This window comes from Oculina patagonica, chromosome 1 (genome assembly GCF_052425735.1).
Source record: "Oculina patagonica isolate OP01 chromosome 1, crgOcupat, whole genome shotgun sequence".
NCBI classification, from domain to species: domain Eukaryota; kingdom Metazoa; phylum Cnidaria; class Anthozoa; order Scleractinia; family Oculinidae; genus Oculina; species Oculina patagonica.
This window is the reverse complement of record NC_135758.1, coordinates 30,514,556-30,658,734: the sequence shown is the minus strand read 5'-3', so window position 1 is coordinate 30,658,734 and position 144,179 is coordinate 30,514,556. Positions and strand designations below refer to the sequence as shown.

General features: G+C 38.5%; 9 protein-coding genes and 4 pseudogenes across 11 annotated transcripts in view; 3 read left to right on the top strand and 10 right to left on the bottom strand.

The window, feature by feature from the left end:
- Nucleotides 1-1,188, top strand: part of LOC144663618 (adenosine receptor A3-like) — a 2,489-nt gene extending 1,301 nt beyond the window's left edge. Inside the window, exon 2 of the mRNA XM_078524629.1 lies at nt 1-1,188. This exon is cut by the window's left edge and continues 37 nt beyond it. Within this exon, the coding sequence (XP_078380755.1) occupies nt 74-1,012 (939 nt within the window). The 5' untranslated portion in view covers nt 1-73 and the 3' untranslated portion in view covers nt 1,013-1,188.
- A 12,876-nt stretch (nt 1,189-14,064) lies between these two features.
- On the bottom strand, nt 14,065-15,081 carry LOC144636082 (adrenocorticotropic hormone receptor-like; annotated as a pseudogene).
- A 10,828-nt stretch (nt 15,082-25,909) lies between these two features.
- On the top strand, nt 25,910-26,966 carry LOC144635143 (alpha-1A adrenergic receptor-like; annotated as a pseudogene).
- A 2,092-nt stretch (nt 26,967-29,058) lies between these two features.
- LOC144649804 (uncharacterized) lies at nt 29,059-32,882 on the bottom strand. Its single transcript, XM_078509402.1, has 3 exons — nt 32,765-32,882; nt 31,463-31,736; nt 29,059-29,517 (listed from the first exon to the last, which is right to left on the bottom strand). Exons 2-3 carry the CDS (start codon nt 31,732-31,734, stop codon nt 29,454-29,456), a joined length of 336 nt encoding a protein of 111 aa, XP_078365528.1. The 5' UTR covers nt 31,735-31,736; nt 32,765-32,882; the 3' UTR covers nt 29,059-29,453.
- A 2,512-nt stretch (nt 32,883-35,394) lies between these two features.
- On the bottom strand, nt 35,395-39,345 carry LOC144634235 (alpha-1A adrenergic receptor-like). The gene is made up of 2 exons (XM_078493507.1): nt 39,302-39,345; nt 35,395-36,414 (listed from the first exon to the last, which is right to left on the bottom strand). Exon 2 carries the CDS (start codon nt 36,382-36,384, stop codon nt 35,395-35,397), a length of 990 nt encoding a protein of 329 aa, XP_078349633.1. The 5' UTR covers nt 36,385-36,414; nt 39,302-39,345.
- Nucleotides 39,346-45,671: 6,326 nt separating this feature from the next.
- On the bottom strand, nt 45,672-46,554 carry LOC144633299 (adenosine receptor A3-like; annotated as a pseudogene).
- Nucleotides 46,555-50,241: 3,687 nt separating this feature from the next.
- Nucleotides 50,242-51,221, bottom strand: LOC144632411 (adenosine receptor A3-like). Its single transcript, XM_078491420.1, has one exon. It carries the CDS (start codon nt 51,219-51,221, stop codon nt 50,292-50,294), a length of 930 nt encoding a protein of 309 aa, XP_078347546.1. The 3' UTR covers nt 50,242-50,291.
- Nucleotides 51,222-54,190: 2,969 nt separating this feature from the next.
- On the bottom strand, nt 54,191-55,205 carry LOC144649795 (adenosine receptor A2a-like). The gene has a single exon (XM_078509390.1). It carries the CDS (start codon nt 55,118-55,120, stop codon nt 54,191-54,193), a length of 930 nt encoding a protein of 309 aa, XP_078365516.1. The 5' UTR covers nt 55,121-55,205.
- Nucleotides 55,206-63,574: 8,369 nt separating this feature from the next.
- LOC144663505 (beta-2 adrenergic receptor-like) lies at nt 63,575-64,929 on the bottom strand (annotated as a pseudogene).
- A 3,480-nt stretch (nt 64,930-68,409) lies between these two features.
- LOC144663494 (beta-2 adrenergic receptor-like) lies at nt 68,410-69,880 on the bottom strand. The gene has a single exon (XM_078524467.1). The coding sequence runs from the start codon at nt 69,841-69,843 to the stop codon at nt 68,908-68,910; it is 936 nt and encodes a 311-aa protein (XP_078380593.1). The 5' UTR covers nt 69,844-69,880; the 3' UTR covers nt 68,410-68,907.
- Nucleotides 69,881-81,832: 11,952 nt separating this feature from the next.
- Nucleotides 81,833-83,933, bottom strand: LOC144663481 (grpE protein homolog 1, mitochondrial-like). Its single transcript, XM_078524460.1, has 2 exons — nt 83,509-83,933; nt 81,833-82,600 (listed from the first exon to the last, which is right to left on the bottom strand). The coding sequence occupies exons 1-2, from the start codon at nt 83,812-83,814 to the stop codon at nt 82,178-82,180; spliced, it is 729 nt and encodes a 242-aa protein (XP_078380586.1). The 5' UTR covers nt 83,815-83,933; the 3' UTR covers nt 81,833-82,177.
- Nucleotides 83,934-87,558: 3,625 nt separating this feature from the next.
- LOC144663477 (protein SET-like) lies at nt 87,559-97,301 on the top strand. The gene is made up of 7 exons (XM_078524454.1): nt 87,559-87,896; nt 90,035-90,157; nt 91,328-91,441; nt 92,152-92,316; nt 93,171-93,248; nt 94,576-94,794; nt 95,759-97,301. The coding sequence occupies exons 1-7, from the start codon at nt 87,645-87,647 to the stop codon at nt 95,909-95,911; spliced, it is 1,104 nt and encodes a 367-aa protein (XP_078380580.1). The 5' UTR covers nt 87,559-87,644; the 3' UTR covers nt 95,912-97,301.
- A 1,476-nt stretch (nt 97,302-98,777) lies between these two features.
- Nucleotides 98,778-142,969, bottom strand: LOC144663540 (kinesin-like protein unc-104). 3 transcript variants are annotated; one of them, XM_078524525.1, is made up of 57 exons: nt 142,565-142,969; nt 140,774-140,850; nt 140,058-140,134; nt 138,829-138,928; nt 138,408-138,473; nt 138,142-138,218; nt 137,185-137,286; nt 136,648-136,725; nt 135,773-135,806; nt 135,575-135,652; nt 131,213-131,278; nt 130,692-130,773; nt 130,496-130,574; nt 130,079-130,142; nt 127,780-127,861; nt 127,208-127,287; nt 126,994-127,073; nt 126,323-126,398; nt 125,878-125,957; nt 124,431-124,522; nt 124,095-124,178; nt 123,956-124,012; nt 123,796-123,849; nt 123,304-123,403; nt 123,081-123,153; nt 122,564-122,599; nt 121,714-121,860; nt 120,038-120,104; nt 119,556-119,641; nt 119,013-119,081; nt 118,467-118,627; nt 118,020-118,139; nt 117,383-117,501; nt 116,829-116,923; nt 116,040-116,191; nt 115,431-115,524; nt 114,685-114,803; nt 114,145-114,188; nt 113,934-113,970; nt 113,296-113,367; nt 112,825-112,891; nt 112,237-112,321; nt 111,356-111,527; nt 111,221-111,272; nt 110,635-110,717; nt 110,501-110,542; nt 110,316-110,374; nt 109,850-109,995; nt 108,763-109,005; nt 108,354-108,404; nt 103,725-103,840; nt 102,732-102,804; nt 102,602-102,649; nt 102,449-102,508; nt 101,768-101,892; nt 98,867-101,262; nt 98,778-98,810 (listed from the first exon to the last, which is right to left on the bottom strand). In XM_078524525.1, exons 1-56 carry the CDS (start codon nt 142,662-142,664, stop codon nt 101,226-101,228), a joined length of 4,815 nt encoding a protein of 1,604 aa, XP_078380651.1. In that variant the 5' UTR covers nt 142,665-142,969; the 3' UTR covers nt 98,778-98,810; nt 98,867-101,225. The 3 variants fall into 3 exon arrangements, with proteins under 3 accessions (XP_078380651.1, XP_078380660.1, XP_078380668.1); XM_078524534.1 differs by lacking the exon at nt 110,501-110,542; XM_078524542.1 differs by lacking the exon at nt 121,714-121,860.
- Nucleotides 142,970-144,179: the final 1,210 nt, after the last annotated feature.

Sequence of the window (144,179 nt, the reverse complement as noted above, 5' to 3'; positions counted from 1 at the left end):
AGTCTGAATAAGAAGGCCGTTACCCGCATTGCAAATCGCATCGGGAAATCTTTTAGCCAACGACAACCTCAAAATGGAAAATACAAGCATGGAAGCACTGCAGATATCCACATGTGCCATGACCACTGAGGTTCTGCGGGATTTCCTACCTATCTGGATTACATACGTTGTCATTTCTATCAATGTCACTTTATGTATTACCGCTGCACTGGGAAACATATTGATCTTAATTGCTCTTCAGGAAGATTGTAGCCTTCGATCACCATCGAAGCTATTGTTCCGTTCTCTGGCATCGACTGATCTCTGTGTTGGCCTTATTTCACAGCCGTGTTTTGTCACGCACCTAGTTTTAATAGCCAAAGGAAGATTGAGCGTTAATATTTGTCATATAACTGAAGGCATAGTAGGTATCTCAAGTGCGATCCTTTGTGGTATTTCTATTTTCACTGTAACCGCAATAAGCGTGGACAGACTTCTCGCCTTGCTGTTGGCGCTGAGATACAGGCAAGTTGTAACTCTCGCGCGAGTTAGAGGAGTGACAATTACCTCGTGGTTGGTGTTCCCATTACTCTCCATGCTATACTTCTGGAACGTGGATATCTTCATGGTTACCTTGTGCGTAAATGTAATGCTATGTCTTGCAGCATCGACGTTTTGCTTCATGAAAATCTATTTTACTCTGCGTTATCGACAGACTCGCGTTTCTCAACAATCTGGACCTGAACAAAATAACATCGCTACTCGGGTGCACGTGTTACGTTATAAAAAGACAGTTTCTAGTTCACTGTGGGTTTATTTTACATTGATAGCGTCTTATCTTCCTTTTGCTGTAGTGCAAGTTGCGAGAGCTGTACACGGAGAAAGCCCGTCCATTGTTCTCGCAGAAGGAAGCACGACCTCTCTGGTTTATCTGAATTCCTCGATAAACCCAATCATTTACTGTTGGAGGATCAGAGAAGTGAGACAAGCAGTAAAGGCGACGATCAGACGTTTTTCCTCGCTCTGCTTTTAAATTGATTTCAAGAAAACATGAAATAACTAGAAAAACCAAGGTCTTGCATTTAGCCATGTACTATTAATTAATTAACTATTAATTAACTATATCTATATCTCCTAGTAAAACCCAAAAGGGTTTGTTGAGAAATCCTGCTGCACAAAACATATGTAATATATCCAACACCTCTGTAAAAATAGTAGTCAGGTACCCAGGAGTCCAAAATGTGACACCCACGGGCATTTTTGTCTGATTTTTGGCAACATAGCTATTTTTACTAAATCGAGTACGCTGATTTCGAAAATCAATGTTGCCAAGCTTAATTCTTGCGTTAAGATGATGTTTTGATGCATTTAATTATGACGTCATGGTCCAAATAAGGAATTTTATTTCCTTTAGCTATTTTAAGCATAATTCATCCAGAAATTCGTTCAAAACATTATTAGTATACTGTAAAATTATTTTAAGAATTTTCTGATAGTTTTTATACCGTTTCTATGAATGTCAAGCCGTCCAGTGAGAATTGACCACGCCCTCTCATAAAAATTCACTTTATCACGGGTATAGTGTTAACATTTTGTTTAAAAATGAATGTGATTCTTGTATTAATAGAAAGTTGTAATTGAATTGCTCCACAAACATCAGCGGTGTTTGACATACACCATAACGACTGCTTTTATCCACAAAGAGAGTGGCAAGGAGAGACAGAAGCAAGATAATGAAGCTGAGAATTCTCTACATTCCACACAACAAAATCCGGGTTGTTCTTGTCACGGACAAATGAGACATTGCAAAAAATTGCCAAGAAAGATCTCGTGACTCTAGAAATAAAACAAGATCTTTCGATTGGACAGACTCAGCTTGAACGATTCGTGGAATGGAGACTACTATCTTCAGACAGAGAGGAAGAACGGGAACGGGAAGATGGGATGGAAGACAAACTTTCGTGACCCTGTTCGCAAGAATAATCCACCTCTATTTGCCAGCCTTTATGAAGTTCAAAGTGCTGCAACTAGCCGCAAAAAGAGAAAGACTTTAAATTTGCATGGAAACCAGAGTATTCTATGTTGTCTAGTGACGGTATATGAAGGCAGGCGCGAGATAAACATGCAAGCCATATTGTAGCATCTGAGGTATAATGCCGGTGCCACTCAGGGGGGGCTGGCAGCGAGGTCTGGGACGAGTTTCGATGATCGCCCCAGTTAAGAAATATGGCCGAGTGGGACTAAGTACGGTTTAATTGAAAACAAAGATGGCGGAAGTTTACGGCGGACGGTCGTTTGCGAAGGTTCATAAACGTTCGAGAACTGTTTCCACGTTCGAACATCCAGGGGTTCGTTTAAGCACTTTTTATCTAAATTTCGATTTTTAAGAAGTATCACAGGTGAAATTTACGCCGCAAACCGGCGAACGGGACCACCCCTGCGTTTTTACATCCCAGTGAAGACAACGAAATCTCACAGCAGAATATTTTTAGTAATTGTTTCATACACTGGATAAGCTGAACGATCTTTATTTCTGGACTAGACGACATGACGGTAAGGGTAGCCATTTTCGGACTGTTTTTTTTTTTTTTTGTAAGACTTAGATCAAACCGTAGTTGACGTAGTTGTTATTGAGAAAGTGCAGAAGGTTTGATTAATGACTCGTTTTGTTTTATTTCCCAATATTATTAAGCCTCAGAGCCTAGTTAGAATTTGAATATAAGAATATAATATCTAGAGTAACATGGAACTGAAATACAGTTTATCGAAATAAAATATATCAAAATTTAATTGGCCTACCAGTATTTTTTATTTTATGTTTTGCACCAGTTACAATGACATTTTTCATGTTCAATTAGTGTTGTAAGATTAGGTGGTAATGTTTGCAACAGTTTTCTTTATTTAAACTTTTGAACTGAGCATGTCTTCGTGATAATGGCGCTCACTGAGAAAGCTGGTGGGGTAACCTTGCATTTAGACTTTGCCTATCACACCTGTGGGGTGAGAATTGAAACTTGCAGGAGGCTGGTTGGTTGTAGAATGCTCCAGTCATGGTCAGTCACCTAAAACTTAGTGACCACGGTTTGCTGTATTTCCTTGAGGAAAAAAAATGAACTTGAATTCTGAGGGGGCTTAAAATGTTTTAGCAATGCATTATCTTGAAATGCTTTTACAAATAAAATAATTATACCATGGTGGAGTTTGCAAAGGATCTGCTCCTTAAATGTACATGTGTGTACCCTGGTAGAGAAATAATTGAGACACTGCATGGGATCTGACACTTTTAAAAATCCTATTGAGACTTACTTAACCTGTTGATTCTTAACTGCCCTACCTGTCCAAAGAAAAAAATCAATTTCTACTCGCATCCAGTTGAATAATCTTCCTGCTGACCAGGAAAAAGTTTCAGATGTAAATGTAAAAAAAATATGTAAAATTAAAGTTGTTTACAGTGGTCATGCCCTTAACTTCAAGGGAAACAAAAATTTTAAATGAACATAACAGTTACAAATTCCAACTAGCAGGAGGCAGACCAGTTCCCTATCTACAAAGCATGACCAAGGATTTGATCTCAGGACAACCGAGAACAAATTCAGCTTGTTGCTGGGTAGAGGATTTTGACCTGGGATCTTAGAATTACAACACCAGTACCCAAAACCACTTGGCTACACTGTCTCCTGAAAGTAGTGATAGATGATAGATGAGAATTTTTAGGGTGGGGGAAAACAGTATTGCAATAATAATATTGTAGAATTTTTTTATTACCGGCAAGGGGTGCATCCCCATGAGTAGCTGATTTGAAGATGTGAAATAAACCCTGGGAGACAAAATACCCAGTAAGTATGGTAGGTCAATGTACTTGTTTGCAACAGACATTCCATTGTTGATGGGCAAATTTATCATTTTTCCAGTGCTGAAGTGTTTCCAGTACATAAGACAAGCATTGACTTTACCACCTTTAAATGTTGTAATTAAATTGTGATCCCTCTGACCCTGTTCAACCAAAGTATTTACCCAAAACATAATTAACGGTTTCTGTATGTGTCAGCAAGGCACTTCAGATTGCACAGTTTAGGTAATTGAAGCCATACCCTCTGCAATTATTATTATTTTTTACATTTAAATTTAAGTGAAGAAATTTATTCTTTTTGGATTTCTTTGCCTTGTTGACTTCAGCTTGATCTTGTACCGGCAAAGGAAAAAAAAGGAAAATCGAAATTTTATATCTTAATCTCTTTAAGATTACGTTAGAAAACGTTTATTCTCCTGTGGGCCCATACACTCGCATGGACATGATGGAAAATGCTTTGAAATTCGATTTTCAACCGAAAGCAACTCGGCACTTTATATGCAATATTCGGTTCTAGAAGTAAATGCTACTATAAACGTTCAATCAGAAGATGAATTTCTAAAAATAACTTCTATGTTTTATACGCAAACTACATGTGTTAGCTTGTATAAAGACACAGAACTTGAGACAGGTACTGTATATAAAATGTAAACTTTAATAAAGCTTAGCAGGTCAACCCTACTTGACAGGGGCAGTCGTGAAACACTTCGACGCCAATAAAGGACACTGTTACTGAATTTTCTGTTAAAAGTAGGAGAATCGCGGTCGAAATAATTTTTTTTGTTGTGGAGGCGTGAAGATAGAACACTCGACTGGGAAAATCTCAGCCCATGCAGTATACACAGAAACTTGTCCCGAAACATGTCACTCGCTCCTTGCTCATTTAAATTTTAACTGCTCTACTAACCTAAAACAGAGCTGATCCTTCATTACATTAGTCTTGATTGTCTCAGAACTGCCACAAAAAATTATAACGGGAAGTAAACGGCAATAACCAACAGCGAATTCGTTTTCTACAGTCAACTCGACACGCGACGCCATGTTGTTTCCTTTTTTTGCCAAGGCATTGTGCGCATGCTCCGTACGGTTCTCGAATGATTGACAGATTTCTTAACTGGGGCGATCATCGAAAGCGGAAAAGCGGTAAGATCAAAGATAGCTGCCAGCCCCCCCTGGTGCCACTGTTTCTCGCAGAAATGAACAGTTCTGTAGCAGCTATCGTAAGGTCTACTGTGATTGGCCCGTGATGTGTGAAAGGTTGCGAGGGTAGCAAACCAATAATATTGCACATAGGAAGTCACGTGGTTCATCAGCGTTGCTGTAGTCATGGAGTCATTCAAATACCGCTTGTTGTTGCTTTTGGTCTCAGATTTGCGGCATTTATATTTCATAGTATCCAGGGTATCCTGAGTATCCAGGGTATCCTGGGTATCCAGGGTATCCTGAGTTTCCAGGGTATCATCCAGAGTATCCAGGGTATCCAAGGTATCCTGGGTATCCAGGGTATCCTGAGTATCCAGGGTAACCTAGGTATCCAGGGTTTCCTGAGTATCCAGGGTATTCTAAGTATCCAGGGTATCCTGGGTATCCTGAGTATCCAGGGTATCCAGAGTACCGAAGGTATCCCGAGTCACAAATGCTACTTTATCAGCTGCAACAGTTCTTTTCATATCCGTCACCAAGATAAACTTCTTCAGCACACCACAAATTCCACATATATATTTTTGTAGCATCGTCCAAGTTCCTCTCTTAAATTGCTTCGAAGCAATAAAATCCATTGTAAAGCAGATCTGTAATGCACCCAAGATTTGTTGAAAATTTGAGTACCAAAAAATAATAATATATAAAATGGAATTTCTCGTTAACTTCATCTGACTAAACTGACATCCAGTGAAAAAGTTTGAGTTAATATTATACACTTGCCATTTGCGTAAAATGTATGGTAGGGAGGTTGCCAAATAAACGTCTTGCTGAATTAGTAAAAACTAACCAAACTAATCAAATAAATCAAAGGAAACATTAAAATTATTAATAATACTGCTTCCGTAAATACTCGCGTCTGATTAGTTGACTTCAAAACGTTATTATTATCCCAAATTGTATCGCTAGCTGGACAATTAAAAAATAATTGTATTGCTCAGAATTTTGCGCCTAAAAGCGGGGCTGAACCACTAGTATCACAACTCGTTTCCATTCTGCTTCAGTCACGGCTTTTTTGCAATGATCGATCTATGCAAATGGACAAGGGGCCGGTGAATAAACAGTGCATCATTTATATAGAATCAAGTCACCTTTAAATTTATTAACAAGCCTTGGCAGCTAGATTTCTTTGACTAATAATATACATGAAAATATTTTTCGAATCTGATTGGCTTAGAGAAATGCAGTTTTGAGTAGAAATGCAAAAATGAATTAATTTAGATTTGTGCAGAAAAAAGGAAATTCAGTGCAAAAAAGAGAAACATACAGAGCATTCTGATTGGTTAATAAACAAAGGCACCCATGCACAGAGGGCCAATCAAACGCTTCCACGTGATCTGAATGGCGCAAAGTTTGGATCTGCTTTGAGTGGCGAGTGAAAAAAGGCAGGCGTTTTGAGCACAGTAGAGGACCGGAAGACAACTCTAAACACCATAGCATTGAAAAGCACGGGTTTTTGGTTCTCTTTTTGGAATAACTGGTTTCTCAAGAAGGGAATTGCCAACGAAATTAAAACTACGAGCCGACTAAGCTTCACGCTTTGCTTGAGCGAATTTATTTACGCCAAATTCAAAAGCAAGCACATTGGCCAATATGGACCAGATAGCCTCAAACAAGTAATGACTACATCGCTTAAACACCTGTTGAAAGACACTGTACTTAGTGAACAGAACCTATAGGCTTTCTGTTGTACGGGACAGAGAATTGTTTTGTCCTAGGAAGTGTTGAAGGGAAAGGGAAACAGCTTCACTCAGCTGGCCGTCGAAAGCCTTCATGCTCGACAAATATTAGAAGCAGAAGAAAGAGATAAAAGAAAGAGGTAAAACCCAGGATCTTTTATCAGACAATTCGTTGACTTTTTTACCAGATTTTTCGGCTAAGAAACTTTTAAAACATTGAGAAGCCTTATTGAGAATGAACGCATGATAATATTTGCTAAGTTTGAATAAATAGATTTGCGCATGATATTTTCTCGCAATTTTTTCATAAATATTATTAATACATAATCACACGATTTTTCTCGTGCAATTTGGGATAAATAAGCACTCGTAATTTTTTAAAAGACTACAAATTACACTCGCCCTACGGGCTCGTGCAGTTTTGTTAGCCTTTGAAAAATTGACTTGTGCTTATTTTTCCCAAATTGCACTCGAAATCATGTGATTACCTTTACAAAGTGGCCAATATAATTTCCACTGCATGCAGTTGTTGGTGGAACTCATCGCTTAAATTATTCCCTGCACTCAAGCGAAATATCAAGTGAAATTTAAACTTTGTTACTTATGTTGAACAAACCTATTGAGGAAATCAATCATTAAAAGTCAAATGAACCGAGATTTGCGCAATATGAAGGGCTCATCGCCAACCCAAGATCCGCAAGAGCTACACTGATATACCGAAGTTCCGCTTATAGACACTACGAACACTCCTTATTCTAACGTAGGTTAATTCGTAGCTAATTTACTTGCCCCTTTAACTCATAATGAATATACTGTTAAGGATTTGTTTGAGGCAGCTCAACGTTTTCATGAAATTAACACTCATTATTTTGATCAAGGTTATGTCTTTGTTTCTTTTGATGTTGAATCTTAATTTACCAATGTGCCTTTTAAGAAAACTGTTGACCTTATTTTAGACAGAATCTATAATAAGATCAGAATACTATATCCACGTCCTTTAGCAATTAGACCGCTTCCAGTTTCAACAACAAATAATATAAGCAGGTTGATGGAGTGTCTATAGGTTTTTCCCTAGGCCCTGTCTTAGCTAACATTATTATGACAGAATTGGATGACCAAATTATATCTAAATTGGTTTCAGATAATACGATTAAGCTCTGCATTAGGTATGTGGATGATTAATTCGCCGGTTCTCGTATGATGCCCCGATTATAAAGTTCCGTACAGGGGGGAACAAAGACAAGGAAGGCTCCATAACAATCTGGCTTTCTGTTCCGTACATTGGACATAAAACATCGCAACTCTTAAGATCCTTCGGAAGAAAGCTTCGCAGATGTCTTGCAAACTCGAGATAAAAATACGCCAAAAAAAAAAAAACAAGAAAAAACAAAGAAACTATCTTTCTACACAAACAACAAAGATCAAGTGCCACTTTTGAAAAAAATCACGTTATTTAAAAATTCAATTGCCTTGGTTGTCAATCAGCGTAAATCGGCTCCTGTTAGTTGTGACAAAGAATATTTCACCCAAGTAGTACTTGATAATACAACAGTGTTAGATTGTGACAATAATTGTAATCTGAACAAAGAGGCACATTGCATCAAACGCCAGCACCTTCATCTCAGCTTAATTCATTTCATAAGAATTTGAACGTCACTGTAGACGCGTTTCCTGATCCTAAGAAACATTTCCTGGACCTTCTGATTAACAATAATCTTACAGACCTTTATTACAAGGACATTCATACCAGTAGGACAATATACGCTGTTCTCTAGTTTTACCCCTTGGCGTCTTAAAACTGCATGGATTAAAGCATTATATTTCAAGAGCTAACAAAATTTGCAGCAATTCTAAACATTTTCCGAACCAAGTTAGACGCATTGATAAGTTTTTGTCATAGAACGATTTTCCTAAGAGAGTTCGTCGTTCTATTCTCAACCGTCTTGATACCCTGGATACTCTGGATACCCTGGATACTCTGGATACTTAGGATACTCTGGATACCCTGGATACCCTGGATACCCTGGATACCCTGGATACTCTGGATACCCTGGATACTCTGGATACTCTGGATACTCTGGATACTCTGGATACCCTGGATACTCTGGATACTTAGGATAACCTGGATACTTAGGATACCCTGGATACTCTGGATACTTAGGATACCCTGGATACTCTGGATACCCTGGATACCCTGGATACTCTGGATACTTAGGATAACCTGGATACTCTGGATACTCTGGATACTCTGGATACCCTGGATACTCTGGATACTCTGGATACCCTGGATACTTAGGATACCCTGGATACTCTGGATACTTAGGATACACTGGATACTCTGGATACCCTGGATACCCTGGATACTCTGGATACTTAGGATAACCTGGATACTCTGGATACTCTGGATACTCTGGATACCCTGGATACTCTGGATACTCTGGATACCCTGGATACTCTGGATACTTAGGATAACCTGGATACTTAGGATACCCTGGATACTCTGGCTACTTAGGATACCCTGGATACTCTGGATACTTAGAATACCCTGGATACCCTGGATACTCTGGATACCCTGGATACCCTGGATACCCTGGATACTCTGGATACTCTGGATACCCTGGATACTCTGGATACTCTGGATACCCTGGATACTCTGGATACTCTGGATACCCTGGATACTCTGGATACTCTGGATACCCTGGATACTCTGGATACCCGGGATACTCTGGATAGTCTGGATACTCTGGATACTCTGGATACCCTGGATACTCTGGATACCCTGGATACCCTGGATACTCTGGATACTCTGGATACCCTGGATACTCTGGATACTCTGGATACCCTGGATACTCTGGATACCCGGGATACTCTGGATAGTCTGGATACTCTGGATACTCTGGATACCCTGGATACTCTGGATACTCTGGATACCCTGGATACCCTGGATACCCTGGATACTCTGGATACTCTGGATACTCTGGATACCCTGGATACTCTGGATACTCTGGATACCCTGGATACTCTGGATACTCTGGATACCCTGGATACCCTGGTTACTCTGGGTAACCTGGATACTCCCTATAACTGACTATCTGTCTCAATAACTCTCTATTTTCTTCCATAACGCTCTCTCGATAGCTCTCTATAGCTCTCCCTCTACTGTAATAGCATGCACAACTCTTTATCTCTAACCCTCTATGACTCTCTCTTTCTACCTGTATCACTTAATAACTCCCTATCATCAATTAACTGTTATTATACTTTTCAAAATATGATAAGCAAACTTGTTATTAATAAGAAATTTAACCAGGAAAGCTCTTAGCCAATCAGAAAGAGTCTTACGATAGCTGCTACATCACTCGAAATGAACCCCACAAGTGTGAAACAAGTCAATTTTAGGAGACGTTCTCAGAAGAAAAGGTCAAGTGCCTGGAGTCAGTTTGTTCTTCGATGGCTTCGCCCTGTTGGCAGCATACTAATTATGGTGGAAGCTATTGGTAAACCAAAAAATGCAAATGCTTTCGGTGGGTTTGCGGAATGTTACGTGAGCTATGTTCACGGAAAGGTCTTGGATACCAGAGGATTGATGTGTTACTCGATGGGAGGCACTCCATAAAAGCAACGACAGGAAGTCGACGTTCCGAGAACACGGCGCGGCCTGTGAGCAGAGTCATTGAAGTACGTAAGAGAGGTTCAGTTGCGGCCGATGAAGTGGCGAGCATTTTTGGCACTAGGAGACAACAAAGCGGACTTTGCACGGATTCTCTCAGATGAACTTATCTCGCAGGCACTGACTTTCAATCGTAGTATATCTGGTGGTTTTTCATACGAAGTGGATTCTGCTCAGATCCTGGCCTAGATCCTTTTTGAGATCCAACCAAGAGTCAGTCATAGCGGGCATGTCGACAACATAATAGTTTCCACTCGAGGCACAGACTTGCTGTTACTTCTCCTGGCACATCGATCGCGCTAAGCTCTCATCAACAGTGGATATGGGCAGGAACTTCAGAGAATCCAACGTAAATAACTTTAGAGGATGTCTCAGCAAATCTTCCTAATAACCCGTCAAGTTCATTGTTACCATCTCACACCATCACCGACTGTAACAGCACCTCTTTCATCTGTAGAGAGTTTTCACATAACACTTTGTTCTTCTCTTCTCGGTCGGCGAAGATGTCCTCGAAGCTGACACCACTACCTCCGCAGAAAACGTTTGTTTGTTGAATGTATGAAATCCGATCTGACCACTGGCTATACCGTATTTTCTCGATTAAACGCCGGACCCCGATTAAACGCCGGCCTCGTTTAAACGCCGGGTCAAAATTGCTAGTTTTTAAAATAAACGCCATGGGCGTTTGTTCGAGGTCCCGGCGTATATTTGAAGTCAAGTTAACAAGTAAATATATTCAGTTTGTCACAAATCTTGATGGCAACACAAACTATTCAATCCGTAATAATGCACCTTTGGGAAATAATCATCTTTGGATACCCAGGGACAGTTTTACGGGGCAGAACGGAGAAAAAAATTGCCCTGCTTTGACAAACTGCCCCTTGGTCTCAAAGATCGGTAACAATAAATCAATCTGAAAAATTGGCAGAAAATTGCAGTCCGTTAATAAACGCCGGGCCCCGATTAAACGCCGGCTTCAAATAAACGCCGGGTTCACGAAGCCAAGTTTGTAATAAACGCCGGGGGCGTTTAATTGAGAAAATACGGTATATGTGCCTCTTCGCTATGAATTTAGAAAAACGCATGCCATGTGCACTGGGCTGTGTGGATGCACCAAGACCGACGCTAATTGCTATATCAACCTGCGCTAAAGCGCTTTAAAGAAACTTGTTTAAAAAGAAATATTAGTTCAGTGTTTATTAAAAAGTTCAGAAGATATATTAAAATATTTACCGATATTGATTAAAAATATTATAGACAGATTTAAACCTGAAAGCAAGGAGCAATGTTATGATCATTTTGAATTCGTTAATTTTACATGCGTTCAACCAAAGTCTTTATCATGAGGCTATAACAGACAAAGTGCATTGTGAAATAAGTTAGATTCAGCAATATACAAGACACTCAATAAAGTTTTATCTCTAACTATAACAACGATGATATATTACGACATTAACTATGATGTTATTTCCATTTATTTTACCACAAAACTTAAACGAAATGCTGAAACAAGGGAAACTCAATATATGAAAATTGTAATGGCGTCATTCTTGATGCTCGCTAGCTCGTAGCTTCAGCGTGGCACGACGACAATATTTTTCTTTCTTATTGCAACTATAGCGATTTGTTAATACAAAAATCGCATTTGTTCTTTGACAAAATAACAAAACTACACCCGCGATAAGGTTCCCGCGATAGGGTGAATTTTGTTTAAGAGGGCGTGGTCAATTGTCACTGAAGGGCTTGATTTTCACAGAAACAGCGTAAAAACTCTCAGAAAATTCTTTAAATCATTTTTACAGCACACTAACAATGCTTTAAATGAATTTCTGGATGTATTATGCTTAAAATAGCTAAAGGAAATAAAATTCCTTATTTGGACCATGACGTCATAATTAAATGCATCAAAACATCATCTTAACGCAAGAATTAAGCTTGGCAACATTGATTTTCGAAATCAGCGTACTCGATTTAGTAAAAATAGCTATGTTGCCAAAAATCAGACAAAAATGCCCGTGGGTGTCACATTTTGGACTCCTGGGTACCTGACTATAGACTTCTACAGGGGCAAATGAAGATTGACTTGACTTGACTTGAAAAGAAAGTCATGTTCAGCATTTATATACGCTGCTCTTAGCCAGGACTAAAATTTAGGAAATAATCAAGGCATAACTTGCTTTGAAAACAGTAACTTTGGCATCATTTGGAGATTTGTTTCTATAAGTTAAGCTTAACATTATCAAATAAATTTTATATTTAAGTTGAGAATAATGAATTTATGTACATGAAGTAGTTATATGATTATAGCAGTTATAAAGTAACTGAAGCACTAGCATATAGATACCTTACTAAACAATCCGATAAAGAAGTTCTCTGAGGTCATTTTTACAAAACATTCATATTTAAATATTCATATTAAACATTCGTTTTCACAACTCGTATATCCCATAATGTCATAATGTTTTAAAACATCTTTCTAGGTTTATAGCTTTGCTTTATGTCCATACTGCGAGTAAACCACGGTCATCATTTACCAGTAAAATTGTCCATAATGCAGTCTTTTATCCATTGCATGAATAACTGATTCAAATGCGTAACAATGCATCAACAAACCCCTTCATTTTACAGCTAATTTGTTCATTGGAAACAGTCCGGAGAAATCACGTTGCTCAGTCATCTGTTACAATGAACTATGTTTTGTAATCTTTGAATTAGTTCCTCTCAGTAAAATGTCATAAGGCAGTGTGTATTACATGCGCTAATTCTAGCAGTAATGCGCCTAGAAAAAAAGGAATGATAGCTTTGGAAATACAACATTTTTCACTTAAAAGTGGGCGCCAAAACGGTTTGAACCTTGGGGCGTACAGTCTTTTAACAAAACGACGGAGCTTCGAGGGCCCGCTGGTACCTTCCTCTCGAGTCGCTATTGCAAAACTTAAATAATCTTGTAGTAAATAATAAAGATGGTAGATTTTAAGCTCGGTGATAAATAGTGAAGAATATTATTCTACATGACACGAGCGTGGGACAAAGAGCTGATCTTGCTGATCCTAGCAGTATGCAGGACGCGTGTCACATATCAACCTAGTAAATGGCCTAGCTCACAGCGAGTCTCACGTAGCTCAGTTGGTTAGAGCGCCCAACCGGTATTCTGGGAGGCCATGGGTTCGATTCCTGTCGGGGACTCAGATTTTTTCTTTGTCCCACGCTCGTGTCATGTAGAATAATATTCTTCATTAAATAATCTTGTTTTCCAACCTTTTTCAAATTCTTTAATCCTTTGCAAACTGGGACGTACATATGCGTTTTTGAAGCAAATGCGTTTTTTGTAGCAAATGTGTCGTGTCATGATATCATAGCCGGCGAACAGGCTCCCGAGTGGGGTTTCCGCGAGCGAAGCGAGTGGGGTTACGCGAACGAAGTGAGCGGCGTACGCGAGCGGAAGAGCGGGGCCTGAGGGAAGTACGGGGGCGCTCTTCTTCCCGCGAGCGAACCCCACTCGGGAGCCTGTTCGGAGGCTATGATATCAAAATTAATTCGCTCAAGAAGCTTAAGGAAAATCGACCCAACCCAACATGGCGCATTATTCTCAACTCAGAATATATTGTCAAACAATCAAATTTGCAGTTTAGGCTTTTGCAACAGAGGTTTCCCTATAAAAAAGTCATTTTTCACATTTGTTGGAATTAGCTATCCTTGCATATATTGGGAATTACACTTGTACTAAGCTGTAGATTACCACGGTTATGCGGTAAATGAACTTGACCAACAGCCTCTTGCACATTAAAAACCCCTTGCAGTCTAAGCAGCTTCACAAAAGCAGCAAAATACCTCCGACTTCTAGCGCAATATATATAGGGATTGATGGAAGAATTGCAAACTGACAAAACATGCAATGGGAAGAAAATCTTCCAGTATCTGGCATTATCTAAATCACCTTTGGGAATAATGTGAGGAAGAATCAAGAACGGCAGCCAGCAACCAATAGCTACTCCCAGAATTATCGCGATAGTTTTTGCTGCTTTTCTTTCTCGCCTTACGTTAGGCGTTTCCTTGTCAAGTGAGCCATTTTGCAGATGAATCACCGAGTCCTCAAGTCTTTTCGCGATACGAAATATGTAAAAGTAAATTAACACTGTTCCAATGAGAATAAGAGTAAGTTTAACGCCCAGGTATTTTTTGTGAAGAATTCCTTTGGACCAAATTGCTCCACATGTAGCTGAAAAAATCCAGATGCAGACCACTGTGGCTATTGCACGTCTTCTGGTCACCAGCAAATCGTATTTCATAGGAAAGCGAATGGAAATCAGGCGTTCTACAGTAACACCAAACATGTTTGTAACGGAGGCAATCAGCGCGAAAAGTCCAAGGAAATGTAATATTTCATAATATACAGTATTTACGGAGAGTTGTTGCAAACGCGGCAGTCTGTAAGCTGCCAAAGGCTGGTAAACCGCTGTAACAATGAAGTCAGATAAAGACAGACTAAAAATAAACAGGTCTGGAATTTCCCTCAAGCTTTCGAATTTGATTATCGATAAGAGAACTAAGGAGGTTCCAAGAGTTCCCAGAACACTGGCCACGCAAAGCACAGTGCACAAAATGACAGCGTCCAAATATTCAAGAGTTTATTCTGTCGAGGCACTTGGTTCGCTTGTGGAATAACTTGGAGTCAAGTTCAGAAAAAAAGAAGAGTTTTCCATGTTAAACTTCTGTCCAAATAACAGGTCAATCCTATAAAATGGAATAAACGACACGATTAGCTCTTTATCTCGTTCTGCTGTAAAAAGGTTATTAGGTTTTGTTCCATAGTGCGATCTTTGCATTTATTAACATTAAATTCAGTCTAGCAAAGTTAAAGACTATACGAATGCAGTTGACACGTTGATAGCGATTGTCTTAATTAGGGCCCTTTAAAATAGTCTCGGGTACCCGAGATAACCCTCTCCCCGAGTTGCCCTGGCCGAGCTAAATTTTCACATATTTCGTTGAAAAATTCAACAAACCGTTTAAATGAGAATCGAGAACTCGTCTCGGGGGCGATACAACTTGGGTAGGCGAGTTGTCTCGCCTCGGCAGGTAGGGTTGCCCTGGCAAGCGGGACAACATTTTCTCATATAAACACGTTGGCTCGCCAGTCCGGGACAACTCACGGCGAGCTGAGTGTCACGTAATACCTAGATTTTATGTTTTAAAGTACCAAATCATGTTAAAACTAGTTATACGTGACTCGCAGGGCCTCGCGAAGCTTTGGGTTGGGGAGGGAGGGGGGGTGTTATAAATAAGGAGTGATAACCAGTTTTAACCGGTGATTTGTTATTGTTGCCTAGTAACGGACATGGCCGCGACACCCTCGTTCCCAGGGTCTACTCCGCTTTGAAAATGGCGGCTCTTTCTGGTTCGTAAAGAGGTATAAAGCGTTGGAAAGCGCAGGCTATTTTCAAAATCATCGACAAATTATTGGATATTCGCATTTTGGACATTTATTTCAGGGCATTAAAAAATAAAAGAACGAACGGCAGGAGGATTCGAACCCTCCGCCCGCGCTCCCCTGATGGCCATGAAAGGTTTATAGCCTGAATAGGCGTTGAGGGAGTATTATGTGGAAATCAGTGTTATTTTAATCCAAAAAGAAAAACGATAAAAATAAAAGGCTCAGGATTCGAACCCACAAAAAAAAATAATAATAAAAAAAGAAAGAAAGAAAAAAAAAACCTTAGCCGGATTCGAACCCCCGCCCTCAGTCCCGAAGATCTGATTTGAAGTTCGACGCTCACACCATTAGGCCACCAGCGCGCGGCTGTGTGACGCCATTTCCGCCAGACACCAAGCTCACAAATATATATATATATATGACCGTAAACTCCACACGAGATTTCATCCCGCCTGAGCCCTTTGAGGGACAAAATTATACACCCCGCTACGCTCGGCCTTCGGCCTCGCTTCGCGAGGAATAACATAATGTAGCTAACATTGCCCACAGTACTCGTTTGAACCGAAAAAAAAACTTAAAGAAAGGAGGAATGTGTTAGCGGTTCGACTAAAATCACCCACCGGCCAGAGTGAACTTTGACCCGTCCTACAGGAACAACTTTTTCTCATATAAACGCTCGATAAAGCTGTCTCGGAGGAAAGGTTGTTTCGGATACGCAAAACCATATCAATGGGGCCTTAGTATCTGTGGCAAATACAGACCTTGTCACGATTTTAGGGCTTGTTTATATGGAGGAGAGTTGTCACTTGTAGGAGGGTAACCCTCCCCCCAAGCTATCTTTTGTAGGGCTTTCCACAAGTTGCTCGGCAACTTTTTGGCAACTTTTCGTGTTGCGAGCAACTTTTTCCCCTTCGAGCAACTTTTTTCCTCATGAGCAACTTGTTGCATTTTGAGCAATTTCCATACCGAAGATCTCCGAAGTTTATCCGAGTGTTGTTCAAAGGCAATACGAACGTTTCCGAAGATTTACGAAGTTTGCCGAAGATTTTCGAGGAACATCTGAAGACGTTTCAACTTATGGCTCATTCCGCATTAAAACATTTCAAAACTCGTTATCAAACATGACGTCATTGATATCTTCACGATTTTTCTCAGTTAAGGAAATCCTTGTTATCTTAAAAATTTTCCCCTTAATATTTTATTTAGATACTTCTTTTGCTATAAAATTGCATAAAACTGCTTAGAAATCTTACCCTAAAAGGGAAATAAGCATATATTTAGAGAAATTCTCTTGATTAGAAGCAGCGTTTTGGAGTTTTTAGAGCAACTTTCGAGCAACTTTTATTATCAGAAGCAACTTTTTTGGATTTTTGGAGCAACTTTTGAGCAACTTTTTGAGAAATTACGGGCAACTTTTTGAGAAATCTCGAGCAACTTGTGGAAAGCCCTAATCTTTTGCCAGGCTTTTATATGAGAAAGTTGTCCCTGTTGGCCGAACCAAAACTTGGCACTCTCGGTTAAAAAGACTGGCCATAGTTGTTTTGAAACATCTATTTTGGCGACCCTTTCTAAAATCAGGTTCGCTGAAACATCGACAAAGTCCATTTTTTGAACAACTTTCCCGCCGATAATTTTGTTTTGGCCGATTGTAGAGTTTGCGCATGCTCCGTATGTTATAACTTGTCCCTGGCAGGCGAGGCAAAAATAACCAAACTGTTTAAATGAAGAAAAGGCTGGCTCGCTCCCCAGGGTCACCCTACCTTCAAAGCGAGTGGCCCTCCACCCAGGAACACTAATCCCTCGAGCCAACTTTGCAATTTCTCATACAAACGGTTCGCAGCTGTTTATAAAGAAACTTATGAAAACAATCTTTTGCCCGGGGTGGCTCGGTATGGAGGGTAACCCTCTTACCAGGGATAACTCTCCTCTATGTAAACAGGCTCTAAGACGCAACCTTGGCGGGTAGGCAATGTCGTCAGAATTTAAAGTGTTTGTACGGAAATCCGATGGCAGATAATTTGTTCAAAAATTGAATTCTGAAAAACTTATGAATCGTAAAGTTAAGATATTATGGTAAGGATTGTATTTTCTAAATTTGATGGATGTGGTTGGGCTAGAAAGCATTCAGTTCCGTTTTAAATTTTCCATTCATTCAGGTCTATTTTACATCTGCAGAATTACGTCCCGTTTCGGTGAGTTGACGCGTTTCGCGGGAAAAAAATATAGACAAATGTATGAAAAACTAAAAACGTAACTAAACGCTCTCTAGCCCAGCTACATCCTTCAAATTTGGTGAATAAAGTCTTAAGCCTAGTATCTTAACTTTACAATTTACAATAGATGCCAGAAATAAATTTTTGAGAAATTTATTTGCTATCGGATTTTCATACAAGCACAGCGTCGGTCGAAAACCGTGACAGTTGTACGCTTAACATTGAACAAGGCATTTCCTTGTAGACCGTACGAGTTAGATCCGGCATTGAAGCCAAAACAGCTCGGTAAGTGTCCCGTTGTGGATGATTCATTTTTATAAAATCGTAAGCTGCCTTTTTTACCGCTATAGAAAAATAGTTTGGTGAAATAATAAAATCTAAAAAGCCTAACAGTACCTTTTGATCGCTGTTTCTAGCGCGTTCAGTCCATAGAATATGTTCTGCAAAAATATATTAAAACATAGGAAGCAACTTTTTTGATGTCTTACCTTTACGCGAGCTCTTTTCCTGCCCGTTCAAAATGAAAACAACATGAACCTCTTTCCTCGAACAGACGATTATTGGATATTTGTAATCGATATTTACATTTTAAGTAAAATAATAGCAGGATATTTACCAAAGCGATGACAATCCTTTTTTTTAATTACACAGTTATCAATCTAGAAGGCGAAAAGTTGTGAATCGTCCTACTGTTTTTTCATTACGAGAATTCTACCTAACTCCACAACTCATCATTTTTTTCCTTTTCACATACCCGATTTGCCCTGGCTAAAAAAAGAGCACATTTTATACCGATTTTTGTTCAACACTTACTCTAAAGAGATTTGTTAACAAAAATTGACCACTATCGTCTTGCCACAAACGAAAAGTGTTTCTTTTACTTTAATAATTTTTAGATGTGGCGCATGCGCTTTTTATTCATGGTGTTTCAGTTAGATAAGAGTATTATTAATTTTCATTAGTGGCAAGAAAATTGAAGCTTATTTGAATTAAAAAAAAATCTCAAAAGCCAGTGCTAAATAATATTGGGATAAAGTGATTTCTTTCTTGACACAAGTCGTTGTCCGAGTTCAGTGGCTCATAGCCACTTTTATTATCCTTATCCAATGTTTTATTTATTAGAATTCTTGAACATAAATTACTAGTCTATCTGTATTGAACCTCTCCTAGATTGATAACTATTGATTCTAACTTGCCAATAAATAGCAAACAATGATTTTTAATATTTTAATTTTAAACTCGGTATGATTTTTTTAAATCAAATTAGACCGACAGCTCTGTGTGTGGGTTAAATGATATTTCTTGACAATAAGATTTTATCTTACACACACACACAAATGAAAAAGATATGTTTTAATTTTAATGCTTTACGGACGTGGCAAATACACTAATTGTTCATGTTATGCCAGTTAAATACGAATATTAGAAGTTTTTATTGGTGCATGGTAAAAATATTGATGCTGCTTTGGATTAAGAAATGTCTAATGAGAGATCTCATTAGAGATCTCCTTTTTATGCTTTACGGACGTAGCAAATGCTCTAATTGTTCATGTTATGCCAGTTTAATACGAATATTAGGAGTTTTTATTGGTGCATGGTAAAAATATTGATGCTGCTTTTGATTAAGAAATGCCTAATGAGAGATCTCGTTAGAGATCCCATTAGAGATCTCCTTTTTATGCTTTACGGACGTAACAAATGCTCTTATTGTTCATGTTATGTCAGTTAAATACGGATATTGGAAGTTTTTATTGGTGGTAAAAAGATTGAAGCGGCTTTTGATAAAGAAATGTCTAATAAGAGATATCTTATGAGATCTCTTTTTTTTAAAAAAATGTACTAATTGTTCGTGTTATACGCCAGTTAAATACGGATATTGGAAGTTTTTATTGGTGGTAAAAAGATTGAAGCTGCTTTTGATAAAGAAATGTCTAATGAGAGATATCTTATGAGATCTCTTTCTTTTCTTTTTTAAAAAAATGCACTAATTGTTCGTGTTATATGCCAGTTAAATACGGATATTAGAAGTTTTTATTAGTGTTAACAAGATTGAGGCTGCTTTTGATAAAGAAATGTCTAATGAGAGATATCTTATGAGATCTCTTTCTTTTCTTTTTTAAAAAAATGCACTAATTGTTCGTGTTATATGCCAGTTAAATACGGATATTAGAAGTTTTTATTAGTGTTAACAAGATTGAGGCTGCACAGAAAGAAATCTCTAATGAGGGATCTCATTAGAGATCTCTTTCTTTTTGTAAAAAAAAGCAAAGTGAATAAGTGCTTACTCCAAAAAAATAGGATGTGAAGTCAAGTATGATAATTGTAATAAAAAAAAAGAGTCACGCCTTTTGGGACCTCTACAGTGAAACGAATCTCAACTCTTGGCCTCTTATTTTCATCAAGTGAGTTAAAAATGTAAATATTATGTCTGTTTAGATGTTCGGTTAGGAAAAAGGCTGATGTTGTTTTCGGTTGGAGTGGACAGGAACAGATCTTGCGTTAAGGTAAGACAAAACTTTTTCTTAAGAGAAACACTCTTAATATAGTGATTAAAAGGTACTATATGTTAATCCTTTCAGATTTTATTGTCTGTGTAAACATATCAGGTTTTGCGCATGCGCGTGAGGACTGGACAGAATCATACACGTGTGCTTGTACTGATCTGTACTCGTTAGATACACTGTTAGATAGAATAAAAGTTAGCTTCAGCACACTTGGAATATCTTTACATGGTGTCAGAAGCGGGATTGTGAAGTAACCAAACATACCATTTAGCTCGATACACTGGAGAAGGTGGAAGAGTGAAGGATTTCCGAACGACACGCGTACGATTGATTCTGACAAGAAGACAACATGGCCGCCAGCGCCTCATTCATTGACAAGGGTCCAACCATGGACTGGAGTACGGATGAAAACCTATACTCACGCTTCAAAATGTGGAAACAACGCTGTGAACTACTCTTTACGGGGCCGATGGCCAAAATTGACGAAGAAATCCAGTGTAAGCACCTGCTTTACTGGGCCGGTGAGCACGGCTTGGAGCTGTTCAACAGCTGGGGCCTCTCGGCAGACGAACAAAAGAAACTCGAAAACTACTGGAAGAAATTCGAAAACTACGTGAAACCCCACTCAAACGAGTTGATCGCCGCTTGGGAACTTCATAATCTTCGACAAGGTACACTATCGTTGGAAGAATTTATTGCAAAGCTTAGAATCCTTGTCAAAGCAGCCAACTATCCATCGGATCATCATGATCGATTTTTGAGAGACTTCCTTGTACTCGGCATGAATTCAGACCATGTCAGAAAGGAGTGTTTCAAAGAAGGAAATGCTCTAACATTTAGCAAAGCTAGAGAAATGGCAAAAGCAGACGAATCAGCAGACAAGCAGCTTAAGCTAATGAACCCAGTGTCAGCAGTACACCCAGTTAGCTCAACGATGAGAAACCAATTCCCAAGCGACCAGCTGAATGCAGTAGCCGGCGGATCAAGGCAAAACCCAAAAGGCAACAAGTCAGGAAAAACGCAACTCTGCAGGAATTGTGGTTGGGGTCCTCACTCTCGTGAACAGTGCCCAGCAAGAAATGCAACATGTCATTACTGCCAAAAGGTGGGACACCTTGCTAAGGTATGCATTTCAAAACTTAAAAAGAAGAATGTGCATGAAATTGAAGCTACTAGTAATAACAATGCCCTAGCTGAGTCAGAGCCTACCCAATCATTAGGTGATTATGTGTTCCTGGGCCCAATTGAAGCAACACCTCTGGCCATGAATGTAAATGTTGTATCCTGTAGAGAGAAGGCTCTGCTCGAAGTCTCCTTGGCATTGAAGCCAGAAGGAAAACAAATGAATGCACTTTGCAAGATAGACTCAGGGGCTGAAACAAACATTATACCTAAGTCCCTATACCAGCAACTAAGCCCTGAGACACTAAGCTTACAACAACCTACAGTGAAGTTAACTGCTTATGGTGGAGCCGAGATCCCAAATCTTGGATCTTGCCAAATGTATGTGAAGGGTCCTAACAATCCCAACCCCAGAGTCATCCAAGCAGAAGTTGTTGACGTTGATGGTCCTGCCATAATTGGTAACATGTCTGCACAAGATCTAAACCTCCTAAAGCTCAACTGGCCAGTCACAGCCAGCACAAATGCAACTACCCAGAATGTTGTGCAAAGTGAAAAGCCAATGCCCAATGTACATACTGTTAAACTATTTGACATCAGAGGCAAGCAACACCCCTTCCCACTGACAAAAGACTATCTGTTGAAAGAATATCAGGATGTCTTTACAGGAATTGGCTGCTTCCCAGGACCCCCATACCACATCGAAACTAACCCTGACATTCCCCCAGTACAGCATGCCCCAAGGCAGGTTCCAGTACAACTAAAGCAAGCCTACATGGAAGAGCTAGACCAGTTAAAAGAATCCGGAATTCTGGTTGAGGTCCAAAATGAGTATACCCCTTGGGTTAACTCCACTGTGGTTACCATAAAACCCAACGGGTCGATCCGTCTGTGCTTGGACCCTCGGGATCTCAATAAGGCAATCAAACGCAACCCCTATTATGTGAGAACCATAGATGATGTGATACCAAAAGTCAGTGGCTCCACCCACTTCAGTATCCTTGATGCACGCAGCGGATTTTGGCAAGTTGCTCTTGATGAGGAGAGCAGTAGGCTGTGCACCTTTAACACCCCATGGGGAAAGCATAGATGGACAAGGCTTCCATTTGGCCTTACCTGCAGTGGAGATGTGTTTCAAGAAAAAATGGATATGGTCTTTGGCAGACTGGAAGGGCTCAGCGGTATCGCAGATGACACATTTGTCTATGGTACAGGCGAAGCATATCATGATCAGCACATACTAACTGTCCTTGACACAGCAAGAGAGAACAATGTGAGATTTAATCCAGACAAATTCCAGTTTAAAGTGAATGAAGCGTCCTTCTTCGGGCTCACATGGACCCCCGACGGGATCCGCCCTGGCGAAACCAAAATAAAAGCAATCCGTGACATGCCTTCCCCGAAGAACCTTACAGAGCTGCAGTGCTTTTTGGGCATGATTAACTACCTGAATAGGTTCTCACCCATTCTAGCCCAAGTGTCAGAACCTGTGCGACAGCTGATGAAAAAAGATGTACCATCCTTGTGGCAACCGGAACACCAAAGGTCATTCCAGAACCTCAAACAAGCAATCACTGAAGTACCAGTCCTAGCCTATTACGACCCCGAAAAGGAAAACCTTATCCAGTCTGATGCGAATCTTAAAGGCCTTGGATGTGTCTTGATGCAAGAAGGAAAACCAGTATGCTATGCCAGTCGATCGTTAACTGAAAATGAGTCTCGATACAGTAACATAGAGCGAGAGTTACTTGCTGCCTGTTGGTCGCTTGAAAAGCTTAACCATTACGTGTTTGGTAAGAAGGTGGTCATTGAAACCGACCACAAGCCACTCGAAAGTATCTGGAAGAAGAGCATATCAAGCGCTTCACCACGTCTTCAGAGGCTCCTACTTAAAATGTCCAAATACAACGTGGAGATCAGGTACATTCAAGGAAAAAGCAACGTGATAGCAGATGCCCTTTCCAGGATTAGCCACATGGAGCCCCCTGTAGCAGACAACGAAGTCCCCGTGGTCGAACTGGACACGATTTCTCGAACCCTGCCAGCCAGCCCTGCCAAACTAGATGAAATGCGAGAGTGCACTGATCAAGACGTTGTACTCAGTCACTTAAAAGATGTCGTGCATCATGGATGGCCAGAATATCCAAATGAATGCCCACAAGACCTGAAAGAGTTCTGGAACTTCAGAGAGGACCTGAGTGTTGAAAATGGCCTCATTCTTAAGGGACACAAACTCGTAATTCCCAGTAAGCTACGCCCACAGATGTTACAAATCATACACCAAGGACATATGGGAACGGAGAAATGTCTCCTGAGAGCAAGGGACAGCCTGTTTTGGCCAGGCATATCAAGAGACATTAAAGAGATGACAGAGAACTGTCCGACATGCGCACAATTTTCCAAACAGCAACCAAAAGAAGCATTGCATCCACACAATGTACTCAGTTATCCATGGCAAAAGCTTGGATGTGATCTGTTCGACTATCGAGGTGCCGAATACTTAATAGTCGCAGACTATTACAGCAAATACCCCATAATTAGAAAGTTGAGCTCCACGACATCTGCTGCAATAATTAACCACCTCAAATCAATCTTTGCAGAACACGGCATACCAGAAACCCTGGTATCTGAAAATGGCCCTCAATACAGCAGCAGGGAATTTGCAGCGTTCTGTGACCAATGGGGTATCAATCACATTACTAGCTCACCAGTGTATCCAAAGAGCAATGGATTTATAGAAAGGATGGTACAAACCGTAAAGAACCTTCTAAGGAAGTCCGAGGCTGCAGGGCAAGACCCATATCTTGCACTCTTATCATACCGGGCCACGCCTGTTGACAGCAACTTACCATCACCAGCCAAGTTGCTGAACAATAGAGAATATCGCACACAACTACCCAGCAGTGGACGACTCCAACGGCCACAAGCAAAAGAATGCCACCAAGATCAGCTGCAGCACCGCCAAGATGTTCAGAAACTGCAGCATGATGGCAAGTCCACACGTGAGCTACAAAAGCTAGTACCAGGCCAACCGGTATCGGTGTTTCAACCAAAAACCAAGACCTGGACTCCCGCGCAAGTGAAAGAGGAAACGAACCACCCAAGATCCTACATTGTAGAGACAAACAGTGGTTCTGAACTAAGGCGCAACAGAATACAGCTAAAACCGTCAGGCCGAGTACCAGCAAGCTTTGAAGGGCAACTGCTCTCTAACCAAGATAACCCACCACAGTCCAGTGCACCTACATCTACATCCCACCAAGTCCCGTCACCAGGATTACCACAGACACCCCAGAAACCAGCTACAGCTGCTGAGGGAAGTCCCGACCAGCATTTGACAACCAGAAGTGGTCGCGTTGTAAAGAAGCCATTACGGCTGGACCTTTAAACGTTGTTAACCAGAACAACTCAGCTTAGCCGTCTGAGAACTTTGTTGCGTTGGATTTAGTTTGAACAATCTTGTGTTGTTTAGGTTCCAATTTATAGGCCAAGTTAGTTTCTTTCACCCGGCAAAGTTTTCAGGGTGGAGATGTAAACATATCAGGTTTTGCGCATGCGCGTGAGGACTGGACAGAATCATACACGTGTGCTTGTACTGATCTGTACTCGTTAGATACACTGTTAGATAGAATAAAAGTTAGCTTCAGCACACTTGGAATATCTTTACAGTCTGCATCAAGCTAGTTTCCTAGCAGTAATAAAGGCAGCTTAGATGTTCGTTTAGGAAAAAGGCTGATGTTGTTTTCGGTTGGAGTGGACAGGAACAGATCTTGCGTTAAGGTAAGACAAAACTTTTTCTTAAGAGAAACACTCTTAATATAGTGATTAAAAGGTACTATATATTAATCCTTTCAGATTTTATTGTCTGCATCAAGCTAGTTTCCTAGAAGTAATAAAGGCAGCAACGATTTTACAAAAATTAATTATCTACATCTACATCTGACCGAGAAATTGTGGTTTCGATGCATTTTACTCGTACGGTCTACAAGGAAATACCTTGTTCAATGTTCAAAGTGAACCTCTTATATTTGCCACTGGTACTACATGGGAAAGTCGTTATCAGTGTGTCCATTTGCTAGACTGAATTTAATTTTGAGAATGTTGATTGACCTGATTGACGAGGAGTTCAGACAGTTGTGAAAAATAAAAAATCGCTTTGTAAAACAAAACGTTTAAAGCATTAGGACAGCAAAACCGTATATAATCGTATGTTTACTTCCTTCCTAGGATTGGCCTGGTATATGGACAGAAATTTAAAATGGAAAATTCTTCATTTTTCCTGAACTTGACTTCAAGTTATTCCAAGTGTGAACCAACTACCTCGACAGGAGCCAAAATTTTTGAAATGTCGGATGCTGTCATTTTAGGCACTGTACTGGGTGTTGCCAGTGTTCTAGGAACCCTTGGAAACTCCTTAGTTCTCTTGTCCATAATCAAGTTTGACAACTTGAGGGAAATTCCAGACCTGTTTATTTTTAGTCTGTCTTTCTCTGACTTCATTGTTACAGCAGTTTACCAGCCTTTGCAAGCTTTCAAGCTCGCACAATTACAATTTTGCTCCAAAAACGTTAATCTTTGGACAATAACAAGTTTCCTTGGTTATTTCTCATTGATTGCCTCAATTTCAAACATGTTTGGTGTGACGGTGGAACGCTTGATTTCCATTCGCTTTCCCCTGAAATATGATCTTGTGATGACAAAGAAGCGTGCTATAGCCACTCTGATCTGCATCTGGAGTTTCTTCTATACTCGTAATAATGTTATTTACCGAATTTTTTTCCCCGGTGTAAATTTCCATTTACCTTATTTTGGCTCTCACTGGAACAGTGTCGATGTACGTCTACATGTTTCTTATCGCAAAAAGACACGAGGACGCGGTGGTTCAAGTACGAAATGGCTCACTTGATGATGGAAGACCAAATATTAAGCGAGAAAGAAAAGCAGCAAAAACTATCGCGATCATTCTAGGAGTAGCTATTGGTTGCTGGCTGCCGTTTTTGGTTGTTCCACACGTTATTTCCGAAGAACCAGATTATAACAGATACTGGAAGATTTTCTGGTCACTTCAAGTTTTATCAGTTTGCAACTCTTCCATCAATCCTTACATATATTGCGTTAGAAGTAGGAGATATTTTGTTGCGTTTGTTAAGATACTCGGACTACAAAGGGTTTTTATGATACAAGGAACCGTTGCTCCCGCTTTGCCACTGTGCAACCCAACAGTAAATGCACGTGATGCTCCTGAAGAGAGTCAAGCCATGCAAGTACAAGCTGAAATCAGTGACGCCACTCTTCAACCAAACGTACAGAACTGAACATGGTATCGTCGTCGGTAACAAGGTTTTTAGAAAGAAACTTGTTTTGAAGACCCAGACTTATATTTTCGAACATCAACGGCTCAAAACGGGCTAGGAGCGAACTCTGCTTCATTTTTGATAAATTTTCAATTTTCAACAAAGCAACGATTCTATCACATCAGGTTTTTGAAATTTCGAATTTTCGGTGGTACGGAACCCTTAGATCTCGTTTTTTATGGTACATATGTAACAACATTAAGGTCATTGCCCCGAAATAGAATTGAACATAGATTTTCAACCAAAGTTTGCTTACTGGTTGATTACCTAAAGGGGACCTAAATTTTGAAATAAAAAAATGGGGTCACCATATTCGTTTAGGAGCAGGAAGACCTTGTATACACCACATAATTCCTTATTAATTACGAGTACTGGCAAAGTACACATTTCCAGTAATAATTAACTTTTCAAACATAGGAATTGATCTGTTTTCATTTTATAGAAAGAATAGGATCGCTACACCCAAAATATGAGAAAAAAATGATAGGTGACCATACTCGTTTACGAGAAAGCGACGATATGTTTCTCTCGCGGACTAAGCCGCGTAGAAAAAAAACGCCATTTTGTTTATGTGCGCGTGCTAAAAATTCCGCGCAGTAAGGATGCGCAATGCAATACAGGGCAATGACCTTAAGCAGCATCGTAAAGCGCGATCTGCCAGGAAAACGACAATTGCATATTTCCATCGTGTGCAATATTTTTCTTACAAATTAACGGAATCAACTTCCAAAATACGGTTATTTAAGTTTAAGAAGATAAAGATAAGAAGATAAAGAAGCTCGGCTTATGAGGTTATATTCACTCCGCGCGAAGTGATTATAGCTTTGAAGGCCTGGTTACTTAGCCATGCCACCTTTGACATCCAGGCAAGTAAACATGGCCGCTTTTGCTGAATGAAAATTTCTTTGATTTGAAAGAAACCAGTCCAAGACATGGATTTTTAAAACGTTGGGAATTTTGAAAAATGACTATAAAGGCTTTTGGACTGAAAATAGTTTTAAGAGATGGTTCTCAAGGCATTAGAAATGATCGTGAACACGACGGTTTTGGTGATCGACTGATCGTAGAGAAACTCTGTCAGATCGATTGAGCAAACATTATTCAGTTCTCTTCTCACCGGAGCTACTCATTTTTGAGAGGATTCTTGACAAAAGTCATCAACAATCATACAAAGGTACCGGACATCTCTCTTTCTCATATTGTTTGTTTTGTTCCGTTTTATTGCTTTAACTAAATAAATTCTGATTGCAATCGATGATTTAAACTGGTTTACACCTTCTGCAAGCGAGCACTTGTGTTTGCTGTTTGCTGTTTTCTTGTTTGCTGTCGTTATTTTGCAGTTCTTGATGATCACCTCTAAAAATTATACTTAAACAATTATTCACCTCAGCCTCCGTGATTATTGTTGAATAATCCCCTCGACTTCGTTTCGGGGATTATTCAATACTAAAGATTGCGTTACTTAATCACAAAGTTCTTGAGAAGGAATCTGTTTCTGTGTGGGCACGAGCTTGCTAGTTCATTTCGCTTGTTAAGACTGCATAAATTCTTCTTACAAATGATTACAAATCTTTAGTATACGCATTTTCTGTTTTTAAACCCTATAGTTTTTATATATCATAGCAACTGTTTTTATATCGCATAGCAACCTTAAGTTAGCCTTTTATTGCCAGTTTATGTATTTTAACGGTCATTCGTTGATGTTGCCTGATGAGTGTGGTCATACTTTGATCACACGAAACAGCGTTGTCGCAATAAAACGATGAATTGAAATCTTCTACTTTTGATCATTATTATCACTGCTCCTCTCAGAGTTGAGCGCTCTACAAATTTATTCTATTCAATATCAAGAAGTATTATATATTATATATTATAATTATAACTCAATGCATTTCCCATTACTCCTGCCAGTTAATGGGTGATTTTTATTGATTGTGGCAGAATATCTTGACATTGCATGAAGCCCTTATACTTAGCATGTCGCTATGCAAATATTTTCTTGTGCATAGTACACCAATGTATTACAGGGTATTATTTAATAATTCCATTTAGCGGCTCTTCATGATCAGCTCCTTCCAAAAAGGGACCCTTTTTATAAGCCCCCTCCTCTTTGTAGTGTTTAATTATTTTAATTAGCGCGTGCTGAAGTTTGGAATAATTCTCGGTATTTATTTCGGATTTAGTGAATCTGGCGATTAATAAGACGTTGACGACTGAATGAGTGCCGAATAATGACTTTATTACAGCTTATTAAAAGTTACACTTGTCTTACGCCACAAGCAAACGAATTTTAACAGCTATTACTACTTCAGTAAGGCCTTTCTATTGTATCGTGGCAAAACGATCAGTCTGTATTAACTACCCCAGTTTCCTACAGAAGCCATATTAGCGATACATAGGATATTGATGCCTTCTTTTAGCACCATGCAGTAGCCTGGTGCGCAGATATCACCAATCGCCATTAAAGAGTTTTGAAAAAACGGACTTCAGCTTGGACAGCCTGCACCAAAAACTACAAAAAGAAAAACGAAATAAATAGTTGAACGTCTGCTGACACAAAACTGAGCATCCAGCATTGACTGTGCACAAATACAGTCGAACCTCTCTGTACGGACACCTCTCTAATACGGACACCTCTCTATTACGGACAATTACCGATGTCCCGACAAAATTCTCAGATATTTTCTTTGTAAAATACCTCTATAATGCGGACCCTCTTTTATACGGACAACGGACACTAAATCGTGGCCCTAGGAAGCAAAGTCATATAACATAACCTCTTTATTACGGACACTCCGGTGATCAAGTAATGATAGTTTATAAATGTAATAAAATTTCCTGTTTTTGGTTACAAAAACAAAAACGTTTTATTTTGTTTGAAAACAGTAGCTGAGATGTGCAAAGTAGTACCCCACTGATGGACAGTGTCTCTCAATGCAGCAAATTGATCAATTAAGATGTTGCTAAACGAGGAGTGTGGGCCTCATTTTAGGCGTGGAGTCAAAAAATGACGTCATAGTGAAAACCTCTATAATACGGACACCTCTCCAATACGGACACTTTGCTCTGTCTCTTCAGTGTCCGTATTAGAGAGGTTCAACTGTAACTACAATATAAATTATGTTGAGACTTCTAACCCAACTAATGTCATAGCCATACCCACACCAGCCCGGTAGTTAGAGTTAGTCGTTTATAAGAATGGGCTCTCGTAAGCGAACAAACGCTGAAACCAATAGTAACTGGTCGCCGGTTTACCAGAGCTTTCAGCATAAAGCTGTCTATCTCAGCTATACAATCTCGGAATCAGATGCTCTTTCTCCAGCTGCATATCTCAGAGAATTCGCAGAAACCTGGCTGCCAGGTTTTCGCTTGAACTCGGGCGCAGCCCGAGTTCAAGCCTAGCCAGCAACCTTAACTTGAGGTAAACCGTGGTATGGGGACCTTGCCCAGGCCTTGGGCTTTCTGCTGGTGTCCAGCTGGGGGGTAGCCGTCAAAAGCTGGGGGGAGGGGAGGGTGTCACTTTTGACCGCTGGGCCTAGCTTGCTTCATGCCCCTTTGAGAAATTTTGTGTGAACTTGGAATGCACCTGTGTAGTCTGTGAATATTTTGAATGACACCGGTGCAGGCTTCCCTGTGTAGAAGGCACCCGGCCGGTGTTGCAGCTGCCAGCTGGGCTCCTGGGGTGACAACCTCCTAGCCTGGGGGGAGGCCTGGGGAATTTTACTAGCCCCGGGCTGTTTTGGACCTTGGGCGCCAGGTTCTTGGAAAATCGAACAGATATATATTACGGTAAATGCGATCAAGTATTGTGTACATCTATTAAAGTGCTAATATTTGAGTAACCACTTACGAGAGCTTGAAAACAAAGGAAAAACCAGTTGTTAATGTCCAAAGGTGGTCACGGTCTTAAACGGGATTTACAATGGTGGTCGTGGTAAAGGTGAGGTCTGCGTCAATATAGGCCGGGGCTTATCCCGGTTTTTATAGCATGGACCGACTAGGAGTATTTCTACTCCCCCTTGATGGGATGCTAGTCCATCGCAGGGTTGCATCCCAACATTAATTCGCCGGTACCCATTTATACACCTGGGTGGAGAGAGGCACTATGAGAGTAAAGTGCCTTGCCTAAGAACAACACAATGATACCGCTCGATCCGGAGTCCAGCGCTTTAAGCATTAGGCCACCGTGCCTCCCACAATGGCGATCGTAGCTATATGTAACTGAACGCTTTCGATAGAGAACTTCGACTGTACTTTCTTTATGAGAAACATCCCTGGTAGTTATTACATTCCCGTGTGGTAGTTCACCACTACAAATACCGAGATATAAACAGCTCTAGCCGATAAAGTATTTGAGAAGAAACGGTTTTACCCAATCAAGGTATGAAATTCGTTACAAGCTTATGGTTAGAAAGTAAGTCGTTAAATAGGACATCAACACATAAAATCAATCTTACTCCGGTGGGCAGCTTCGTGGATCAGTCTCTCTATCTATGACCAATTCACTTCTTCGACACAAATATCCGGACGGGCAAACCTCAGGACTTGGTGTTGTCTGGCACACAAACCCTCGAGGACATCCAGCAGTATCTTGCAGTTCCCTTTTTGTGCACCAGTACCCATCGGGACACAAATTGTCTTTATGTGCCTTCAAGAATCTCTTTTCAACCTCTTCAGCAACGGAGGACAAACCCAACAAAAGGATTATAATCACAACTTTATGCAACATTCCTTAAAAGAAAAACATCAAAGCGCAGTTAATGTTTGTCTGTCGGTTTGATTTTGCTTTCTTGCAATAGGTTTTTGTCACGGTTTCTGAATCCACGTTATAATTTTCATAGATTCAAGTTCGTGAAACAATTTTATTATCCATCTTCAGTCAGTAGAAAACTACAAAAATACCTGCGAAACGAGCACAACTATCGCGCGATACGGTATATTTATTGACTTAGTTATTCAGTTGCCATGAAAACATAACTTCTTTTATTGCGGTCAAAAATCAATTGGACATTAAATCTCTTACTAGACAGTTTAGAGTGTCGTATCGCTGTTTACTTTACTCATCTTTTCTGAAGTTTCGGGAACCCAAAAACGCCGAGGAAGCGACTAAAGTTTTTATATTTTATAAAGTGCCCAAACTCTGTTCTTTCGGTAGCTAAGTGAACCGTTGAAAAATTGTAGCAAAGTGAGGAAGAACGAAAACCCTACACCAGGCTCACTCAGGTAATTTTTAAAAATTAGTGTAAATTTTTGGCCGGTAAAATTTGTCGAAGTGCGTAAAAAGAATGGTGAAAGGTATTATCCGCGGTGAAAAGGTAGTTTTTTACTTGAAAATATAACTAATGTGTAATGGGTGCTCATTTGATGTGTAAGTTATTGTTTTGATTGCTGCTGACATTAGTATCCTTGATACAAAGCAAGCTAATAAAATTCAAGTAGTTTACAGTATCTTTCATTATATAACTGAGAATAAAGAAGCTTTCTGTCCTTTAAGGAGAGGTCGAAATCAGGTATATATCATAAAACTGTGTTAAAATATCTTAGCTTTCCGATTCAAAATTCATCCCAACAAAGGCAATCAGAAAATGACAAAAAAAAATTAAACCATAATTCTAGGAAAGAACTCACTACGAAATTCAGTGTAACGAACAAAAACATTAACCTGATTCAAAAGGAGGAAACGAAAAAACCTACCATAAATTGTTCCAAACTTTCAGTAAAAAATAATTGTATTTATAAAAATGTCTTAACTGACTTACCAGAGACTTGCTGCAGGACGTAGATTCGGAAAGGCAGGTTCTCTAGATCTTCTTTAACGTATACGTAATCTGCGTTCTCTTCAGAATACGCAAGAAGTAGCAGTATGATTAAAAGAATTTACACTGATATTCTTCTGTGTTCTGTTGTTATGTTAATGTAGATTGAAAATTGCTAGCGGCCTTTGTACCTTAGCACAACTGTTTTATTCCTTCTCAAGTATCTCGTGGTATAACTTTTTAGATTAAAAGCTTCTGACTTTTTTCTATCTTGATTTCTTGAGATAGGCCTAAGAGCATCGGAGGAGTTGAATTTTAGGCCGCACGTAGGCAACTTTTCAAAATTTCTACGTGAAGAGTAAGCTACTAAATCACTAAAACCTGTTAAGCAACCCAATGTGAGCCTTTTTACCTCATCTGCAAAATTATGAATCGCAATGCATGGAAATTATTTATTAGAGTTAAAAAAAAATTAGACTATTTTGGGAAGCCTCGAATGGTATAAGAACTTGGCTTAGGGATAAGCCCTTGATTGACACGAAGCCAATCCGTTACGGCCCAATCCATTAGACTAAGTGCCATAACACCCCGTTTGTTTCCTATCTAAAACGGCTTTTAGTATCCTTAACCGATAAGCAGTTAATGGACATTTTATCTTTGTCATATAATGGTGGGAACAATTTTTAAAACTCCAGACAGCCAGGAGCAAGAGGATTGAAAAAAATATACTTCTTCTATCTTACTAATATTTTTAGAAACATTGGCAAGAAAATACTGATGAGGCTTAATCTATTTGAAATCATCTTTATTACATGTTAAGCTTGTGGTCAAAATATTGCAATTCCATAACTTTCTCACACTTACATCTTACATTATCTACATCTACAATGTCCTCACTGAATGTCATATTTATTTGAACCAATCAAGCCACGAAACAAATCAGTGTAGAAATACCATCCCCAAAAGTAGCCACAACTTTAGTGGTGATTTGATATCTGATTTACCCTTAAAGTGCACCTAAACCCCGAAACAATACGTTCAAAATTGATTGTACATGAGTTAGAGAGTTGAATGGTTAAATATTTCTTAATCTCAATGTTGCGTTTTTAAGTTATGAAGGTTTATTTTTCCAATATGTTAATGAGTATGACGTCTACCCAGGCTTTTAAGCATACTTGTTTTGCTTATATCATTATTTACTCGCCATTACCAGACACCAAATTTACAATAAAAATTGTGGAAATTGCGAGTATTATGATAATGCTTTTAAATACTGCTTGTGTGAACCAGTCAAAATCTGTATATTGAATGAAGACTGGGTAGACATCATACTCATTAACATTTTGGAAAAATAAAAAAAAAACCTTGATCACTATTTTCAGAGCGTTCCTCCTTAGAAAATGTTCTACAAAAACTAAAGCATGCGAAGCAATTTTTATGTCTCACCTTAACGCGAGGTCTTTTCCTGCCCGTCCCAAATGAAAAAAAAATACGAGCCTTTTTCCTGAACGGACATTTGAACACAGTCAGATGATTATTAGCTAATTATAATCGATATTTACATTTATCTACACATTGGCAATTATTGAAGAATATTTACCAGCGCAATTGCAATCATTTTGTAATAACACAGTATTAGTCATCAATCTACAGAATCTGGGAGGCGAAATGTTGTGTTTTCTCATACCCAATGTTTCTTCATAAAATATATTTTCATAAATTCAAACTTGCAGTCGAAGCTTTGTCAATAGTGGTTTTCCTTTAAAGGCAAACGTCGTTCGTTTTCGGTTAGTGCGCTGGACAGGCCTCGAGCCAGGACCACCCCTACAACAAGCACCGGCCTGATGCCAATTCGCTCGAATACAGTAAAAAAAACCGCGAGTACGAACCTAGTTTTTTACATGTTAGTTTAAACAGGTTCTTAATAAATGGTAGTTAACAAAAATTTGGGTTATTTAGGTTCTTAACAGGTTTTTATTTTCTCAGGAAAAATTTATACTGTTACTAACAGAACTTTTAGTGATATTCGGTCCATTAATAGCCCATTTCCGAGTTCTCGCATTTTAGAGATCTGGTGCCGAAATCGACTCATGAGATCGAGGCTAAGTGCATTGCATCCCATCAAACATGGAGGCTTCGAGTGAAAAAACAACATGCAGTGAAGATTTCTCGAAAGTAAAGGTCAATAAATTGAAAAATTATTTGCGAGAGAGAGGTATACAATTAAGCGATGGTGGCAAAGGAAAACGAGAAATTTTCACTGCATGTTGTTTTTTCACTCGAAGCCTCCATGTTTGATGGGATGCAATGCACTTAGCCTCGATCTCATGAGTCGATTTCGGCACCAGATCTCTAAAATGCGAGAACTCGGAAATGGGCTATTGTACACAATTTGCATACCACACAAGTGTTTATGTAATAATGAAGCACTAAACATTTAGAGCATGACATTGTATGCATGTACAGTAAAGCCCTGTCCAAACTTATTTTCCCAAAAGTAAACATTATTAATCAATTTTAGAAAATAACAACCTGTTTTCAAATTTTAGGCTAAATAGGTTCTTAAATGTTAGGTTCTTACTCGCGGGTTTTTACTGTTCAGGTTTTATCAACCGTCTGTTTTGCCTCGTGTCTTAGCGTTCACTTGTGTTTGGAAAACGCGGTACATGAACAGGAGCAGCAGGAGCAACATTCCCATGCACCTTAAAAATACCTTGTAGTCCTAGTAGCTTAACAAAAGCAACAAAATACCTCCGACTTCTAGCACAATATATGTAAGGATTGATGGAAGAGTTACCCATTGCCAAAACATGCAGTGAAAAGAATATCTTCCAGTATCTGGCGTGATCGGGATCTTTGGAAAGAACGTGAGGAAAAATCAAAAACGGCAACCAGCAACCAACTGCTACCCCCAGAATGATGGCGATAGTTTTTGCTGCTTTTCTTTTTCGCTTAATATTAGACACGTCTTCATCAAGTGAGCCATTTTGCACTTGAATCACAGAGTCCTCAACTCGTTTCGCGATGAGAAATATGTGGAAGTAGATTGACACTGTTCCAGTAAGAAACAGAATGATGTTAATGCCCAGATATTTTTTGGGAACAATTCCTCTGGACCAAATTACTCCACATGTAGCTGAAAAAATCCAGATGCAGACCACAGTGGCTATTGCACGTCTTCTGGTCACCATAATATCGTATTTCAGGGGAAAGCGAATGGCAATCAGGCGTTCCACCGTCACACCAAACATGTTTGTAATGGAAGCAACCATTGAGAAAATTCCAAGGAAATGTAAAATTTGATAATATACCGTATTAACGGAGAGTTGTTGCAAACGTGGCAGTCTGTAAGCTTCCAAAGGCTGGTAAACCGCTGTAACAATGAAGTCAGATAAGGACAGACTAAAAATAAACAGGTCTGGAATTTCCCTCAAGCTTTCGAACTTGATTATCGATAAGAGAACCAGGGAGGTTCCAAGAGTTCCCAGAGCACTGGTCACACCCAGTACAGTGCACAAAATGAAAGCATCCGACAATTCAAGAGTTTGGCCTTCTATCGAGACAGTTGGTCCACTCGTTGAGTAACCTGGAGTCAGGTTCAGCCAAAGTGAACGATTTTCCATGTTAAATTTTTGTCCATGAAACAGGTCAATCTAAGGAGGGATAACACATATACAATAACCTCTTTGTCAGGCTCTGTGTGAAAGCTCTTAGAGTTTTAACTTGTTTTAACTTGTTTAGAGCCGTAATTATTATTATTGTTATTATTATTATTATTATTATTATTATTATTATTAGTATTATTATTATTATTATTATTATTATTATAACTACTATTATTTTTATTATTACTATAATTATTATTATCATTATTATTATTATTATTATTATTATTAATCCTAAACTGCAATAGTTTTGCTTTACTTTTTTGTGATTAGTTTAAAAAAACTCGCACACTTTTTCAAGCAATCAGAAGTGAAAACTGACGCTTATATACTGACAATTTTTTGTTTCGCTTTGCGTCGGCACATGTATTTGTTTCAAGTTTTGTTTTTAGTCAGTGGATTCTCCCCCCTGTCCTCCTTTGTGATTACTGAAAAATAATTACTTTGGTCTTGGTTTTACGATCCTCAAACGGAAAACCACTCTTGTGGAGCGATTTTTGTTTTCTTCGTAATTCTCCGATTTCCTCGTTTATGACACTTTTAAGTCATCCATCATTAATGTCGGATAAGCAAATTTGGTCGCTGTGACTTATTTATGATATAGTACACTATTTATAAACCTGCGCAACTGTGGTAAAAAGTCCACCGATTAACGATATAGAATATACCATCATGAGCAAAAACTTAAGAAGTTCCTTTTGCCTAAAAATTGAAATACAAATTTTAATTTGTTTTCATGTAAGATGCATTTTTGGAGGTTTTTGTTACTGATATACATTTAGTTTAATACGTACCACAAAGACTGAATACTTTCCGTTTACTTTCTTTAGTTCACAGTCTCGAAATTTATTAATTTCTTTGAAAGTTTTGGGTCGTCGTTGAAAGGACAGCGTAGCTGTCGGAGTGGTTAGAGCGCTGGACTTAAAATCCGGTTACACCTGGTCTCGGTGTTCCAGGATTTATCTCCTTGACAATGATTAGGCGTAAGCTAGAAAACTGGTAGACCTCTTGCCGGTTGATTCTTACTTTTATGCTTTTTTCACTGTTGGTTTGCCTGTTTACATTGGGCATTGGTCAATTAAAAAATTTATTGTTTTATTTGTGAAATATTGAAAGCTTCCTTTCTTTGACATGAAATTTCCATTATCCTATTTCTGAAACTTTCACCTCTCATCTTAAGAAATTAAAATTATTTACTGTTTTCCGGGATCTTTTCCGAGGTTAAGAATATTTAAAATTCGACGTTTCGATCAGTTTCACTGATCTTCTTCAGGCTGTTGTTAAAATGACAATATGGCGGAATGTTTTTTCTATGGCGAAACAGTCCGCCATATTGTCATTTTAACAACAGCCTGAAGAAGATCAGTGAAACTGATCGAAACGTCGAATTTTAAATATTCTTTACCTCGAAAAAGATCCCGGAAACAGTAAATAATTTTAAATTTCCATTAGTTTAATTAAATTAGTTGTGCAATATAAATGGAGAATATTTTTGATTGATCAACTCTTTACTTATGTACGGGTTGTATGTCTCTTGGTTTTCTAAAAACCATCTTTGCACTAAAAAGTCAAAGAAACATGATCAATGCGACTTGGACGTAAAATCCTTTTAAAAGCTATGAGAGCGATGAGAGCCCCCAATAATTTTACTTTTAACTTTGCAAAGACCTCAGGTCCGAACGGTTTCAGACAGTAGTAGAAACTGCAACACTAGCCAGAAAATCTAATAAAATCCGAAAAATCTTTCGATATAATTGACATTGAAATCACCATTGACCAGGTGGACAAAAAATGACCGCTTTAAAATTTACGCAGTATTTATTCATTATTCTCAATAATTTTCTCCGGAACTTAATTTCGCGGAAAAGACAGAGCCATATTCCGCAAGGTTTGGTTTTTGCGATTTCAAACAAAAATGGACTCAAACTAGCAGTAAGTTTTCCAATGAAAAGAACTCCGCATTCACACAAAATAAACGCTTTTAATCGACTGAAGCATACATAGCTCAAAAATAAGTCACAAATACCTTCATTTAATAAGTACATTAAGGTGCATTATGGGCGCGCGTTTTCGTCACCAGCGAACGGTATTTCTTGTATTAATAATATGGTGTTAAATCTCGCGCTTCTTTTCTTTTAATTTTCGGGGAACCTTTTCCCGACTGTCTACACTTTCGCATTAATTTTGTTTAGTTGGTGAGTATTGCAAATTTAAGACTCGTGAAGATAAGTAGTGACAATACGGAATGAAACAAAATATCTCTTTTAGCATCATTTGTGGCGCGCGTAGCTTACTTCCGTTTGTTTCCAAGAGATCGAGAAATGGGACGCATGCAACATAAGATCAGGATTTGAACAAGACCTTAAAAAACACAAACAAAGAATAACCATTTGAATATCAATTTACTTACTGAAAATTGGATGCGACCTAAAGACGTACCAATTTTTTTATTTTTATATCAATTCCCCAGATAGTTGTTTTGTGGTTTTAACTTTCATTCATTCAAGCAGTATTCATTCAAAAGAAGCTGCGTGTATGATATGGAATTAGCAGCATGTTACGTTATAAACAGAGCCGTAACTAGCAAGAGGCAAGACGAGGCACTTGCCTCGTCTAAATCTTTACCCAAAATTAATAACAAAATATGTTTTGTTGGGAAAATAATCCCCAGTTGAACACGATTGATTTTTTTTTTCAAGAAATTCCTCATGAAAAAAGGCTCCGAAAGCGATTAAGAGCTTCTAGATTTCAGACTTTTCTGGAGGGCATGTCCCCAGAACCCACTATTAAGATCTTGCCTCGTCTATGGCAAAGGTCTGGTTACGGCCCCGTTACAAATGAAATACCAACAGCACCTCAATCAATTAAAACTTACCCAGAACTGAACAATTTGGTTCTACCCGTTCCGATTTCAATTTCATGACCTCAGTGTCTTGGGTTAGTGGTCGTTTCTGTGTATAATCCGCCAGAAAAGATAGGGTTAAGGCTATTTGAACACCTTATCAGTTTTAACTTAAAAGGATCAATCCTAATTAGTTCAAACCTGCTTTTTGAGCTTTTTATTTGTTTTGATCTTTGATCGAGATAAACGTTTGACAGCAAATGGACAGACCTTGTCAGGAGAACTCATATAGCTTTTTTAACATCGTTGACAGAACTTTCTGGTGCTAATATCCCGACAGATGGCATGGTTTACAGCTGTTTAGTGGGTAAGTTTTTCTGTCACTCATCGACCATTGTAGCTTCGGTCCGGCGTCTCGTTTCAAATTAAAAAGTTGCTTAAGGTAAAAACCAATCTAGCAAAAGAAGGAAGAAGGAAACCACAGTTGAATCCCGATAACACGAACCCTCAAAGGAAATTGAAAAGGGGTTTAAATTATCAGGTACTTTGAGTATATTCAATGATTAAATTGGTAAGAAAAAACCCAGAAGGGAAATCAAAAAAGGTTCAAGTTATCGGGATTCAACTGCATTTTCGTTTTCGGTGAAATGCATTTTCTATTTTGACCCTCGGACTCCTTCAGGATCATAAGTTTTAATTTGCTTAAATTAATTTTCATAGTATTATTACGCACCTACGCGAAATTCAATATTCAATGAAACCCAGGCGTATGAACAACCCCGTCCTGTTTTTACGGCGATCTTATTTTTGCCCAAACATGTTTTCAATCAATTTTGCCTTGAAACGACCACCTTGTTAATACGACCAAGGACTCCCTTTTAAAGTCGCATCCGTAATTTTCTTTATGGTTATACGGCCAATCGAAATGCCTGATGAGATAAATGACAAAAAACAAATAAAGGCTTAGTAAAATTGTGTAAATGACAGAGATGATACAATGACACAATGCGTCATTTGTCTTTACTTTACACAGCATAAAAATTGGGATTTACATGAAATTAAAGTTGGTTAAATCCAACTTTACACCATCAATTTAATGTTGTAAAGGTGATTAAACTGAGCTTTACACTACAGTGTGTAAATGTGATTTAAAGTTGGTGTAAAGAAGTCTCTTTATCTGCCTTTATACTTGAGTGTAAAGCTGGGATAAAGATCAGCTTTAAAAAATGTAAAGTCAGCGAATAGCTGAATGAATTCCAAATTTACGCCAGCTTTATTTGAGCTTTACACCACGGTAAAGTAATATTTTCATGCTGTGTTAGTGCGAGCAGGTCTCAGTAGGTTAAATTAAATCATAGCGGTCATGGAAAAGTATTAGTACCATAACTTGAACCTGTCCCCTTTAAGCGGACCACATTTTGTATTGCCCAACGATGATCGTTTTCACGAGCCACACCGTCCCTCATTTATGAAAGATGCGGTTCTCGGAGTGATGATGCGATTTTTCCTGCCTTAAATAACGGGGCCCGAAGAGTTTTTTGGGCCTCGGCTTTCGCCCCTACCCGACCCTTTTTTCCTCAATAAAAATAGGTAGCAGGATCCCTGGGCCCATCTCCTACATCCAAACGATGTACCGATGAAAAAGAAACGATAAAACGATTGAGAAGTAGAGGGTTTCTACCTTCATTACAATCCGTGTCACTCAAATCGTTCCACTTTCATTTTAAGAATTGGAATAAAACTCTTTAAATTCCATGTTCCTGTTAGTTTAGCAGCGGTGGGATTAATACTGTACGAATCAAATTGTTAAACTTCTACAAGTTTGGTATATCTTCCCTTTTTTACTCGTGAATGTAATGAAACGAGTATGGTTATGGAAAGTGATATGCAAATTTTCACTCGGTCAGTCGGTCGGTCAATGGGCTGTTAATTTTAATTTATGAATAATAATTTACGCTTTAAATTATAAATTAATTTTCCGTGTTTTTTTTTTTAATTTTTGTTTCACACATATGAGGTTTGAACCGGCGACTCCTAACATCAACTATGGTTTTGAAGACCAAACGCCTAACCGCTAGACCACTTCGACTTGCGTGTCATTTAGGCTGAAAATTAGCATATAGGTTTCTTTGTGTTGGACGATTAAATGCAGAGAGCCACACAACGTTAGGAAGACTATGGCACAATTGTTGTCGGATCTCACGTAACTTGGAGATGTCTAGAACTCACTCGAGGTGTATAAAACAGTAATTTTAAATGCACGGCTAGTACGACGACATTTGTTGGAAATTATTTGGCCGATATTTCGACTAGTCAACTAGTCTTCTACAGGGCCAGAGCTGGAGTGAGATAAAATAACGGCTCTAAAATTAAATAAAAGTATATAAGTGGATAATACGTAACACGATAGCATATAAGGAAAAAGCATAAAATACAGCGTCGAGGGTGTAATATATACGTAAAAGAAAAAACGCACTAATAATATATAAAAGAGAAAAAAAAAAAAAAAAAAAAAAAAAAAAAATAATAAAAACTAAAGCTAACTTTCATATAACGATCTAAAGAAAAATATCACTTTCAGAGCGTCTATTGAGGCCATTAGGTTCAAGAGTTTTGCCTCGGTCTATGAGTATGCTTCTCTTGCTTTGCGACGAGAGTACTTTTAGTGGGTAGCAATTCAAGAGGAACTAGAGACATGTCTGATGTGCAGTGCCCTGGCTGTTGAATGAGTAGGGACTGTAGTGGCTGCTTTCTTGTGCCTTGGATTATTGCTGGCCTGCCTGTGTTCACAGTACTTACTGAACACCTCAAGTCATCCATATCATACAAAACGGTCAATCCCTTACATCTTGCTCTACGTCTACGCCGAATCTTTCCACTAAACTTTTTTGAACATCGCGTTAAAAATTCAGAATATCTAGTTAAAAGAGGCTAAAAAACGTTATTTCAGAATCGAAAGCACGTTATCACGGGCAGAGTTTGCAGAACAACTCGCAAACACGATCTGATAATTCTTAGTATCAATAATCATTGTAACTTCAAATTAAAAAATTTCTTACTCCTCTTCATTAATCCTGTATCTACCGCGCTCTCCCAACCTTCTATCTCCGAGCGAAATTAAAGGCCCTAACCAATCATCAGCCGCCACCCGCACCTTCCGCTGTAACTCAAATCATCATCCTCACTCCCCCACATCGAAGATGGCAAAAAACATATACCTTCAGCAGTACTAACAAGTCAGACAATTAAAATCACATAACGTCAACTAACTAACCTTATTATACAATGTAAAGATGTAATAAAAATATGTAGGAGAAACAAAACGAACTCTTCGGGAACGTTTCACTGAACACAGGCAGGCCAGCAATAATCCAAGGCACAAGAAAGCAGCCACTGCAGTCCCTACTCATTTCAACATGCCAGGGCACTGCACATCAACTCTCTAGTTCCTCTTATTGCTACCCACTAAAATACTTCTCGTCGCAAACAAGAGAAGCATATCTCATAACCGAGGCAAAACTCTTGAACCTAATGGCCTCAATAACGCTCTGAACAGTGATATGTTATATCTTTAGATCGTTATTGAAAGTTAGCTTTAGTTTATTATTATTTTTTATTTTTATTTTTATTTTTTATATTTTTTTCATCTTTTATATTTATTATGCGTTATTTTCTTTATACGTATATATTACACCCTCGACGCTGTATTTTATCTTTTTCCTTATATGCTATCTTCTATTATCCACTTTATTTTTATTTAATTTAGGAGCCGTAATTTATCTCACTCCACTCTCCCTGTAGAAGACTGTTGATAGTCGATGGCCATTCAAAAATTCGTCGTACTACCGTGCATTTAAAATTTCTTTGTGTTGTCCTTATCCCGCTGACCGCTACCGTAGGTACAAATTAATGGCTTGTATGTATAAAACTTTTTCGATGGCTCGATTATCTCTTAATTTCATACATAAAATTTAAAAATAAATTCAAGCTTATTTTTAATTTTTAGATTTTGCAGGCACGAACTGTGGACTGCGACTGCGTTGGGTAAAAAGGTTGATTTAGAAATTGTATGAATAAAGTCAATTTTAGCAGTCTCTGAATGTTTTATAGTTCCAAGCGTATTGTACGATAATCGATAGTCATGATACGTAAATAATTTATCGTGAAAAAGCTCGCCAAACTGACGAATTTTGTTGCCTTTTAATAATATACTGTATAGTACTTGATTTGCATCTCTAATAGATTCATAAAAAAAAGGAGAAAGAAAAAAAAGACGTCGTATAAAATTGTAAAATAGATTGTCGTAAAAAAAATAATCGTCCCAGCTGAGAATCGAACCCGGGCCGCTGGACTGTAGGGGCAACGCATTACCACTACACAACGCGTTAGCAAGCTTCACTTTATGGTAGAAATTAGTGTTATATAACGAAGGCTTTTGAATGGATTACCCGCGTCCTCTGTAAACACAAGGAACCAACGTGATCATATCTCCCTTCAAACAACTTCTATACTAACATGCCGCTCACAAAAAGACAGAATCATTTCATAGCTCTACACCAATACATTTAGTATTCTCATTCACGAGTGGGCTAACAAACCCCTTTGATTAATAGATAGTCATCGTCTGATTTATAAAATATGTCAACTTAAAATTCCAAATTCGTTTCTTACAATTAGGGCTCGTAATTGCGACTCACTTGTCGGCAATGCGACCAAAATTTCATCCTTGGCGACTAAAAATTCTGGTTCAGTCGCCAGTGTGGCGACTACATTTCTGAGGTCTCTGTCTTGAAAAGGCAACACGTTTTTGTCTTTGGGTTTGTAAGTAATGAACATACCTATTAACTGTTTTTTGTGAAAAAAATGAACATTGGCCTTTTTCTATAATTTCCAACAGTGAAAATTTTCGTCTCATAAATTTGACAAACAAGCCGGCAGAAATTGGGCGTCAACCAACTTTTATACAGTGCAGTGTTACTGAGCTGAATGTTTTTCCCCCTTTTGGGTGCGTGGCTAAAATGTATTTCACCCAGAAGTGGAAACTCTCCCAGCATTGGCCCTTATCGATTGTCCTAACATAATTTTTTGGCATTTGGAAAAACGAGCATTATTCTTGGCAGCACTTTTAATAAAAGTAGCACTTCTAGCATAATTGGCATATTTTTCTAGTTTTAAAGGAAATTACCAGATTAATGACTTGCTTACTTTCTAAAATTCATAATTTTCAAGTTCTGTATATGGTTCAGCCTATATTTTCAATCGTCTGGGGGGATCTAGGAAGGTCACCGCAATATTGCGTTGTCTGTCGCCTAGAGGACTGGGCACACCGGAAGTAAAGATTGCGTCAATACCAGTTGTCGCTTTTACAGGCAACGAATTGGCGTCAAGAAACCTTCAGATACAAAAGAAGCAGCCGCCCAATAGTCCAGCACCCCTTGAAATTGCTAGAAATCGAAGCCTGAAGCAAACAAAACGCATTTACAAGACCAGGGGCATGTATCTGACGTGAAAAAATAGCAGCATACTTTAAGAAAAGCATGCTTAAGAAAAAGTAGCATAATTTTGAAAGAAAACGGGCACTGCTACTGCCTAGTAGCATAATATGCTACTTTTACTAGCACAATTGATATGGGCCTGTCTCAGAAGCTTGATAAGGGACACTGGCCAGTCAGGCCATGCTCCACACAAAACTAAATTGTTTTGACTAAATTAGATTGTTAGATTTTTAGCATTATTTTTAGTTCTTGATTGTATTTTATATTAGAGGGCCACTGGTTTGTCAGTTTTTTACTGTTATGTGTTCACCCTCTATAAATAAAGTTGATTATTATTATTTTTATTATTATTATTATTATTATTATTTTTATTATTATTATTATTATTATTATTATTATTATTATTATTATTATTATTATTATTATTATTATTAAGAGGTTAGGAACTAAAATACTTACAACTTAATTTAGCCGACGAGGCAATACAATTCAGATTTTGGAGCATACTACAGGGTCTCGATGCTCTTACAACATATCTTATACTTAGCTTTATTCTATGAACGATACTGAGTGGCGACTGTGATCATTTGAAATTGAACACCCTATAAGTTGTGCCAAGGCACGATTTTCAACCCCCAAGAGGTATGAGCAGCATCTCCTACAACGCTACAGAGGGACTATGTCAATAAGGTCGATGTTAGATGGAAAGCTACAAGAACAGTTTAATTTTCTTTTGTGTCCTTTTTTTTCTTTTGTTGTTTTTGTTGGTTTTGCTGTGTTGTCAAAAAAGGTTGCTACCTTGATCAATATGCTCAACTAAATTTTCTGTACTTAGTTTGTTGTATTATTTGGGCCATTGAGATTGATTTGATCATGACCTTCAAAACCGATGGAAAACCACTGTAGCTTCACGATAAACCAAAACACTGCCTCATTGTCCCTTTCACTGCTCGTCTCACTTCTCTTATCTTCCAGCAATAGAGTACTGGGTTTAAGGATGAGTTGAGGAAAACCAGTATTCCAGTAAAATTCCAAGCAATAACGTTGCATGGAGTTAGTCCACGCAATGTGCTTAAAGCAGTAGCAATAGTATATGGTAGATAACACACTACGAGCGTTAAATGTATCCACAATGCGCTGGAAACCGTGTTTTTTTGTACCGCACCATGTTCAAGGATGCCCCAGAATTGACTTGGGAACCGTGAACTTGAGCTTGTTGCCGGCGAAGTGAAACGTAAATTTTCAAATAACAGCAAGACGAGATAATTAAACATAACAAAAGCCACACGCAAGATCCTATAAAGAAAGCACGCTTGTTCCATAAGTAAGTCAAGGCAAAAGCAAAGCTCATAATCCACTAAAATATAACGAACAAACGAACGCGGGTTAGAGTAACAATCTCTCTGTATCTTAACCTCAACAAAAGAGAGAGAAGTCTGTCCACACTTATTGCGGTTAACGTGCTGATAGATTCTCCACACAGTAAAGCACTTGAAATGTACGCCAAATTTTCAGTTATTCCACAAAGATTCCTGTTCTTGTTAGCAATCGTCATGAAGTAAGTCTAAATATGGGTTGTGAAAGACGTCCAACGAAGAGATCCGTACTCGACAAACAACGAAACAAAAGTTTCGACGACGAATGAAGCGATGAAACTTTCTGAAGAGCGACGAGAATTAGTATGTTTCCTAACAGTGCAGTAATGGATAAAATCACATTCACTGGAACAAAAAAATAAGGGTTAAATATGTATTTGATCCCCTTGCTTTCTTCGACACTCAACGAGCACATGGATAATTTGACGTCCTTTTTACCGAATGGTAATGAGGTATAGTGACCATTCTCGAAGTCACGTGTCACAACTGGATCACTCACTCACTCATTCCATTCTGATATTAAACCGCAATTAATGCATGCATTTAACAGTAAACGTGCTGACAAAAAGGTTCTTTAATACGCCATTCAGCACATGTCAATCTAAAACAAATTATTCTCCAACCTCGTTTCCAGGGTCTCTCTCTTTCACAAGGTTGAATTTTTACAAAACAAATTATGGTAATAAAAGAGAATAGAATTCGCTCAACGAAGCCTCAGAGCATACGATATCAATGACCCGTTGCGTAAGAAAACATTCCAAGGCAAATGAAGTGACATTATGACATTACTGATAGCAGCTATAAGGTACATGCAGTTACGCTTGCCTTCTGACGTGTTTAAGTAAACACGACATTCATGGCACGCTTTTGTTTCGCGTCACGTCATCTCGTGTCACGTCATCCGTTTTTCATCTTTCATCGAGCAGAAACGCACATCTTTCTCTCAAATTTTATTCGCTTCTCAAAATATTGCTATACGTGCTGATCGTAAAAGTAAACATATTCACAAAACAAATTTACTAAATGGTAAAAAGGATCAAATGTTGCACTAAAATATTTTGTGGTGAAAAAATAGAAATCGCGCTACGAAACCTGAGAGCACGGACCATCAATGCCGCAACTTCCATGGAAAAATTAAACATTCAAAGGCAAACAAAGTGACATGTTTGGACGCTTATTTGAAAAAAGGCAAATTAAGTGAGATTGTGGCATTATTGATGGCAGCTATAAGCTACATGGAGTTATGCTTAAATTATAAAAAAATATATTATTGCGCTTGCCGTGTGACGTGTTTTAGTTAACACGACATCCACAGCACGTTTTTGTTTCGTGTCACGTCATCTCGTGTCACGTTGGTATTGAACGCTAGTAATAAAGTAAAATTGCGTAACATTATTGGACGCTTATTTCTTTGGAAAAAAAATGCGAAGGTCGACACTTCATCGAATTACCATGAGGTTGCTCGAAGAGCCTTTGATCTCGTATATGTGACGTAAAGTTGATCATTTTTACTGTTGTGTGAAATATTGAAATTAAGCTTTCTTGCTTTGACAGGAAATTTCTTTCCGACTTTTTTTCTTCGCAAACAAGTGGATCACACCGACTTACGATCGCATGACACGGCGATACGTTTGCACAAAGTTGAAATTGTCACTTTAGCGGGGAATTGTATAATTGCCATCTCTTATTTTTTTTATAAAAAGGTTGTCTATTTACAGAGTAATTAATAATATATAATAGCGAAATATGAACCAAAAAAAATAATCGAAAATAAAAACAAACAAAAAAATATGAAAATTCGATAAAACTAAGTTAGGCGGGCGGTTGTGTTATCTATTGCAATGTCTACATTGTTAGTGCCCTGTGTTCTTCTTATGGATCTTGATCCTCTAAGGCACAGTAAGGCCGAGCGTATTAGAGCAAAGGAGACTCTTGCTCTCACCCATTGCATGGTATTCGCATAGCTTTCTCCTTTCTTAGTAGATAGCAACTCAACTAAGCGTTTGTGATAGATCTTACATTCAGTTCCCATTCCGCCTGTACTGCTGAAGATTAATGTCGCTGTATGTTTTGTTATAATTTATCTACACGAGCCTTACGCGATGAATACACCTGCAATTGCAAATGCGTTTCTTGCGATGGCTTTTAGATTTAACTAAAACGTTATGCCATGTGGAAGTTTTCTCCTTAACGATTAGAGTCAATGTGAATTAAACAAATAGCTTAAAAGCATTAAAAAATTGCTGCCCCAGTTGTAACTTGAAACAAGTTTGTGGAAGAACGGCACAGCACCCGAAACCAAACGCGAATAAAATTTCAAACGCGAAATATATTTTTTTCTTTTTTCTGCAACTTCTACATTTTATTCTCATTTGTTATACCCCCTTTTTGACTTCCGCCAAAATTTCAAGAATACGCAAACAGAGAAAAAACTTTCGGAAACCGCATAGTACCTAGAGTAAACATTGCGGTAATGCGCAGTTTTGCTGACGGAAACGTGGTATTTACTTATGCTTCCGTTGCTGCTCCACGCAGAGGAAAAAGTCCACTCTTATTATGTTTACGAAAGATTTCCGTCAAAACAAACGAATGTTTCTGTTGTTTTCGACACTCTGTTTTAACGTTTTAGAGAAACTAACATATTAAAAAAAATCTTACACATTTCCAGTCGCATTAGAAAACAGGGTTTATTATACAAATAGCAAAATAGAAAAAAGTCCAACGGAGATGAATATTATAGAATTTTTTTAGCTTGTACTTCAGTGCTTGCAGCTGCCTGCAGCAAACAGTTGTGTTATGAGCTACATCATACACTTGAATTACAGCGCAGCCCGTTTAACCGTGAGTGCTAGAGATCTTTTATGATTGTGCTTGTGCTTCCAGTTGGTAGTGAAGTAAAACCGCTGGCATTAACCGTTAGCCATTAGCCTCAAACGCGAATCTAACCACTCGTGGCTTACAGTTTCATGCCTCCTCCCCACGATTGGTAGCACTCAGCAGCACTCGTATCGGGTTTCACTTAAATCGAGATTTGCCCTCTCGAAAGGTGGCAATCTTTTCTGAAATATCACTAGGAATAGTTAACAATATGGCTGCCCCCGCTGCTAATTAGTTTTTCATTTCTGCACAGACGTTACTACAGTCAATTCTTTTGCTTGACATGTCTTAGCTATTTTATCTACTAAATAGTTTGAAAATCAATTTTCGGTTTGGGATGTTAATAAAGAAGATACTCCCTGACGGCTCATGCTTTCTAATAGTTTCTGGCCTTTTCTTCTTCAAGATGGAACGAGGACATACGATTTAAAGCCAAGTGAATTAACAAAACAAATTGAAATTTTGCATAAAAACAATCTGACAGATTCAGTTTATGGTAAACGTAAATTTAATTATAAGAACGCGACTGCAACAGCCTGACATCGGCATCTAGCGATGTTTTGCTGTAATTAGTGATCTCAGCGAGGATAAACTAAGTAACAGCAAAACGTTTTAAAACTACCATTTGTGGTGAAATTACCACTTCAAGGATGCCTCCTCGGGTCCAAGACCCTGCAGGGGCAATAAAATGAGGTTTTGGTTAATGGATTTGACTGAATTACCTGCAGGAACTATGAGACTGAATGAACGGATTATTATCAGCTGTACACACGACATAAAGTTGTAAGAGAGCTGAAAATACTGATTTATTGATGGGATAACGACATGTCGTTATGTCCTGCTGTTTATTATGAATGGTTCACCCAGTTGGCGTACCGGATTCCCTTGTTGGTGGCAGTCTAATCATTTTGCATATAAAAAGAAAATAATCAGCAGAAGTCATGAAACGATGTCTCTTCAACTACTGTACGAAGGGCTAATGGGCGTCTTTAACTTCTAATTCCCGTAATGATATATCCTAGCCCCGTGATTAACAGCCACATTGTCTAATAGCAGCTGTTTCTTTCGCTGTCATCTGTACATTTTACTTTAGATTTTTCTCTCAGCAAAGAAGGCAGGTTCAAGTCCAAACCCAACAAACGTGACTTTCCCGCGCTTGTTATAAATCAGTTCGACAATAATTTCGCTTCAAGTCATAATCCTGCAATTACTTCATCAGTTCTCGACCTTCATGACATTATAAAACGCTCTGGTGTCAGGTCTTTGCCTCCCATCTCATGATAAGCAAACACACTGTCTAATTGTCCCCTTTACTGCTTGTCTCACTTCTCTTATCTTCCAGCAATAAAGTACTGGGTTTAGAGATGAGTTGAGAAAAACCAGTATTCCTGTAATGTTCCAAGCAATAACATTGCATGGAGTTAGTCCACCCAGTGTACTGTAAACAGTTGCAATAGTATATGGTAGATAACACAACACCAAAGTTAAATGTATCCACAGTGCACTGTAAACAGTCTTTTTGTAGCGAGCCATGTTCAAGAATGCACCAGGATTGACTTGGGAACCGAGTACTTGTGCTTGTTGCCGCCGAAGTGAAACGTAAATTTTCAAATAACAGCAAGACGAGATGCTTAAACATAACAAAAGCCATATGCAAGATCCCATAAAGAAAGCACGCTTGTTCCATAAGTACGTCAAGGCAAATGCAAAGGTTATAATCCACGAAACTACCACAAACAAACCAACGCGCGTTACAGTTACAACTTGTCTGTATCTTAACCTTAACAACAGAGCGAGAAGTCTGTCCACACTTATGGCAGTCAACGTGTTGATAGATTCACCACACAGCAAAACACTAGAAATGAATGCTAAACTTTCAGTTATTCCACAAAAGTTCCAGTTCTTGTTAACAATCGCCATGAGATAGGTAATAAATATTGGCTGCGAAAAAAGTCCAACGAGAAGATCCGTGCATGATAGACAACGAAACAAAAGCTTGGATGGCGGGTGAAGCGATGTTTCTTTCTGCAGAGCGATGAGAATCAACATGTTTCCTGACAGTGAGATGGTGGACAAAATCAAATTCACAGAAATAAAATAATAAGGATCAAATTTGCATTTGATTCCTTCGCTTTTTTGCCTACTGAACGAGCACATGGATAAATTGAAAATGTCTTCGTTTCTTTCCGACGTAAAATTAATCATTTTAACTTGATCATTGATGTTTTGCTTCTAAAATAAGTCCGTTGATCGTTTACGATCTTGTGACGAAAATGACGAAATGAATTTGTCGACAAGACTTTTCTAAAGAGCTGCTATCGTTATATTGTGATAAAAAATCAGCAATTACCATGATCCTCAAAGGAATTCTTTGAGAACATTAATTTAAGTCGCTGTTTGATAAATTTGTTAGCCTGGGGGCGATGATTTCACCTGCTGTTGCAAACAAGTTTGAGGTGATAAAAACTGATGTCAAATCGTATCAAAGATTTTGCTAGCTTGTAAACGCTTCATGAGATTAGACGTAGAAGTCAAAATTGTCATGTGCCTCATCTCTCGGTTCTAACGATGTGAGTCAGTTTCAAACGGTTTTTAATTTACAAAAAAAATAACAAAACTAACTACATTCAGTGCTCGAACTTAACGGTCGTCCACTCGTCCAAAACGAGTGAAAATTGCACAAAACGAGTAGATTTTTTTGCCACTAGTCCTCTGGACGAGTAAAGTAACAGTTCTCCGATAAAGAATTGTCTTTGTATCGTACTAAAAGGACTAAAAGTGTCAAAGCAAACGAAGAATTTCCGAAAACGAATGTTTCGAAACAACGAGCAAAAAATGCTAGGCGTTCTCTTGGCAGGTAAAAGTCTGGGTTCTATTCGAAATGTTCAAAATGCATCATGGGATCATAGTTAGTAGATGGTGGCTTTTCGTGTTTGCTCGACACAGGTCTCGACTTGATATATTTTCTTCCAAACTGATACAATTTGTCGAAATGTCCAAACGAAAACCAGTTTAAAGTTCACTGAGTTCTTTCTTTGGAGGAAAGCAAGATCAAGAAATTAACGCAACACCTTCAATGCCTGCTGCAGCTCCGACCAAAAGAACACGGAAGTTTCGGGAATCGTGGGAAGAAAGGTACAAATGGCTCCACAGTCCAGTTTGATGAAAAAGAAAACAAAACGTTTTGCAAGTCTTGCAGGGAATTTCCAAATGGAACAAACACGCAATAATTTTATTCCCTGACGATCGGAACAAATAACTTTCAAACTGCTTAAAGGCACACAAGGCCAAATGATGCATGTACGTTGCAGCTCTTACGTGTAACGGAGAAGAAATTGTAGTAATACTTACTAAAAAAATGCATATTATATGGTTGTGTTTAATTATTTGATCATGGTTTGGCATGTATTTACCTGCAGGCGCAAATTACTTATTGCATTTGCCATTACACGTGGGAAAAAATGTAAAGAGTGACCAGTAGCTTTGCTCCTGGGACGAGTAAATTCTAAGCATACTCGTCCTGTGGAAGACCAGACCTAAAAGTTAATTTCGAGCACTGACATTATCAGATTAAAACTAAGATTCATTACATGTAATTATTCATTAAGGAGATAGACAGGAAATGAATATTTGAAGACTATTTAAAAACAATAGAAATTGCGAAGGAGGAGGAGGAGGAGGAGGAGGACGACGACGACGACGACGACGGCTAGGTGGAGGAAAACAATAGAATTGTGAAGGAGGAGGAGGAGGAGGAGGAGGACGACGACGACGACGACGACGACGAGGTGGAGAAAAACAATAGAATTGTGAAGGAGGAGGAGGACGACGACGAAGACGACGAGGAGGTGGAGGAAAACAATAGAATTGTGAAGGAGGAGGAGGAGGACGACGACGACGACGACGACGAGGTGGAGAAAAACAATAGAATTGTGAAGGAGGAGGAGGAGGACGACGAAGACAGACGAGGAGGTGGAGGAAAACAATAGAATTGTGAAGGAGGAGGAGGAGGACGACGACGACGACGACGACAACGACGAGGAGGTGGAGAAAAACAATAGAATTGTGAAGGAGGAGGAGGAGGACGACGAAGACGACGAGGAGGTGGAGGAAAACAATAGAATTGTGAAGTTGGAGGAGGAGGAGGACGACGACGACGAGGTGGAGGAAAACAATAGAAATGTGGAGGAGGAGGAAGAGGAAGAGGGGAGATGAGGAGCAGGAGGAGGCGAAAACAATAGAATTGTGGAAGAGGAGGAGGAGGGTCGCTGTGAGTCCGATGTTGGGCCGATGTGAGGTAGAATTGTGGAGGAGGAGGTAAACAATAAAATTGTGGTCGTGGAGGAGGAGGAGAAATAATTTTACAAACGTTTATTGCATAGGACTTAATTTTAAGCGCTTTTTATCACTGAGTTCACTCAAGCGTATCGAGTATAAAACCATTGTTCGAAAACAATGATGTCGGCCGTGGGTTATTTATGCACAAAAACCTTGCATAATTACAGACTGTATGGTTCAGTGATTTTGAATAAATGAAAAAATTAACAATAGTTTTAGATGCTACTTTGATCGAAAATTAAAATAAAGCCTGTCAAACTTGATATACCAGCAAAGGTAAAAACAGAACATGACAAACCCGTCCACCTGGTTATAAGATAATGAGATTCCACAGCATTTTATTCATGATTTTATGACGTCACCTACTTACTTTATTCCTCCCCACGCTAATGACATCCCCCGCCAAAAAAAAAGCGGATTAACCGGTCCCTACTATACCACTATCATGTAACAACTTTCTTCCATAACAGCTTCCTTAATGTGTTCAGTGTTTTTCTGGTATTTGTGCTTATTTGATTAGTATCCAGTTATTTGTCATCCATTATTAATTTTTGGGGGTTATTTGCTCTACTAGTTCTCTTGATTTGTATGGATATTTATTTACATATCAATGAAATACCAAAAACATCACTTCCTAGAATATCTACGTGCTTTTAAAGCAGTTTAAAGCGCTTTTAAAGCAGATTTTCTTGGTTCAATGAATTATCTGCAGCCATATAGGTCATAGAGTATAGTACATGAACTGCCTAAGTGTTTACTTTGGTTTTACTTTCACAAATGAGTCATTTTAAAAATAGATATCACAACGCCATAGAAAAAGGGTTCTGTCTTAAATCTTATGATAAGCAAATAAATTGCCTTATTGTTTGTTTCACTGCCTGTCTTACTTCTCTTAACTTCCAGCAATAAAGTACTGGGTTTAAAGATGAATTGACGAAAACCAGTATTCCAGTGATATTCCAAGCAATAGCACTACACGGACAAAGACTGTGCAATATACTAACAGCTGTTGCAATAGTATAGGGCAGATAACACAGTACGAGTGTTAAATTTATCCACAATGCACTGTCAACTGTTTTTTTGTACCAGGTTATATTCACTGAAGCGCCAGGATGAACTTGGGAACCGTGTACTTGTGCTTGTTGCCGGCGAAGGGAAACGTAAATTTTCAAATAACAGCAGGATGAGATGCTTAAACATAACAAAAGCCATACGCAAGATCCTATAAAGAAAGCACGCTTGTTCCATAAGTACGTCAAGGCAAATGCAAAGCTCATAAACCACGAAACTACCACGAACAAACGAACGCGGGTTAGAGTAACAATATGTCTGTATCTTAACCTTAGCAACAGGGCGAGAAGTCTGTCCACACTTATTGCGGTCAATGTGTTGATAGATTCACCACATAAAATTGCACTTGACATATGTGCTAAACTTTCAGTTATTCCACAAAGGTTCCAATTCTTGTTTGCAATCATCGTGACATAGAAAATATATAACGGCTGTGAAATAAGTCCTACACAGAGATCCGTGCATGATAGACAACGAAACAAAAGCTTCGAAGGCGGATGAAGCGACGTTTCTTTCTGAAGAGCAGTAAGAATCAGGATGTTTCCTAACAGTGAAGTGATGGATAAAATCACATTCACTGAAACCAAAAATCTAAAATTAACAACACATTTAGCTTCCTCGCTATCTGCGATAGTCACCGAGCACGCAGAAAATTGAATTGTCTCCTCGCTTCTGTGTGACGTAAAATTGATCATTTTCGTTTGTTTTTTTTCGTGTCTTTTCCCAAATAAGTTGATGGAACCTGTGTGGTAGGTTTGGCTCCGAGAGGTCCGTTTTCAACACTTAGAACAAGAATACGTAAGCGTTTCAAACATAAAAAAATCAATTTTAAGTACTTAGATGCAGGAGTGACTGACGTGAGTATAAACATCCTTGTCTTTAATTTATTTTCCTAATAATAACTAAAATTAAGTTATCAGCGACCGGAATAGCTATATCACTATCCTAACCTTTTTTATTTTAAGAATGAAACATTTTTAGCTATTTTTCTTCACATTTAATTATTTATTCCTTCTAAAAATGAAGCAAATGGTATTCTTAGCCGGTTTTTTGGCTGACGCGATTGCGAAGTGGAACTAACCTGCCCTGAATGTTGTCACCTCGCATATAGACAGGTGAAATTAAAAGTGAATTTGGAATGACATAGTGAGAAAATAATAAATAAACATATAAATTAATGTAATATAATATTGGGGGATCTTTGTTGGCAATATTTGCCTCGTTAGCATTAGCGCTCAAGTTTCTGATTGAGTTACAGAAATATCAATTCTGAATATTGAAAGAGAATGGCACGCTTAACTCTCCCTATAAATTTTAGCCCGATGTATTTATTTTTTTCTGTGAAGCGGGTTTAAAAACTCAAAATTTTACAAAGAATTATAGGCTCATTAGTGCTTTGCAACCCAGAAATTTTTCAGTTTCCAAAAGCTGATTTCTCCTTCAATATTACACGCAAAAAGCTGAAACTTTCGCTGATTGTTAAGATTCATTGACAAGCTCTTTAAAAACATCTGGAGCCATTTTGTATATATCTTGCTGACTTCTCTACGCAACGTCGTATGGTAATAAGGAAAAATGTAAACAATGACGTCAGCAAAGATCGCCCTATGTGACACCGGATAAAACAACTTCAGAAACATGATTAAGTTTATAAAGGCCAAACAGTTTTCGGGCCATTTGACAGGTTTCCATTAATAATGGTCGACATTTCTTTATTTGACATTTTCTTTTCGTGTACTGATCAGTCTTGATATATAGTTTTACCTTTTTCTGACCTTTTCCCATCAAAAAAATATATATATTATTTGGCGATTACTTCAATAGCAAGCAAAATCTAAAGAATTAGAAATAGAATAGAAATCAACTTTATAGGGAAGGACTGAAGTAAATACAAAATATTTCAGTTGACGTAAAAAGACCATAGAACAAAGAAACAGAGGTTCACTGTCATAAACAGTACTTGCCTCATAAACAACTGTCACAATGTAAGGCGAGCTGAATAGAGCTGAATATTATTAAACAGTATTTAAACGTTACGGTACCAATGATTATCTGAAAATTTACCGGTGCCTTTACAAGTTAAAGTGAAATGTGAAATATCCTAATTTCACAAACCATAGAACAATAAATTTTACTTAATAATACAATGCGTGACACCTTATTTACCTAAACCGTCACTAAGGAAATTTTAAAATAATGATTTTTTTCTAAGAAGTGTTTTTCAACAACATTTTGTTACATCAAACACCCTTTTCATTGTCGTCTCACACAATGTCATCGCAGAAAGCTACTCACTAGCTATGCATACAATTATCACAGAATTTATCCGACTAAAGCACTTAAGTGCACGAAGTTTGACAGTCTTGATAATAAAATATTTTAATGATCAGTGAGAAATGAATGACAAATTGGCAGATCAAGCTGAGCAATTTCTTTGCAGATTGCTACAATGCGACACGGTTTGTCCTGCTTACACCACGTGCCAAGTATAATCGAAAAAAAGGAATTAAAGCACTAGCAACAGAAATTAACTTTTTCATTGAGGAAATAAATACAGTCATTTCAGTTGACATAGCACGAACAAACAAAGGTTCATGTCAGCTCAACCATTTTTTGTCATAAAAATTACTTGCCTCGTAGTCAGTAACAATGCTGAAAGGCTTGCTAATTTTTACTTAACGTTTGATATAAGTATTAGAATCAGAAAGTTTGTGTGAACACGTTAATCAAAATAAAAATGAAATATCGCAATTTTAAGACACGAAACGATAATATTTTATTAACATACTAAAGAAAAACTTAATAATACAATAAGTGACACCTTTACGTAATCATTTTCTGATTTTTTTTTCAAAAACTGTTCTTTAACAACATTTTAAACACCTTTTTCCTTGTCTTTTTACACAACGTTATCCCAAAAAATTATTTATCACGCACACGCCCACGGAATTCAACTGAGAGTCGGAGTAGAATCCTGCCTACAAGCAAGACGTTTTAAGTGTTTTATCTGATTATGCACTGAGGAGCCGTCAAAAAAATTGTCGCTCGTAAGCTCTCAGTAATTACGTATATGATGCATCCTAGCCTTTGACATTACCGCAGCTAACCCCTCATGTTTAATTAAGAAAACCTTTTATCACAATAGTGCATTGTTATTATTAGCAATGAGAGATCCTCAGGAAGCCATCATCAGTTGCCATGGCAACACTTGATGTGGCACACCACGCTCTTTTTTCCTTTTAAGGTAGTTTAAAGTGACTCTGAGTTAGTTGTTGTCTTGGCTCAATTTACTAATAGTCTACACAATTTAGATGCAAGCTGTGTGAGTTTTAAGGATTTTTGTGTTCTGGTCATGTGACTTACCAAATACGGTCATGAATATCAAAAGTGAAAGCAACCTCCAAAAGAACAAACATGGCCAAAAACTAAAACCCAGGATACTAAGGTAGCCCAAGATAATACGGTGAGAAGTCATCCATAGTAACCATTATGTAGTTAAGGGTCTCCCCCATTAATATCAGGTGTTAATCAATAAGTCATTAGATTCAGTTCAAGAATCGTTTAACTAAACGAACATTAAAGACTGTCAAAACGGCTATTATGGCTCAAACGATTTCAATAGTGTTTCAATCTGTATTCGTCTCTTTTAGGGAATATTGAATAAGTGGAACGTACCAACCTTGTAGCTGTGAAAATAAAAACAGACCAGAAAAAAAGACCGGATTTGAGTTTAGTTAAAATGTCTGAAGATTTCTGCTTAAATGAAACATGTTTTAATACCTGTTTCTTTCTTTTAAATGTGCCTTTGTGTTGTTTGAATGAAACCCCAAGTGTTTGCAGTCTGTGATGTTGGCTTTGATCGAGGTATCGAAGCCGGTTTAATTTTTGTGTGCAATGTTTACTCCTGTTCAAACGAAGAAATTATTAAAAATTCTAGTTTTTACTTTCCATGTCAAGTAGTTTCACATTCCTTGAGAAAATGTTGCTCCATTCACAAAGTCACTGTAATTGAGCCGGTTTGGTCACTTTTGGTGCATTTTACGACATACGTCATGTATGTCTCCCACAAACATTCTTTATGGTCTCCATAACAGCTTCTCGTACTTTGGGAATTCGCCAGCAATAAAGCATTGGGTTAAAAAACGAGTTGCAATAAACCAACGTTATAGTCCATAGTTCGACGCGTAAAATATATAAATTGTTTGTAACGACGTTACTGACAGCCTTGTTTACTGCAAATGGGAAAAAACAAAGTATCAGTGCACAGAGAACCCAGAGGACGCTTGCTACTGTCTTTTTAAATCTGCGCATATTCAGTGGCGAGTTCATCTCTTGGTTTGTGTGCTATGAATTTCATCTTGTATTCTGCACCGTTGCTTGAGCGTAACGTAGATTTTCAGGTAACAAATTGTTGTTATTATGCCACAAAGAAATACGAAAACAAAAGTTAAGACAAAAAACAGTTTTTCTTTCCATAAAGAAGTCATCGCAACTGCAATGTCCAATACCAAAACAAATGAAATAAGCTTACGAACTCTCGTGGCAGTTACGACAGTTCTGTATCTTAGTCGTAGCAACAAAGCAAGGAGTCTGTCTATAGTTATTGCTGTCAAGATGCACAAAGACAGTCCAATCAAAACTGCACCAGCAACGTGCTCAAAAGCTTCGAGGAAGCAAGCGAGTTTCCACCGTTTCTTCAGTAGAGATAAGAGGTACACTACAAAAAATGGTTGCGAAACAAGTCCAACAAAAAGATCGGTGAACGCCAGACAGCGAAACAAGAGTCTCGATGGTGGGTGTAGCGAGCAATCCTTTCTTAGTGCGACAAGGATCAAAATGTTTCCAAGAGATGTAGCAATAGAGAGAGGAATATTTCCAGCGAAGAGTGCAACCAACGTAAAATTGAAGTTTGCATTGCTTGTCATCAACTGGTAAGCTCTTGAGCATCTGATCTTCGTATTTTCCAGTTGTGATTTTTCATACCTATCGAAATCAGTGAAGTTTTCCATCAATGAAGTGTAAGCTTATAGCTTAAAGCTGAACGTGGAAAACAAGTCTTTCGAGCCACTTGCTGTTTTACCTATGACTACGGATTTGCTACTAGTAATAACCTTTCCATGCGGCTCTGATCTTTGAAAAATAAAATAGTGGCAGCTGTATCATTTAAAATTTATGTATTGTTTCCAGTTTTTTGTTTTCGACAATGAACAATCTTTTTTCGAACAACGAATCATTTTCAACGCTTCAAGAGTCTTCGACCCCATTTTCAGTTGTTTTTGCTTTGTTAGTTTTCCATTGAAAAATTATTTTTAACGATATCTCAAAGAAAAAGATCCAAAATAATAACTTCAACGCCTTCAAATAGCCTTGCAGGTGCTTCCATGAGTTAAAAAGTCGCTTCGATAATATGAAAGAAGTCATTTATTTTAAGAGATAGTAATTAAACGACATCTTGTCGCAGGAGCAAAAGAGTTCATTGTTTTAATTTTGTATTTCGTGCTCATTTTTCAGGAGACATTAAATGTTTTGTCTCCTGCGTGTGTTTAAATCGAACTCGTTATCTCCCTGTTTGCAGTTATTGGTCGACGTGACGTCACATCCAATATTCTTCAGAATGAGAATTCTGAAACAATAGCAATTCACCTAATATCGCGTGTGTTTTAATATAACTGAAAAGACACAACACTTGTCAAATTAAAGAATGGAAAGAAAACATTATGAACCCTTAGTGCTGAAAGATAAATGACCCAGTTTTCCAAGTAAGGAGTTCAAGGGTGAAAGGACGCATTTTTTTTTGGCTTTTGACTTATGAATTTTACAGTGAATTTGAATTGAATTCGTTTAATATATGCCTTTCCTCTCTTCACTAATCTTTCTTTTCTAATTAAACAACTTAACTAGCCGTTCCAGTGTTTCCTTTTGCTTGAAGACGGAGGCAGGCGAAAAACCTTTCATATGAAAATGAGTTTGGTTGCATAGATTACATACTGGAGTTATATTGTAAATAATGGTAATACGAGCCCGGGGGGGGGGGGCACTCCCCTATATGGCCTATACGGGGACGTGCCGCTGGATAGGGTATGGTTTTTGACTCCTCCGGTCCTGAACAGGGTATATAATTTCAAGCTCCTCTGTCCTAAACAGGGCCTAAAGCTGTCCTAGACAGGGTATGGCTGCAAGACTGTCGTTCATGTATTTACATTGTTTTCGCTTTCGCTTCAATAAAAAGCATTATTTTATTCGGTGGGATAGGTGTTTTTGCATTTCAATGCTTCAAACATCGCGTATGGGACGCAATCACAATAAAGCGTAAATGATTGTTGATGTTGTCCTTTGTCCTAAATAGGGTCTTAGAATAGAGGGTGTTGTCCTACACAGGGTAGGCATTTTAAGTTTTTATTGTCCTAAACAGGGTCAGGGTTTCAAACCTCCAGCGGCACCCCTATACCTAAACTTAGGTACCCCCCCCCCCCGGGAATACGAGTGGTCAACAAAACGCTCGGACAACCACATAGCGGGAGTCCGATTTGTTCAATCACGAGTGATGATTACGGACCAGAATTAGACGACATGAAGTCCTGTTACCAATTAGTCATATAATAACTATAACAAAGTTCGAAGAAAACTTTAGACAAAGCGAAGCCTGTTAACGATGTTTCAATTTTTCCGCTTGTTTTTGTTCAGCCTAGATCATTTGGATAATAAATATCTTATTAGACATTTAAGTGTCTTGTATCGCTGTATGTTATATTTTTTGTTTGTATTTTGACTCTTCCTGTGGGTTGTGTCGAGGGACATGGTGGGGGCGGGGGGGGGGGGGAGAGAAAGTCGGCACTTTTCTTTGATAGACTAGTCGGTATTTGTGCAAAGCCATTCTCAGATAAATCAAGATGGCGCCTGTTTTGACATCATGATGTAATTGTCACGTGATGTGACGTTATCATTCCACGTGACGTATAACAAAAAATAGATTTTAAGACATACTATATATTCTCTAAGTTTCATTGTGATTGCTTTAATATTCTAAAATACTGCAATATCACAGCGACAAACCGATGAGTGGTGCCGGATCTATTGAAGACCTGGATCAGTAACTAAGTTAAAACGGAAAATATCGACGGCAAACTGATCCTGACGGCTAAAGCGGTCAAAAATAAACAAAGTGGATAAAAAGAAAAAACTAGAATATATAGAAAAATATATATTCTGCAATGACGTCATTTTAGGTGTATTTTTGTGACGTCATTTGAGACTGAAGATCGCAACAAAATATTTGGTAACAAGCATTTTCGTTTTGAACAGGTCAAATTATCTAAGAAAATTCCTGTTACCAATTTTTACTACAAAAATGCGTCATAACTTTCAAATTTTATGAAAGTCGTCTTGTCTATGAAGACATAGCAGTGCCGCGACACGGTGCAAATGGTAAATCACCTGGGAATTATTGGGATTCTTCTAATTAGTATAATATTCGGATAACCTATCTTTTGCCAGACCAGTGGCCGTTATCACTGTTTTCACTTTCCTTTGAGCATGGTTAATAGAGGAAAATGGTTATGAAGCCCGGCAAACTTCAAAGGAGTAAACAGGCTCTGCTGGCAAAGATATCCAATCTTCTCTTACCCCAAAAACGCATAAAAAGTTTTTTTAACTTCTCCTATTTATGTCAATTTGTCAATTTCGCTAAATCAGACTTGTATTCAGTGGCTTTTATGCGAGAAGTAAATATTTAGTATAGTCAAGGTTCGATTTAACGAAGACCCCTGAATAAAAAGACTGAGAAGCATTTTAAAATACATTGTCAGTCTTTAAAACCAGATTGATTGCAAGGCTGGTACAACGGCAGGAGAGCAAAATTTATTGGCCAATAATTCAACTAACAGAGCCAGTCTTCTTCGTGTGTAATGTATTTGTTTCTTCCGTAACTTTGCGCACCATTATAAGTAATAACTTTAATTCCTCCTTAACATTTCACGATAGGAATTAAGTGAGTGTGTCATGTGATGTACACGTGACACTGAATTGCTAGATCATTCCAAGTTCTAGTGCTCTTAGACTACAATTTATTTTTTCGAGTAAACAAATACAGTTTTACGCATAATATTATTTTTATTATATTATTATCTTTCATGCGACGCTTTTAATTTATATTCCATTCTTAAAGATTTTTAACTTTACTCGAAAGTTAAAACATACTATACAGTGGTTGATAAGATATTTAATGAATTGAGAGATATTTATATTAAGAGTTTTTTTTGCATTTTTAAACCGAATAATCTTTATACAGAGGTCATAACACTTTCATAGCAATATCTAGTTATTTTTAAAATCTAATTTTATTAAAGAATTATAAATAAATATATCTGGCGTGTACGTAGCCTATGCTGATTCTCTTTGGACATTTTTGGGCTCGCCGAGACATCGCGTGACGATCCTAGAGGGCGTCTACCTGATATTGCTACTTAAAATTTTAATGAAATAAACCCCCTCATTTTCAAGGCAAATGTTAATGATTTTATAAAGTCAAATACAGAGAAATGTTGGTTTATATCGTATGATATCAACAGCAATTAAATTTTTCAGTTATTGCAAACACATGCATGCTTGCGTTATTAAAGGTGGTTCAATATTTACAGTATAAAGTGCAACAATATTTACCGGTATTATGCAAATCATAGCTTCAGGGAGCATTAAGTGTTATGATTGAAAAATCAAAATGGGTAAAATTATTTGAGTGATTGCTCACGAAAGTTTAACTCCAGCCGAGAAACATCCTCTAAATTACATAGTTTTAATAATTTGCATGAAACAAGAAAAATTAACGAACAGATATTTTATATTTTAAATATCTAATATTTATATTTTAAAAACATTGACAGCGGAGCTTATTTCCTTTTATCGGTCGGTATGCCGTCATCTAAATCTTAAACCTGGGAACCATTTGCCCGCCGTTCAGCAGCCGGTTCCATATCTCATTTCAGACATATTTATTTATTTCACAAAAACGCCATCCATCCATTCCATCATATTGTTGATTACCCAGGTCGATAACGTGAAAAATAATTTTAAGTCGGGATGTTTGATGACACGCAAACATCGTTCTAAGTTATATCCCAGCCCACCGTATTTACAAAGATGACAAAACAATATTTTCTGAGATATTTCCAGGTACGCTAAACTTAATGAAGACGCTTTCCTGCACAAAGCTGTTAGTTTCTAAAGAAATTGGTGTGCCGCTTCAGCAGGCAAGTAAAACTGGAAAACATAAATAGACCGCTATAGAGAATTTTGAAAAACTGATGTTTCGAGCGTAGCCCTTCGTCAGGTCAGAACTCGACTATATACATGCATCAAGAAATCGCTTACTTATTTTTACTTACTATGACGTTTCAGTGAATAATTCCGAATCTTTCTTCCAACTTTTGTGAAGAATTCTGAGTATAACATTTTATTTTCACTATGGTTCTCAGCAAAGGTTGTCTAGTGTGTCCTTTATCCTGTATCTCACTTCCTTTATTCTCCAGCAATAAAGCAAGGGGTTCAGTGTCGAGTTAAGGTAAACCAGCGACGCCAGAAATGCTTCAACTATCAGCAGAGTCGGAGTAACCACGGCAAAAGTAGTGACAGTTTTCACTGTGGTGTACGGAAGGTAGCATGCGATCAACGTAAAGTGAATTAATAGCGCTGTAAAAACTGACTGTTTCTATTTCTTCACCGTCATTGAAATCTTTTTAAGTTGTTGACCACCATTATCATTAAATCTCTCCTGTTGTCGACGGAGAATGAGGAATATTTTCGTGTAGCAGAACGTTGATATCGCCAGACAGTTAGCTATCGCTATACAACTGATTCCGAAGAAAATGCGAATGTTCCAAAGGAAAGACACGCCGGTACAAACACTCGAAATCCAAATCATGACCACCAAAATACGAACCCGTGCCAACGTTGCAACCTGCTTGTATCTCATCCCCTTTAACAGCACGAGGAGTCTGTCCACACTTATAGCAGTGACCGTGCAAAGTGTTACTCCACCTAGCGCGACTGAGGGAATGTAGCCAAACTTTTCAGTGTATGGACAAAGATCCCAGCGCCCTCGAGATACGACCATCAAATGGAAGATAAACATTGGTTGGGAAACAAGGCCAACGCACAAATCGGTACACGCCAAATTACGAAACAGAAGTTTGGTCGGTGGCTGGATTGAAGTTGTCTTTCGGAGGGCGATTAAAATGGCAATGTTTGCCAGAAGTGCAGCGACGGCGAGGGGAATATTTATAAGCGCAATGGCTAAACTTGAACGTTGGGAAATAAATTCTGCATTTTGGATTACCTTTTGAATACGAGGGCACGAGAATTGCTGAATAAAGGCATCAGTTTCTACTGTAACGTTCATCGTTTAGTTGCCTTCGATCGAGTAACACTAAATCTCTCGTCTAATTCTATATCTGGTCCTCAAGCTCCTGATCACTGTATTCAACTATTTAAAGTAAAGAATGTATACCAATTGTGTGTATTGGTCTGGCTGCTTCATAGTCGCAGACCAATATTTCTTTGAGTGCTTTTTATGATCGTCGTAAAAATAAGTAGAGTTATTAATAAAAGCCGCTATTTACCGTAGGGTTGACGTCTAGGGTTGCCTTGTTTACCAAAGTGTGAAATTTGCATTGCTCGTCATCAACTGGTAAGCTCTTGAGCATCTGGTCTTCGTATTTTCCAGTTTTGGTTTTGCGTACCTCTCGATATCAGTGAAGTTTTCCATCAATGAGTTATTGTCAGCTTTTAGCTTAAATTGATGTATTTTAAACATCCTGTATAGGTAGCGAAAAACGAATCTTTTTCAACAGTTGTAGTCTTCAACCCCATTTTCAGCAGTTTTTGCAATGTAAGTTCTTTCTTTGAAAAAAAAAATTTTTTAGCGTTTTCACAAAGAAAAACACCCAAAATAATAACTTCCAACGCGTTCAAATAAATCTGCAGGTTTCTCCTAAGAGTGGAGACAGTGGACCGTATTTATCCGACACCTTGTCGCAGGAGCAAATTAAAAATGTTTTTCTAGAAAAAGAGTTCATTGTTTTAATTTCGTATTTCGTGCTCATTTTCAGGAGACATTAAATGTTTTGTCTCCAGCGTGTGTTTAAATTGAACTCGTTATCACTCTGTTTGCAATTATTGGTCTATGTGAAGCATATCCAATATTTTTTAAATGAAAATTTTAAAGCAATAGCAATTTTACCTAATAACCCGTCTTTTGTTATAAACTGAAGACGCGCGATTTTAACACTTGTCAAATTAGAGAATGAAAAGAAACCCTTATGAACCCTTTGTGCAGAAAGATAAATGACCCAGTTTTAATTTCTTAGTAAAGAGTTCTAGGATGAAAGGAGGCATTCTGGCTTTAAACACATGAATTTTACAGTGATTTTAAATTGACACCCAAAGCAGTTTTCCTCCGTTTAATTTATTTCTTTCCTCTGCTCATTCATATAAGTATGACTGGATAAGACGACAAGAAGTCTTTTTAGCAATTAATCATAACTATAACAGAATTCGAAGCAAAATTTAGACAAGGCAAGGTCCGTAAACGATTTATCATCTCTACGACAAAATTTGCTACGAAAAAGGCCATTTCTGTAAGGTTTTAGGAATAAAGAAAGATTGTTCAACAACAAAAATCGCACGGCACGAGAATTTTGTTATTGGACACTGTTATTGGAGACTTACATCCACGCACTACTATTGGGTGAAAAATAGGGCGTGCTAAGAACCAATCAGATTCGAGAATTTTGATAGTTATTTTGTTCAGTTAGTTGTTTAGTTACCACAAAAACATACTTAACTCCTAATTCATTGTTTTTGTGCAGCCTAAGATCAGTTGGATACTAATTCTCTTATTAGACAGTTGAGTGTCTTGTATCATTGTATATTTTACTTGGTATTGGCACTTTTCGTCGGCACTGTTCTTTGTCGGCACTTTTCTTTAAAGACATAGCAGTGCCGGGAAACGGTGCATTCCGATGTGTCAATTAAGCCGTTGCTAGAAAAGACGTCACCCAAAACTCTGTTTTCTTGGAAACCCTTTTATATTAATACATGCACGCGTGTATAATGTGAACATAGGCGTATTTCTGCGCCTCATGTTCATTTAAAAAAATTGTTTCCTCTGTTTCAGTGGCATGCCTGTAAACAAGCTATCTCGAAGTTAAGTGCATGACCACTATAAACAACATTACTTTTTACTTTTTTTACTTTTACGCCGCCGAGATATTTCTCTTCACCGAGAAATATCTCAGCAGCATGGAATATCAAGTGAAAAACCGTCAGAGTTTACATTCACCAACCCGTAAAACGATAAGTCCTCTGGGAATCATTAGGATTCGTTTAATTGGTATAATGTACAAATCCTCACTTTTGCCAAACAAGTAGCCTTTTTCACTTTTTCCCTTTCCCTTCATTCCCATGAATGGTCTTTCATTCTCTAGCATGATTATTAAAAAAAGGAAAATGGTTATGAAGCCCACCGAACTTCAAAGGAGCAAACAGGCTCTGCTGGCTAAGAGGGGTAAGTGGGTCTGGGGACGAGAATGATGGAGAAAGGTAAAGGCAGAATCATTCCCAGTCCCTCTCAAGCGTTTTTCTCGTATCCAATCTTCTCTAACCTCCCAAAACACATAAACAGCCCTTGGCTAAAGGTCTGATTTAGCAAAATTGACATAAATAGGAAAAGTTGCTTCTCTCCATCCGAAGTTAAATAATCACAAATACCAGCAGGGAAGTACGTGTTCTAAAGAGTCTATTAAGACTAAGATAACATATTGATATTTTTGAATATTTACTTCGGATCAAGACAAACACTGTAGAGATGTTCATATAGCGGTAGTTTTTAATTGAAAACTGAACTAAATAGGTGGACATCAAGAAGGACTTCTACTAATACTTAACCGAATATTTTTCGTGTGGGTAAGAGAGTCTATAATATTCGTTTCTTCCGTAACACTTTTCATAACAATATCTAGTTATTTTTAAAATTTAATTTTACTAAAAAAAAATATAAATAAATATATCTGGCGTGCAGCTAACCTATACAGATTCTCTTTGGACCCTTTTGGCGGCGCCGAGACATCGCGTGACGATCCCAGAGGGCGTGTACCTAATATTGCTACTTTAATTTTTTCTAAAATAAAACCCTCATATTCACGGCAACTGTTAACGATCTTACATAGACAAATACAGAGAAATGTTGGTTTATATCGTATGATATCGACAGCAAATTAAAATTATCAATTATTGCAAACACATGCAATATTAAAGGTGGTTCAATATTACAGTATAAGTTCAACATTATTTGCCGGTATTATGCAAATCATAGCCTCAGGGAGCGTTAAGTGTTATGATTGAAAAATTAAAATGGGCAAAATTGTTGATTGCTCACGAAAGTTTCACTCAAGCCGAGAAACATCTGATAATTACAATAATTTGCATGATACAAGAAAAGTTAACAAACAGATATTTTAAATTTCATATATTTTATATTTATATTTTCAAACATTGACAGCGAAGCTTATTTCCTTGTATGCCGTCATCTAAATCTTTAACCTGGGAACAATTCGCCCACCGTTCAGCATCTGGTCCCATATATCATTTCAGACATATTTATTTATTTCACAAAAACTAATTATCACCTAGTGCCATCATATTGTTGATTACCCAGGTCGATAACGTGAAAAATATTTTAAAGTCGGGATGTTTGATAAAAAAAAAAAAAAATTTTTTAAAAAAAAAAAAAATAAAAAAAAAAAAAAAAAAAAAAAAAAAAAAATTTTTAAAAAAAAAAAAAAAAAATTAAAAAAAAAAAAAAAAAAAAAAAAAAAAAAAAAAAAAAAAAAAAAAAAAAAAAAAAAAAAAAAAAAAAAAAAAAAACAAAAAACAAAAAAAAAAACAAAAGCCTATTTAGACACGCAAACATCGTTGTAGGATATATCCCAACCTACCCTATTTACAAAAATGACAAAACAATATTTTCTGAGATATATTCCAGATACGCTAAAACGCTTTCATGTACAAAGCTGTTAGTTTCTAGAGAAATTGTTGTGCCGCTTCAAAAACTGGAAAAGAGAAATAAACCGCCATAGCAAATTTTGAAAAGCTGACGTTTCGAGCATGTGCCCTTCGTCGGAGCAGAAAAAAACTACTCGACTATGTACATGCATCAAGAAATTGCTTACTTATTTTTATTTACTATGACGGTTTAGTTAATAATTCCGAATCTTTCTTTAAACTTTTGTGAAGGATTCTGAGCAAAACATTTTATTTCCCTTTAGTTTCCTCATAACAAAGTTTGTCTAATGTGTCCTTAATCCTGAATCTCACTTCCTTTATGGGGGTAAACCAGCGACGCCAGGAATGTTTCAACTATGAGCAGAGTGGGAGTTATCATGGCAAAAGTTGTGACAGTTTTCACTGTGGTATACTTTCACTAAGGTTATCAGCAAAGGTTGTCTAATGTGTCCTTTATCCTGTATCTTACTTCCTTTATTCTCCAGCAATAAAGCACGGGGTTCAGTGTCGAGTTGAGATAAACCAGCGACGCCAGAAATGCTTCAACTATCAGCAGATTGGGAGTAATCACGGCAAAAGTAGTGATAGTTTTAACCGTGGTGTACGGAAGGTAGCATGCGATCAACGTAAAGTGAATAAGTAGCGCTGTAAAAACTGACTGCTTGTATTTCTTCTCCGTCATGGAACTCTTTTTGGGTTGTTGGCCACCATTATCATTAACTCTCTCCTGTTGTCGACGGAGAATGAGGAATATTTTCGTGTAGCAAAACGTTGATATCGCCAAACAGTTAGTTATTCCTATACAACTCACTGCGAAGAAAATGCGAATGTTCCAAAGGAAAGACACGCCGGTACAAACACTCGAAATCCAAATCATGACCACTAAAAAACGAACCCGTGCCAACGTTGCAACCTGCTTGTAACTCATCCCCTTTAACAGAACGAGGAGTCTGTCCACACTTATAGCAGTGACTGTACAAAGTGTTACACCACCTAGGGCAACTGAGGGAATGTAACCAAACTTCTCAGTGTATGGACAAAGATCCCAGCGCCCTCGAGATACGACCATCAAATGAAAGATAAACATTGGTTGGGAAACAAGGCCAACGCACAAATCGGTACACGCCAAATTACGAAACAGAAGTTTGGTAAGTGGCTGGACTGAGGTTGTCTTTCGGAGGGCGATTAAAATGGCAATGTTTGCCAGAAGTGCAGCGACGGCGAGGGGAATATTTATAAGCGCAATGGCTAGACTTGAATGTTTGGCAACAAATCCTGTATTTTGGATGACCTGTTGAATACGAGGGCACGAGGATTGCTGAATTAAGTTAAGACCAGAATCAGTTTCCACTGTAATGTTCATCGTTTAGTTGTCTTCGAGTAACACTTAATCAATCGTCTTGTTCTTTATCAGGCCCTTCTGATCACTGTATTCAACTCGTTAAAATGGTCAACTTTAAATGTATACCAGTTGTGTGTATTGGTCTGGCTGCTTCATAGTCGCAGACCAATATTTCTTTGAGTGCTTTTTATGATCGTCATAAAAATAAGTAGGCGAAGTCATTAATAAAAGCCGCCATTTACCGTAGGTTTGCCTTGTTTACCAAAGTGTGATGTTTATTGTTTGGTCACGGACATTAACCTTTCGGAAGCAATCTCACTGTTCAATTTATTCAAAATATTTAATCTATGAAGTAAACTTCCAAAAATATATTTCAATATCGGTAAAAGCAGTCATGAAATTAACAATTTTTGTCTTTTACTTTTACCCGTGTTAATCGGCAGGTTTTTGCTACATCGACAAAGGTCATTTTAACTGAAAAGCAAAATAGAAGAATAACTACATATTTTATATACATTCACTGTGTGCGTGTCTTTCTGTACCAAGTCTTGTAGTTTCCTGTATTTACAATTTACCTAAACACAAAAACCGATGGCTAATATAACTGAGTTAATATAATTACAGGCGATGTGCGGATATAAGCTCGTGGAGATGTTACATAACACTCTATTATGTAACATATTCACGTGCTTCTATCGGCACATTGCCTGTAATTAGCCAACTTTGTTCAGTTGTATAGCTTCTAAACAGCCTCAAAACTGGTGAGTGAGGAATACTGAAATATCAGAAACATGTCCTGGAAAGTAAAAAAAAACGTCAGTGTCTTTTTTGTTTTTCATTAAATGTTTAATTTCCATTTTACTCATTAAAAGAATTTAGTTATTCATTTTTCAAGGATATCCTCAAGTGTACCAGCTGTCTTCTTCTTTCTTTCTTTTACTAAGCTAAACAATTTACTCAAACAAAATTACACATGCGCAGCACCCAGGTAAAAAGCTTTTGTCATGTTGACTACTCCGCATTTTGTTCTCTTTTATTTTTTGTTAGGTACGGTCTTAAGTTAACGTAGAAAAGCAAGGTGAAATGAAAATAAATATTGGATTGGAGATGTCCATACTGACGCACCCCCCCGGCGTCGGGGAGTTGAGGAAGGGTGCGAAGAATGGGATTAATACGAAGACCAGCGAGGGGTTACGTACCCCACACCACTCCCTTTATTTTTAGCTCGCCGTTTTCGCGCTGCTCCCTAAATACCTAACCGAACTCCTGAAACAGGCTATGACGAATATGTCTACTCACTTAGAAATCGAATAATTTTCAATGACGAGTGGATGAAACGATAAGTAAAGATGTTGCTCTTTTGTCGTGCGACTGTTCGGACGCTTCCTTTTTGTCGTTTCATTTCCTCCATACACGCCCTATCTAGCTTCCTGTTATTATTTTTTCTATTTTTTTTCTCACTTTTCTCTCTCTCTTTCCAGAAATGATCCCAGGGAAAATATTTGAAAGCGAAATTTCCAAACTGAATCAATTTTTCCTGTAACGTTCCTCGTTTGGTTGTCGCCGTGTAACTATTAATCGTCTTGTTCTTTATCTGGTCCTCCTGATCACTGTATTCCACTTTTTAAAATAGTCAACTTTAAATGTATACTAGTTATGTATTGGTCTGGCTGCTTCATGGTCGCAGACCAATATTTTTCGGAGTGGTTTTTATAGTCATCATAAAAATTAGTAGGTGGAGCTATTAATAAAAAGCCTCCATTTACCTTAGGGTTGGCTTGCTTACCAAAGTGCGATGTTTTTAGTTTGCTCACGAACATTCACTTTTCGGATGCAATCTCACTGTTCAATTTATTCAAAATATTTAATCTATGAAAAAAAAACTTCCAAAAACATATTTCAATATCGGTAAAAGGCATCATGTAGTAAACAATTCTTATCTTTTACTTTTAATAGGTGTTTTATCGACAGGTTTTTGCTACATCGTCAAAGGTCATTTTGAATGAAAACCAAAATGGAAGAATAACTACCGCTATTTTACTATTTTATATACATTTACTGTGTGCGTGTCTTTCTGTACTAAGTTTTGTAGTTTCCTGTATTTACAATTAACCTAAACACAAAACGATGGCAGGTGATCAGTGCGGATATAAGCTCGTGGAGATGTTACACAACACTTTATTATGTAACTTATTCACGTCCGCACATCGCCCGTAATTAGACAACTTTTTTTCAGTTCTTAGAACTGGTGAGGGAAACGAAATATCTGAAACATGTCTTTAAACTAAAAAAATCTTCGTTTCTCACTTTTATTTAGACCACCAGGGTGAAATAAAACTAAAAAGTGTCCAAGAGCTATTTTGTATAGCGATGGCAAGTGTTCTTTCTGCGCTTAGAATTGAGAGCATTTTTAACGACGCGAAGGAAACGGTAATAAAGGTGCGGTTTTTTGTGTGGTCTGACTGATCAGACGCCATGTTGTTATACTTCCTTCACGCCCTTGCTTCCTGTTACAATTTTCCTCACTTTTTCATTCTTCTCGGTAAGTAATCTCTTGTTCTCGGTAGTAATCCCAAAATGCACCGATGGTAGACTTGAGCCTAAGGATTGTTGCAGCTCAGTATTCGAGTTCACTGGGAATACAGTAATGCCTAACAATAATGAGAGAGATACTAAAAGTGTACTGGTTGACATTGAAGCCTTAAATTATAAAGGTAGACAGTCGTGACGTTTATCCTGTTGACAAAACATATGTGCAAAAATCAGGTTGAATTTACTTGTTAGACAACTTTTTCTGATGGAATTTGTTGAACATACAATATAATAGATCAGATTCAGTTTCGTAATATACGCCATGAACCATTTAATGCATCCGACAACCAATTCATCACGTGACACTTGAAGTGAAAACCGGCATTAATTCTTGGAAAACGGTTTCACACTGAAGAAGGGCTATGCCCGATACATTTGTGTAAACTACACAAAATGACACTATTTACAACATTTTTTTAGTTTTTTGTTTTATAGTATTAATTCTTACTCCAGATTCAGCAGCATCTTCGAAGAAGCAATGAGAGCACACTTTGAGGGAAAAAATTGCTGATTGTTGGAAACAGATAATTCAACTAAGGTCGGTTCTTTAAATGAAACCTTTCGGACCAGACGTTTCCATCAAAACTGGCTGAGAATTTAATTAATTTGGCGTATTTGTGTTTTAGGGAAAATTGGAAACGTGACATGAACTTAAATTATTCTTATTAAATTATTCGAACAATGAAAATAAATGGTATTTTTGGACAGTTTGTTACAGTGTGATTATGGCACGTTGGCCTAGCTAATGGTTTGTGTGTTGGACCTCGTATCGAGTGGTTCGGGTCGAGCTCTGGGTCATTGTTCTTGGGCAAGACACTTAACTCTTATGGCATTATCGTGTTCTCGTTCTTAACTTTTTTGGAAAACTCATTCTTTTTCGATGCTTAGTTAAACAAATTAAACCTTCTTGTCGATGCTTGCCAACAACAAATGACACGAAACCAATTTCATTCATCAAAGTAGAAAAGGCACAAATCGTGACGTCAATGAGCGATACCGTGCCACTCTCAAGAGTGTCATACGGAAAATACTCTACTCAAGTCCCGGATGTAGTGAGTAAAACACTCTCCTCCATATAATATAACAACGAATATACCGCACCGGCGAATTAAATTTTGGAGTATAAACCATAGATCACATTCACCATAAGTGACTGACGCATGCATTTCTAAAGCAATTGATCCCGTAAATAACAAGCTAAGTGTCTCTTTCTGCATTCAATAGTTTTTGTTTTCATAAATAGGGGAAAAAGATTTTAAGTATGATTTCAAATTAGGATATCAGCCAAATTGGACCGCTCTTGGGTCGTTTATTTAGTAGTGTATACTAAAAATCTTATTCCTATTTTACTTCTCCTTTACATCGCGCAAAAAATATTTTAATAACTTTTAAAAATAGCTTTATGACTAATGGAGCCTTAAAAGGTACAAATCCAATGCAGTTTAATATCGTATTGAAAGCCTAATTTTAAAAAATGACATCTTTCCTGTACAACATTACCTCGTCTATGAGGTCATTTACAAAGAATGTCACATGATATTTAGATGCGCTTTCACATGTTACCTAAATTCAGTTTCTCAGATGAAACTTTTGTTCTTTTTTAAAACAAGAAATTTTCTTCAAAATTTTTTTCACCTCCTGTCTGACTTCTTTGATTTTCCAGCAATAGAGAATGGGATTAGGTAATGAGTTAAGGTAAACCAGTGACTGCGTAAATCCCTCCGAAACAAAATAAGGTTTTACTAAGTCTGAGCGAAAATTTCTAAAACTTAAAATTATGGCTAGAGGGAGGTAACATGCAATCAACGTGAAGTGAATCCACAGTGCCGAGGAAAGTGACTTTTTGTATCGCTTAACGTTAATCGAAGCGCTGTTGGGATTCTTTACTTGGTTAAGATTACCTCGCATTTTTACTTGATGTCTACGAAGAACGCAAAAAATTCTCGTGTAACAGAACGTGGATATATCCAGACAAACAAATATTGATATAGCGCAGATCACAGAGTAAACGTGAACTTTCCATAGGAACGTAAAGCTACACCAAGTGCTCTGAACCCAGAAAACAAGCAGCAAAATACGAATCCGAGTCAGGGTTACAACTTGTCTGTATCGCATCTTCATCAAAAGAGCGAGTAGTCTGTTCACACTTATGGCAGTCACCGTCAAAAGAGATACGCCACGCAAAATAAATGTAGAAATAAAGCTCAACATCTCGGCAATCCGGCAAATCTCCCAGTGTTCGTACGCTATGGACATCAAATATATTATGCACAGAGGTTGGGCAATGAGACCAATGCAAAGATCCGTGGTCACCAGGTTAAGAAGAAGAAGCTTTGAAGGCGCATGAAGGGTGCTTTCTTTTTTGAGCGCGATTAAGATGACAGTGTTTCCCAACAAGACAACAATCGAAAGGGGAATGTTGAATGGAGAGATGGCTAACGCTACGTTAGTCTGTGTATGGCCACTCTCCGTGCGAACGCAGTTGGTTTCCTGAATTAAGTCACGGCCAGCAAGACTTTCCCCAGATAGATTCATTCTTTCGTCGAAACTTTCATAAACTTAAGAGCCGTTTCACCTTTCCTTACTAGGTGAATCAATATTTATGTTAGTTTGATGGGTTGTCCAAAAACCAATGAATAAAAAAGTTAGTTAGTACTGTTTGCGTTAGAAAGGTAACATCATGTTGTTAAATTCATTAACTATTCATGAGGGTACAAACCAATCCCAGCACAGTATTCAGATCACATGCACACAACTGTAAACCCCAATACAAATCAAACAATAGAATTAACTTTTGATACAAACTCCTACTCAGCTAATTAGTATTCATTAACTTTTGATACAGATCTCTACTGATTCGCATAACAATACTTTGCATTCAATTTATTGTTTTCATTTTGCAAGTAGAATAAAATATTCGCGTCCGATCTGTATGGCCGTTTAGGTCCGTTTACAATGGCTCGCCATTGTAAACGCCCATACAGATCTCCCGCTTATATTTTATCAACTACTTACAACTAGTTGGACTTCCAACTCGCAGAAATTCGACTGGTGACTGCGTTATGTTTCAGGAACTCAGTCAACAAGAAAACTTGTAGAAAATACCTAACTAATATCAGGGATCATACACTGATTAAACACCGAATTTTAAAATATGCCTAAAGCAATAAGTGTTAAATCAAAGAGGAAAATCCATCCATAAAGTATGGACTAAGGCAAGATCTACAAATGCCTTCTCAAGAGGACTTATTCTATAGATTCACTGGTACGACTCCGAACCTGCATAAACTGATTAAGTGAAGATTCCTTCCCACTGTTAATTTTGCAAATCCTCCTGTTTCCTTAATTCCGGGTTTTAATTAAAGAAGCTAGTTAATCAATATTTCCGGTAGCGTGGTGGGTTGTCAAAGAACCAACAAACAAGGAAGTCATTAACAGCTTACCTCCGTTACCGGTTTACGTCAAAGCTGTCAGTACTACTAACAGTAGGTCACGAAAAGCTGACTCATGTAACGATTGTTATGCTCTGTTGCATTTACTTGATGACGATAGAATTTTGAAGTACTTCACCGAGAACTTTGCCGGATAACACTTATCCAATGGATGGCTATTTATCAGGCGGATAGCGTTATCCACCCTTAGAACAACCAAAAAAATTAAAACTATCCAGCAGCAATCCTGAAAATCGCTGTCTGTCCTTCATCTTTTGGATTATAAAATTGAAGTAAGATCGGAAAAGTTTTCTCGAACTGGTTTATTCTAAAGTTTCATCACAAGTCTACAAATACTTTCACAAACTCAAGGCTCTTTCTCTGTTGCACAGTCTTGCTCTTTCCTTTTTCGCCGGTGACAAGTTAGCAACATTTTACACACGTATCAACCATGCTTACTGTTGAAAAAATTTAAAAAAAAAATCATTACTCCACTATCGTTTTTAGGAGCTTACATCACATGTTTCAGAAAAAAAACCCCTTAAAATCCTATTCCATCTCCGGAGTCATACTCTCCTACCCTCAGACGAGGATTGGACTTCGATTAATTGACCTCATTTTGGACATAGGAATCAGGTTCGCTCTTTATAAGTGACGGGGGCTTTCATGAATTCTCTTCAAAAAATTGCTCTTGATTATAGTTCCCCACATTTTTTATTATCGACCTCCACTCAGTTGAGTAATAACGTGCGATATTTGTGCAGTTTAATATATTTTGTAGAAATAATTATTTAGTAATTATTTCCATGGCAACCATAAGAGCGTTTTACACGTGCACGTTCTTCTTCCATCTTTGCTTCGAAATATCCAAAATCATTTACATCATAAATCTCTTATACTGTAGCTCATCGGAATAAAGCACAAATCGTAAAATTTACAGATACAACACGCTTAACCGTCTAAAACGTTCTATTTATTAGTTTTGTGCAAAGATTCGGTGTGGCGAATTCTCAAATTATTAATTATTAATGATTAAAGTCCGAACAGATGTAAATATAATCTTCACGAAAGGGACTTCAATGTTTTTTTTTTTTTAAATCTTCAGTGATTGCTCGACTTATCCTTCAAACTGGAAGGGCCCCAGAAAATAATTTTTTAAAATTAACAGCGCAATCACCTTGGCATAAAGATGACCTTGCAACAAATATATGACGTTCCTGGCAGTGTTATCTTGTCAATGGTAAATAAACAATCGGAAGAAATTGAGATATCGCTTGAGTCGGAGCAAAAAATTTATACCCTCTAACCAAAGTTAAGTTTGCAGTACATAGATAGATAAATGAACAAATTTATCAATTTGCTAGCATCAAGCCTATGCACTGAAAAAACTGCTTCTAATAAAAGGCATTTCTTCATCCTTGGAGTTTCGGCTTTCGTACGATCGCCCCATTGCCTATCTCCATGGTCCCGAACTTGTAAAAGACTTTTTCATCGTTGTGGAAAAAATGTTTGCCGGACGGCCAAAGTTTAGTTTGATAGATAGATTTACTAATAAATTAATTTCTTCCATCAAGCCCAAGCAGAGAATTTGTTTTATATAAAAAGTATTTCTTCATCGTTGGAGTTTCGTCTTTCGTACGATCGCCCCGATTGTCTATCCTCAAGGTCCTTGAAGCTGTAAAAGACTTCAGTTTTTCATCGTTGTGGACAGAATGTTTGCCGGACCATCTGCTTTACTTCATGTCTGATTTCTTTCATTTTCCAGCAACAGAAAAGCGGATTTAGAGACGAATTCAGGTACACCATGGACGCCGCAACGGCCTCGGGGACTAACAACCTTCTTCCAGCTATCGCAACCATACCTCTCACTACAGCGTAAGAAACATAACATGAAATAAGAATAAGGTGGAAAACCAAGGCACTGGAAACAGTGTTCTTGTATCTGGTACGGATTTGGGAACTGTTTCCGTTCGATTGTCCTCGGTCAGACTGAGAAAAATCTTGTACCTGTGTCCTCTGGCGACGAAGTGTGAAGAAAATTTTCAGGTAACAGAATGTTGATGCCACCACGTTCAGTAATATTAATGCGCAACTCAAACTTAAGTAGACAAGCCTATTTCCAAAGACTACCATGCTAACTGTAATGCTCTGTAACCAAAAGAAACAGACGGCCAGTTGAACACGCTTGAGAGTTACCACTTGCCTGTACCTCATCATCAACAGCAAGGCGAGAAGTCGGTCCACGCTTATTGCGGTCAGTGTAGCCAAGGACACTCCACAGAGAATCGTGGTTGTGATATACGAAAGAGACGCGGCGACGTGACAAATGTCCAAACGCTTGGCGACTATCGATAGCTGATAAATGACAAACGCTGGCTGTGCAATAACACCAAAGCATAGGTTTGTGGCGGCAAGACATCGAAACAAGAGTTTTGAAGGCGGATGGAAAGAAGATTCCTTGTGAAAAGCAATAAAAATAAGAATATTGCCTAGCACAGCAGTGATTGAAAAAATAATATTGAAGACGGAAAGAGAAACTCTTGCTATTAGCACGTGCGAAGTTTCGTTTGTCTCCTCTGTAGCTGGGAAACAAAAGTCTCCAGTAAAAGTTTGACTTTTTTCCTTCGTAGTAAAATTCATCGTGGCTTTTCTCAGTATCCGAAAATAAAGCACACTGACTGAGTTCTCTTCTTCTCATCTGAGACAAGTTGCTGAAAGAGCCAAAAGAAGTAAAATGACCATGTCACTTTGTAAAGTTTGCGGCCAAGGAAGTTACAAACGATGTTGACTTAACGGATGGCAGCGACTTCCCTTGACAAATAAAGATGTCTGTTATTACACAAGAAGAAAGGAAGGCCATGGTACCTTATTAAAAATATCGTCACTTGAATCAACACCTTTCATACGACAAAAAAATAAAGATACCAGCCGTCAATTTGGTTAATGCAAATGCGGTATTGTTTCAAAAATGTAAAAACCAATGGTTCTTTATTTCATGGCGTTAAGTAATCATACCAACTCCATAAACTTTATGCATTAGCAAGAATGTGTAAAACATGTTCTTTGAGGTGATGGAAGCAATTAAGTTAAAGTTGAAGTTAAAACTACACTGTTTGGCAAAAAACGTTTATATCCGATCATATGATAAAGACTTTTCGACAATCGACTAACCAGTAAAGAATGTGACCATTGCTGCACCTAATTTATTAAATCGCCAGTTTCGCGCGTTTATTGCTTAATATGAGCTTCATATCTTGGATAGCGCGCGTTTTACTTTGACAAAAAACAAACGTTGTAACTTTTTTTCTTCTTTTCCTTGCCCTGGCCTTTCGCCCTTGGGCCTCAGTCAAAAAGGGAATTTCGGCTTATGTATAAACTGACAAGTACGAGCTAAATGAGAGTTATTTATTGGACACATCAGGGGTATGTAAATAATTCTGTATAACGGGACAGATCTAGACAAAAAAGGAAAGTTCGAATGGCATGCCACCATGGCGGGAAGAGTACAGGTTAAAACCTGAGAAACGTTACTCAGTGTCACTTACTTCTGGGGGTTTTAGTTCTTGCTTATAGTATTATTTCGTTTCCATATATTTGGTAAATGATTTGACCTCGTGACGAATTTTAAATATTTAAAATATTTACAATGGACATATGCAGGGTCAAACAGGTGATACTGTCCTCTGCAATAGATGGCATTGATGACGTCACAAGGTGTTACTTTCTATTGAAATTGGGGTGTTCTTTCAAAATGGCTTAAAACAATGGTATTTATTGCATGGCGTAAATAACATACATGAACATGATTTGGGCTCCTTTTATTGAGTTGTCTATAATAATACTTCGTTACCTTCTTAATGGATTTAATGACCAAACAAGGTGTTACTAACTATTCAAAATTTCGAACTTTCCTGGTTGAAGCGCACTTATCAATAACAATAAACTGTTAAAAAAAGAAGGCTACGGACAGTTTACTGAATGTTTCAGTTATAATATTCGTTTTTAAGAGAGCATGTTCGAAAATCCAAAAAAAACCGACAGCAGCTTGAAAATTGACAAGTGCAAAATGGAGGGTCTTGGTCACCAAAACAGGCAGGTTTAGTGACTCAAAGACTTCGTGGCTCGCTCATATCCACTTATTGGTGATTCAATAGTGTATAAGGGACTGTTTATTTTTTATAGGATAAGGGGGTTCCAGGCCAAAAAAAAGGCTTCTAAGGGGGACCATGCGAAAAAATTATTTTGCTGTGTAGCGCAAAACGTCTACCAGAATGCCTAAAATAGCGTTTCCGAGGTTCTGAAAATTAAAATTGTCCCGGGGGAGCATGCCCCTGGACCCCCTACTTTGTTAAGTACCGAGAAATGAAAACGATCCCACCAACTTTTGGGTTGCAAACACAGCTGACCCACACTAACAATTGCGTCCCATCGAGCACTATTAATATAACCACTTTAAACGACAATTTCGTCAGTTTTCTAAACTTAGCTAGTTCTAATTGTCATCATTTCAGGGTTGTGGAGGGGGGGGGGGGGGGGGGCACGGTAAAAATTTCTGATGAAGCGGAGGGTCATATAATCATGTTTTACAGGCACTGTCTTTCGAATCCCACCAGCCCCTCGCACCCCATAAAAAAAGGAACGGGTTCCTATTCAAAGCTATTTGATGTATTTCCCCGACACCAACTCCAGCAGCATCTACCACAAAATCTGACGTCATGATTCCCTTTTAAAGAGACCAAACTAGTGAGGTGTGGCAACTTAATGGTAAGTATATTGCGCCTTGTTGACTATTGATGGTTTTATCCTTGTCATTATTGCAGCAATACTATTTACTCCAATAACCTGTCATTGAAACAGCACTTCTACTTTGAAATGATTGCAAAGCATGAGTTAGCAAGTGTGTGTACACTTCCCAATATAAGTAAAGTAATAAAGTATAAATAAAGTTTAAATTATTACAGGGCCGTAGGCAGGGGGGTGCATTGGGTGCATCCACACCCACCCACGGGCCACAAAGGTCCGCCTTATTGGGGAGTGAGGGTTAAAATGACTCTCAGAATGCAGGAAATGTGGACTTAAACAATTTGATTTTTCAAAATTTACCGGGGGAAAATACCCCCCGACCCCACACTCATGCCTTTCACCTACCCATGCAAGATACTGCCGCCTACAGCTCTGTATTACATTCACATGTATCTATACAATGTTAATATTTGTGAACCACAATATATTATGAAGTTATTACCAATAAAACATTTTTGTATATATTTGGCACCTCTATAAGATAACTTAGTTGATATTGTAAAAATTGTGCAATAACAGATACAGATTTGACCATAAAAAATTACTCATTCATGTTGTCTTATTATCATCACTTACAAATTTAACTAAATCTTCTTGCATTGTTTTTAGATCTAAAAACAGGGGTAATTTTAGAAAGCCTGTGAAGTACCTCTACAATAGGAAGGATAAAAGTTTGACAAGTTTAAATAAATTGAGCTAAGAGGAAGCTGTTGTGCTTAAACTGTTGCACTTTTATGCGCTAACAGGCCTCTGTGATCAGCATACTGCACTTTTATTATTTTTGTGCCTACTTTCATATAGTGTACATGTACACTTACAAACGTATAGCACATGGTTGTAAAAAGCTGTAATAGAGCCACATAGATTTTCTCTGTCATTAACACACCAAGCTCCACTTATTTATTCCTGTGTTACAGAGACAAGACAGCTCATAGCTTTTTCAACACATTTTATTTCTTTTTTTGGGGGGGGCTTGTTCAATCTGAATAAGAGGATCTGCAGGTATAATGTGCTGTCATATAGTTTTTGCTCTCTGCTCCAGCAACAAATGGTGCCTCTCACAAAATTGATTATTTTTTTATTTAAGCAATATTGCAAGCAAGCTATTAGCCAGAATGGGGTCTGCATCTGTTGATACCCATAATTCCTGAAGAAATTGTCCCTGAGATTATTAATAGTTTAACTTTATCAGGGTGGGTGGGTGGGGTGGGGTGTGGGTGGTGGGGTTAGAAGCATGTTTTTAGGATACCCACCGGCATTTTTTTTATTTCCTAGCTAATAGGATAGTTACGGTATAATTCTCCAGGCCTGGTCATCTGTCATATTTTTCCCTGACAGGAATTTACAAAAAGAAATGAGGATCACTCTTACATGTACATGTATCTGATAAAATAAGAAAACATTTTTGCAACGTAAGTATTCCTACAGGGATGCAAGCGATGTGATCTTTTATTTTCCCTGCAAGCAGTATTAAGCATGTTCAAATTCTAGAAACCTATCTGTGACCATTGAAATAACAATCTGAAGCTCTATTCTTTCACAACACCAACGAGTGCTGGTCTCAGAGTTCTTCCATTCAGTTTATATCCAACTTTTTCCACGACAGCCACAGTGCCTTTCTCTTTATCTGGAAATGGAATCTGGAACAGTGCTTCGTGACTGTAAGGATCAAATTTTTCATCCATTGGGTTGATTTTTTCCAGACCATTCTTTTTGAAGACCTTCTGTAATTGAGCTTCAGTCATTAAAAGCCCATCATACAAGTTCTTCAGTGAAATGCTCTTTTCAATCTCCTCTTTAGGAACACTTTCTGTTGCTTTTCCCAAAATGTCTGCAACTTCAAGCAGGTCTTTAGAGAAGGTCTGAATTCCAAACAACCTGGCTTCTTCAATTTGTTTCCTGCTGCGTGTCAGGATGTTCTCGTTATCAGCCAAGGAACGTTTATACTTGTCCTGAAATAAACAAACCATTGCAAAAAATGATACATGTGCATGTACTTTTGTTGCAACTGATTCTAGCACCACACTTGTTTGTGTCTGCAGTGCAAATTCGGAGGGAGGATGAGATATTTTATGAGTTGTAATACCATAAAATCCTGGTTATACCCTGGTTATAGGCCCATTCACTGATAACAAAAAATATTGCAGTAGCAAGCCTTCCCCATCAGGGCCGTACCTACAGTAGGACTTTTTGTCTGTGGGTTTTCAGAACATTGCACTTCCAGGCAATGAACAACTGTTGCAAGAAGAGTACAGATCTATCAAGGTCTATCAGCAATAACAACTTTATTCAATTGAGCAGTTTTCAATTGAGTGCCGTAAAACAAAACCAATGTAATCGGCCTCAAAGGATCAATCAAAAGCAAAATTGCAGCGAGCGGGGCGGTCGAGCGTAAGATTGGTTTTGGTTTATTCTGTGGCGGAGTGGCCATACACTGAGCGTAGATCAACCAAAGAAATAATTTACTTTCGACACTCAAGTAACACTCTAATTGAACTAAAAAATTAATAAGAGTAGTTTCCTAACATCGCTCATCAGAACTGTCAAGAAGACAGCTACCAAACTGGCATGATGTGCAAGAGACATTTTAAATTCATAAGTTCATGAACATAGTAACACATACAATTGTTGCGTGTGCAAGTTTGAAGTTTGAGGGAAATTTTACGTTCTTACATGTAAATTTGAAATAGTTTTAAATTATTAGTCATTAATAATTTCCCAGTTATCATCCCCCCGGTTGAAAATGGCATATTAACCTCTTCATACACGACCTAAGACAGCTTTATAACATGTTGCACCAATATTATTATCCATCCCGTTATATTAAGCTTAAAATACAAACTTATGAGTAATGACATACCTGAAGATCTTTTATTAAACCTTCTTTTTCTTTCATAAGACGATCGTGTTCACTTTCTTTTTCTTCCTTTGCAGAATCCACTGCTTTCGTTTCAGATTCGGAAGTTTTCTGATCTTTCTTGGCTTCATCTTTAGCTGAACTTGTGTCGTCTTTAGATGAAGTCGAATTTGTGTCAGGATTTGATTGAGCCGAGTAGTTCCTCAACTGAGTCCCAAATAAACGGGAAACCTGGACGTAACTCAGTTGTCTGGAATACTCTGGCTGTAAAACAGCATTTCTAACGGCTCCTAGGGCAGATCTTAGCATCACTCTGTTTGAATATAACCTATAAAGAGAAAAAAACTTAGCTAAACCGGCTTGATAAAGTCAAAATTGCATCACTTCACGTGCGTTTTTTCACTCCAGATCAAGCCGAGTAACCGCTCCATTGGAACTGAGACCGCTATTTACACTGGGTAAATTTTCCCTCGTCACCAGTCTTTTTCCAACATATCGACCCCCTCCTGTCCCCACCCGGGAGGCGACAGGACTTGCATTCTATTTCCAGAAGCATATGGTATTTTCAATTCTAGCTGTATTTCATTGGAAGGCGGTGTCAGGTCAAAGGACATTTATAGAATACTAGTTTTCAGTATTCTAGGTTTATCCTGACTCGTTACAGTAAAAGAAGAAGAACGCGGAGAAGATGATACATGCATGTACATCTTGCGCCTTACACAGAGTTACACAAGTTACAATTTTGTAATGAGATCAAGACGACTGAGATATTTATACCCCTTTTTTATTGTGTAGGCTGCATCTCTTATATTTAACTCCACAAAGTGCATACAGTCGCGTTTTCACTTCTCGATTAAAAAAGATACCCGGCAAAAGAGTTTATGGATAAAATCTGAGAGATGTAGTACTAGGAAGCGTGCGGTCCAGGTGCGGTCGTCACTTCAGTTTTCCAACTATATAATAGTATGTCCAGAAAACGTCTCATGGTACACTTTGAATTCATGTTTCGCAACACATCTATCGACTTAGCCTGTTCCAGGCTCTCGGTAGTTGAAGGGGAAAGCGAAAAACGCGGGCAAGCTCTCCCATAACTACCGAGAGCCTGGAACAGGCTACTATCGACTATGCATCTTGTCAAAATGGCAATACTTCTCTCACTGAACAAGTGATCGGTGAAATCTTTGTAAGGACTCTGAAATACCACCACTTACTTGTAAAATGCACGCCAAAGTTTTCGGTTAAATTATCCCTCCTTTTTAATTATCAGAATTCTAGCATAATTTTGGAAATGATTATGATGACGACGACGTTGAACGGAAGGGTGGTGAGTAGAAGATGGTGGCGTTGGTAAAATTTTATGGCGTGCTTCTTTCAATAAAATGTTGGGCTAAGTATTTCATTTTGCCTTCCCGTCATTTTTTCTCTCTCATCCCACATCTTGAATGACCTGGAAAAGATTTAGTAGCGTAGCAGCTCTCGTAAGCTTGTAGTTCTACTGGTCCTCTAGTGTAGCAGTTGCTATTGTTTTGGAAGGCTGGGTGCATTGTTCCTGTTGTTTGTTTTATTGTTCACTCGATAGGGACCCGGGGGGGTACTCCCATAAATTTCGGATAGGGGTGTGCCGCCAAGGTTCTTAAACCCTGACCCTATTGAAGGATAAAGAGCGAATTACCCTTTTAAGGCCCAAAACCGAAAAATGACACCCTATTCAAGTAGCCTGCGTTGCAGACGAACAAAACCCCGGTATAGTGCGTCTGCGAATTACTCACAAAAGCTGTTCCGGCCCCCCGCGTGTTACCAGGGATTTCTATAATAACCTCTGATTGGCTTTTGAATAGAGCCGTTCTTTCGGGCGTCGTAATTGGTCGAGTGCATCATGAGAAACCATAGTTACGCGTTCGATGATACAGATACCAGATACAGTAAAACGTTCTTGTCATTAATTTGTAAATTTGCCTTCTGTATCGATTGGAATCGGTCATCCAATCTATTTCGCTTTTCACTTTTTGGGGCCGTGCTTCAGTTTTTGGGGCGTATTGTGGAACTGCTCCTTTAGCCGGAACATCTTTTTATTTTCTTTTTGCGGTTAGTCTTGGAACATTCATATTTCAAGATATTTTTGCTTGTTCTTCTAAATGTTGTTTTTTTTCCGGGTCCGGCTGTATTTTGCGGGTGTTGCTTCTCATCAGATGACGGATGTCGTGTGACATTCTTTCACCACAAGACAAATGTAGATTATTCAACATTTATACCATGACCTTTTTGCTTGTCAGTTGTGTTTGCTTCTTGTCGTTATCGTTGTTTTCTTTTTTTTTTATCAGATAGTTCGAACCGGCTGCTTTTTTACCGCTTCAAACGCTAATTCTCACCGATCTGGTCCGATCTGCCGTCAGTCGCCGCCAAGTTTGTTTTGTATCTGGTCTTCGTCGAAAGCGTAACTATGGTTTCTCATGATGACTCGACCAATTACGACGACAAAAACGGCCCTATTCAAAAGCCAATCAGAGGTTATTATAGAAATCCCTGGTAACACGCGGGGGGCCGGAACAAGCTTTTGTGCTCTAATTCGCGACGCACTATACCGGGGTTTTGTTCGTCTGCAACGCAGGCTATATTCAAGGAGAGGAGAAGCGTTCCGTGACGACCAAAATTAACGGCTAACCGCGCACGGCAAGACACAAATCTTTATAAAATCGCTTTACTAAACCTGAAGAGAAAATTCTTTTTAGATACCTTTTTTTTCGTTATAAAGCTGGGCGTTTATCTTAGCTAATAATTTAGGTACCCTATCTAAGGATCACACCGAACAATCAAAAGGAGAAAAATAACCCTATTTAAGACCGAGAACCTCAAAAACCATACCCTATCGGCGGCACTACCTATATAGGCCATTGGGAGTACCCCCCCCCCCCCCCCTAGGCCTATCCCGATTGTGCTCGGCAACTTTTGAGCAACTTTTGGCGTTTGGAGCAACTTTTTGCGGTTTTAGCAACCTCGAGCAAGTTTGCTTTAGAGAATTTTTGAGCAAAATATTGGTTTAGGCATATAAGCACGAAAAAGTCAACGATTTCTGGAAAACCTCAATTTGCGAATTTCTTGAAGGCTATCATGTTATCAACCTTTTGAACACATAACCTGTCACTTCTCACTTGACATTTCGCAGGCCTAACTGGCCTATTGTTTCTTTACTTTTCATGAACGGAAATGGATGGCGAGAGCCGCCTTTATTGTTTACTTTCTCATGACATTGACACCTGGTTTGTGTTGTCCAGGTATAGTGTGTTACAACTAGAATCCGAATAATATGTTAATCAACTGGGTTTTATCTACCAATCTATCACTTAAGGTTTAATTGGACGACAAAAAACTCCTCACTTAAGATAATATCCTTAAGAGTATCCTTAAATTTCCCCATATTTGCGAGCAACTGTTAAAAGCTAAATTTCAACTATTTTCTTACCGTGTTAGCAATTATTTGAAAAACGAAAAAGAAAGCTTTCAGTTAACGTTTATATAAAAATTGAAGAATTTAGGCAGCAACTTTTGAATTTTGGTAGCAACTTTTTGGATTTTTGGCAATTTTTTAGCAACTTTTTGGCATTCCAGTGAGCAACTTTCCAGCATTTTACGAGCACAATCGGGACAGGCCTACCCCCCCCCCCCCCCCCCCTCCGCCATTCATGTGAGACCTTGCGAGAGCTGCTACTCGACAAAAGATTGATATCACAAAATTAATTTATAGGCCCTTCTTTAGCCTGCGTTGTATGTCTTTCAAAATCTCGGGAAAATTTGCTGATGAAATGATTGCATGAAAAGTGGCTAAAGTTACAGGATTTTTCGGCACGCAACACGAGGTCGGCAAATTTGAGCAGAAAAATCTTCCTTCACATTGGTTTGATTTTTTAAACTTTAAACCATATTTCCGAAAACAACCGTAGCGATATACAATGACATGACAACAGCCTTTGTTTACAATTTGACATGGAAGAGAGAACAAAGGAAAAGGGCGCCAAAACAGTTTTTACAGTTCTATGTGTCAGCGGACACCCCCAGTCGAAAAAGAAGAACGCGGGCATCTCCGAACTCAAGAAAGTTCGAAAACTTGGAGAAGGCTTGGAGAAATAGTCGTGTATTCTATCATGTCTAATCCAAGTGTAACTCCGAATAAGATCAGAAAGGTCGACGCTGTTGACGGAGCACAAAATTCGCACTCCGATCAGCAGGAAATTATCGAGGAAATCAATGCTGTGCAGAATCAGATAGACGCGCTAAATGAGCAAGCGTCCGAGGAGATTTTAAAGGTTGAACAGAAGTACAACCGACTTCGAAAACCACACTTTGAGCAGAGAACAGACCTCACGAGGAGGATACCAAACTTCTGGATGACAGTCGTATCCTTTTGTTATTTACACATGCAAGCAAAATTACTAACAAGGGTTATTATCCGCAGCTGAAGACGTGTGACCTGTTGCCTGGAACTTTTTAGCATTCTAATAGCGGTGAGTGGGGATCTTTATTTATTATTGAATTGAATTGTCTCGTAATCTCCTTTCACTTAGCAGAATTTAGCCTCATAATTTTATTTTTCTTATGTTATAGATGTTTTTCACCGGAAGATCGTTTGTAAAATTAGTCTACTAAGTGAACAATATTATTAATGCGCGGGGTAGTTTATATTTGTACTTCTCGAGTAACGCAATGAGATCATGTGCCGTAAGATTATCCAGATTTCGATCACTCACTTAAACTTTATTTACGACATCTGATAAAGTTTATTTCTTCTTTAAGGAATTGATAATGCGATCCTGCCAAGCTTCTAAGCAATTATTTTTACTCAAAATGTTAAATTTTGGCTTTTTCCTCGGAGGCGAATCTAACTTTACCCCATTAGCGAACTAATTAAATTTTAGGAGAAACACTCATGTAGACTTTTCGTTTATAAAATTGGTTTTGAACTTTCTTAGACAGGCTAACCTTGCCAAATTTTAAACCTTTGACATGTCAGTAGCGATAAAACTTGAAATTTTTGGTGATCTTTGCCATAGTCGAGATCGACCAACAAAACAAAATGGAGGCGAAACAGAACAATGATTTCTAGTTCCCAGTCCCCATTAACACATCCTCGTTCAGTGGGTCAAATGCAGCTTTTGCAAGGTTGAAAACTGTGAAATTTCAATTGCATTTTCAAGGAAATCAAATCATCTTTAATTTCTAATATACTTGCAAATCTAAAATTTAGTAATGTAAAAATCAAATATGAACTTTATATATTTACACCAAAAACATTTTGCTCCAAAATGTATTTAATACTTTGTTTCCCATCAGTATCTTATTTCCTCTGATGAGTTAATTAGATTAAATCAAACATGAAGGTCACATAAATTGAGAAGATAGGGAAAGTAGGGAAATGATCGCCAACTAGAAAACGGTTGTCTTAATATGTTGATAAATTTTACCTTTACTATTAATTTTTACAGAAAAATCCATTACCAGAAAAAATGATATCTTAAATTCCACTTCATGAAAAATTGCTGTTGAATTGCAAAGCAATTGATAAGGTACTTGAACCGGGTCACTAGGAAGAAAAATTCATTTGATATGTTTATGTTAATGATGACTTTTCATATACAGACCAATGACTTAAAATAAAAACTGTATAAAATCTTTGTACAAGAATAAAAATCGGCGACACTTTCCTCTGTGAGACTACTCAGGGCCGTCCTGACATAAACGCGCAAATATTTTGTGAGTACGGTCGCCAACAATTTCTAAAACGTATATTTCCTATTTATTTTCTACTTATATTACCGTTTGTTATTAACAAACAAGTCGAATTTCTGATATTATTTTTGTTCCACTTTATAGGTTTTGCTAACGTTAGCGACTCAAAACAGACGTGTATTCGTTGTGCATAGCGGTTTAGCTTTATCGTCTCAAATTTTCTGGTGTCACGTTACCTCGACTCTCTATAAGGCGGACACCTCTCTAAGACGGACAGTTGGGGCCGGTCCTGACGGTGTCCGTCTTAGAGAGAGTTGACTGTACCATGCTTAAAACCTCCCTCAAATGATTCCAATGTGTAGACTCAGAAATTAATCTTTACCCATCCCATGGAAGGTCAATGGAAATTTCAAGGGGAAAGGGGAACCTTTAGAGCAAATTATTATTATTTTTTTTTAAAATGTATAAAGCTAAAATAAAATTTATGATGGGGTAGGAGGCTCAAACCAAAAACATTCCATGGCGGGGCTATGGCTATTTTCTAGAACAGCATGTGCAAATTGAAAATCCTGTGTTTTTATTCAACATCAAACTCCCTATTTTTTTTATAGATTTTTGTACAATCTTGCTTGGTAAAATTACTTTTAGTCAAGACCCTTTTCCCCAGTTGATTACACTGTAGATCCTTTATTCTGGCTTGCCACTCAAATGTTTCATGAAAAGGCAAAGAGGATTGCTGCCCCTTGATACCGTATGAAGTTCACAAAAAAAAACTTGAAGAATAATTTCCTTGACTTGTGGTGCACAGTTTATAAATCACCCTCAGCTGCAGATGCTGATCGATGAAGAAGATGAGGAGGCTCTTCAGTACATGACATTTCTTGAAGTTGAAGAGTTTGAAGATATCAAGTCTGGATACAGAATAAAATTTGTAAGTGTTCTACAGAACTCTTAATCATAACTGAATACAAAAAAACAAGTTGTTTTTTTGGAGAAAAGGGGAAATTTTAACCAAAAAAAAAAAAAAAAAAAAAAAAAACCAACAAGTGAAAACCCTCTAACTAGTAGACTTTGTGTGGCTAAAATGTAATTCAGGCAAGGTTAAAGGCGAGGGGGAGAATGTCCGGCCCTTTGCCCACTTAGGGCTTATGGCCATAAGTCAAAGTCAAACTGGAAACAATGCTGGCCAGGGGTCTCTGTCGCAAATTTGTGGCAGTCTTAGGGCTTTTATTGGTTGGGGTCAAGGCATTTTGCTTGGGTTACCCCAACATTAAATTTGCAGGTACTTACCAGTATTTATCACCTAGCCTGAGAGAGGCACTGTGAGTGTAAAGTGTCTTGCCCATGAACACAACACAATGACCACTCATTCCCCCAATTTTAAAAAAATTCACCCCACAAAAAAAAAAAAAAAAAAAAACAAAATAAAAAAAAATTTTATTTTGAACCCTGCTCATTCTGGAGTCCAGCACACTGACCAATAGGGACGTAGCTAAGAGGAGGCTGCTGGCTAATTTTACTGGCTGAGAGACAGCTTATGACCAGCTGAAATTTCACTAGAAAACAAAAGACTAAGGATAGTTTTGAGGATATAAAGACCAGAGAAGCCAACTGGGCTTTTTAACTAGCCAGCTCAGTTTTTTCTTAGCTACATCTCTGAAACATTAATTGTGCCTTCCTTAGTAAGAAAAGGGCCTTGAGCTTATTTGCTGTGTGCTTTATTTTATAAATTTGGGTTACCCCTTTTTTTTAGTGGTCAGTGAGTCTGGGTAGCCACTCCCCCCTATTGTTTTGGCATTATTTAGTGTAGTAATTGTAATCTTTATTCTCTCTGAACTAGCCCATGTGGTGCTAGGTAGATTTTTTAAGTTAGACTCTTTTTAGTACTCTAACTTAACATCAGTCAACAATGTCCAGATGTTTTTAAGGAGGCAAGTTGGGTTGTGTCCTCTTTATAACACCATCTTTTCATTGTTTATTTTTATAATTATTAATAAATTACCTAGCATCGCATTGCACTGCATACATGTATGTATGGTCATAAAATGTAAAATTCTCAGTGACATAAAGTGTAACTAATATTCTTTAATCTCCTCTAAAGGGTTTTACAGAAAATCCATATTTTACAAATGAAGTGCTATATAAAGAGTTCATTCTCAATGAGCATGGTGACCAGTCCTCCAGAGCTACTCCTATCAAGTGGAAAGCAGGCATGGTAAGATGTCTTTGTGATTGTGTTTGTTTGACTGCAAGAACCTTATTAACAACATTCTACGTGTAGAAGCTAATCTGAGCTCTGAATTTTCTAAAGTAATGAAACCCTGAAGTCTGGTTGGTGGGATAGGTATATTTTCTGGGAAATGTTGTAGATCTGTACATATCAATAACATTCTAATCATTGTTAGTAGAAACTCAGCTGTGTTCTATTGGAAATCCGCTAATCTGATTGGTTCTCCCACTGTTTTCTATTCGCCGATAGAAAACAGTCGTGCACGCGTAGCTCTTTAAGCGGTAAATTTTCTTGATTTTTGTCTTCAAAGTGCACAATATTGTATGTTTTGGACTGCAATCCTTTAGAGTTTCTACTAAAACAATTAGACTACTTCGCCTTTACGTTTTCTATGAGGTCGATAGTCAACTCGGCTGCGCCCTCGTTGACTATTTGCTCATAGAAAACTCGGGCTCGTAGGATAGGTATATTTTCTGGGAAATGTTGTAGATCTGTACATATCAATAACATTCTAATTGTTAAATAGTCAGAAATGGCACAAGTAAGTATACCAGCTCATCGTTATCAGCATACAACATGTACTTCTTCTCATTTATCAACATCCAAAAGATAAAAGGGGAAGAAAGTGCCTTAGAGGGTGTTCAATAAGGCCACTTACATTGTAATTAAGGCCTTTTATCACTTTTTTCATTCAGGACCTGACACAGCGTCGCAAACCACGGACCAAACAAAATGTAATGAAAAGAGAGCGCGAGGAGCCAGAAAGCTTCTTCAGCTGGTTCACAGCACAGGAGTCTGGAGATGATTTAGGAGAAATAATTAAAGATGACATATGGCCAAATCCTCTGCAGTATTTCTTGGTATGTTGTGTTGTGTGGTCAAGTTACATGTGTGAAATACACCACTTTTTCAAGTGATACCAGTGCTTGAAATTAATTTTTTGGTCTGGTCTTCCACAGGACCAGTAGGCTTAGAATTTACTGGTCCCCGAGGAGCAAAGCTACTGGTCATTCTTAAAGTGTATATGACACGAAATCTTTTATTGGCTTTTTTCTTTCGTTGTGGCTTTAGGCCGCGCGCGCGACGGTGTCACGTCACCTTTGTGCGTCTACTGTTTGTGAATTTTCAGTGGCTGGGTGCGTCGGGGCAAAAGGACGGAAAAGTTGTTTTTGGACAAATTTTAACTATGAATCCTTTATCTAAGCATATCAACGAAAGAAAAAGCCAATAAAAATTTCACGTCATATACACTTTAACATTTTCGGAAAATCTTCGTTTGTTTTGATTTTTTAGCCCTTTTTAGTAGATACAAAAGCAATAACTTATCGGAGAACTGTAACTTTACTTGTCCAAAGCACTAGTGGCTAAAACAAATGCTTGTTTTTGACAAGTGGACGACCGTTAAGTTTAAGCACTGGATACCAGTGCATCAGACACTGAATTCAGGAAACTTTGTTGTACATAAACATGACTATGATAAATCTTAAATGATACAGTGGAACCCCGATATAACGATATGCCAAGGGGGCAGTAAAATTAACGTTGTGGGATCGTTAACTGGGTTCCGTCCCATACATTTTACTTTGCCGGGACATAATATATTCATCGTTATATCGGGAGTATCGTTATATCAAAGATCGTTATATCGGGGTTCCACTGTATGTAACTTTGATGTTTTTAGTGTTATGATGTAGAATTGTTGACAATATTCTAGGGAACTTCAAACAGTGGACTTCTTGAAGAGAATGAGGAAGATGAAGAAGATATTGACGAGGATGAGTCAGATGATCAGGTAATGTGCACTCTATATGCTGTTGAGAATACAATGTACCTAGAATGCATTTAGGGTTTTTGAAAAAAAAAAAAAAAATAATTATAAAAAAAAAAAAAAAAAAAAAAAAAAAAAAAAAAAGGCAGGGGGAAAAAAGGGGGGGGGTTTTTTTTTTTTTTTTTATTGGTGAAAAAAAAGCGGGTTTAAAAAAAAAAAAAAAAAAAAAAAAAAAAACAATTTACTTTCGACACTCAAGTGAAAACCGCTCTAACACTTAAACACAATTCAGCGTCCATATTCTTTTATCCACTTCAGCTTATTCTAGCACATTCTGAGGGCAAGCTGTCATTAACTAACACCTGTGTCCTGCTGGGCAATGCCAGATGCTGGCAACATGCAAATTCTTCTTGCTTGTGTCTCCATTTTTTTATAGCCCTACGTCAACTCTCGTTATAGTGGACACGCTCGGGGCGTTGTTTAGTGTCCGTTTGCGGGTCCGTAATGCGGGGTCAGGTCAAATCTCTTTCGCCGGGGTCTGGATTTTGTCCGTATGCGAGTGTCCGTAATGCGGGGTGTCCGCGGCGGGTGACTGTAGTTGGGAAAATTTAAATATTATTTTTGTCATCATCATTATCATTATTTAAACAAATTTTCTGCTGTGTAGTAATCAGTTGGTTCATTCTCACCACCTGCAGCTACATGTACAATGTGGTTGCCTTGCTATTGTCTCAAAACATTGGTCACCATCAATAGTCTTTTCAATGAATCCGTAACTTGAGATTCCCACAAGTGTTCTGTGCACTTTTTTTAAGTGTTATACATCTCGTTTAAGGTTTCCTTTGCACATTCCTCCCAAAACAAGCACAAGGACTCTGGCTGTAATGCAGGTTATTGAACGTTTTTAAACTTTATTTGGATTCTGCCCAACTGAGTTGTTTGACATGGATGTATATGCAGTTACATGTTTTTACTTGTTCTCACTTTGAAACTAAAATTGATTGATTTGATTGGCTGATTGTTTATTTGATTGATTGATTGATTAGTTGATTGATTGATTGATTGATTGATTGATTGATTGATTGATTGATTGATTGAATAATAAATTATAAACTGACTGACTGACTAATTAAATGATTGATTGATTGGCTGACTGACTGACTAATTGATTGATTGACTGACTGACTAATTGATTGATTGATTAATTGATTGATGGGTGCCTAAAGTTTTTTTGCAATTTTCCAATAGCATGTATATTTTGACATGGTCCGCCTTGTCCTTAGTAAAGAGGTAAACAAATTGGACTCTGCAAGGCTTCTGTTAAAAAAATTTAGTCCTCCTCTGTCAACAGGATGACGTAGTTGTAGTGGATGAAGACGATGAAGGAGACGAGGAGGAAGGAGACGATGATGAGGATGAGGACGATGATGAAGAAGAAGAGGAAGAAGAGGAGGTGGTTGTTGAGGAGGGAGAAGAAGAAGATCTGGCTGAAGGAGAGGAAGGTGAAACACCAGTAGTGTACGAGCTTGAAGACGAGGAAGATGATGTTGATGACGACGCCGAGCAAGGGGTAAGGGAAAGAACTACATGTTCTAAACAATTTAGGGGTAAGCTCTAGGAGAAAGGAAGGAAATGTAGGTGATGGAAGGTTGTGGGGGACGGACTATGGATGCGTTCAAATTAAGGTTGCAAATTATCCAAGAATTCACTGTGAGCAAGTTTCAACGAAATCGTCTTGCGCGGGCATCTACCCATCCGACTCTCTGCTGGCGATTTCAAAAGCTGGGTAGAAATTGCTGCACAAAAAATTATAATAAAAAAAAGAAAAAGAATCGTGACGCTGGTTTGGATGCGTCGTCTTAGTAAGCATAGATATTTACGATTTTATTTCTTGTTGACTCCTTAGTTTATTCTGGCTTAAAAGATATTCAAGCACGAGAGAGAGGTGTTTCATCACATTTCCAAACTGAACACCTCAAAAGTTCGTCAAAAAATACTCTGCTGCGCGTTGTATATTCACTTCTCTTCTCCATTTTTGTGATGAAATGAATGAATGAATGATAATGGTTCTTGTATAGCGCATTTACAAAGTTCGATGCCCTTTACAATTAGAGTTAAGCTGAACGAACTTAGACATCAGCATATCAGGCGCCTTTGGCAGCCGGTATCCGTCCATGTATGTGATCTCGTATCACCCACCCCCCCCCCCCCCTCCCACAACCCATGGACACACATGTGAATAGGCCAGACCACAACACCGGTAACTCTGTGGCCTACTCTTTGCGATAAGTGTGTGGGTTCTTGAACGTCCCCTGCTGACCATATAACACTGAACTACAGGAGACGGGACCTACGGTTTATCGTCGTTATTCGAGAAGACTAGAACATCTACCTATGAAACACTCTTTCTCGTGTTTAATATATGACATAAAACACTTCCATTCCGAAATCCCCATTATCAAACCGTCGCGGATTCTGTATAATGCATTATCAAAGAAAAGATTTGATTGTTTTTAATTTTTCTGCTTTGTAAGGACGATCAGGTTCTTCTCGAGGGCGAGGAAGATGACGATGAAGAGGACGAAGGAGTTGATGATGATGATGACGAGGACGGAGATGATGGCGAAGATGATGACGGTGAGGAAGAAGAAGACGATGAAGCAGAAGAAAAGACAACAACGGAATAACGAACTACTATTTTTACACTAGTGTATTTAATATATCATGAACTGAGATGAACGCAGCGGATGCTTAAGCTTGACGCTCTTACCAACATCTTTCTTTATTTGCTTACTATGGTACTTACGTTCGAAGTTCGTTTTCAAGGTAACAAACCACATCTCACTGTTTTATACAATTCCTATTTTTATATGTACTTTATAACCTTTGTTGTCACCAGCGCTGAAGTTTGCGTGACTACTTTTGCGTGATGCACATGAAGTGTCAAGTCCATTGTCACAAGTTACGCAGCCTTCTGCCTGGTCGCGGAGGTTCGCTCCTCTTTCATTGCACAAATTGGTTGATTACTGGACGAGAACTGAAGTGTAAATTCTGTTCATCGCTTATTTCTGTTTGGCGAACATTTTAACGTTCATCTCAGAGTAAATAGCCCATGTAGATAAGAGGTGATTATCCCAAAGATTTACATGAAATCCTTGGGATGAATATTATCCCGGGGATGTGTATTTTATCCCAGGATTATGCAATGTAACCCCATACATCTGTATGTTATCCCAGGGATATGCATGTTATACCATTTAGCCCTGAGCTTTTGAGAATCTGCGTTGACAAAACCTGACAAATTCAGGAATTTCCTTCGGGTAAAGGCGTTTTTAAACACTTAAATTCGTGTTATCGTGTCAATATTTACACAGGCAGCAATAGCCACTAGATAGAATGGCGTTCTTATGACCCTTGTAAAATTATTCACTTATCAGTCAGAAACTACGCCAGCAAATAAAGCAGTAAACCAATTACAACTTGTGGGAGCAAATGTTACCTGGAAAACCGTGAGTCATGATAATTAACGGCAGAAAGCGCGGGAAGTCGTGTTACCGGCGTCAAGCGTGGGGAAATGTGTAAAAGGCGGAAAGCGCGGGAAACGTCGTTCAAGTTGATTCGCGGTTGATTTTACTTCTGCACCTGATTGGCCAGAAAATCATCTTCGCTGTGATTGGTTAGAGTAGTTTGCGCAAGTTTCTTCAGCCAATTAAAGAGCTCAGCAAGTGGCAAACCAAGCAAACACATTTTTAATCTTTTCCAAAACCACTCTGACTAGGCTTTCTATTATAGACGTTCCTGGCAGAGTTTTCCTTCCCCTCAGATAAGAACAAATTTTAGCTCTTCGAGAGCTGAATTCTCTTGGGATTTTTAATCGAAAATTTCTTGCTGTTTGGAGGTCTCGGTTCTCGTTCTTGCCGAGTCTCCCTCTAGTATGTTACAAAGCATGGCTTTTTCATAACGCAAATGTGAATACCTTCCTATCAGACTTGTGCACTGGCATCACGTGATTGCCATAACTTATTGTATACTTATCTACTATTTGATTTGAAATAAAAAGCTTTTAATACAACTGTATTGGAAGTGTTGTTGCTCAGTCAATTTGACAAAACCTGTCCGGTTGGTATAACTTGGTTGTTACAGTGGAAACCTCCTAAAACCAAGTGTCAAGGCTGGAAAATGTATACTCTATAAAGAGGACTCGATATACCGGGATTCTCTTCCATACACTTTTTCCACAACTACCTTTCACCGACTGAAAAACAACGTTCAATATAAAGGGTTTCATTGTATCGGGGTTAGAAGCAATGTGCGGAAAATGTAATCATAGCAATCAAGTACAAGTTGTTTACGAATTGCGCAATCAAATGAGAGATTTAACTTTATTATGTGAACTTTTCCCCAAAAATTTAAGTGGAAACCTTGTGTTCGGAGCCTCTATCTTTTCTACTCCTCCACCGTTTCATTTGGCTTATTTCCCTCTCCCCTCATGGCCGGGTTAATGGATTCGCCCGCCTATTTTTTGTTTTTTTAAAACCCTTTTTTTTTTTATTTTTTTTCAACCCTTTTCATTCCAAAAAAAACCCGAAAATAAGTAACAATAAGTATACAGCAAACGGAACCAATACTTCTCCATAGGGACCTCGGTCTAGTTCAATAACATTTTAATGATCTTTTAACCATTGCAAACTTCGTGAATTCAGTGGATTTAATTTTTTTTTTACTTTGCAAAATCCCCTTATTATCACACAGGTAGTCTTTTTATTAAATAATTACCCCATTTTATAGCTAGCTATCTTACCAAAGTCATCAATCCATCTGCCTCGTCACCAAGTGCCAATTCGGTTCCACCAAGTCAGTCACTGGACGCCCGTGGTAGGGGTGGGGCAATTTTCATTTAAGGTGGCTGGTAACGGTTTCCAGCAAATTCCAGCTCTTATACTTTGACGGGTCAGTACTACAGATCTTTATCAGTTGATGCTACAATAATAGTATGAAACTAATGCCCAATGATTGGTGAATATGTTGTGATTATTTTCATGACGTCACTGGTTACTATAGCAACAGTATAACTTGTTAAAAACACCCTTTATTTTGTCTTTAAGTGCTTATAACTCAAAAACGAGCTCGGTGACCCCCATTTTTTATTATTGAACATTGATCAGCATGTTAAGTTGCAACTTTTTACAAAGTTAAAAAAAAATTCTACGAAGCGGTTTCAGAGCCACCTTAAAAATATGAAAATTTAAGGTGGCTCTGAAACCGCTTCGTAGAATTTTTTTAAACTTTGTAAAAAGTTGCAACTTAACATGCTGATCAATGTTCAATAATAAAAAATGGGGGTCACCGAGCTCGTTTTTGAGTTATAAGCACTTAAAGACAAATTAAAGGGTGTTTTTAACAGGTTATACTGTTGCTATAGTAACCAGTGACGTCATCAAAATAATCACAACATATTCACCAATCATTGGACATTAATTTCATACCATTATTGTGGCATCAACGGATAAAGATTTATAGTACTGACCCATCAAAGTATAAGAGCTGGAAAGTCGAAAATGAAATTGTCCGAAAGGCGCAAAGCACCTAGCCTGCGCCGCAGACGTAACTTAACTTCGTCGGCGGCGCAGGCTACAAAGCACCGTGTTTGTCACGAAAAGGTCGTTGCGCAAATTCTCCCGCAACCAACCAGATTCGTATTTCCGATGGCTCTCGGGTAGAAGGCAGTTTTGTGAGGCAAATAAATGAGTTACAAGAGTAACTAAATGAGTTATCTACCGATAGATAAAATTTTAATAGCAAGCGCAAACAAAAAGTTAACAGAAAAAGGGTGAAAAGCACAAAAAGACAATTATTTTTTTACACTTACATATGAAAAAAAAAGCACTTTAAAATGAATAACGAAAGTAAATAAGATATTTTTACATGTTAAAAAAACACTCGAAGCATTTAAATACGATTGAGCCACTGGAGCCGGCTTCGGGCCGTCACGCAACGCTTCTGTCCACAAGCAGTGGGAGAAGCGTTGCGTGACGAGACCCAAATAACGACGGCGAAGTCGACTACCTTTACAATTACAAAACTTAAAAATATTACAAAACTCTGACATTTTGACGATTTCAAAGAAATCCTTGTGAACTTTTCAGTTTTAAGATACAAGTGAAACCTCGATACTTGGACGAGTTATGAGCGACTGTGACTCATCTCACCCTTTCCTGATATGGCAAAACAATTTTGCAAACGACTTTCAGAAAGTTTACGCAAGTTAATTTGCGCCCTACTATTTACAATAATTATTTTGACAATTAATTTAATAACTATTTACACTATTACTCTTTAATTAATTTTACTAATTCCCATAACCTAGAATCTCATAAAATTTCCAAGGTCAACACCCTTTTCGTTGAGAGAATTTACGTTTTACAGCAGCTTGCCTTTTTAAATTTGTTACAAAAGAGTAAAAACAAATTAACTTTTGATGGTGACACACCACACGAACGGATGATAATAAAACTAATGGCTTCCGAAAAACCCAACTTTATAAATATTGCACCTCTGGCTCCTGGGTACCTAAAATATTATATTATATTTTTGTATTTCTATCGATTCTATGTGACCCTTTGCCAATTGGTACGTTCACACCGCGCTTTATGGACAGACACTTGCATAACACTGACAACACAATATTGGAAACAATGTTGTTGGTCTCTACATACTAAAGCGTTTTCTGAAACCCATCGATCAACCCGCCCATACGGACACCGTTCTGTCACCAGAACTAACGCTTCTGTGGCCCTACAACGTGAAAGATACGCTTCAGACTGCAGCTCGAATTTGCATCAGCCGAGCCGCATTACATGCGCTCAAATACAAGAAGCATATGGCCTGGCAAAACCAGGAAACATGTTTTCATAATTGTCTCCTCGTCTTGTCATGGTTCAATGCCGCGTGGAAACACGGAATGTTTCTGCCGTGTCCCAGAAGCAAATTTCGCTTCTTAGAGACAAAAACTGACGCCGGAAACAATTCTTTCCGTGTGGCAAACATTGGGGAAACATGTTTCCTCGTTTTGCCAGGCCTTTAGAGCCCAAAAGGTAAAGCAGGTGATGTTTTGACAGTCAGCCCTTTGTCAGTGCCTGTGTTGGTTTGTTTCATTCCCTTTTCTAGCCTCTATTACAAACTTTTTCCAACTCAACCGTCAAAATACAAATAAACGACCTCACTACGAACACTAAATTAATTCACCCAAAACATATCTATATGAGAAAATTATCTATTGCAATTTAATAAATAGCCCTTTACTTGAACTAAATCCCACCCAACCCATTCTTGAAAAAATAGTAAATGGCTATTTGTCTCTGACCAATTCTCATTTTAAAATATAAAATATTTGTAAGGGAAAGAGTACATTAAAGATTGTTGTTGTTAAATATAAATACTAATTAGACAAGAAGGTTTATTCCATTCACGGAATATTTTACGGTACATTTAGTGGAACATAAATGAACTGACCACTGTGACATAAAATGCTGTTAAATATAAATCTGAAAACGCACCGGCTCTTTTTAATCAGGGGATTTCACTGCAGTTGTTAGGTTCTTCAATGACAACCAACAACTGCAAATCAGTGTTCTGCTATCGTCACAACAAAGAAAATAACCTGAAATACATTTTGTACGAAAATGTCAAATCATGTCAAATCAGCGGGAAGAGAATTGTCTCCTTACTTGCGGAGCAAACCCTGCAAACCCTAATATCGCATCATCACCATGAAACGTTTGGAATCAATATATTACTAATTCAGTATTATCTGTACCGTCTATTTATTATTACAAATAAATTAAAGGACTACCATTCTCCAGAATATTGTACTTACTATACTATGTTAAATTAACTATACTATATTATGTCATTCTTGTGGTGCAGAGAAGGATCTTTATCAGATTTTCAAACCGCAAACATTTCCAATGGGCTCTAACGCTGTTACCACCTCTACACCCTTCATTTGTGTCCCTGTTTTAAGCTCCCTCTTCTTGACCTGAGGAGAGAACCGAGTAACACTGAACTGTCAACACAATACCACTCTGGAGAGACAGGTAAATCTACCACAAGTTTGATAGAGCAGTTTTCAACTAAGTGTCATAAAAACGAAACCAAAGGACACAATCAATCCGATAAACCAATTCAAACTTGAAACAAATACATGTAGCCGGCACGAAGCACGGTAAACCGTGCCCGAGCGATCACGATTGGATTTGGTGTTACTTCTGATTGGCTAAGAAAGTGGGGCGGGTTATTTAAACCAATCACAAAGCGTAGTAATGCGATACCAAAGCAAATACGATTTTCGACACTCAAGTTAAAATCGCTCTATTAATGTTGATTGGACTATTCAAGGTTTGCAATATGCACAAAACTACTAGTGAGAATGTTGCAAAACTTTTTAGCTGTTAAACCATTCTTACGTCACTTAACAATCAAATTTCAGAAATATCTCACTCCGTATTTCACTGAGTGAAATGAAGGGTAAAAACACATCATACCTTATGCTGCCTACTAACAGAGGGTCGAGCGCATACAGCCAATCATATGTATCCTCCTCTTTCTCTGTTGGTGTTCGTACGAGGAATCTACAGTGTCTTGTGCGGATTGAGAAAACACTAAACGTCTGCAAAAAAAAATTCAAGGACAATCGTTTATTTTTAGCACAATAAAAAAAACTATAAAACCTATGTTGCCACAAAAGGCAACGGAAATTGTTTAATCGTTTTGCAATAGTACTTCTTGGAAACGGACTGGGACACACTTAAGGAAGTGGCAATGGTTAACTGATGGGAGGCGCGGTGGCCTAATGGTTAGCGCGCCGGACTCCGGAGCGAGCGTTCCGGGTTCGAGCCCTGGCCGGGGTCACTGTGTTGTGTTCTTGGGCAAGACACTTTACTCTCATAGTGCCTCTCTCCACCCAGGTGTATAAATGGGTACCGGCGAAATAATGCTGGGGGGTTCCCTGCGATGGACTAGCATCCCATCCAGGGGGGAGTAGAAATACTCCTAGCTGCTTAATGCAAAGGAAACCGGGATAAGCTCCGGCAGTATGCGCCACTTTGGCTCGAAGCTGACCTTTTAATGGTTAACTGACGTAACACTTAGAATTGTAATATATTACAAAATGGAAAAACTTAGAAAGGGTTCGGCCACTATATCGAACTATACTTATTCCTTACCACAAAATACTCTGGACACTCCACTTTGGAATACTTCAGATTGATTAAATATTGTTCAACCTAAAACCAAAAAGAACAAAAGTTTAACAATTCAAGGAATAGTCACTTAACCGACTTTTCAGAAACCTGACGTTTTGTGAAGTGTAAACTCACCGGGTCACCTTCTTGGCGATAAAGAAGGACGTAAGGCTTTCTAACAATCTAAAAGAAAATGAAATTGAGGATTTAAGTTAAACAAACAGAAACGTCTGGTAAGAAAGTGGAGGAAGGGTTTTAAACTCACCACAAAACATCTGCTCCACTTGCAGCTGCAGTCATCCATGATATGAAGGTAGCCTCGTTTGCTTATAACTGGGCTGTCAAACGTGAACAATTATTACGTTAATATCATGTAAAGGTATATTTTAAGTATAGTTCATAGAAATGAATGGTTTGGAAGCTTGACAAAGTTCTTTGTTCTATGTTTTTTGTTTGCTTTTTGGCCTTGACAATGCACAAACCACAACAGCTGTTTACTTCCGTATTTATTAGCAACCAGCCAATAGAGCAGTTTTCAATTGAGTGTCGTAAAACCAAAACCAATGTAATTACTTCGGCCAATCACAAAAGACACGGACAATCCAGTGAACCAATCAAAACTCGAAGCAAATACTTGTAACCGGCACGAAGCGCGGGAAAACGTGCGCGAGCGAGTCACGGTTGGTTTTGGTTTTAGTTCTGATTGCCTGAGAAAGTGGCGCGAGATTTTAAAGCCAATCACTGAGCGTAGTAATTCAAAACCAAAGCAAACGCAGTTTACTGTCGACACTTAAGTGAAAACCGCTCTAGACCGTTTCGGTTATGTAATTCGTACATAGTGTATGAGCGCAAAAAAAGACAGTGCACGTTCGTGGAACTTCCAACACAAATCCTTGCATCTGTTTTCTCCTTTGAAGTTTGAGGGCTTCATAACAATTAACCTCTATTGAAGATTTGAAGTAGTCTACTTAGCGGTGTTTGTTTTAAGTGTTTCTTCCATTCTACTTCTGGATGGCTTATTCTCATTGGTTATTACGCCGTCGACAGCGTAGACATCTTGGTAAGGGCGAACCACCATCTTGATTATCATGGCGAACGAAGTGTTCACCCCTCTGAATGGCTACTTCCTTAAACTGCAGATTATTCAAAACGGCGGCACAAAACGAAAAGTGGTGTGGTCAGTAAATACATTCTCTCAACTATTACTATAAGAAATGTATAGGGAACTGTAAGGAGACTATAATCTCACGAATCTTACTTCTTTCTGACGAGCACCACTTCTGGTACGTAATACTCCACTTTAGATTCTTCTTCTTGTTCGTTCTGCTCGGCTCCCAATGCACTTGCACCTCCCTCTGATGATGAAGCTCGACTCTTAAACGATAACAAAACAATCTTATTACAAACTCAGAGACTCAAAGGACAGTGCAGAATGCGATGGAGTCGACAATTGAAAGTATGATGTTTTATGTTCGTGTTTATTTGCTTTAGTTTACTCTCATATAGCCTCAGAAAAGCCTGTTCGCAGACTACTTGTATTCCTTCCCGGGTATTCCTTACGCTAATCTTTGCAACCGTAACACGACACTTCGTTTGTAACAAGATACTTTTTTTTTCCTTGAAAATGCCGTAACATGATACTTTTGTTTTTGTTTTGTTTTTTGTTTTTTTGTTTTACGGCGGCATCGATGGCATTTGTTTAATTTAATTAAGTTAAGGTTTAAACTGCACGAAAGACGATTCTCAAAAAGTAAAGAACAAAACTAATAGTCAGGTGCCCAGGAGTCCAAAATGTGACACCCACGGGCATTTTTGTCTGATTTTTGGCAACATAGCTATTTTTACTAAATCGAGTACGCTGATTTCGAAAATCAATGTTGCCAAGCTTAATTCTTGCGTTAAGATGATGTTTTGATACATTTAATTATGACGTCATGGTCCAAATAAGGAATTTTCTTTCCTTTAGCTATTTTAAGCATAATACATCCAGAAATTCATTTAAAGCATTGTAAGTGTGCTGTAAAAATGATTTAAAGAATTTTCTGAGAGTTTTTACGCTGTTTCTGTGAAAATCAAGCCCTTCAGTGACAATTGACCACGCCCTCTTAAACAAAATTCACCCTATCGCGGGAACCTTATCACGGGTGTAGTTTTGTTATTTTGTCAAAGAACAAATGCGATTTTCGTATTAACAAATCGCTATAGTTGCAATAAGAAAGAAAAATATTGTCGTCGTGCCACGCTGAAGCTACGAGCTAGCGAGCATCAAGAATGACGCCATTACAATTTTCATGTATCGAGTTTCCCTTGTTTCAGCATTTCGTTATAAGTTTTGTGGTAAAATAAATGGAAATAACATCATAGTTAATGTCGTAATATATCATCGTTGTTATAGTTAGAGATAAAACTTTATTGTTTGTCTTGTATATTGCTGAATCTAACTTATTTCACAATGCACTTTGTCTGTTATAGGCTCATGATAAAGACTTTGGTTGAACGCATGTAAAATTAACGAATTCAAAATGATCATAACATTGCTCCTTGCTTTCAGTTTTAAATATGTCTATAATATTTTTAATCAATATCGGTAAATATTTTTAATATATCTTCTGAACTTTTTTAAAAACACTGAACTAATATTGCTTTTTAAACAAGTTTCTTTAAAGCGCTTTAGCGCAGTTTGATATAGAAATTAGCGTCGGTCTTGGTGCTTCTACACAGCCCAGTGCACATGGCATGCGTTTTTCTAAATTCATAGCGAAGAGGCACATATATAGCCAGTGGTCAGATCGAATTTCTTACATTCAACAAACGTTTTCTGCGGAGGTAGTGGTGTCAGCTTCGAGGGAATCTTCGCCGACCGAGAAGAGAAGAACAAAGTGTTCTGTGAAAACTCTCACAGATGAAAGAGGTGCTGTTACAGCCGGTGATGGTGTGAGATGGTAACAATGAACTTGACGAGTTGTTAGGAAGATTTGCTGAGACATCCTCTAAAATTATTTACGTTGGATTCTCTTAAGTTCCTGCCCATATCCACACTGTTGATGAGAGCTTAGCGCGATCGATGTGCAAGGAGAAGTAACAGCAAGTCTGTGCCTCGAGTGGAAACTATTATGTTGTCGACATGCCCGCTATGACTGACTGCATAACGAACAAACTTCGTATCGGCTTCCTCTTGGTTGGATCTCAAAAAGGCTACATCTAGGCCAGGATCTGAGCAGAATCCACTTCGTATGAAAAACCACCAGATATACTACGATTGCAGAGTCAGTGCCTGCGAGATAAGTTCATGTGAGAAAATCCGTGCAAAGTCCGCTTTGTTGTCTCCTAGTGCCAAAAATGCTCGCCACTTCATCGGCCGGAACTGAACCTCTCTTATGTACTTCAATGACTCTGCTCACAGGCCGCGCCGTGTTCTCGGAGCGTCGACTTCTTGTCGTTGCTTTTATGGAGTGCCTCCCATCGAGTAACACATCAATCCTCTGGTATCCAGGACCTTTCCGTAAAACAGTGTTCACGTAACATTCCGCAAACCCACCGAAAGCATTTGCATTTTTTGGTTAGCCAATAGCTGCCACCATAATTAGCATGCTACCACCAGGGCGAAGCCATCGAAGAACAAACTGACTCTAGGCACTTGACCTTTTCTTCTGAGAAGGTCTTCTAAAATTGACTTGTTTCACACTTGTGGGGCTCATTTCTGCGAGAAACAGTGGCACCGGCATTATACCTCAGATGCTACAATATGGCTTGCATGTTTATCTCGCGCCTGCCTTCATACACCGTCACTAGACAACATAGAATACTCTGGTTTCCATGCAAATTTAAAGTCTTTCTCTTTTTGCGGCTAGTTGCAGCACTTTTAACTTCATAAAGGCTGGCAAATAGAGGTGGGGTATTCTTGCGAACAGGGTCACGAAAGTTTGTCTTCCATCCCTTCTTCCCGTTCGCGTTCTTTCTCTCTGTCTGAAGATAGTAGCCTCCATTCCACGACTCGTTCAAGCTGAGTCTGTCCAATCGAAAGATCTTGTTTTATTTCTACAGTCACGAGATCTTTCTTGGCAATTTTTTGTCTCATTTGTCCGTGACAAGAACAACCCGGATTTTGTTGTGTGGAATGTAGAGAATTCTCAGCTTCATTATCTTGCTTCTGTCTCTCTTTGCCACTCTCTTTGTGGATAAAAGCAGTCGTTATGGTGTATGTCAAACATCGCTGATGTTTGTGGAGCAATTTAATTACAATTTTCTATTAATACAAGAATCACATTCATTTTTAAACGAAATGATAACACTATACCCGTGATAAAGTGAATTTTTATGAGAGGGCGTGGTCAATTCTCACTGGACGGCTTGATATTCATAGAAACGGTATAAAAACTATCAGAAAATTCTTAAAATCATTTTACAGTATACTTATTATGATTTGCACGAATTTCTGGATGAATTTTGCTTAAAATAGCTAAAGGAAAGAAAATTCCTTATTTGGACCATGACGTCATTATTAAATGCATCAAAACATCATCTTAACGCAAGAATTAAGCTTGGCAACATTGATTTTCGAAATCAGCGTACTCGATTTAGTAAAAATAGCTATTCGCTTTTTTCACGATCCCATAATACATCTTGTTTTATTTAAATAACCCCCCAAAATTTTTGCATAAGCATTGTTTTCAATTTCTCTGGGGACGATTGCACGTCACTGTAAATCCCAAGAGAAATTGAAAACAATGCTTATGCAAAAATTTTGGGGGGTAAACAAGATGTATTATGGGAACGGTGAAAACAGCGAATGTTGCCAAAAATCAGACAAAAATGCCCGTGGGTGTCACATTTTGGACTCCTGGGCACCTGACTATAATCACAAAATATCTTTTTCGAAAGGTTTTTTAAAACGCAATACAGCTTGGATATTTGTTTCCTGGTTATCAGGAGTTCACGCCGAAAATCCCGGTGCAAGTTTTTGCATACCTAATTACGAAAGCGCTGTGAAAGTCTCAAAATCTAATTTAATTAATTTGTGGTTTTCACTTGGTGCCACGGAGTCTGCAGGAATCCTATCGCAAAGACGCAATACAAGCGATGTTCATGAGAGTTCCAGAAAATAACGTAGACTAATCTGCGCATGCGTCTGGTGCAAATTACGTTGCCCAAGAAAGAGTAGTACCACAAGGAGAGCAAAGGGTTTACTGAAACAAATATATACCTTTGAGATCTTCATATAAAAGTAACGAAGATATGCTCCACGTTTTACCTGAGGGGTATGGTCAGGTGCTCCCCACCCCCTTACCCCCTTCATAGGAATAATTAATTAATATCACAATAATTAATTAATATCATGGTGATTAAAAGTTTACACCGGCTAAAAGCACGTTAGCGGTTTAGTGGATTAGGGGTTTAGCAGACGACAACCCATTCTGCACTAAAAATGTCAGTAAGCAGCCGGTACTGCCTGTTGTTGTTGCAATTATTTGCGACCATCACAGTGATCGGGCAGAAAATGGAACTTTTAAATAGTGGGGTTTTTTTCTATCAAGTGTGACAGCACGTAAGTGGCACACTCTGCTGCTGTCAAGACAACAAGGGTTGAGAAAGATTCAGTCAGCAACACAAGCTACTCGGAAAAAAGTTCCGATGTTCGTAAAATACACCATCATTTATTTCCATACAAGGGTTGCTAAGATAAAAAACGAAATGGTACAAAACTGGGCTGGAATAGAGACACATCAAAGTGTTGGTTTAACCAACATTCAAGTTTTGGATCTAGGCGCAGTTTAAACATAGAACTATTCATTACAAGACCAAAGAATGTCAGAGTATTGAAGCGAACAATTTCAGTTCCAATTCATTGTTACAAAAGCTCGACTTGTTTTGACTGTAATTCACTCACCAAAGCTTTCACCTCGCTGAAGTCTTTTTTCCACGTTAAGAGACGAAGACACTAAAAGGTAACAGAATAAACAGTCAAAGAATGCAAATTTGCTTGAAAACCATAAAAAGCACAATGAAATCCTTGGCAGACTGAAATTGGCCTGGCCATGATAAGTTTTGGTAAATCCTTACGAAAGTACACGATTACAATTGGCCGAAGCCTGAAAGATATGACGTAAGCTTGTCGCCATAAGGAAGGCGTCATTTATTTTAAAACCAAGAAAATCGCGGGCTCGGTCAGTTCTCCAAAAGTGAGTATCTGGCCATAAAAAGAAGCCAGGAAAGTTAAATTCCTTCAGAAACAAGTATTAACATAAACACCCGCGCCGGCATCTGTTTGTATGGATATTTTCTTTTGTTTTTATTACCTTCTTCAGCAAAGTTTCTTTAACTTTCTGTGGGTCAACATCTCTTGTAAAACGCAGCGGTTTCCCAGCTGGAAGTGAAGCAACTGACAGAAAGGAAGATGACAACGAAATAGAGCCCAGGCTACTTCGGCTGGAATACGCGCTGCCCGCAGAGAAAATTCCCGGATCTACCAGCACGGTGTCAGGGCGGTCCGAGGACATGAGCTTGTCTCCAAGGCACAGGATATGACGAGCTTTACCAACCTGTAAACAGTAAAGAATTCAGATCAACTACCGCATGACATACTAGCAGTATTTACGAATGACTACGCCATAGGAAGGTGAGGTAACGTTAAGTCTGCGTTTGAGCCTAGTGGCCCATCAGGCCGGAGCTTATCTCGGTTTCAGAAGCATGAAGCGACTAGGAGTATTGCTACTCCCCCCTGGATGGGATGCTAGTCCATCGCAGGGTTACCCCACAGCACTAAATTCGCTGGTACCCATTTATACACCTGGGTGGAGAGAGGCACTATGAGTGTAAAGTGTCTTTACCAGAACACAACACAGTGCCCCGGCCGGGGCTCGAACATGGACCCCTTGATCCGAAGTTCAGCGCGCTAACCATTAGGCCACTGCACCTTAGAATTAGCATGAAGAAAAATGTTTGGAAGTCAGTACAGTAAAACAATTGGCAAGGAACAAGACGAATCGAGTCTGAATCTCTGGATCCGCTGCAAGGTCTTAGATTATTATCCATGTGGACTTGTATGTCGACTTTTGCTAGTTTCTGCGTTCCTTCATTTTCGGATTGGCTATAAACCTTTAACACTCTCAATTCCCTCTCTGTAGGCGGAGTTACCACCATATAGTAGGGACGCCACCAGTAGTGTAGCATCTCTCGTAAGCTTTTAATTCTACAGATCCTCTGGTGTAGCAGTTGCTATTGGTTTGGGGCTAGAAGCATTGTTCCTGTTGTTTGTTCTATTGTTCTCTCGAAGGGTAGCAAGCCATTCAAGTGAGACCTTGTGAGAGCTGCTACGCGATGCGATGCGACAGACATCTTACTTGCACAGCTCTATGCACGCTTTGCGGGCCTATTATCTCTTACCTCCTGAACTCTTTCTAGTTTGTCTAAATACGCCTGGTGTTCATCAATGAGAGATATCCCTCTAGGTTTCCACTCTCCAAGGTTTTCTTCTCCTCTCACGTAAATACTCGAGGTGTCCATAACCACTCTCTTCTTTGTTTTCATCACTAAACAAAACACGGTATCACGAATTAAATCCAACATTAACCGTAAAATTGAAGAGATACTAGTGAATGCCCATAAGCAGTTTGTAATTAGAAAACAAGCCCTCAGAATTACGGAAAACATTTTTTTCTGTGAATTGAGCCTCCTAAACTTTATTACAAAAAGCACTAAGACAAGGAAAATTCTTATCGTATCGTTAAAGTTTTAATGGAAAGCCAATAGACATTCGAAGCTTCAGGAAAACAAGTCTTAAACGTTCATTTAATCGTAAACATGTTTTTTTAATCGTGATTATACTGTTAACAAACGAGTTTTAACTTACACTGGCCATGCTCATCAGCAGGATGATAAACAAGTTCAAATATATCACTAAGCTTGTCACTGAAAAAAAAAAACGGAAAACAACACTGAATATAAACAATCGAAAGCTTCCAACATAGATCCAAAAGTGTACCTAGCACATGCTGTGACGCTGTATTCCTAAACCTTAAAAGTATGAAAACTTACTTTTCAGGATGCTTTGAAGAGCCAAAGAGACTAAAAACAGACCTGCAGAAGAAGGCAATGGATGTTATCAGAACAAAATGCTCTGTGCCAAAGAAATTCAGGCAAACCACATTCAAATGATCCTGTTGAATCACCTGGAGGAAGTTTTTGCATCCCTTCCGAACACGCACAGTGAAATATCCTTTGTGAGACACGAAGTTTGGCAACAGTTTTCCAGCTGACAAAAAAAAAAAAAGAAATATATCGGGTAACAGGTTATCCTGGTAAACTTTCAAGGAGACTTTTACCGTTTGGGTTGCTAATAATTTCGAATTTGGAATATTTAGACAGGATAATCCATCAGTGCTAAAGTCAATGTTATTTAAATTGACAAATGTTGTTTTTTTTTTTGCAGAGAGGAAAACCAGAGAACCCGGAGAAAAATCCTCGGAGTAAGGACGAAAACCAACAACAAACTCAACCCACATTTGACGCTGGGTCCGGGATTCGAACTCGGGCTACACTGGTGGGAGGCGAGCGATCTCACCACCACACGCAATCCCAGCTCCCCCTCTCCCTCCCTGCTAATCCCTCGTTACTTTATGAATACCAAAGTAAGCGAGGAGTGGTCGGTGGTAGCGTCACAAAATATTAGCTAAGACACTTAAACACACAATGAGAACGGTGCTTCAAGTAAGCATCACATCAAAATGAACTTTGATAAAGACACCACAAACCAACCTCAAGATACGCTGATATGGTAACAAACACGAGCTCTCCTGGCGGTGTCACTCTGCAAAGTGTCAAACATGAAGTAGGTTAGGTCATGCCCTATCTCAATCATAAGGAGAAATATGCATTTATCAACAAATCTACCTGTTCAGCAAGATGGAATTATGAAGCGACGAGTCCCAGGCCGCCTCGAACCTGAACACGGATTTGTTCTCATCCGGGTGGGACTGGACCTGAGGTGACAGTACGTTTAAAGAGATGGTGTGTGGTGAACTTTCCCCTGCAGGGGGAGGGACGAGAGTTGTGCGGACACGACCTTCAAGGAAACAAATAAGTACTCGAATTAACTTCGACAATAGCGAAGCGCGCGAGGTCTAAAAATAGAATGCAAATGAGTATAACCGCCACGAGGCTCAAAAACATCAGCGTGTTCTGAGAGAAATAGAAGGAATCTAGGCGAAGTTTTCGTTTTATGTAAGAGTTTAAGGAATGTCGGCTGCTTTAGAAAGTGTTTTAGGTAAATCGTCCGCCATTTCAGTTTGTTTGTCTGAGTCTTGTCTGAGTCGTGACGTCACTCGCGCGCTTTGAAGAAATCCTAGTTTGAGTCAACCGTAAAACTATCAGTGACTACACGGCCATTCTTCACTCTTACATTTTTCGATCATGCCACTGAAAGAGAAACTTTGGGACACGAAGAAACTAACCCTAGATCTCCCTTCGTCATTCCCTCCAACATTTATTCTTTCATATCAAAGAACGTCCATATCAACGTAGCTTACTACAGTTTTGAGGTGGTAAATGAGCCCAACTTTTAACTCTTTTGTAAATGTTCAGAAATGTTTTATCTTTCTCTTATTACTGTTCGTTGCAGCTTCCCACCATCACATGACATTTGGACAATAAAAATGCTAATAACTTGAGTGGGCGAAATTGACAGACATCTAGTTGTTAATTGGCTACAGGCAATTGTAAACCTTTCTGTTTGCGCACGCGTAGGACTGGTTATGGCATATCATGCCACTTACCAACAACAAGGTCCATAACTCGTCTTATTCTGATATCCATGGAGTTCTCGTGTATTATAGTGACAACCAGGCGCCTTTGGATTCCCTGACAAGAACAAGAATATAAAACAAGAGTCAATGCACAACTTCTCAGTGACGCTGCCCTGTTAAGGGATAAGAAGTGCGGCAGTGTCTAAAAGTAATTTACTAACAACTGTAATCGTCTTGAAATCCTTATTTCCAACCATATTCTGCAAACGAATTCCGAGTCAATATGTTAAATACCAGGAAACGTGTTTTTAGTCATAGGTATCGTTAGTTTACAAACGTCGGTTTGTCTCAAAGTAGCTTTAATTCCCTTCTATTTTTCGCCTTAACGATTTGAAGGGTGGGGGAGGGGAAGGGGGGAGGGGTGTTATTGTGGTATATATTATGTGGTTTATAATAGTCATTAGGGTTTCTATAAAAACAATTAGACTACGCGCCCTCGTTTTCTATGAGCGCCGATAGTCAACTTGGCTGCGCCTCGTTGACTATTCGCTCAAAGAAAACTCGGGTTCGTAGTCTAGAAAAACCGCTTTATATTTGGACAATGTGGAAATTGTGTACCTGATGGAGAAGGAAAACTCCACCACAAGGAGTATCCTGTTTACGTCTCACAACGCACGGAAAGTAGCTGAAAGGGAGCAAATTATTGAAATGTCAATAAACTTGTCACACAATATCAATAAATCATTCATAGAACAAACAAAAAGAAGAAACACGTAGATGGATGTCAGCAGTTAGTAAAAGCTGCTCTCAATAAAGCCTGACGTTCGAACAGTAGTAATAGTAAGAAGTAAGAGATAGTAAATGGGGAAAACCTTAAGCTTACACTAAAGAAAGTAACTAAATATAATTGTACGAGAGATCGATTACGATTAGCAGGAAAATTTGAGAGGAGGGCTGGATGAGGCTGAAAATAGAGAAAAGCAACTGAACATCATTCTAATAAAGGAATAATTTTTCCATTTAGGTCTTTATCAAGCCTTAAAAAAACAGCACTCGCTAGCAGACGACTGTTAAGGTTGGGTAACTTACTCTCCAGTCGGTGACATTTCAAAGACCTCAACCCACACCAGCAAATCAAATTTCAGAGTTCCTTCATCATCACTGTAAAACAACAGAATTTGTGTTACTTCGTACCCCATATGAAAACAAAGATAGCTCGAGATAACACACAGTTTAACATTATTATATATAAAAAAAATGTTGCGTTCAAGTAGACAATTTTTAAGATCAAATAATGCAATTTCTGTTAAGTAGGTAGAGTCTGCGTCGAGTCAAGTGGCCCATCGGGCCTGAGCTTATCCCGGTTTCAGTAGCATGTAGCGACTAGGAGTATTTCTACTCCCCCGTGGATGGAATGCTAGTCCGTTTCAGGGTTACTCCCAGCAGTAACCTCGCCAGTACCCATTTATACACCTGGGTGGAGAGAGGCACTGTGAGAGTAAAGTGTCTTGCCCAAGAACACAACACAATGACCCCGGCCAGGCCTCGAACCAGCGCCGCTCGAGCCCGAGTGCAGCACACTAACCAGAATGCCACCGTGCCTCCCATGTGTCTTTAAAATCGGTTAGTTTCTGCTTTGTCGCCGCAATATCTATGCGTCATCTTCAACAAAAGAAAACAACATCTGAAAAATAGATTTTAGGTGACAGCTATTTACATTTTCTTACCTGAGTTGATAAGGCACAGGGACGGCAGGCGGAGAGTCTAAAAACAAAACAAGAAAACGGCAAAAGTAAGTAACAACAAAGAAGAACGCCATGGAATGTACACATCATTCGATTTGCACCACTTTATTTCCTCAAAAACACTGACACGAATCTCGTCTGCCAACAAACATAGTTTACAATTATTCAAAATGAGCTCAATGTCATTTGGTACCTTTCAATGATTTAGAATCCGTTTTGCCTTCCTTAACAATGGCCCTAAAAGACATGACAACGAAATTACATAAGGTTGAACGGACTCGTGTGAAAAAGCGAGGTTACAATAGGCTTCTTTCGATATATTTAAGTTCAGCTTCATCTCAGCCTAGAGGATACAAACAAAAGAAATGAAAAAACATGCTTGTAAAATTTCTTCAGTTTGTGTCCTCCAGTCTAGGCCTCGCTACCAAGCTGAATTTTAATATATCGAAATAAGCTTATTGTTATATGAAAGTAAAGAATGCTGCTAAGTATACTGGCTCACACAGCCAACACTCCCCTGGGCCTCACCCCACACCCAGTGTAATTTTTCGGGTTGTGCTAACAATATGGCAACAGCCATTTATACCCCTGGGTGAGCTGTGGGAATAAAGTATCTCTCCCAAGAACACAACACCAAAACAATGAACAAGCTTGATGCAAGATGATATTTTCCCAACTTGTGCTATAGAAGATGTATGGAGACTAGTAAGGAGATTCTGTATATTGACCATACCTCGGAAGCTGTACACCGGACTGATGCTGTGGACAATGCTGATAGTGGCCAAACACTTCCACCTGAAGAGGCCTGGTACTGATGTAATCTATGAACTCTCTTGTTACCACGACACCAACCTTGGAAACGGAATTATTAAAAAAACGGGGTAAGAAAGACTTTTAAAAGCAGTTATGGACAACATGTTCAAACCAGTCAAAGTGGAGATGTTCATTGTAAATCCAAACCAACCGTGACTTGGCTTTACATTGACTACATGCCTTTACATCAAGTTCAGTGCAAGAACTTTTGTTTTAGTGGTCCTTATGACAATCTTCGCAAAAACTACCCTTCAACGCCAGAGTTTCTCCACGTTGTTAAGACAATGACTCATATTAAGAAAACAAATTACTAGCAGAAAGTCTAAAAACGGTATGTCACACTGTCAATGCTGCTGTGTTTGTTTGGTAACACAACAGTCAAGGCTGATAAGCAGACAGTTGTACATAACGTCTGGCCAACTATATACGATAAAACAAGAAAGAAAAGTTTAAAAAACTGCTTTACTTTAATATGTTACCAACAACACGAACAAAAGAACAACGTGACCTTGTTAAGCAATCGAGAGAAGAACAGAGCAGTGTGGAAGGCTTATATTGCACAACTTTCACGTTTGTTTTACGAATCACGAAACAAGCCGTAGAAGTGAATATCAGCGAGAATACTACGATATAAAACTGCTTCAGTTCAACAGGTGATGCTAGTACCTTTTGATTAAAGTAAAATCCCAATGGGCCGCCATTTTGTTTATTTGCAACGGGCTCAGTTGAAAATCCTTCATCTTCCCCACTACACAGAAATCTGAAAAATAAAGAAAGGCTTGAAAAAGGAATTCCCAGACAATAATTATCTTTCTACCAATTATTATCTTTTAAAAATTTCACGTAATAATAAAGCGGTTTTTCAACTGAGTGTTGTAAAACCAAAATAAAAGTAAAACCAAAGAAATCAATCTGGCCAATCACAAAGGACCCAGGCCAGTCAGTGAACCAATCAAAACTTGTGGTAAATACGTGTAGCCGGCGCAAAGCGCGGGCAAACGTGCGCTAGCGAGTCACGATTGTTTTTTTTTTTTTTCTGATTGAATGAGAAAGTGGCGCGACATTTTTTTAACCAGTCATTCAACGTGGAAATGCAAAACCAGAGCAAATGCGAATTATTTTCGACACGCAAGTGAAATCCGCTCTAATGTCTAATAGTTAGTTTGCTCACGTATAGCCCTGTTATCTGTGTAAACGTTTAGAGTCGGGGAGACAATGTTGTTAGGTCAGGGGGTGGGGTAGGAGATACTAAATTGTTAAAAGACTCGCGTTCACCTTATCTGGCAAAAGATGTCTGTGTACTGAGCTGGAATCGCTTGAGCCTGCAGTACAGTGATGCTGATCACATAAGGTTTGCCAACATGAAGCGTCCCCTTTGAGAATGGAGGCTCGGTTACCTCGTCTGCTTCAGCCGCTTCTTCTGCCTCCTATTGAAATAAATGAGGAAAACAATTAAAACACGTCAGAATTACAGTTCGTTGATCACCTGAGCCTCCGAATTTTCACAAAGTTGTTGCTCAGCGACATTTAACTCGACACGAAGAGATGAGCTTGGGAACTGATGCCTTAAAAGCTAAGAGGGGTACCAAAAGCAATATGCAGCAGAAGGTATCTATCTACCGTGTACTCGGGAATGCTCGATAGTGCTCGTGTTTTCTATTGGCTGGAAAAAAGATGACTCAGGAAGTCTTCAAGTGCTCCTATTATAATTTGCCACACTGGGCAACTTGTTTCGTAGACTGAATGCAATTTCACTCTATAGGACGGACAACTGATGTTGGTCCCGTCCCAGCCGTTTTTCAGTCATTTTACTGTAATTAAACTCCCTATAAGACGGACACCTCTCTAAGACGAACAGTTAGAGCAGGTCCCGACGGTGTCCGTTTTAGAGAGAGTTGACCGTACATGTAGTCGTAGTACAAGCTTCAGTTCAAAGAATTCAAGTCAAAATAACGCGAACCTGTGACGAAAAGTCACACGAATTTTGTTTGAGGCTGTGGGCTGCTGAAGGGACCACCTAAAGGTTATTTTTTTATTAGTATTATTACTCTAGCCCAAGTTTACCTCCACTTCACTTTTTCGCTCCTGATCATCACCTCGAAAATCCAACCACAACACACAGGATCGTCCCATCTCATCCACATCCCATGTCTGAACGTCTGCAAAGTAAGTCCGGCAAATAGTCAGTACCGACAGCAACTTGCGGCTTAAGGGGGCAGTGTCACCAAGATTTAGTGCTTCTTGAAAATCTAATGAAAGTGTTTATTGGAAATCCACTAATAGTGGCCTGGTTTTGCAGTACTAGTCTGTCATGAAAATTGTTAAAACGTTGTGTGGCTACGGACGGAAAGGAAAGAAGTGGCCTAAAACTTGAAAAGGTCAGGCCGACGTTCTCTAGTTTGACAGTGTTGGAAGAAATCACTTAAAAACCATTGATTACGGTTTATTTACATCTTGGAGAATGAATTTATTCCTTTCTTTTGTTGTTCCATGGTTATTTTGTTGGTCAGCGAGTGCACCCTCATAATTCTAGAATAATTTACACAAAAAATGAGAAGACTTCTCCTGACACTTTGTCTTTAACTAGTATGATATGGTAAGTTTAACTAAATCAATACCAGTGCATTGTTGGATATTAATGGACAGATTTCCTTGTATGTCTCCTGATTCACTGACAATCGGCACAGCTTGCTCCAAGGGAACACCATACACCAAGTTACTCAGGTAAACAAAAGACCTGGAGCCAAAAAAATGATGATAAAAGTTTGAAATATTGCTACCCGATAGTACTTGAGGCCCAAAAAATTATAGAATGATGTTATCTATCGTCGCTTAGTAGAAACCCAGCCGTGTTCCATTGGAAATTCACGAATCTGATTGGTACAGGTTCTCCTACTGACAAAAGACGATCGCGCGCGAGTTGCTCTAAAAAGAGACACTGTTCTTGATTTTTGGCTTAAAAATATTTTAAAATTATAGGTTTTGGTCTGTAATCCTTTAGAGTTTCTTCTAAAACAATTTGACAACACACCCTTATTTTCTATGAGCGATAGTCAACTTAACGACTATTCGCTCTCTCATAGAAAAACTCGGGCTTATAATGTACAATGTAGTCTAATTGTTAATTTTAACGTGCAATACCCACAAAACCTTAGCCTCAGCTGGTATGTGACCAAATTACAGCTTTTATACTTTACTGAGTGAGTTTGTCTTGTGTTGTCCAGATCTGTAGCTAGTGCAAAGAAACTGGCATACCTTCCAATAAGCCTGAACCAAGGCAGGGCGTCATAGAAAGGGTCAACAGAGTCAAAGGAGATTTTGTTGTTGGACTCCGCGGCGGTGTCATACATGAAGCGCATATCTTCCAGTCGATCCCTGAAATTGAAACAGCAGTCACTCTGCTTTAAGGTCCTTTGCATGAAGTGTTAATAAAAATCTTAATTTTATCAAACCAATATTTATTAGCACAGTCATACCATCAAAATAAATTGTCACGTTAGTATAACAAAAGCCACCAAAGGCGGAATTTGCTCGTCTCTGATGGATGGCAAAGGTGATTTTTACTACCAAGTAGTTCGTGGTGATCCAAGTGGAAAAATCTCGGTAAAACAGCAAACTTTACCAAGAAAAGTTATGCAATATAACTGAAAGCAGTGAGAAGATATTATGATATTACGACTGTTCTTTTGACTGGATTCTTACCGTAGTTTGCCAAGAGACCAGTAATGTGAGGCGCCATGTTTCATGTCTTTTACCTCAACAGCGAGTACAGTGGGATTGTCTTTGTATCTGACGTCACTCAGAAGAAACGATGGGAGGGGAGTGTAGAGTGTGTCTGTTAACAGTGTGAACTGAAACTCTACCTGCAAGCGAGAAGAGCACTCTGTTAACCTCTTTCACAATCGTTATTTGAGTTGCGTCAACGCAAACACTATTGTAAGCATTGGGCGAGTGTAGCTTGAAAATTAAAATCTGGCAAGTTTTTTCCCCCAGTTTCATGTTCATCATCTGCTATAAGCAAGAGCTTACTTAACCGTTTATTGTCGAAATATCTCAAAAGGCAGTAGTATTAAAACTTATTACGAACGTAAGGCCTTCATTGGACTGTCACACTCGTGAACAGAACACAACAGAACAGACACCTTTATTTAATCCTAAGGATCAGGGTAGTCCAGCGAAACATTAAAAGTGAAAGAGCCGTACACTTCTATGAACGTTTAACAATAACATCAAGGCTCACTACTCCACCTTTTTCCTTAGTTCCACACTGATGGCATTAGCTTCTTTTAACAGCACTGCATGGCTCAATAAGTCATCCTAACAATGTGAACAATAGATATATAAAGTGTAAATGAACGTATTTATGCATTAAGGTATTGAGACGCTGATGACACAAGTTGTCTGCAAGAAGTTAAACTCGACATCCTGCAGTGTTAGACGCTCTAGCCACTGATCTATAGGAAACACTTGTGGCTTTATTAACTATTGGCTTTTGTGACACAGCTATGGTGTTTATATCCTGAAAATTACTCAAATCCGTATTGTTGTAATAAAACGCCAATGTGCCTGTGTACGTGAAAGAAGAAGCCAAGTTCTACTGGCGGATGGTTGACTGAGTTTTTGCCGTTCACTGATCTATAGGAGACTCTAGTGACTTTGGTAACTGTTGCCTTCTGTGACAAAGCTATGGTGTGCATATCCTGAAAATTACTTTAAAGTTGCTGTTCTCACTTAAACAACATTCTAAGTATCAATAATAGAAATAAACAGCAGCAACAGATTTATACAAACCCTGAATGACGTGCACAGGTAACATTTCCACTTGTCCACCACCACTTCTGCCAAGTTGAGCTCACGCTCAGTCAGCGGGCTCTCACCTCAAGAAATTGGAAAACATGTTATTTAGCACTTCACAGAATTGATCTAAACTTCAGTTATAATAAGAAAGTCATTATTTATACTGAGCTAAAACACTTAGACGTGTTACACAGAAATTAACACAGGACTCGTTATAGGGAAAAATATGACAAGTTTCTTGTGAGACTTTCTGGGGTTGTATTCCTTCTAACAGATCCTACCTTGTGCCAAATTGTATTATTCTGGGGATGAAACTGATAAGATTACATGTAGGTTTAACCTGGCTTTCTTTTCATTTTTTTCTTAGTAATTCACATGAACGTTATACTAACAATTTAACAATTTGGAATATAAACATGCACCTGATTAAAGATTAAAGCCAAGGTTAAAAAGAAATGAAAAGGAATTCTGCTTACTGTCAAAGCTTTCCACATCAATGTCACTGTCCACTGACTCACTGGACGGAACTGACGCAAGCTCCATCTAAATAACAAAACATGACACACGACTAACGCTTGATGTGACTCAAAAATGAAAATTAAACAGTAGATTCAGTCAGTTAATTACTAAGAGCAAGGCAAGAAGTGATGTCACTTAAAATTTCTTCAACATTCCTTCTCAATTACCAAGTAGAAACCTGCCGCTTTTTGTTAACATGCAAACGAAAGAGTGTACAATAACTCCACATCTTATGTGAACCTGTGCTGCAGAGGATTTTCAAAAGTACTTTGAATTAACCTAAATTCCCTTTCTGCACGCATCAGGCTAAGTAAGCATAAAGCAGCAGTTCTGTATTCCGTTTATAAGGTTAAAGTGAGAAATGAAATATCATAGCAGTGTTAACAAGCTCGTGCAAAACATCTAGCCATCTAACCAGACTGCATGTTTCATACACCCTACCCACCCCAGACAGACCAGTTTACTATTGCGTTTACAATCAAAGTTTACAATCACGTTTATCGTCAACTAATGTTTCAATTATTTTATTTGTTTAATTTACCTTGAAAAGTAAATGATACTTCTGTTACATACGGCTTACTTGGTTTTTAACAAATTAGAACTTTATTTACCACCAGGTCATGACAAAGAAAAATTAAATTCATCTGGATCGTTACTGTCACTTGTAAGTAGTTAAACAAGGTGTTTAGTAAACAAAAAATGTTGTGAGGCTTAAAAGATGCAGCTTCGTGTACTTTGACTGAACGGTCTAGTACTTTAAGTCCCAAGATGTGAGTAATATCTCATTGCTACTTACAAAATCAACACGTCAACAGATAGCAAGAAAAAAATCGTCATAAGAGGATTGTGAGCCAAGTACAACTGTTATTAACGCAATGAACCAATGGCGGAGAACTCGAAACAAAAACGGGTAACCGGCGCCAAGCGCGGGAAAATGCACGTGATCAGGTCGTGATTTGTATCTGATGGGTTAAGTAGGTGACGCAGAGTTTTGTAACCAACATAATCACAGAACTTAGTAAGGCAAAACCCAAGTCATTTTTTAACACTTTCGACTCTTAATTGAAAGCCGCTTTATCTTCCTGTTATCTAAAGATTCATTCTCGCCCCGTAGCCGCTTGTCCCTTTTAGTAGTCGGAGCCCTGTGCACGAAAAACAAGTGGCTCTGGTGACACGTGATTTGATTGTTTCTAGGTTTTAATAAAGGGAGTTTGAAATCTAGCCAATCAAATCAACCGTTTTAAACTCTCGTATAACAAAGGGGTTCTAAAACGGTTCACTTGAATGGCTGCTCCATTTGTTAAAATCCAGGCAATCAAACCAAATGCTATAGTCTTCAGTTCTGTATTCAGCATTTTCAGAGCTAACAGTAAAACAATTTTATAGCAGAGATCAAGAGGAATTTAATGTTTTCGGCTTGGGACTTAAAGCTTATGTCTGTCTGGAAAAAAATAAACGTAAAATGCGAAAAAAGAAATGTGTAGCAGATTTATCTGTAAACTGTTTTGCATGAAGGGTGTTCGCAATTTAATCGTTTGTCGCGTTAGTCAAGTCAGAAAATTCAAAAAGTCATCACTCTCAATTGGTTTATCACTCAACAGCAGAGCTCTTAAATCGAAATGTTTACAAGTACCTTAGAATTGCCAACAGTTGTCGATGCCCGCCTGTGATGTACACGGCGGGAATCCTTGGAAGGAAAGTGAATTTGTGCTGTTTTCGATTGTGGAAAGATCAACATGAGTTTTTTCTTTTTACGCGAAGAATCGTGCAGAGAATCATTCTAAAAGATGAAAAGAGAACAAGAGTGCAGAGTGATCGGTCTCCTTAAGGTTTTCTTTTTCCACATTATTGACCAGAAAGTGAAGTACTAACTGGTTATTTTTATAACTCCAGAGACGCCGTTAGTCATTTACATTTTAAGCTTAAGAAGGTTGCAGCATCAACCGAAACGTTTTCCTTTGTTCTACTATTTTAACCTCTCACCCATGCCTGGCTACATCCAAAAACATTCTTTAACCATGGGCTATTTTATTATAATTTTATGACAAATTAAAGGTGTTTTGATGAGTGACGTTAGAAATTGGGAAGACGTTACAGTCAAAGTTATTAAGTTGAGAAGTCGCTCTATTTTTAGGTCAAAACTTTTAATTTTTTTAAAAAAATTAGAATCGGAATTCGTTAAAAAATTGCAAAATTCTACTTTAAAGTATTTGATTTAAATTTGTTCAAAAGTTTTTTCCTCCTGTATGAGGATGTCTTCCAGCATTTTTTTTATAAATAGAAGTTTATAACATTTATAAAATTTTTAAAAAATTTATAACAGCTAAGGATTACGTTAATTTAACAGAAAAGACGCAAGCTCAGTTTTGATTTTTTTAGTAAAATTTAAGTAAGCTATAGTTGCAGAACAGTACCAACGACTACAAACCTCCATTTTAATGGTTTGCCAAATTGCACATTAAAGGGCAAGCTAATTTAATTACCTTCCGTTGAAGTTCCTGGAGGCGTGTTTCATAGCTCTGAATAAAGAAACGAGTACAAAGATAAGCTGAAGATTTCAATGGGTATTTGTAGCATTAAAATCAAGAATTTCGACAAGCGTTTTCGCGACTGAAATTTTCGTGAAATACTCATTCTTTGTCTGGTTGTCAAACCTGAAACCCAACAAACACTGACAAGGGCCCTCAAATTTCCTCGCAAGGCTTCTTTTAGTGAAGCGAGTTAGTATTCGTGAAAACTAGACGCGTGTAAATGACCCTCGGAAAAAAGTTATATCTTATCCGTTTTGCCCGACACTTGCCGGTATGTAGGGTTATTTTCTCACGTTAAAAAAATTTCTCTTGAAATGTTTTATATACTAAACCGGGCTGTTTTAAATGTTTTTCCAAAAAAGTAAATCGCCCTCATTCCAGTTGTCAGAAGTACACTAAAACACCCAATGAAGTCAGTAAGTCTGTAAGCCAATCGAAGCGCTGAAAAAACACAGAAGAGTAACATTACCACTCTTTGTTGTTCTAGTAGCAAATCCGCTTGATCTTTTTCTTTCTTGATTTGCTCCTCTAGCTCAAGAACTCTATAAAAAACACACATGTACCAGTCAAGACACTCAGAAATCAATTACATAAACACGCAAAACAGAACAAAAGACAACATTGAATAAGAATCACGGAAGTTCAGTGAAGTCGAGGACATTCTTTTTACTTTATGATTAAAAACCCCTCACCTTTCGTTCATTTCTTTTACATCCCAGCCCTGCTCTCTCAACAGTTCCAACACAGCAAATGACCAGTCTACAGGCTCTTCACCTTTCACCTCGTTTTTACCTGCGGAAGCAAAATAGCAATAACTCAGTTATTTCACGGCCACTCAATAGGAATCTATTGCTTCTAAACTTAATAAGTTATTGGCTGTTTGTAATATTTTCTTCTGGTATTTTTTCTTTGGGTATGTAAGCATATTTTTGCATCACTAATTTGAGTTACCGCAAAACCATTTGAAACCACCAGGAGGTTTTTAGTCCTTTTGAGTTAGAGTCTAATATTATTAGGGAGAGAGGGGTCTTGTTAGAAGTGGGTGGGGCTTTCGTTTATTCAAAAACATGTGAAATAATATATGTTTGGTTGCTGTTATAATATCACTAAAATCTTTTTTATCTGTAATTTACAATAGCAAATATGGGCCCAGCAGCAACTGACATTAGGAAAGGAAAACATACCGTTTATGTCTTCCAAGAGATTTCCTCGGGACTGACGAATCCGCTCCTCGCGAGCTATTAATGAGGTAAATAAAATATCAAACTTCCATAATAATTTCCTACCAATACAGTGACAATAAAACAAAAATCACATGCACGAGAAAACAGTGAAATGCCATACCTTGTTCAGGATTATTAAATCTGAATACGTGATTGTTTCCAAGAATAATACGAGCCCCTGAAAAATCAAGCATCAAACATAATTAACTTGTAACAATCAGGCAAGTTTTTCTACACAAAACCTTTATTTCAACACTCACCTGATCTCAACACTGTGGATTCTGTGACCAGCTTTCCGTTGACAAATGTACGGCTGTTCTCACAAGGAATTATTTTTACCACACCTTCAGAGACAACACAATATTAATATTGATATCATCATTATTAACAACAACAGCAACAACAACAGCCGATTTAAATTTCATACTCAAGAAATTGTTTGTATCTCTGACGTAGAAAGGAATGGCGTTCCACAGCTTTTGGAACATGAACTTACATTGCAATTGTTTTGAAGAATGAAGTAAGGTACAGAGATTGTAGTGACCCTGACGTCTGTGATACAGATATAAGCTGTACAACAAAAAGAGTACACTTGCCTTGAATATGTTCCAAGAGACAATGCTCATCAAGAATATTCTCGCCACTAAGCTGAATATCTTGATGACTTTTTGCTCTGGCTTGGCCAACCCTAGAAAATAAAAGTCAAGAAAACAAATAGAATTCAACAAAAATAAAAGTCTGAAGAAACAGACAAACTCTGACGAAGGCAACAGAGAGTTGTCGAAAACCTAGTTTTTATAAGTTTTTATAACATCATTTTAACTTTTTTAGATTTTTTAGATCAGTTTCAAAATCGTTTTAGAGTAACAAAAAAAATGAACACAGAGCACCTAGTTCTGGCCGGTCGTTGCAAACCAAGCCTCAAGAAAAAAAAACTATTAAAATAAGTGACTAGGAGATTTAGAAAGAAGTTCACTTGCATATAAACACTGGAAAGTTTATGCTTGTGTTACTAAAATATCTCTTCTTCCAGCAGTAGATAAAACATAACTGAGTGACTGACCCTTCTTCATACAATGCTTAATCTCAAAGTTTCGTATGTGTGGCTTTTTCAAATGGCAAAAAAAAATTGATTGATTTCTAAAGCACTTCTAGTGCATTTTATAACAAATACCAGCTAAGTTGTTAGTTTAGCGTTCATGGGTTCTAACTTCTTTAACCCTTAACATGCTGAAAGTTCTCCAAAACACAGGGTTTTTTCAACCGTTAATCGATTTTCTTGGCTCTACGGTCCTAAATTTCTCTAAACTTTTCTAGAAATGCACTTTCTGACACTGCTATAGGTTTTTGATGCAATTTCCACGTAAAAATGTACAACATTTTACTTGGCGCATGCGCATAAGCCAAAATTTGGATTTGTTTCCGATTTTTTTTCCTTGCTCCTTTCCTTTTCGTTTTTCTCTGCTTTCTTATTCTCTCTATCTTTTACTCTGTGCACCCCTTCTACTGGCCTGAAAAGTTTTGATCTTATGGAAAACCCTGGAAAGGAGACCATGATCAAGTACGGGTATATTGGCCTGTTTTAGCACCAATTTTACACCAAAAACTGATCAAGTTTTTTTTCAATTAGCTCTATCAGAATACAGTCAATAGTCAAGACGGACAGTCCTGTGGAAAAATCTATTCAAACTCTATAAGTTGCACGTCACAAAAATCTGCTAACGTGTAAATTGGTGACGTCATAAGTGGTTGAATGGCCTTTCCTCCAAAACCCAGAATAATCCGGACTTAGGGACGGACCATTATTTTCTTGGAGGGGGGGGATGAAAAATTTTCCTCTGCAAACTTTTTTTTTTAGTTTATGCACCTCTGCAAACATTTTTTTTAGAAATTCTTACTATTTTTTGTTATACATATCGTTTTTGCAAACAATTTATTTTGTCTTTCCAGGCCCTGCAAACAATTTTTTTCAATATTTTTCACCCCCCCCCCCTCCAAAAAAATAATGGTCCGTCCCTTAGCATATTAAGGGTTAATATCTACCTTGTCACCCCATCCTTTACATAGTAAAGAAGACATTCAGACATCAAAGGATCTTCATTTAAATTCACCAAATGAGGTCTCTGAAAATATAAAGCAATTTGAACAATTTTTGCTTAATTTTGATGTTGTCTGTTAAGTGACAATGATATGCAAGGTCATAGTATATCGCTACATATATTTAAGGCCTCTTAGAGTATTTTGACGAGCCAAGTGAATAAATCAATATAAAATGTACAGTAACACTACAAAGAAATGTACAGTAACACTACAAAGAAATGTACAGCTACACTACACACTATAACTGAAATGTCCAGTAAAAGATTTATAAGCAGTGCTCTTCTCTCCCAAATGTATGCTATAAATGCATGGTATTCAGAATACACCCACACTCCCGGATAAATAAGTGAATCAAAGAAAAATTGTTGGCACTATGGTCATCATTTACCCTTCTTGGTTGAAATAGTCCAACTGTATGGCCATCCACACCAATAGCTACACCCATTTCAGCCAGCATCGCCTCTCTGCAAGATTTTAATCACAATGTTATTTAAGAGGGCATTGAATGCAATGTTTTTCATATGCTTTAGGACTACACTGTATTTTGTTGTTAACTCTTTGAGGTGCCATGCAATCTGAAAACAATGTCACATATAGGTTTGTAGTTGACTGTTTCATGAATCCGATGTTAAGAATTTTGATGACTGTTTTGCTGCTTCATCACAGCTAACTAGTATCTTCGAGTTCTCACGCCATTTGTAGCAGTTGTTTTCTGTAGTCAAACAGTTTCTGTAGCGGTTTCCGTAAAGCATTCCCCCTCCCCAACCATCCTCTATTTTTCCTTCCATTGAATCATCCAAGGGAAAGGGTGCCTGGAATTGGGGCAGTATTTTACAGCTAAGGGATGACTGGTGACAGTGGAAGCCCCTGTATTACCTAGGCACCCACCTTCCATTTAAGCGAGGTAGCCGGTTAACGATGTTTATGAGGAGCAGAAAAGGATCTGAGACTCATGGGTTCGGTAACCTACAGAAGAGTTCACTGACAGTACTGTGTTTCTGAACATTGATTTCAGCACTAAAAGAGCATTATTTTGATCCTTTATGCTCTCATACCGACCTCTCCTGCTTGATAGCTTCTGTTTTTCTTAGCTTCTCTTCCCAGGTTTCATTGAGCTCAGCTATAAGTTTCTCTGATACCTGTTATAAATCAATATCAATCAAAGTTTTCTACAGAAAAACAGCTGATAAATGCTCTTACTGCATGTCAAGAGTGGATTTGTTGTAAGAAGGTAAAGTGAAGTTAGGAACTAAGGATCAGAAGAGCATCTAACCTTAAGCCTCTCTAGGGTCCCATCCTGGAATTCTTGGCTATATCTTCTGGGCAAGTGGGTGGAACCTTGTTTTAGTACAGCTATTAAGGAGAAAGAAAACAAGTTGAAAACAAAGAGTGGAGGATGGAGGGGTTGGCTAAAAAGAAAACAAAAGAGATGTTCAATGAAGATACAAAGAAGGCAATATTGGAAGGAAAATAGAAAAAAGAAAATAATAATAAACATACAATAACTAAGGTGAAAATAACAAAAAAACTAAACAACAAGGACACTGGACACTGAAATGCAAGCCCAAGGACTCATATTTGGGAAGGCTATTTTCGCATGGATTTTTGCAACTAAGATTTGGGTACTTAACTACTATTTAGTGTTTTGGGGGGTGGGTTATTTTTTTTGGTGGGGAGGGGGGGGGGGAGGGCGATAACAGCCAAAAACAAGGACACTGAAAGATACTACAAACTAAAAAAAAAGAAAGAACCAGAAAGCAGACATATACTGAACAATGTATGAAGAAATAATGGTGAACTAAAAAGGGGAGAAAGAAGGAAGTATCTGAGTGTTTTGAAACTTACATTGCAGATCATCAGGATTGTAGCCTTCCTTGAGAAGAAGATCTTTCAGTTTTGATACTTCTTCTTTTAATTCTCGAATAATCTACATTAAGTAAAAATGTTCAAAATGTTCATATTTAAAAATTAAGAACAAAATGTACTATAATAATATAACTGATTTTACACAAAATAAACAATGGCTTCAGTAAATTGTGTTGTTTCAAAAAATATCCATACCCCTCCCAGGGAAGGGAAGGTTCTTTGATTTGAATCCCCTCTCCCCTCTTGAAATTCCAGTTAAGCCCTTTTCTTTCTTTTGAAAGTTTTGGCTATTGAGACCTCCAACCCCCACAGAATCGGTACCAATGACCTTCCATGGGGTGGGTATGCAGGGTTCTCATTAAGTGCCGGCAACCGGCTAAAAAACCGGCTACTTCGAATTTTGAGCCGCCTACTTTTTGATGATATGGTTTACTAACTAAGCATTACCGTGAAACAGAAAGCCGTGTATACGAATAAAAAAGTAACCTTGTGCGAAAAAAAGAATGAAGACAGCTTTATCGTAAATATTTTTACATATCACAATAAAATTTTGTACTTTCATAGCACTGATAATGATAACGCTCTCTTTTTCACCTGATGTTTTCCTCCGAGTCAATCCGCCGATCCGCGAGCCGCCATATTTTTCAGTTCGTGCGCCCGCGATCACAATCCACTCCCATCATGCATCTGTGTTAGGTTGAGGCTTCGGTTCGACTGTCGTGGTTCCAGTTGTGTTATATTACTTAAACGAGCGAGAAGCCATTAAAATGGACCCAAACTCAACGAAACGGCCTATGGCACAAAGAACGATGTTGGCTTTTATAAAAAAGAAGAGAACTGACGAGAAAACTTGCTTGAAATGACGGCAGCCACAAACTCAAACGTAGAATCATCGATGGTCAGTGCCGCTTCAAACGTACAGTCCCGAACAAACGTGGAATCGTTGGTTGATAGGAACGCGGATTCAAAACAAAACACACAAACAGTGACAAAATAAATGTTTATTGTTTTTGCTACTGCCAGGAATGGCATTCAAGTGGACTGAAGGACTGACAGTCTACTTTATGGTGTGCCAAAAGACATTGGCCAGTTTGGGGTGTTGTCTGACCTTGTTAGTTACAGAGTTACAATAAAATTATTAGAAAAAAGATTTTTAGCAAAATTCATCTGTTTAGTTTCTTGTTAAAAAATGTCTTTTTTTAATCACAAATGCCTTGCCAAAGTGTACGAAATGGCATATCTGAGCCTCTACATATTCAAAATTTCCTGGGGGGGGGGCATGCCCCCAGACCCCCCTAGGGGCTCGTGCCTTCGGCACTCGATTTGCCGGCCGTCTACTATTAGCTCTCAGCCGTCTACTTTAAAACTTAATGAGAACCCTGGGTATGGATATTTTCTGGACCCGCTTATTAACAGTTACTCAAATTCTGATCTTCAGTTTACTACACTTGCTACATGTACATGTGTTGGAAGAGGGCATTTTTTTTTTACGCCCACTTTAGACACTTAGTTTGTTTTTTTTCGAATTTTATAAAAGAGGAAAAAGGAAAATGTTCGATATAAGGTGCCCCAGGGTGGAATCGAACTCGGGTCGTCTGCCTGAAGAGTGAGTGTGATACCGCTACGCCACCGGGAGCCGGCTCCCAGATTTCATAAATTTTAACTATATATCGTGTTTCCCTTACAAATATCAATAGCTAACCGTAAACAGGCTAACCGAAGTGAATAGTAGGCTAACCAGAGTGCATAGTTGGCTAACCGGAGTGCATAGCAGGCTAACCGGTACTAGTTACCAGTCGACGACCATAAGAGGCGGCCATCTTGAAGTGGGCGTAAAAAAAATTGCTTGGATGCTGGAAGAGGTACTTGGCAGTTTTGTGCAGGTACTTACTTACATGCTAGAGCATGTAACTAAAGTATGGAGGGGGGCAGGGGGACGGGAGCCTGGGAGAAATGGGGCTGAAAGCGGGAGAAAGGGAGGGTGGGAAGCGGTATTCCCAACCCAAAGTGGCAAGAACCAGAAGGAAATGAGTAAAATTTTGCAACTTTTCGTTATATTTTGCAATAGATATGGTGCAAAGATAGGAGAACTGCTACAAAAAGGGGTGGAGGCGAGAGAAAAAATTACGGGAAACGGGTGTAAAAGGCACAAGAAGAGGGAGGTTCAGACCCCCTGTCCTCCTCCACTAAAGTTGAGAGTTTGAGTAACAATCCCATAAGTAGTATAAGCAGTTGTAGTTTGTTACCCACTGTAGTTGTAGTTAAACATTACATGTACCTTTGCATTAGGATCCTCATTGACAATAGCTTTACATAAAATCTGTTTTGCACGATCAGCATATCTGAAAGAAGAAGAATACAAAGAGAAAGAGAATTAAAGGTCTCCATCAGTAAATAACCCACAGCAATGAATTATCTTAATCCCTTGTCTTGATCATTCTATGGATTCAAGACTCTTTTCCCCTGGTAGCCCATCCAGACTCAACTCCACTGCAGGAAAAAGGGGGGGGATAAACAGAATTAAACTTAGGGTTCCCCAACAACTGATTTGGGGGGAAGGGAGGGAACAGCACTAAACAAAGCAAGAATCATGACTACTCAGCCCCACCACTGAAGGGGTTAGAGGACAAATGAAAGGAATTACAATTAGTTAAACAAGAAAGAAATAGACCATCAAAGGACAAGTTCTTGGTACCTTAATGTACTCAAAGTTTCCTCAAAATTAATGTCTGCTGGACTTATAGCTGCAATCATTGCTGTCTTTGAGTTACCACCTGTTTTGAAATGCAATGAAAAAACAATCATGCTTGTGATTAGTGATTAGTTCTTGAATTAGATTTGAGTTCAATGTGCTTGAAACAAGGGAAGTCAAAACACTTGAGGAACTGTACCTAGATTTTCCTTTAGGAGCCAGGTCAGGACAGAATCTCTGTATGGTATAAAATCTGATCTCCTTTTCTTCTTATGAGAAGACTGGAAAATTAGAAAAATAGGTCAATGCATAAATGTGAACAACGACTTGGTTGTACGAAGGCTGTGATGAGCACTTTAGCCAATAACAAATTAAAATACTCCTAGTTGCTTCATGCTACAAAAACCAGGATAAGCTCCGTCCTGTATGGGCCACTAGGCTCGACACAGACTTAACCTTTTTTTACATGAGCACTTTGTTTGAGTTCTGAAGAACAGTTAGGGAAGGTCAATACTTAGGAATCCAAAAACATGCTCTCTAATCCTCTTAAAAAAAACAGATGGTATATGCACTCTTTTTACGGGGGGGGGGGGGGGGGGGGGGGGTGAACCATAAGATGTTTCTTATTTGAGATGGATTGCCAAGGTATAGAGAGCCTTGCATACCTCTAAATGACCTTATGTAACACACAGCAAAAGAGACCTAATAAGTAATTTGTACCTGTTCAGCTAAAGCGGAGATCACCTTCCCCAGAGTAGTCAATGATTTGTTGATGTTTGCACCTTCCTGAAACAGACAGACCAACCTTATTAGTCTCATGTACGATCCACTGCAAAATGGGTGAGACACTGTTCTTGTCCAAAAAAGATATTTGTACTTATCTGATAGTCTGAGATGGTTACAAGAAGAGGGACAAGCGAGAAACAATATTAAGGTTTTTGTAACCAGAGTAATAACAAAAAAACTACCCTTCTCACCCATGTCCAATACACCCAAACTGGATCGATTCATCAAGAGTACTTGTCGATTCGACACGAGTCGCACGGCGTCGATCCGCATTACCGGAAGTCAAGGGGGAGCACAAAATGAAAATATGAACCTTCCTCGTTCTTAAAACGTGCCATCGAACTGGATCGATTCGTCAAGAGTACGATTCGACACGAGTCGCACGGCGTCGATCCGCATTACCGGAGGTCAAGGGGGAGCACAAAATGAAAATATGAACCTTCCTCGTTCTTAAAACGTGCCATCGAACTGGATCGATTCGTCAAGAGTACTTGTCGATTCGACACGAGTCGCACGGCGTCGATCCGCATTACCGGAAGTCAAGGGGGGAGCACAAAATGAAAATATGAACCTTCCTCGTTCTTAAACAGTGCCATCGAACTGGATCGATTCGTCAAGAGTACTTGTCGATTCGACACGAGTCGCACGGCGTCAATCCGCATTACCGGAAGTCAAGGGGGAGCACAAAATGAAAATATGAACCTTCCTCGTTCTTAAAACGTGCCATCGAACTGGATCGATTCGTCAAGAGTACTTGTCGATTCGACACGAGTCGCACGGCGTCGATCCGCATTACCAGAAGTCAAGGGGGAGCACAAAATGAAAATATGAACCTTCCTCATTCTTAAACCGTGCCATCGAACTGGATCGATTCGTCAAGAGTACTTGTCGATTCGACACGAGTCGCACGGCGTCGATCTGTCATTAAGAAAACTAACAGCATTCTGGCCAACAGGGTGGGTTGAAAATGTTGTCGATTCCACTCGATTCGATCGATTCGTGTCAATTCGACTGCCTGAATGTCGATTCGTCATACCAGTTGTTGATTTGCGCGAGACTTAGAGAACTTACAGCATCTTGGCTAACAGGGTGGGCTAAAAATGTTGACGATTCGACTCGATTCGTTCGATTCGTGTCGATTCGACTGCCTGGATGTCGATTCGTCGTACGGGATGTCGATGTGCGCAACACTTAAAAACTAACATCAACAACAGGGTGGCTTGAAAATTTCGTCGATTCGACTCGATTCGAGACGATTCGTCGGCATTGGCGTCGACCCGAAATACCGGAAGTCGATTTGCGTGACACTTAAGCCAAACATCATCTTGGCTAACAGGGTGGCTTGAAAAATTCGTCAATTCGACTCGATTCGAGACGATTCGTCGGCATTGGCGTCGATCCGAAATACCGGAAGTCAATTTGTGCGACACTTAAAAACAAACATCATCTTAGCTAACAGGGCGGGTTGAAAATGTTGATGGTTCGATCGATTCGAGACGATTCGTCGGCCATGATGTCGACCCGACATACCGGAAATATCGCGCAAATCGACATCCCGTATGACCAATTGGCATCCAGGTAGTCTAATCGACTCGAACAGATCGAATCGAGTCGAATCGTCAACATTTTCAACTCTCCCTGTTGGCCAAGATGCTGTTAGTTTTCAAAGTCCCGCGCAAATCGACAACTGGTATGACGAATCGACATCCAGGCAGCCGAATCGAGTCGAATCGTCAACCTTTCGGCCCACCCTGTTAGCCAAGATGCTGTTAGTTCTCTAAGTCTCGTGCAAATCGACAACTGGTATGACGAATCGACATTCAGGCAGTCGAATCGACACGAATCGATCGAATCGAGTCGAATCGTCAACATTTTCAACCCAGTCTGTTAGCCAAGATACTGTAAGTTCCCTAAGTCTCCCGCAAATCGACATCAGATATGACGAATCGACAGCCAGGCAGACGAATCGTCTCGAATCGATCGAATCGAGTCGAATCGTCAACATTTTCAACCCACCCTGTTAGGCAAGATACTGTAAGTTCTTTAAGTCTCGCACAAATCGACATCTGGTACGACGAATCGACATCCAGGAAGTCGAATCGACACGAATCGATCGAATCGAGTCGAATCGTCAACCTTTCAGCCCACCCTGTTAGCCAAGATACTGTAAGTTCTTTAAGTCTCGAGCAAATCGACAACTGGTATGACGAATCGACATCCAGGCAGTCGAATCGACACGAATCGATCGAATCGGGTCGAATCGTCAACATTTCAGCCCACCCTGTAAGCCAAGATGCTGTAAGTTCTCTAAGTCTCGCGCAAATCGACATCCGGTATGACGAATCGACACCCAGGCAGACGAATCGTCTCGAATCGATCGAATCGAGTCGAATTGTCAACATTTTCAACCCACCCTGTTAGCCAAGATACTGTAAGTTCTTTAAGTCTCGCGCAAATCGACAACTGGTATGACGAATCGACATTCAGGCAGTCGAATTGACACGAATCGATCGAATCGAGTCAAATCATCAACATTTTCAACCCACCCTGTTAGCCAAGATACTGTTAGTTTTCTAAGTCTCGCGCAAATCGACAACTGGTATGACGAATCGGCATCCAGACAGTCGAATCGACACGAATCGATCGAATTGGGTCGAATCGTCAACATTTTCAACCCACCCTGTTAGCCAAGATACTGTAAGATCCCTAAGTCTCGCGCAAATCGACATCAGGTATGACGAATCGACATCCAGGCAGACGAATCGTCTCGAATCGAGTCGAATCGTCAACATTTTCAACCCACCATGTTAGCCAAGATACTGTAAGTTCTCTAAGTCTCGCGCAAATCGACAACTGGTATGACGAATCGACATCCAGGCAGTCCAATCGACACGAATCGATCGAATCGAGTCGAATCGTCAACATTTTCAACCCACCCTGTTAGCCAAGATGCTGTTAGTTTTCTAAGTCTCGCGCAAATCGACAACTGGTATGACGAATCGACATCCAGGCAGTCGAATCGACACGAATCGATCGAATCGAGTCGAATCGTCAACATTTTCAACACACCCTGTTAGCCAAGATACTGTAAGTTCTTTAAGTCTCGCGCAAATCGACAACTGGTATGACGAATCGACATTCAGGCAGTCGAATTGACACGAATCGATCGAATCGAGTCGAATCGTCAACATTTTCAACCCACCCTGTTAGCCAAGATGCTGTAAGTTCTCTAAGTCTCGCGCAAATCGACATCCGGTATGACGAGTCGACATTCAGGCAGTCGAATAGACACAAATCGATCGAATCGAGTCGAATCGTCAACATTTTCAACCCACCATGTTAGCCAAGATACTGTAAGATCCCTAAGTCTCGCGCAAATCGACATCAGGTATGACGAATCGACATCCAGGCAGACGAATCGTCTCAAATCGAGTCGAATCGTCAACATTTTCAACCCACCCTGTTAGCCAAGATACTGTAAGTTCTTTACGTCTCGCGCAAATCGACAACTGGTATGACGAATCGACATTCAGGCAGTCAAATTGACACGAATCGATCGAATCGAGTCGAATCGTCAACATTTTCAACCCACCCTGTTAGCCAAGATACTGTAAGTTCTTTAAGTCTCGCGCAAATCGACAACTGGTATGACGAGTCGACATTCAGGCAGTCAAATCGACACGAATCGATCGAATCGAGTCGAATCGTCAAAATTTTCAACCCACCCTGTTAGCCAAGATGCTGTTAGTTTTCTAAGTCTCGCGCAAATCGACAACTGGTATGACGAATCGACATCCAGGCAGTCGAATCAACACGAATCGATCGAATCGAGTCGAATCGTCAACATTTTCAACCCACCATGTTAGCCAAGATACTGTAAGATCCCTAAGTCTCGCGCAAATCGACATCAGGTATGACGAATCGACATCCAGGCAGACGAATCGTCTCGAATCGAGTCGAATCGTCAACATTTTCAACCCACCCTGTTAGCCAAGATGCTGTTAGTTTTCTAAGTCTCGCGCAAATCGACAACTGGTATGACGAATCGACATCCAGGCAGTCGAATCGACACGAATCGATCGAATCGGGTCGAATCGTCAACATTTTTAACCCACCCTGTTAGCCAAGATGTTGTAACTTCTCCTAGTCTCGCGCACTGATCGACACAAGATGCTGTTATTTTCTAAGTCTCACTCAAATCGACCTCCGTTGAGTTGAATCGTAAAGTGAAATAGGCGAATCGACCCAGTTTGGGTGTATTGGACAACCCTCACCCTTCTTTCAAGCAGCACATACCTTGAGTCTCTCCCCTTTAGCACCTGTTGCATCTGCCCTCTCACTGCCGGCAAGGTCCACCAAGCTCAGCTTGCTAACCTAGATGGAGGATGCATAATAATGTTTTGAAGTACAGACTAAATACTAAATGCATGTTCTGATATGCCAGTGCAGTGCATGAATGCAAGTGCAAATTGTGACTTATTAAAGTTCACCTACCTTAGCTGATGAAAGGTCTGATAAGGTGTCATGTCTACAAATTAAAATAAAGAACCATGATATCAGACTTGGGATAATACTTTAAATAGTATATAGAAAAACTAAATTTAATCAAAATGGTACTTCTGCAAACCATTCAAAAAATGGATCTGATAACAATAAGCTAGTCTTGAAGAAACTGTTTAGTAAAACCATCTCAGTAAAAATTCCTGTAACCAAATATTGCTATCTAGACCCCTCTTTATGTAACCAAATATTGCTATCTAGACCCCTCTTTATGTAACCAAATATTGCTATCTAGACCCCTCTTTATGTAACCAAATATTGCTATCTAGACCCCTCTTTATGTAACCAAATATTGCTATCTAGACCCCTCTTTAAGTTTACGTTTCACCTAATGAGATGGGAATACATGTGAGAGGAATGGTGACTTCATGGTTAGTGTTGGACTTGTCTTCCAAAGTTTTCAAAGGTTGCAGCCCGACTGACACACTTATGTCCTGGATTGAATGCAAGTATTGTTTAATGAGTACTTCATGTTTGACTGTGTTATTTGACATTTCCATATTACTTCATATTTGACAGATTTTGGTGTGTTTTGGTGAATTTTTATAAATGAGGCACTTTGTGATGCCTGTCAGGAGGAACATGAATCTCATTAGCGTTCAATCCTGGACATATCTGTAGTAATATTCTATTTTGTCATTTGGTGCTACGAAAACCAGATACAGGTGTCAGAACTTACTGAATAGATGCTAGTCAAGAATTTTTTAGCCTCTTCTATAATGGCCTTAATAATGGAGCAAACTTTTCCTTATCTAGTTACCCATGCATTGGATTTGGTTAACACTGTCATGACTAAAAACAATTCTTACCTTCGCTGTGTAAACACAATACTAAAAATTGCATGAGATCTACTGCTGGTTTCATTCATGTTTGTGGCAGCAACTGTCCTGTGAATTACACAGACATGACAATGGATATTATGTCACAAACACTGATCTTTCATTGTAAGCATATAATTTGTTAGTAGAAAATTATCTCAATCATAAAGAATGTTGACAATTAATTTCATGGCCTATCAACTATTAACGAGTGTAGAGGGTGCAGTGAAGGCAGCATTATGTAATGCCAGCTTTCCCTTTGCATGCATTGCAGGCCTATGTAACTCCGTAGTAACCAAGAACAATAGTGCCACATTGCATGCAAAGGGTTTCAGCAGCTTAGCCCTCTATATGCTTTGCACCCTATGCACGCATTGCATGCCTATAGCTTTCCTCCATCTACCAAACAATGAATGAAAAGAAGCTTCATTCCATTTGTTGCTCACTCTAGAGTGGTGACTATCCAATTTCACCTTATAACAATACAAATATTTCAAATTTGCAGCTAAAATGGTTTTAAAACCTTACCTGGCTTTGTTGCCTTCATCAATAAGGTCGTTTATGTCAGCAAATGAAGTGACAGCTAGTTTAGTCAGATCCTCTACATATGGTCCTAACATTGGGTGTTCCCTTTGAAGAAAAGAAACAAAAAACAACATGTACAAAAAAGTGTTATTGCTGCTCTTAGGGAGGTGAGGGAATTTCTCTAAAACACAACGAAAAACTGCCTTTTCCTGACTTATGAAAAATTTTTGAAGGATCATCAATGATCAGAATCCTCAAAGGCCTTTTTGAGGGCTTTTTAGAATCCTCATTTTTATCCCCAAAGATTTTCGAGGTCCTTTAGGATCCTGTATAATGTTGAAGTTGTTGCAACAATCCTGCAAAGATTCTTGAGATACCTGCAAAGATCCTCAAGGATCCTCAAGAATCTTTCAAGGTCCTGCAAAAAATTTATCTGAAGATCATGTCAAATCCCAATCAAATTCTTGAGGATCTTGAAGGATCCTTGCAAAGATCTTTGCAGGGATCGTAAGAAAGATCTTTGTCAAGATCTTTGTAAAGATCCTTTTAAGAACTTCTTTTAAAAGTTCCTTTAAAGATCCTTTTTCAAGACCCTTGTCTTGAAGTTTGAAGATCTTAAAAGATCATAAAAGATTGCAAGATTTTTAAGCAGTAATAGAGTACCATTCATTTATGTTGCTGAAAATTTGGATGGTTGGATGTACAGTCTTTTCGACATTTTTGTTCTCTGCCACTTCAAGTGCATCTAATTAATATGTGGATGATTCTCTGATCCCTCCCCCCACCCCCAACATTTTGATGTTATGCAGTTTTATGGCAAACAGATCCCAGCTGACTATGATTTAGAAGAGAGAAGGGAAAACATTTGCACAAGATCTATGTCTGTAAAAAAAGTAACCTCAGAATTAACCCTTCTGTTGCATTACAAAAATGAAGCATATATACTCAGCTTTAGCTTACCTCACTCTCAAATTGTTTTTGGCACTTGGACTCAGTAAATCTCGCACTCTCTCACAGTAGATTTCAAGATAGCTAACCTGACATCAGACAGAAATAAACTCTTTGAGTGATTAAGACTGATGTTGGTAATTTTTTTTGTAAAATTAAAATATAACATATTCAATGCTTAGTGTTTAATAAACTATAAGTCAAGACATTTTAAATTTAGAGAAACATAATGTTTTTTTTTAAAAGTGATTTCCTTGTCAATGTAATGATTTTAATACCTCAGCAGATAATGTCATCTCCTCACTGCTCTCACTGTCAATCTTTTGAAACAGCTCTTCGCAGAGCTAAAAAAAATTGGCATAAATGATTAACTTTTATAATCAAAGACTTAACAAAGGTACATGAAAATGTATAATGTGAATATTGTGGTTTAAATTTCCTTTTATACAACACTGAAAAGGGGGAGGTGGGTGGTTCACAATCTACCCCGGGCTTGAAGTAGAATGGTAAAAAAATTCATTTTAAGCACTCATTTTAACCAACTGTCTCAACTACTTTTGTCGCCCATTGTAGGAGGGTCTGAGATGAATTTCTACAGTTTGAGTGCAAATTTATTTGAATATTTTCAAACACACACACACACCTGGACCCCCATCTGGCTAAAAGCCTGCTTAGATGTACACTGTAACAAGCCCCCACCTGTGGTATGATTCCTTTCTGGTCAACTTCTTGTTTGCCCATCATTGTATAGGACTTTCCTGACCCTGTCTGGCCATATGCAAATATACAGATGTTGTATCTGAGGGCAAAATCAAAAATTTACACTGATACAACATGACTGGAGTTTCTTATGACAATTAAATTACAGGTTAGGCAGCTATCAGGAAAGAAGGCAGATAGTACATATTTGAAGATTTTGCTAGTTGGCTAAACTTTTTCTGATTTTCTTACCGTTGCAAAAGAAATTGAGACTAGAGATAGTGTTGCAAATAAATCAAGACAGAGAGACCTGTGAACAAAATTCTGCGAGACACATTTTTTTGAAGGACCATACAGTTGTATGCCACCCAAATCAACATGGATGAAGATCAAAATACTGATATAAAACATTAATGGTTACTACAGTGGAACCCCGCTTTACGGACACCCGCTTAATACGGACACCCCGGTATTACGGACAATTTCGTTGGTCCCGACGGAAACCTCATACATTTTCTCTTAAATTAACCCGCTTAATACGGACACCCGTTAATACGGACAACGGACACTTTTCTGTGTCCCGAGTGACAAACTGTCATACTTTGTCAACCCACTTTACGGACACTGTTTATCTGTCTACTGTCAATTTTTATTGTTGCGATTATTTGCTAACTTCACCCTGGTCAAATAATGACAGAATTGGACGAGTTGAAACGATTTTATAACAAAGAAGAGCTAAACAGCTTGACTTCCAAAAGTTTTGTCGAATCTTCAGTCCGCCTGTTTGTGTGGTAAGCTTTAAGCTTGCGTGCAAAGTAAAGTTACCGACTTTTTGAAATGAGTTTGCAGAGTTTAAGAACGATTACGGTCAGATTTTCAGTTTTAAAGGAAAATTTATGGAAAATGTTCTGTTGCTGTCGAAATGCGTTTTTTTCTTGTATATAAATTGAGTTTATTAAAGTTTAGTTCGAGCGTCTGACTAGATGGTAAGTTGTTCGTAAAAAACTATTAATTTTAGTCGAAGAGTTCACAGTTTGCACTTGTTTCAGTTACAGTACAATTGAACAGCGTTTTGTTTCCGTCTTTGTGTCGTTAAAACATGTATCCGTGACCCCGCTTAATACGGACACCCCGCTAATACGGACAATTTGGCTTGTCCCTTTGGTGTCCGTATTAACGGGGTTCCACTGTACTGGTAACTAGCATACATATTAATTACATGTACATACCCTTCAAATGCATGTGCCAACATTTCTTTGCCAATATCTGCATAGACTTTCTTCTGCGATGCAAAATGGTGGTCATTCTGGAACAACATAAAAAGGTAAGATGGATTACAGTCAACTCTCTCTTAGACGAACACTAACGACACTGTCTCCAACTGTCCGTTAGAGAGGTGCCAAGGGGGGGTACTCCGAGATCCAAGTGACGGGGATGTGCGAAGGAAGTTTTTGGGGTCGAAATTTTCGATTCCGGGATTTTTTTGGGTAGGAGAATTTGGCAGGTATTTTTTTGGGTGACTTGATTTAAATAGGGGATTTTTGGGGTTATTAAAATCAAACTAAAGTGCCTTGGCGCAGCCTTGGCAATTTAGGGGTAATTAGACTAGGGATTTTTTTGGGTGGTTTTTTTTGGTCCAGGGATTTTTTTGGGTCCTGAGTTTCGCCTCCATTCGATCATCCCCGTCACTTTGATCCCAGAGTACCCCCCCTGGGGAGAGGTGTCCATCTTATATGGACAGTTAAATGACTGAAAAATGGCAGGTATGGGACCAACAGCTGGCATCCGTCTTACACTGTACACGAATAACATATAAGTCAAAGTCTAAACCAATTTGTCTCTACCATAAAATTAATCAATAGATACTTATCTTACAGCGTAAACTGCTTAAGTGCTAGATTTTAATACAATAGTCTCATTTTGTGTGTATATTATGATACCTTACCTCATTATGGGACCAATAAGAATAATCAAAAGTAAAACTCTTAGGCTTTTCACTCAGGTTTCTTGGGTTCAGGATAGCTGGAAGGAAATAAAGCCATCAATTGGTAAGTCAAAACAGGTTTTTCCAATACATGGTTATTGCCAGTATAATAATTTGTTTTGGACTGGGTAAAGTTTCAACAACCACTCTTTTGCAACTACAAAGTCATGCAATAAATCTCTTGTTACGTCCATACAGGTACTTGGAAAATATTGGCTCTCAGTCTTTTCTATATAAACCTTATTGACCCTGATACACTATAACTACTGTCAAGACCTAGCCTAGTCTGAAATGTCAGCCGTCCTCTCCTCCCAACCCCCCCCCCCCCCCAACGGAGCGGCACAGGCAAAAGCTGGACGTCTGAATGCTCCCTCACCCACACCCCTCCGTTGGGGGGGTTGGGACAAGAGAACGGCTGACATTTCAGACTAGACCTAGCCCATCGAAAAATAATCTTAGTAATAATAACAAGAACAGATTTGATTAATAATTAATAAATAGTCAAAATTATGCAGAGGGGAAGAGGGTCTGAACTTAACACTTCCCATACCTTTTACTGCCCCTTCCTTAGTGATTCATGCCTCTTTGTGTAATTTTTATTTCAAAATATTATGCTTTATTGCAAATTTTTTTTCCAATTTCTCCCAGTTACAGATGGAGCCCGGTTTAATGTAAACCCAAAGTATAGATTTCCACACATTGTTCAATGACCTAAAACGTATGTTTCTTGTTTTCTTTTCTTTTTTGCTTTTTTTCAAAAACTGTGAAAAATTATGAGATATGCTAAGAGTGTCAGTGTCATCACTGAGTGCAACATGTCTTTTTCCACAACATCCATTCACTGTTATTTATTTCTTATTTTTTATCAGCTAAACCTGGATGAAGGGAGCAGAACCAAGATATTGTTTTTATAAATGGTCCAACATCACCAGGATTAAACAGAACCTTATAAATAAATATTGATCAGTTTAAAAATCAAACTGAGCTGTTTCAAGCTAAAATTTCCATTGAAAAAAAGTATGTACACCTGTATTTGAGATAAAAAAAGTTATATGCAAATCACAGCAGTTCATTCTAATATCATCTTACACACATCTTACCACAATCTGAAATTTAAATTTTTAAACCAAATAATTATGATTTGAAGATCATTATTTTTTTATTAGTTATTTTAATGACTATGTAGCTAGATCTTTATAAACTATTAATATTGAATTTCTTCCCTTCCAATATCACCAACCACAAGTAAACACTCTTAACAAATTAAAACAAAAATCATGTAAATTTTAAGCATTTTAGCATGAATATATTACATGATAAAAATCACATGTTGTCTATCGAACAAAAAAATCGTCATTTTCCAATGCAAAAATGCAACACAAAACAAATATGTAACAAAAATATGGCTTTTCTGTAAAACATTAAATAATTTACGCGTAAAATATACATTTTGACGAGAAAAAATACAAAGCTTTGCGTGACTTTTTCGCGCTGAAGTGGGAAAAAGCAATCTTTGAGCATTTAAATTTAGAAATGAAAATTCTAGCAAGTGAACTGTGCATTAACAGGTCAGCTCAAAATTGCCATCATATTTTCACGGCACTTTTGGAAGCTAAGAAATTCATACCAAAACAAAGGAAATAGGAAAAATATTAATCATACAACATAAATATATTTCTGCACCTGTTCAACCACTAATCTAGAGATTGAATAGATAAATTAATATTAGCAGTACAGACACAATCGACTCACTCGTTGTGGCTCCGTGCATCCCAATTATACATTTGCTGCCTCGATTGTTTTCTCGGCTCGCAAAGGGCCTCACTCGCACAGCTACCTTGACGGACGACATTTCCTACGCTGTATGAAAGTCCAATGTCATTTTGAGTGTTTGGACGAATAGTTTTGATAACTTTTGACTCCATTGCATTACATCATTGCCCGATCGAGCGACATCTTGTAAGGTATACGACGTGCGCTTCTCCAACAGTTGTCAACTGTACGGCGTTCCAGCACTCCTCTGGTGGAAGAAGGCTAAAAGAGAATTGTGGAATGGAGAATTTCACTGATTATGTTAAGCGCAAAAGGATTATTTCTGCTCCTTATCAGGAAATCGTAAATGAATTCCGCGCGTAAAACATATGACTTCAGCTCAAAAATCACAGAATAATCACGAGTTTTGATGATGGGGTAAGTCCGCTGAATGTGAGGCAGACTCGTGTGGGCTCGGTCTACGCAGCGCACGCGCAAACGCCACAAAATGTAATGTTTTGTTGGGGCGCGCGGAAAATTTGTGAAACGATGAAACCCGAATGAAAAGGCCCAAGGCGGTAATAAAAATTAAAAAAGAACAGAAAAACAGAAAAAATCGGGAGTTCTGGAAGTACTCGCTCCGCAAGCTCCGCTGGAAAGAATTTCCCTGGCATGTACTAAAATCCGAAACGAAACGAAATTAGAAACCACTTATAAAAGCGAAACCCATAACCATTATTGAGTATTAGCAAAAATAATGGGTATGATTGAGATTCTAACTGAGATCGAATGAGCACTCTGCTAGACCAGTTAAAAGGGCGTGAGCTATAATTAAAAGGTAATTTTGATTTGAAATCCAACATTTTTTCGTGGCCCAGTATCTGAAGCATCTCCTTGAAGAGGGTCCTGAAGGGGGAGGGGGGTATAAATCCCATTTCCCAACCCATATTTTGCCCAAATCCCATTTCCCAGGCTATTGTTTTCCCAAATTTTCAAAATCCCAGTCCCAGTTCTACTGTTTTACTGTCCAGTGATTCCCATTTCCCGTGACCAAATCCTAGTCCCAGTGACCCAAATTTCATTTTCACAAAGGAAATTTTTCCCAAATCCCAGTTCCCATTTTATCCCTTCAGGCCCCTCCTTGAACGCTACAGGAGAACAAAACATTTTTGGCCAGGAAGGCCAGTTATCAGTCATTTTCCTGCTGGAATCGCATTTTCTTTGCCTACTTCTGAGCAACTAGCCTGCGAGAGCAGACGCATTTCCGGCCGTCGACGACGGAAATACGTCTGCTCTCGCAGACTACTGAGCAACAGGAAACATCGAATCTTTTCCAACATCGTACGATATGAGGCTGTTTTCTTTGCTCGTAGTTTTCGTCAGTTCCGTTGCGCATATTGGCATATTGAGAAAGAAAGTTCTGTTGAATGACACTTTTTGTATTACTGATGGCTGTATTATTTTTCGTGAAAGCGCAAGCAATATTGCTCCAAGTCGAGGATCCCCGATCGGAGCTCTTTAAAAGTCTGCTGTTACCAAACGAAGGCTGAGATGGGAAGACATTTAATTTGGTAATAAATTCGTTTCAATTATTAGAATCCCGGTTTCTCGAAAC

Bases quoted from the DNA above. Each gene is read 5' to 3' on its own strand.
- LOC144649804 (XM_078509402.1), bottom strand. From the start codon at position 31,734: ATGTTGCATAAAGTTGTGATTATAATCCTTTTGTTGGGTTTGTCCTCC. The intron at 29,518-31,462 runs GTAAGATTGATT...TTCTTTTTGTAG, and splicing joins CCACGAAGCTGCCCACCGGA to TTTTTGGTGCAGGCTGTCCA.
- LOC144634235 (XM_078493507.1), bottom strand. From the start codon at position 36,384: ATGGAAAATCGTTCACTTTGGCTGAACCTGACTCCAGGTTACTCAACG.
- LOC144632411 (XM_078491420.1), bottom strand. From the start codon at position 51,221: ATGATTAATTTTACGTCGGAAAGAAACGAAGACATTTTCAATTTATCC.
- LOC144649795 (XM_078509390.1), bottom strand. From the start codon at position 55,120: ATGATCAATTTTACGTCACACAGAAGCGAGGAGACAATTCAATTTTCT.
- LOC144663494 (XM_078524467.1), bottom strand. From the start codon at position 69,843: ATGAACATTACAGTGGAAACTGATTCTGGTCTTAACTTAATTCAGCAA.
- LOC144663481 (XM_078524460.1), bottom strand. From the start codon at position 83,814: ATGCTAAGATCTGCCCTAGGAGCCGTTAGAAATGCTGTTTTACAGCCA. The intron at 82,601-83,508 runs GTATGTCATTAC...TGTTTATTTCAG, and splicing joins GTTTAATAAAAGATCTTCAG to GACAAGTATAAACGTTCCTT.
- LOC144663477 (XM_078524454.1), top strand. From the start codon at position 87,645: ATGTCTAATCCAAGTGTAACTCCGAATAAGATCAGAAAGGTCGACGCT. The intron at 87,897-90,034 runs GTATCCTTTTGT...TGTGGTGCACAG, and splicing joins CAAACTTCTGGATGACAGTC to TTTATAAATCACCCTCAGCT. The intron at 93,249-94,575 runs GTAATGTGCACT...CTCTGTCAACAG, and splicing joins AGGATGAGTCAGATGATCAG to GATGACGTAGTTGTAGTGGA.
- LOC144663540 (XM_078524525.1), bottom strand. From the start codon at position 142,664: ATGTCGTCCGTCAAGGTAGCTGTGCGAGTGAGGCCCTTTGCGAGCCGA. The intron at 118,140-118,466 runs GTAAGAATCCAG...TTTCAATTTCAG, and splicing joins TGGTCTCTTGGCAAACTACG to GGATCGACTGGAAGATATGC. The intron at 108,405-108,762 runs GTAATAAAAACA...GTTACCTTTTAG, and splicing joins AAGAAACTTTGCTGAAGAAG to TGTCTTCGTCTCTTAACGTG.